This window comes from Haliotis rubra, unplaced genomic scaffold, assembly GCF_003918875.1.
Source record: "Haliotis rubra isolate DU_JTF1 unplaced genomic scaffold, ASM391887v1 Scf401, whole genome shotgun sequence".
NCBI classification, from domain to species: domain Eukaryota; kingdom Metazoa; phylum Mollusca; class Gastropoda; order Lepetellida; family Haliotidae; genus Haliotis; species Haliotis rubra.
Genome location: NW_025767082.1, coordinates 718,751 through 862,929, shown reverse-complemented (window position 1 = coordinate 862,929; position 144,179 = coordinate 718,751). Strand labels below are relative to the sequence as shown.

Here is a 144,179-nt window from a genome sequence, read left to right as displayed (position 1 = left end):
AGATGGCAGTAGGTAGTTTTAGTTGTAGTGACTACTAGGAAGGTTGGAAGTGAAGGGTAGATGAGATGGCAGTAGGTAGTTTTGTAGTGACTACTAGGAAGGTTGGAAGTGAAGGGTAAGATGGCAGTAGGTAGTTTTAGCAGTGACTACTAGGAAGGTTGGAAGTGAAGGAGTAAGATGGCTAGTAGGAAGGTTGGAATAGTTTTGTAGTGACTACTAGGAAGGTTGGAAGTGAAGGAAGTAAGATGGCAGTAGGTAGTTTTGTAGTGACTACTAGGAAGGTTGAAAGTGAAGGGTAAAGATGGCAGTAGTAGTTTTGTTAGTGACTGACTACTAGGAAGGTTGGAAAGTGAAAGGAGTAAGATGGCAGTAGGTAGTTTTGTAGTGACTGACTACTAGGAAGGTTGGAAGTGAAGGGTAAGATAGCGAGTAGGTAGTTTTGTAGTGACTACTAGGAAGGTACTAGGAAGGGTGAGTTGGTGACTACTAGGAAGGGTAAGATGGCAGTAGGTGGTTTTGTAGTGACTACTAGGAAGGTTGGAAGTGAAGGAGTAAGATGGCAGTAGGTAGTTTTTAGTGACTGCTAGGAAGGTTGGAAGTGAAGAGGTAAGATGGTAGTAGGTAGTTTTGTAGTGACTGCTAGGAAGGTTGGAAGTGAAGGGTAAGATGGCAGTAGGTAGTTTTGTAGTGACTGCTAGGAAGGTTGGAAGTGAAGAAGGTAAGATGGTAGTAGGTAGTTTTGTAGTGACTGCTAGGAAGGTTGGAAGTGAAGAATTAAGATGGCAGTAGGTAGTTTTGTAGTGACTACTAGGAAGGGAAGTGAAAGGGTAAGATGGCAGTAGGTAGTTTTGTAGTGACTACTAGGAAGGTTGAAAGTGAAGGGTAAGATGGCAGTAGGTAGTTTTGTAGTGACTACTAGGAAGGTTGGAAGTGAAAGGGTAAAGATGGCAGTAGGTAGTTTTGTAGTGACTACTAGGAAGGTTGGAAGTGAAGGGTAAGATGGTAGTAGGTAGTTTTGTAGTGACTACTAGGAAGGGTAAGATGGCAGTAGGTGGTTTTGTAGTGACTACTAGGAAGGTTGGAAGTGAAGGTAAGATGGCAGTAGGTAGTTTTGTAGTGTGACTACTAGGAAGGTTCTGGAAGTGAAAGGGTAAGATGGATGGTAGTAGGTAGTTTTGTAGTGACTACTAGGAAGGTTGGAAGTGAAGGGTAAGATGGCAGTAGGTAGTTTTGTAGTGACTGCTAGGAAGGTTGGAAGTGAAGGGTAAGATGGTAGTAGGTAGTTTTGTAGTGACTGCTAGGAAGGTTGGAAGTGAAGGGTAAGATGGCAGTAGGTAGTTTTGTAGTGACTACTAGGAAGGAAGTGAAGGGTAAGATGGCAGTAGGTAGTTTTGTAGTGACTGCTAGGAAGGTTGGAAGTGAAGAGGGTAAGATGGTAGTAGGTAGTTTGTAGTGACTACTACTAGGAAGGTTGGAAGTGAAGGGTAAGATGGCAGTAGGTAGTTTTGTAGTGACTACTAGGAAGGTTGGAAGTGAAGGGTAAAGATGGCAGTAGGTAGTTTTGTAGTGACTACTAGGAAGGTTGGAAGTGAAGGGTAAGATGGCAGTAGGTAGTTTTGTAGTGACTTCTAGGAAGGTTGGAAGTGAAGGGTAAGATGGCAGTAGGTAGTTTTGTAGTGACTACTAGGAAGGTTGGAAGTGAAGGGTAAGATGGTAGTAGGTAGTTTTGTAGTGACTACTAGGAAGGTTGGAAGTGAAGGGTAAGATGGCAGTAGGTAGTTTTGTAGTGACTACTAGGAAGGTTGGAAGTGAAGGGAGGGTAAGATGGTAGTAGGTAGTTTTGTAGTGACTACTAGGAAGGGTAAGATGGCAGCAGGTAGTTTTGTAGTGACTACTAGGAAGGTTGGAAGTGAAGGGTAAGATGGCAGTAGGTAGTTTTGTAGTGACTACTAGGAAGGTTGGAAGTGAAGGGTAAGATGGCAGTAGGTAGTTTTGTAGTGACTACTAGGAAGGTTGGAAGTGAAGGGTAAGATGGCAGTAGGTAGTTTTGTAGTGACTACTAGGAAGGTTGGAAGTGAAGGGTAAGATGGCAGTAGGTAGTTTTGTAGTGACTACTAGGAAGGTTGGAAGTGAAGGGTAAGATGGCAGTAGGTAGTTTTGTAGTGACTACTAGGAAGGTTGGAAGTGAAGGGTAAGATGGCAGTAGGTAGGTACTTGGTAGGTGGTTAGGTAGTGGTAGGTAAGAAATGTGTGCATTTTCATGACATGCTCCATAATTGTTAGGTTGCCAACTGTCCTGAGTGTTAGCAGACAACCAGATAACATCTAGACTTCATATCATATTTATGGGGTCACATATAGCAGGCATTTAAAGAGCTTGTATGTAATATGTAATTTCTAGTATTCACCTGTTTAACTTTGAAGACAAGTTTGTCACCAACAATGGCTGGTACACCAAGGATGTGATCTACGATGATTTTCATTTCCACGTCCCATCCTCCCCAGAACCGACGCTTCTCCAGCACCAGCAGATGTCTGAAACCGCATTGGTAATATCAGGGATAGACACACAGCATGGATAATATACGCACATCAGTAAAATCTGGGACATTGACAATACATGAGCAATACAAGACTACTTGGATAGAGACAAGCACATTGGTAATACTGGGGATAGACATATTCCAACAGCAAGGATTACACAAGCACATCATTAATATCAATGACATTGACTAGCACATGGGCAACATCCTGACTACTTGGATAGAGACAAACACATTGGTAATAGCAGAGAGCAAGAACAGACATGAGCACATCAGTAATAGGAGACTGCTTGGATAGACATGAGCACATCAGTAATAGGAGACTGCTTGGATAGACAGAAGCACATCTGTTATGTCAGATTGCTGGAATAGACATGAGCACATCAGTAATAGGAGACTGCTTGGATAGACATGAGCACATCAGTAATAGGAGACTGCTTGGATAGACATGAGCACATCAGTAATAGCAGACTGCTTGGATAGACAGAAGCACATCAGTAATAGCAGACTGCTTGGATAGACATGAGCACATCAGTAATAGGAGACTGCTTGGATAGACATGAGCACATCAGTAATAGGAGACTGCTTGGATAGACATGAGCACATCAGTAATAGCAGAGAGCAAGAACAGACATGAGCACATCAGTAATAGGAGACTGCTTGGATAGACATGAGCAAATCAGTAATAGGAGACTGCTTGGATAGACATGAGCACATCAGTAATAGCAGAGAGCAAGAACAGACATAAGCACATCAGTAATAGCAGACTGCTTGGATAGACATGAGCACATCAGTAATAGGAGACTGCTTGGATAGACAGAAGCACATCTGTTATGTCAGATTGCTGGAATAGACATGAGCACATCAGTAATAGGAGACTGCTTGGATAGACATGAGCACATCAGTAATAGGAGACTGCTTGGAAAGACATGAGCACATCAGTAATAGGAGACTGCTTGGATAGACAGAAGCACATCAGTAATAGCAGACTGCTTGGATAGACATGAGCACATCAGTAATAGGAGACTGCTTGGATAGACATGAGCACATCAGTAATAGGAGACTGCTTGGATAGACATGAGCACATCAGTAATAGCAGAGAGCAAGAACAGACATGAGCACATCAGTAATAGGAGACTGCTTGGATAGACATGAGCACATCAGTAATAGCAGACTGCTTGGATAGACATGAGCACATCAGTAATAGCAGACTGCTTGGATAGACATGAGCACATAAGTAATAGGAGACTGCTTGGATAGACAGAAGCACATCTGTTATGTCAGATTGCTGGGATAGACATCTGATGTCAGCAATATCAACCTGCTGGGAATGCATTGCAAATAGGTAATATCAGACACTGACTATTGGTACTTTGACAAACACACATGATGTTGTTTCTATACAGAATGCATACAAGCTAACATGGAGCCCTTGTATTGACAAGTGTGTTCCCATCAGATCCCTTGTATTGACAAGTGTGTTCCCATCAGATCCCTTGTATTGACAAGTGTGTTCCCATCAGAGCCCTTGTATTGACAAGTGTGTTCCCATCAGACCCCTTGTATTGACAAGTGTGTTCCCATCAGATCCCGAGTCATCTCACCTGTCTGTGATCATCAGTACGTCTGCTCGCTCCTCCTTGCTGAGAGGAATATGAGTCCAGTACGTGTCCGACTTGGCATACCCTCCCTTACAGATTGTATGCAGCAGGCGGTTACCTACAGACTTGTAGGGAGAAAATGGCTTCAGACCCTGTAAAACAATAATTATGACTTAAAAATTGTCACTCACACGATCATGTCAAACTGTTCCAAATCGGAAACATACATGAAGACGTAAGTTGTTTATTGTTTAAGTCGCACTCAGCAATATTCCAGTTACACTCTGTTAAGAGGGAAGAGTGCAAAGAGAGGAACAGCCAGGTGTGCGAGAAAGGTTGGAGACAGCACAACACAGGTAAAAGAATCAATAACTTTGTCAGCACTTCTCATACACCTGGCTGTTACTCTCTTTGCACTCCTCCCTCGAAACCAATAGAGAACTGTGTCAATAATGATAGCTTGTTAAACAAAGGACATAAATTCTGCAAGACTCACAGAGTTGGTCTGATGTTTTGAGTATGATCAGCGTTTCATTGAGTACCAACGTTTATTAGTTTTCGAGTTAGATTGCAATTTATCAGTCCGCTTTTGAGCCAAACTGACTGCATATGGTAACTGTAATTAATTGAAGTTAACGAAGTCAGCGACCTCCTGATCCTGTAAGATGTTTGAACCATGCTGTAGTCTGATATGAATACCGACTGACCACTCACCATGGCTGGGTTGACATGGCGAGGTAGCCTCATTCTGGCGACAACACCATCCTCCATCTCGGCTGACCTGCAGACAGACAGTGATTAAAGTCTGTGTCTTTCCTGTGTTAGATGCCTCGGCATGTGTTCAGTTTGCTCAATTGTTAATACTGGCACAGTGAAAGCTCACTACCTTACAGAAACCCACATTCTACGGTCATACAAAGGGTGTTTTAGCAGGAAACAGTCATTACTCATCCTAAACGTTTCACAATATTAGAGACAGTTTCCTAAAAGACTCACCTTCTCAGGCCATCAAAGGCCATGCTGACCATGTCGATGATGCCGCCCGTGGGTTTGGTCAGCAATCCCAGGATACCTTTACCAACACCTTTGAAGAAACCCTCCACTCCTTCCTCATGAGTTCCTGGACACAACAGAAAGTGTAGAAGCTCTTAGTGTCATTTGGATACACTAGTTGACTTAACATTAACTGATAATACATAGCAATATTCCATTGATGGTTATATCAGCAATATTCAATCCATATGATAATGCCATGTAAATAACTGAGTTTGGACCAGTCAATCCAGTGAGTGATAACCTGAGTAGCAATCCCTAGTGACACACACACTAGTCCACCAGCTTATCTGACCACCCGTATCACTTCCTACAATCAGTAAGGATGAATTCTGACCGGAAATCCCCACTGGTCGCCTGTTACAACTAATGATGGTTGCTGTAAACACACTGTACAGGTGGGGGAATGTGTCCGTGAGTGAATGTAAGTCAAAATACTACGCTGAGCCTGTCCACAAAAAAGACTCACATTAAGATCTATGAAAACCATTCAAAGATGCAAGATATGTTGATGAATCAGGTTACCTTTGACTGGGTCGAGAACCAGCCCTGAGAATCCCAGACAGACCCCAAGCACCATGCTGCGACCTGCAACAACGATGGTGGCGGGCAGACTCCGTGGTTGCTGCTGCAGCCGTGTACGTCGCTTCTGCAACAACAAACATAAACACTGTCAACACCAACACAGATTGGATGTTCTGGTTTATAGCATGAATCCTTACAACTCTTGTGATCGCTGTAGATTGTGAGTGGTGTGTTGTTTGTGTCAGTGACTTCATCTGGCACCACAGTAGCTGTCTTGCTGTGACTAGGTGATGAAGAGGATGGAGAACACACAACAGCTGTCAATAATCACTGGTTGTATCTTTATGATTTAAACCTAAATCCAAATATCAGATTCAAACCCATGCAGACATCAGCCACTTTTCTGTGGTCACTTCCTTGTTTTGTGTGTTGTTTAATGCTGCACAGCTGTCTGTAAATAGTCTAGTCTGGACCAGACAATTCAGTGACTGACATCATGAACATCTGTACAGTTGGGATATAATGACATGCAGCAAGTCTGACCACCCAATCACTTGTGTTGCCTCTTACAACATGCATGGGTTGCTGAAGACCAATTTTAACCTGGATCTTCACAGGCATGTAGTCACTTCTATCAACATGACTTAACACGTTACCAGCTTTCCTCTTAACCCTAAAAAAATAAGGGTAAAGGGGATCCATTTCAATTTATTTCTAGGGACCCTTCACAAAAAATCAGTGTCTTGTAAAGTAAATGAAATGGTGTACCCTTCTGGAAGATTATATAATTACTTTGATCACAGGACCATAGTATATTTCTTGTCCATACTTTGTAAATGATGTTATTGTGCGTCCATCTCGATGCACTTAAAGATATTGTTTGGGTGTACTGGAAGCACATTTCTGTGTCATGTAAAACCCTGCATTACCATTCTGCCTTCAAAGGAATGGAAGGAATGACATGAAAGACAGCTAGTTGTCACAGTGAGTCCAGTAAATTAAACATGGTGAAATATAGATCCACAGAAGAAAAATTTAAAAATGTACTAGTATTTTACAAATTTTATTACATGTAAATCATTATGGTCAATCCAGCCAAAGCTACTCACCCTTTTGTAGTCACTGTCAAATGAAAGTGCAGCGAGGGCGTTGCCTAAAGATCCTGTTACCAAGGCAACAGAACCAGCAGCACCACCTGTGGAGAAATGAGGTTGTGTTAAGCTAAACTTGTCACTGCTGTCTATGGTATATCATACATATCAACACTGCATGGTAATGGATGTTACATAACATCATAGCACTATATAATCAATTTGTATAGCATACCAGGCCAGTTGATAACTGCTCACTTAGGCAAAAACAAACTGTTTCATTACCCCAGTGACTGGATCAGTGTACACTCCATGTTCACTATCAGATACCAGGTTAATAGTCATACATGGGGTATCTCATCCTACTAGGTACCCATTCACTGCTTTGGGAACAAATGCATATTTTGAACAAAGTCATTTGCCTATGAAGACATGTATGTACCCATGCTTCATTGAAGGGCAGGACCAACCTCTAAAACTCTCAGGAGTCAAACTACAAAACACAGTCGCCCAGCCAACTACTCTCTACAAGTTGCTTAACTGCACCTACAGTGTTACCTTTCCACTGTACTACACAGGACAACTTGTCACAACAAACTGATAACACGATAAAAGAATAGGTTGTTGACGGGAGACTATAGACCTACCGACAGTCTTGCCCATGAGACTGTGTACACCACGACTGAGACTCTCCGCAAACTCATCTGACCCTTGTATGGAGCCCTGAAAACAGACCAGAAACATCCTGGAAATATAATACTATTATATTTTTGTGAGTACATAATAATGAGACAAAAGTAGAATCAACTTCTATAACTGTGTTTGCTGCAAAAATCTGATTGGAGACATCCGACTGCATTAGGCTATTGGGAATACCACTTTCAGCATATTCGCATTCTATTTCTAGTAATTGATGTCAACACCACAACTTATCCCACCTGACCTCTGTTAAATAACTATATCTATAAATATAGAGAAAACGTTTACATTATGATATACAAAGTGAAATATTTCACATTCATATCTGTATTTACACCTGACATGTGTCTGTCCAGTCAGCTAAAGTGATATCAGTCATAGACCCCTATAACATTTAGATGAAAACACGCAGTAAGAGTGAGTGAGTGAGTGAATTTTGCAGCTGTTTGTGGAGATCCAGCAGTAAGAAGCTGATTGAATAAGGACAAAAATGAACTGAATCAATCCCATGAACATCAGATCCTGGCAACTACGGGACATAACTCTGCTCAGTCAGTGACATAATCCAAATCTACATTGAAGTGACAAAACCTTCAAGGGCTTTAGACACAAAGAAAACTAACTTTAGAAAAGTGCAAGATTATTAAAGTAGATGCTGATGCTGATGCTGATGAAGAAAGAACATACCAGGAATGGCTCATAGAAGAAGTCTCCCAGTCCTTGGGTGAAGTCCCGCACTAAACCATATGGGTTGCCCAGCACATCAAGTCCGAGCACCAGGACATATGCTTGCTGCAAGGCCTGCTGGGTATAGTGGGAGCGGATCTGTGTTAGCAGCTGATTGGTGGACAGCAGGGCACCTCGGCGTTGGAAGAAAGCCATTCTGAAAATTTGTAATGTTGGTATGGTAACAAGCAATTTGGATGAAATGTCTCATTTTAAAATTTCTTCACTTGCTCACCTAACGAATTTATCAGCAGACTACTGTATTTAGCCAACCATCTGACAGTATCAGCACTTGCTCAGTATCCAAAACAATATCTTATTTATAAGAATTTACTGGTGTTAGAAGCAGGATACAAACTACCTTCGTCTGGTTGGCAGAATATGCCAAAATATATTTAGCCATATCTCTTTAAGACACTTTTGAATCTGCCGTGGCTGAATAGATATAAAGATCTATGTACCTGAGCTCAACACCTTTGATCTCGGTGAAAGTGGCGCCAACTGAGTTGAGGAAGAAGTCCACAATGTCAGAGGCGAAAGTTGAAACCTTTTGGTTCACCAAGTGTGGAGTTCCATTCAGTGAAAAGCTCACCCGCATCTACCATGTGGAGAACACACAATGAATGTTACGTACAGTCAAATGTCTTTATATATGTCAAAGTGGTTGCTGCAGGAAAATGAATCATGTTTCAGTGAACTGATTAATCCCAAATGAAAGAATGAAGTCTGATGACATAGGTATATCAGTTCTCAAATGTAGAGCCACACAACTGTATATATATACAGTGAGACCTCGGATATCCGGACACATTCGTTTTTAAGTAAATCGTCCGGATAATTGAATATCCGGATATCTGGATTTTTGGTTTTCATACACCTCAAGGAAAATCAAAAATGTTTATGATCATCAAGCGTTTATTGTACATGTATAGACATTCCTGTACAATTATTCAGTTTTGAAAAAGTCTTTCATTGAGGACTGCTAACACTGGGTGCCGCCATTTGTGATCAATTGAAAGACCAACTGACTTGAATATCGACACGCTGCACTAGTATTGCTTTGACTGAATAAACAACTTAACAGTTAGAACTCAATGGTTAACTTAGTGTCAGCTAGGCCTTCTAATCACCACCAATACCTTGATGATCATTAATCCAGATTAGCCGACCACGTCTCGTGTCAAAACACCTGGGACTCTCGCACTTCCCTTCACACTGTTAGCGGTAGATCAAAGCTTCGTGCGGATAGGTGAGTCAATTTTGTGTTGATTTAGCCGGTTTGTTTGTAAAATGTACCGTCCGGAAACGGAAACCGAATATCCGTTATAGACAGTCACTTTTATAACGTAAGAGATTGGTGTTTTCTAAAAATTGACCGGAAGGCGAGGTTTCCGGATATCTTGGGTCCGGGTATCCGAGGTCTCACTGTATATGTACCAGTGATATATAATGACTGGTACAAACACTGCATGCGATGCTCGCATATCTTAAGTTCATGCATAATGTGCCCGAAGGGTCAAAATAATCATAAGAAAGAAACATAATTTTGAGAGGAATATATATAGCTATATTGAGGTAAAAAGTGATATGAGTTGTGATACTTATTTCTGTGTGTATAAATTAAGACTGTAACGTTTATCAAACCATCAACATATTATAGTTGTTTGCATTGAGATTGAACTGTATCAAAAGGAATATAAAAATGTCATTAGTACTGTCGATGATATGCATAACAATTGATAGTTTCTTATTGTGATTAGTTATAAATATAAACAATCTTCAGGAAAGTGCACCGCACAAACCAGTGGATGACATCACATTATTTCAGCATGATAAGGTCAATAAGCCTCACTACCAGATGCATTAAGTCAGCTTTTACAATAAGGTGTAGAAGTGTAGAGAAGATCTCACCTTTAGGGGAGACAGATGCAGGAACTCAAAGTACACTCTCTGTGGCCGGGTTGCAATCTAGGAAGAAACACTTACATTAAACAACTTTTTAAACAAGTGACTCTCTGTTGGGAAACACACGATACAACTAGCCCATACATGCTATATATATGTCAGAAATCTTCCAGCTATAAATAACCTGGGTCAGATAAACCAGTGATTACTGATAGCAGCAACAGAGACAGCTAACAAATTCAGTCACTGACTGAAACCCTCGAATGATGGAAGTGGAATGAAACAACTGTCATATATTAAATCAGATTACTGTGAGTAGTGAGTGATATGAGAGCAAGCGATACTGATGTCATGAACACGGCCATGATGGTGAACATGAATCGGTAGTGAAAGTTTGCTTTAAACGCTGCATGCTGGAACTTTCCCCCTACATGACATCAGTCTGAAAATAATCGACTTGGACAAGACAATCCAGTGATCGACACAATGAGGATCAACCAATTGGGATGTGTCAATCAAGTCAACGAGTCTGGCCCACCGATCCCGTTAGTAACCCTTATGACAAGCATGGGTTGCTGAAGACCAATTCTAACTCAGATCTTCATGGGTTCTATTGTGAAGGAATGGAGATATGTTGGATCCTCAAGTCCAGTTATGCAATCTTAACAATATCCTTCCATCCCAGATTCAGACACAAGGTCCTCACCATGACAACAGCGACCTCCTGAAGTGATCTCTGGGCAACCAGCAAGTCTGAGTGCAACTGGTGGCTCTGTGAAAAACAATACCGGTATACACTTCAAACTTACATGGTCTACCTTCCTGTAGATCGCAATAGTACAGAACACAGAATTTTCCCCTCACAGAACAGTTGTAATTTAATGGAGGGTGGCATGTGGCATGTGTGAATACAAAAAACACATTCTGTATCTCTAGTAGAGCGGTAGTCATATATTTTTGTCCAAAAGAAAACAAAATTATAATGAAAGAGTGTTCACTGAAATCTGCCATCCATCTTATTCTGAAGAGGCACTGGAGGAAATGTGCTTAGAACATAACCTCTGATCTTGAATATACAGCCTATTTGCCCTTTAAGAGGTAGACAAGTTGTGGTGAGTGTACACTGACCTCTGGTGGTGTGGTCTGAAGGCTGGAGAACACATCAAGAAGAGACAGCATGAAGCCCTTGTCCACACAGATGTTGAACTCCTGAATCAGCACCTTGAAGTACCTGCACATAACCCCAATCAGTCATACAACAAGTAACATCTTCGTTTAAACTAAGAGTTGATCTTAAAGAAATCAACAGAAACAAAATCAAGAAGAATTTAACCCTGATCCTACACATAGCAAGGATGGTTTTTCTTGTAGCTATTAATAAAATCACCCTCTTTAGTCAAAAATTTGAAACATTGGTCTGATTGCCTTAAAGGTAATTTGAACAGCTTAAAGTTAAATCAATTGAGCCCGTCAGCCTGTTCTTGATCAGATTACAACTGGTCTCACTGACATTCAGTGCACAGCGTGCTCTCATACAGCCGCATTAAGAATTACTGATTTTCTTCTGAATCGAGCAGCATCTGTGGCCAAACTGAACTTAAGTAGAAAATTTGTTTTTGCATTATTCTGATTCAGTTTACCACCAGGGTGGTTGATAAAAGCCAGATATTTCTCTGTGTACAGACATCCTGCTTCACATAACTGAAAGGAATCTATCCAGTACAACAGAGCAGCAAGGTTCTGTAGCTCAGCTGAATGTTTGTGTGAATTTGTGACCAGACATAGCAGGGATGTTTCATACATGCAAAATTCCCTGAATAATAATGAAGATGACATTTTCAATAGGTTGCTATGTTAAAAGGAGACAAGATTTCTTCAAACATTGCTTGGAACATATATTTAAACAAAATTCCAGTTTCATAATCAGGTTTGAGAGGAAATATAAAAATGTAGAAAAATGTTTAAGAAGAAAACTGCTGTAGCAGTGTCAGAAATACACACAACCTCAAACTTTCATTACATTTTTTCATACTCCAATGTTTTACAAGATAAAACTTTAAATAATGATACAAAACTGATAGCAAAAGTGACAAAAGAAAGCGTAACATTGCTAGATGGCAACTTCTTAGAAATCTGGAGTCACCCCCACACAGTTACAGTTTCATAGGCCAAATATCTTAAGAGAATTTGCCAAAACTGTTTAAGTTTGAGTTGCTGTTTACCTGAAAGTATCAATGTTGCGTTCAGGGACCGTTCTCCTCATCAGACTGAGCTCTATGAAAGGTTTGGTCCCTGTCTTGCGGAGGATGTACTGGGGGTATTGGAGCAGGACTCAGCACTGTGGGGAAGTAGGCGTCTGTCAGTTGGTTGTCCAACTGGAACAAGAACCCATTCAGTCAGACTGCAGCATCAACACACCTGGGGAGTGTTGTCACTCAATCACACGTGGGGAAACAATCATGGCACTATAGTGAAACCCTCCTGCACATGATGATAGTGATGGACAGAAGGAAGAGGAGATGTCAGGCACCAGGGAGAGTAATGGTAAAATCTTCAGCACCATTGCTGTTGATGATGGTACCTACCTGCAGTCTCTGTACTCTTGCATAAACACTCATGTGATGTTCGGAGTGGCGATACTGGAACCACACCCCAGGGATGAGTCCGTCTCAGGGCGCCCATGAACGGCTTAGACATCTGCATCTTCACCAGATCAGCCTAGAATCAACACAAATGTCTGTATCTCCATGGTGTATTCACAAAACACTGTCATGATAGGATTCCAGTCTTTTCACAAAGACACATCTGTGACACTGCCAATCTACTACTGACTCATCACCTTCTTGTCTCTCATTATGACTCATTCTGCGTACAGTTTCACCCCATTTCATATCTCAGATAAGAAAATATTTATGAATATTTACTTTTTTCCTCTGGTCTCTCCCTGGCTTTGAAGGCAGGCATGATCTTGTTTTTTTCCATTCCACATGTCCTTCACCCGTCATCATTATTTAGTCCTCCCTGTCATCTACCCACCTCTATCTGGTCTACCCAGTCCTCAACTCAACCCTATCTAGTCCTCGTCTGTTCTACCCAGTCCTCAACTCCACCCTATCTAGTCGTCCCTATCATCCACCCACCTCTATCTGGTCATGCAGGTTGGCATGGTCCTGTTCGTTCTTCCACTGATCTTCCAGCCATGTTGCTAGCTCCACGTTGAGGATCTTCCACCGGTTGTTGACCTCAACTTCCCACATTGAAGGACTGCTGGCCACAGACAGCAATGCCACCTCGTGGTACATCTGGTTGATGACGGACACGCTCAGTCCCTCCAATGAGATGAAGGTGCAGATGCTGGACTGTTCTCCCCTCATTAAGCTGTAAACAGACATCACAAATACAAACATCTGTTCTCAGGCTGTCAGACAGGAGACTTCAGACTCAACTACAATACAAAATGTGAAGAATTGCAAACAGTTTATATACCATACTGTGAATTGAGATCATTCTACCAGCACCTTGACTTAGGCTTCTAGTTAAACTACATCAAAACAAGCCATGCCTTCACTCAAGGCAAGTTCAAGCATTTTAAAACAAGCCAATACTATCGACAGTTCACTTAAGTTTAATTAAACAAATGACACTTTATCCAGCTTAGTGTACATGGAACATATATGAGAATATGAATGATTTGACTGAGTGTTAGCCACTGTCATGCAGGCTTGCTACAGCAACAAAGAAAGCCAGACTTAAGAAGCTGTACATTCAAGCACTGATACTTCTCAGTATTTACATAAATATCATAATGCATGCAAAAGCTGAAATAGATATTGATATAATAAAATGGCAAATGGCATAAATATAAACTATTAGGGTAAAATGTGTCTGAACGTCAGGGAATGGTAATCCAAGGGATGAGGATCATGGGACACAAATCACAACTCAATTTGGCACAGTAAATAGCACATTACGGTTGCAAAATCCTGCTGGTTTACATGCTAAGAAATATGGAATTCATAGAAATATAGATATAAAAATTTAAACAAAATATCCACCTGACAACCATGTAATAGAAAGAGGATTGAATACAAACTGACATTAAATAAAGATGACATAAGAATGACCTTTCTTGCACACATGATTTGAAAAAGATAAGAATTAGAAGATAACATTTTCAATTTAAAAGCAATAAACTAAAGAAAATTTAACCAAACCTGCAGAGGTTTTCAATTCTTTGAAGAGAGTCGTCCTTGGGGTACATATTATGCATTTTCCGGCTGAAAAATGTCCTGTGACAGTTGTATCAATGTTTTTTGAATAAAAAGATTGAACAATAAATAAACTCTTTTATTTATTATACGGCCCCTACCTCACGGAGTTACCTCCCTTAGCGCATGCGCACTTCAACTGGGTAGGCTCCTAGACCCGTATCATCATTCCTTCTGCTGAATATATCAGTGAACAGAATTGCGGGGAGGCTGGAGGTCTCATTTCCCGATCTACTCTCTTCAAAGAATTGAAAACCTCTTCAGGTTTGGTTAATTCTTTTCAGAGAGATCGCCCTGGGGTACATATTATGCATAAACACAGACTCCCAAAGACCGGAGGCCAGGGAGGAGGGAATTCTGTCCAAGCACACACAAATATAGCGATCGTATCATGGAAAAATTTGAACAGACGCCATAACACTCACCTGTCACTTGTCCCAGTTTCGCCTCACGAGAGGCATTATGGAGGGGAACTGACAGGGAGGAATTGTGCTCAAAGACTCACCTCTCTAGCATAATGAGACATTGCACGAGTGCTTAATGTCAATGAATCCCCACCCACTGAGTGGCTTTTTACATAAGAGCACCGTAGGGGAAAGCAAAATACCACTCACTAACGATATAGTAACTCCGTAGAGAATCGAAGGGGTACAGGTTCTCTGAGTGAGCACACAGTAGCAGACATGTCAATAATGGAATTATTGTACAGTAGCGTCAAACAAACCAATAAACCAAGACTCACTCGTCAGGGTGGCAGGACACTGTCCACTGGAGAGAACAGTATGCGCCAAAGCTCGCATCGATTCACGGAATGCGTGACGAGCTGATAATGGCGATAAACGCGCTTGGCCGGCTCCAAATAGCGGGCGGAGCAGATCTCTTCAATGGGGAGTGCCGATGCAAAGCTTTTGAGGCGGCTACCGCCCTGACCGAAAGTGAGCCTTCAACCCCTCAGGGGAGGCTTGCCCTTAGCCTGATAAGGTTGCGCACAAATACAGACTAGCCAGCGAGACAAAGTCTGCTTGCTCGCTGGCAGACCAGCCTTCCGCCACCAGTAACAACAGAACAGCTGGGTACCCGTGACGGATCCCTGCGCTCGCTTGATATAGACTTTGAGCGTCTTACGGACATCCAACGGGTGAGTGCTTCGTAGAGTGGTCCCCGATGTGGAAGGCTGGGTAAGAGTAGGAAGTTCGATAGGAGCTGTCACATGGAAAGCGTGGATCGACCTTCAGTCGGTAAGTATCTGGAGGCTTAATACTGACACGATCCGTGAAACAGAGTCAGCCCGGTCGGACGACATAGCATGTAAATCGCCGACCCTCTTACGACCAGATGTTACCGCCACCAGAAAACAGCTTTCCAGGTCAACAACTGAATGGAAATAGCCGATAGGTGTGAGAAAGTAGGACCAGACAGCCAATCGAGCACGATCGACAAATCCTAAGGTGGACTGGTTCGCCTGAGAGCAGGTCGAATCCGTTCTGGCGCCAGCCGGCGCGTATGCGAGAGGGTGCTGCCCCAGAAGAGCACCATCGACAGGGGTGTGAAAAGTGGAAATAGCGGTGGAGTAGCCAGCGAATGGTCGGCCGCCAGGCCTTCTTCCAAACGAGCTTGCAAAAACTCCAATACTGACTAAATCCGCAGAAAAGGGATCTGCAATCCCCTATCTGAACACCAGCGCATAGCGGGACCACCTATCCTCGTACTGAACGCTTGTCGAATCCGCCTGGCCAGAATTGTGTCTGCAACTGCTGCAGGAATTCGCTGCGTGCCTCGAGGTTAGACCTGACAGAGGCCAAGCCACCCACTGAATCCGGTGGATTTGGGTGGGGCCTCGCTCTGAGTGAGAATGTCCGGTCGCAAAGGTAATAGAACAGGAGGCTGAGCCAGAAACCTGAGAATTACCGGAAACCAGCTCTGTGACGGCCAAAGCGGTGCCAGTAGCACAAGTAGCCGAGCTGGCTGCGTGGACAGCTGTGAAAGGACACGGGAATGAGTGGTAACGGCGAACGCCCAGAAACTTTGCCCGTCCCAATCCAGCAGGAAGGCGTCAGCAGCCAACGCCCCTGGTCGGTATCCGAGAGAGCAGAACACGGAAAAGTTGATCGCGCCCCGCCGGGCGCAAACAGATCCACCTCGAACGACCCGCATAACTGGGAGATTACTGTGAATATCTGCCTGTCGAGCATCCACGTGCGGCGGGCCAGGATCCGGCGAGAGCCGCATCTGCTCGCGACGCTCTCCAGCCCCGGAGATAAACAGGGAGTACCTGACAATCGCATTGGTCGCACCAGAGGAGAAAGTCCCACGCTCCCGGAGGAGCTGCCGGACACCGATGCCTCCCTGCTTCAGGATGTACGACATGGCCGCCTGGTTGTCTAACTGAAGACGGACTACCTGGCCACGACATGCTCTCTGAAGCGCCGAATACCAACCGCACAGCTCTCAGTTCCAACACGTTGATGTGAAGGTGGGCTTCGCTCCGGACCAGAGTCCGGAAGCCGACAGACTGCCCAGAACACCCCCCAGCCCGTGAGGGACGCATCGGTCTGAACTGTGAGAGCTGGCGTCCGATTTCAAGGGGAACCCCTGGTGAGATTCCCGACATTTGTCCACCACTGAAGGTAAGGTGTCAACCACTTTCGGGGACTGTGAGACTGCGCTCCAGATCCTCCGTGTGAGTCCACAGCCGAGCCAAAGCTTGCTGTATGGGACGATCCTCAACCGCCGCCACACTACAGAGATCGCCGCCGCCATATGGCCCAATAGACGGAGCCAAGTCCGTGCTGGTGCCTGGGGCTGGGAGAGGAATGAAGATACCATCTCCCGAACTCTGGTGACCTGGTCGGGCGACAAGGAAACGAGATCCTTGTTCGCTTTGGAATCGCTCCCAAGAAAACCAAGTCCTGGGTGGGTACCAGGTCGGATTTCTTGAGGTTGATGATCCACCCAAAGTCGAAGTTAGAATGTCTATCACTGTGTGAGTAGCATCTTGACTTCGCTGGCTGTGTTAGTGCCCGAGCAACCAGTCGCCTAGGTAAGGCTAACAACGCCTTCCTTGCGAAATGAGCTAGGGTAGCTGGGACTAACATGAGCTTGGTGAACACCCTTGGGGCAGTCGATATGCGAAGGGGAGCACCCTGAATTGGTAAGACATCCCGTGCGTAAGAGAACCGAAGGTACTGCTTGAACGATGGATGTATGGGTACATGCAATACGCATCCTTTAGGTCGATTGACGTGAGCCAATTGCCGGGCTGAACAGATGAGATCACCGAAAGAGTGTCTCCATCTTGAAGGATGGTACTTCGAGCATGCGCGATTCAACCCCTTGAGGTTGAGAATCGGGACGGAACCCGCCGTCTTTCTTCGACGAGGAAGTACGGAATAAAATCCCGCCTGTACCTCTCCCGGTGGAATGCGCCGACATGGACTTGTCCAGCAGAGCCTGAACCGTCGTCGCAATATGTCCGCCCTGGCTTGACATGACGCACCGGAGTGCGACGTATGCCGGTGAAGTCGGGCGGACCACGCCCCACAGTGGGAGATGGCCTATGCTGACCGTGGCCAGCACCTGCCGCGTTGTTGGTAGCCTTCTCCCATTCCGGCAGGAATAGAGAGAGCGACCTCCCACTGGGATATGGGGTAGGAGCGCTGTGTAGACCCGGGTAGCGGAGCTGACTGGGCGTGACACACGGCTTGAGCGGCAGCCTGATGGGTTAACGGAGGTCGGGCAGACCTCCGCGCCCAAAAGGCTGGGAGCTAGTCGAGGACTGCTCCTTGCCCCTACCTTCTTTGGCGGACTGTTCCTCCGCCTACCCTACCAAGCGGCGCCGGGCCAGCCGGCAGACTCGGGTGTAGGCTGCACCCGGCGGAGGAAGGTGGCACGGAGCCGCTGGGGCGACACCCGGTGCTCCAACAAGGCCTTAGAGTCCTTGAAGGAGGTAGCTGCAGCGGCAGCCTCCCGTATGACCTGCTGGGCCCCTGGAAAGAGGGTCGCCCCAGACGGAAAGGGAGGGCCAGCAAGGTCTGCTGTGTTGCTGCCGAGTACCTAGACGTCGACAGCCACAGCCTGCGCGCGATCCCCATGACTGCGCACATCACCGTCGGCGCAGCAGACCGCAAAGAGTCGCGAGGTGAGCCTGCACTTCCGGCTGACGGAGCAGCACGACATGCGTCGACACCTCGCCAGCATGCCCTCCGCCTCCAGGGCCGACCTCTGAACCGAGGGGAGAGTAGGCCTCATGGACCACCACCCGCACCTGCTGCATGCATCGCTTTGGTAGACCTCCTCGTGGGTCCGCACGCGTGCGCAGAGGCTCCCGCGAGGGCAAAAGGTGGAGTCAGGCGCCCTTGCCGAGCAGCCGGAGCTGCTCCGGAGGAAGCCGAGCCTCCCCCCAGGGCGACGGAAGTGAACACACATTCGTCTACAATTGGCACAACGAACAGGGAATCCTCCCCAAGCTGGTAGCGCCGCACGAGATCCGGTAAGTCAAACCGTACTCGGGCACCAGACAAGAGGGGATCGACCACGTCCGAGACCAACGAAGGCAGAATGCGGAGCTGCGTCTGCGAGGGTTGCCTAGGGCAAACGCCGCCTGGCAAGCGGAACTCAGTCGAAGTCCACGCGAACCAGCAGGCACCGCGGCCTGGGGTAGGCCCTCGGCAATTCTCTGCCGGACCTCCCGCAAGGCCGAAGCAAAACGGAAGCCTCCGTCCTGCTCCTCAACCTCCCCAAGCTCCATTGCCTCGGCGCCCGAGCCCGAGTCAGAGGCTGGGTCTCCTCCGTAAGAGGACCCGAACCCCGACCCGGTGGACTGCCTAGCGCTAGGAACCACAGGAAGGGAAGAACAGACAGACGGCTCCACGCCAGCGCCAGCCGGCGTCGTGGACCCCGGTCCCGAGACGCTGGAGGCAGGCCAGGCAGAACTGGTGCCTCCGCTCAAGGGGCGGTGTACGCAAGGACCGGAATACCAGGAATACTCACGGTCCCCTGCGCCAACTCCGAGGGGGACTGGGAGCACCTCTCCTCTCGAGCAGCCGAAGCGTCCGGATCCGGCCAGAGGCAACGGATCTACAGACGCCTCAAGGCTGAGGGATCGAGCCGAGCCCGGCGATCCCACCCGGACTCTCCGCCTCGTCCGGTGGGCGAGGAACTCCTGCCGGAGACCTCCAACCGACTCCCGAGCGAAGGACTTCACGGAGTCCATATGCTGCTGAAACATAGAGTCCATTACTGACATGTCAAAACCACTCGGCGGTGGTAGTAGGGGAAGGCCTCGGATTTTTTTCCCTTTTTGACGTGACGTTTTGTTTTAGACGGGGGACCTGCGTCAGGTCCCCTCCTCCTCCACGCATCTCCGCGATAAAACAGCGATCGGGCCACGCCTCTTCTGGGCCGGGGAAAAGGCCAGACAAATAGGGCAGGGACTCAGCGCCGTGGCCTGTCTTCTCAAGACAGGCAACGATAGCTCATGCCTGTCGGCCCGTGGAATTTCTCTCTGTCCACAGACCGAACAGGATGAAAAGGCCTGAAAGCAAACACGCAAGCATGTAGCTAACAGCGGCCAGCAGCATATAAACACGTCGAAAACATTGAAAATACGTGAAGGTTACCACGGAAAGTAATAGTTGGTTTTAATGCGCAATATTACGACCACATGGCACGCTAAACTTCCCGCCATGGCAGAGCAACACGTATGCGTAAACCACGGAAAGTTCGGCGTATTTTGTATTAATACAAAGTCACAATTATGAAACAACCAACTGTAAAGCTTTACTGTTCCTTGTTTTAGGCAAATAAAGACCATACATACAGGTGGTGTCTCAGACATAGCTTTCTTAGTAGCTTTCAGCGCTGTCCGGCTCATGAAGTGCGGTCTATTTCTATAAACACGTCTGTTCACGGCAGTGACAGCAGAAGGAATGATGATACGGGTCTAGGAGCCTACCCAGTTGGTGCGCATGCTCTAAGGGAGGTAACTCCGTGAGGTAGGGGCCGTATAATAAATAAAAGAGTTTATTGATTGTTCAATCTTTTTAGTCAAAAAACATTGATTTAACTGTCACAGGACATTTTTCAGCCGGAAAATGCATAATATGTACCCCAAGGACGATCTCTCTGAAAAAGAATGACCATTTCCATGGAAATTGCAATAACATAGGCTTAAAGTTTAGTTCAGAATGTAAATGGTGCTGTTAGTCACTCATTGTAAGGTTTCGTTTGTTGTCTTACGTCACATTCAGCAACATTCTAACTAGATGACAGTGGTCTGTACAAACTGAGTATAGAGCAGACAGTCTAGTGATTGATATCAATAGCATCCATCTACACATTTGGTATCTGATGACATGTATCTTCCAAGTTACTAAGTCACCACATCTTGGACCACTCGATCCCATTTGATGCTTCTTACAACAAGCATGGGTTGCTGAAGGTTCTTACAGCACATACAGTCCGGTCACAGTGAAGAAGGATCACACAAACATAGTCTGGTCACAGTCAAGAAGGATCACACACACATAGTCTGGTCACAGTCAAGAAGGATCACACATACATACAGTCTGGTCATAGTTCAGAAGGATCACACACACATACAGTCTGGTCACAGTCAAGAAGGATCACACAAACATAGTCTGGTCACAGTCAAGAAGGATCACCCACACATACAGTCTGGTCACAGTCAAGAAGGATCACACACACATACAGTCCGGTCACAGTCAATAAGCATCACACACGCATACAGTCCGATCACAGTCAAGAAGGATCACACACACATACAGCCTGGTCACAGTCAAGAAGGATCACACACACATACAGTCTGGTCACAGTCAAGAAGGATCACACACACATACAGTCTGGTCACAGTCAAGAAGGATCACACACACATACAGTCCGGTCACAGTCAAGAAGGATCACACACACATACAGTCTGGTTACAGTCAAGAAGGATCACACACACATACAGTCTGGTCACAGTCAAGAAGGATCACACACACATACAGTCTGGTCACAGTCAAGAAGGATCACACACACATACAGCCTGGTCACAGTCAAGAAGGATCACACACACATACAGTCTGGTCACAGTCAAGAAGGATCACACACACATACAGTCCGGTCACAGTCAATAAGGATCACACACACATACAGTCCGGTCACAGTCAAGAAGGATCACACACACATACAGTCTGGTCACAGTCAAGAAGGATCACCCACACATACAGTCTGGTCACAGTCAAGAAGGATCACACACACATACAGCCTGGTCATAGTTCAGAAGGATCACACACACATACAGTCCGGTCACAGTCAAGAAGGATCACACACACATACAGTCTGGTCACAGTCAAGAAGGATCACACGCACATACAGCCTGGTCATAGTTCAGAAGGATCACACACACATACAGTCCGGTCACAGTCAAGAAGGATCACACACACATACAGTCTGGTCACAGTCAAGAAGGATCACACGCACATACAGTCCAGTCACAGTCAAGAAGGATCACACACACATACAGCCTGGTCACAGTCAAGAAGGATCACACACACATACAGCCTGGTCACAGTCAAGTAGGATCACACACACATACAGCCTGGTCATAGTTCAGAAGGACCTGTCCAGTCAGGACCCAGGTGACATCCCTCATGGGTGCCTATCCTCACACTATCCTTACTCAAATGTCATTTTGACAGTTTGTACAAAGAAGATTTATAGTTCCATCCCATTCACCTGGGCATGATTGAAAAAGTGATAAAAGCCAGGACAGAAGTGTTTGGTGATTCTATTCCAGCTACTTGTGTCCAACAGCACTACAAAGTGTTTGTACAGTTCTACAAAGAGTTCATCTGCCTCTGTCCCCAGTCCACAGCACGGTCTCAATACCACAACCAGGATAATTAAACACAGCTAGAGTGCCTAGATCGCTCTGTGGACATCAACCAAGTCTCTCTTCTCACACCTGACTAGAAACTGAGTTAGCAATCTCTGGAGAAAGAGGATAAACAAGACGTGAGGTGAAAGGTGAACACAGACTGCTCTGCTCCCACAATGCATTAGAAGCCGACAAGCACCCACTGACCAACTACACTAGAACCAGGCCTTGTGTCAGATGTGCCAACCATGGCCTCTTTAACATATATTCATTTACAGAACCATTCAAATTTAAATCTCAAACATCATGAATGCGATGATATAAGTTCTTAAAAAGATATTTTTCAATAATCCATTTAAATTTTTGCTTAGACAGTTGAGAATTTAGATAATTTTTTTTAATAATATATGATTTGACGGCATGCAGTGGTTATTGCAGGTTGGCAAAGCTGGACTGTGAGTGAGGTAGAGAACTGCAGCGGCAGCAATGGCAGTGAGTGGCGAGCGGTTTACCTGGATGACACCTTTGTTAGATGGTAGGTCTACGCTCTGTACATGAGCCTAGGTTAGAAAAGCAGGCAACCCTTAAACATCACAGGCCTGTACAGCACTAGAGTGTACCACTTCTTATTGTTCATACATCTCAATGCCACTCAAATTTACTATTACATTAACATGCCACAGAGAGTATACTCTGGCATAGTCGAATAGTATTAAAAAATAATGGCATTTAAAATTATTACAAACCGAGAAAAATCTGAATACGTGAATATTTACTTTGCCACTTATGGGTTTAGGAAAAATGAAGAAAATGTGATGACAATTTGAACACATAACTCATTTTCACTGACGTACAAAACAACAGTGTACCATCATGCTACACAAACGCCACACAGCACCAGACGATCATCAGACACAGCACCACTGCTTTCGCTTTCTTTCCTTGTTTTTTGTTATTACCTGAATATATCTTATTTAATAGAAGATTGGGTGAAGTATGATTTGACATATCTGTTTTCCATATGTTCCTGTAATGTTTTACAACAAGTCCGAATGTTAGAAAGGAACCTCTTTGATTGGAATTCTAGAAGTTCAGGAGATGAAGAATGAGGACAATTTTTATGGATATACAACTTCTTTATTCTGTATAGGCGACATTTCGACATAGATTCTAATGTCGTTAGAAAGGAAGAGAACGTATTTTCCGACACAGAAGCAAGTCAGAGAGAATGTCCACATTGCTAGATGATGTTCAGTATAATCCAGGGTAAAGCTACGACTACTGTGGTCTGACACACACTTGTAGTATCAAGCTCACAATGTCGTTACAGAAACACATCACAGACACACAGACACACCCACCCCATCCACACCCACCATGTCAGGATATTTCAGAGTTGTTACAACCAATTCTCATAAGTATATGTTCAAATTTTTGGTGTTCAAGAATTCTGTTTATGTTGCTCTTACACAAACCGACTAAATCATCTTTAGCATATATATACTATTTTCCACCCAAAGAGAAATAGTAATGCAATGAATTTTGATATTCTTTAGTTCTTATAGTTTTCATAAGATAAACATAATATCATCTCCTTATCTCCTACTTCAAAGTTGTTATGGCAGAGACACCTCTATTCTCTTTACTGATGACTGGCAAGACACATGGTGGCCATAAAGCTTGTTCACCAAGAACAGACGTTATTGGGATCAATATTAGTGAAGTCAAATCACACTTTTACAATCACTAGATTACTATATATTAAGTGGTCACTTGATGACTTTATAGTAAGTGGTCACTCGATGACTAAATCTTAAGTGGTCCCATGTTGACTATAGTAAGTGGTCACTCGATGACTATATAGCAAGTGGTCACTCGATGACTAAATCTTAAGTGGTCCCATGTTGACTATATAGTAAGTGGTCCCATGATGACTATAGTAAGTGGTCACTCGATGACTATATAGTAAGTGGTCACTCGAAGACTATATAGTATGTGGTCACTCGATGACTAAATCTTAAGTGGTCCCATGTTGACTATATAGTAAGTGGTCCCATGATGACTATCGTAAGTGGTCACTCGATGACTATATAGTAAGTGGTCACTAGATGACTATATCATATTTGTTCCCATGACAACTATATACTAGATGACTATATCATATTTGTTCCCATGACAACTATATAGTAAGTGGTCACTAGATGACTACAGTGAAGCCCCATTAATCCGATAATCCGGATGTCTCGCCTCCCGGACGATTTCAGCTTGTTACCAATCTATGCCTATATAATTTGCCTCGATAATCCGGAAATTCGGTTTCCGGAACCGGACGGTAAGTAGCTGTCACCAATCAGTAAAATAAACAGTAAATTGCTTCACAGTCCGGACGCTGTAAGTTGTGTTCACGAACCGTAACAACACATCCCGGCAATGTTTACTTAATTAACTGGCCAACTGGTTTGTTGTTTTAATTAGACATTAAAAGCTCCCGACTGAAGATGCTGTAAATTTACGCTTTGATTGACACCACAATACAAAGGCGTGGATGACAAGTGAGCTGTTTTGTGATTGGTTAATGTACTTTGACAGACAAATGCGGTCACGTGGACTTAAAGTGATTTTGCTTTACGACAATGCTGCAAGTCACAAGTGTGCTTCGCTAACTTTGCGAAATGTGACCAAATACCACGTCTCATATTCAACCGATGGATGCAGGAATAATTCGGACATTCAAGGCATACTACAAAAGATCGCTTGTTAGACAGTACCTCACCTGTGCTGAGGAAGGACGTGATCAGACGTCGGATCAAATGAGGATGTCACTCGGTAAAATTATTGATGTGATGAATTCAATAAGCTTTACATTAAATGCTTATTTGTTTTAGCCAGATTCGTGTCGTTTTTGTAATATTAAGGGAAGCAACTTGGTTCTTGATTCAGTAGTCCGGACTATTCACAATCCGGACGAATTTACAGAGAAACGCAACCGTCGGGATTAACGAGGCTTCACTGTATATCATATTTGTTCCCATGACAACTATATAGTTAGTGGTCACTAGATGTCTATATAGTAAGTGGACACTAGAGATACTTGAATAGAGGCGTGGCATCAGCTGATATACATCTTAATGAAGGATGAGTGGGTTCACGAGTCAATCAGATGTCAGCTCTCTGAAACCATTTGACTTCATTTCTCAGGACACAGTAGCTGGTAGCCTCAATGCTGATTCACTGATCCAGTAAGGAGAGTAGATGTACAGGTCCAGGGACTGACTCTGGTTCGAGTGGATGCTCAAACTCAGATGCTTGTTGACATTCTCCATATTGATGTCAGTTTCCATGGAGATGGCCTTGAACTCATCCATGTCTGACGTCACATCAAGGCTTCCCGTCCAGTCACTGCCAAGATAATCTGTTATCTGCAAGAAATACGTAATTCAGCATTAGATCCTGGGAGATAGTAACTTGATGCTCTTACCTTCAACCACTCGGAACACGCCTGGATATCACAATAATTACACTGACAGAATTCACTCACTCAATTGACCATTTGAAAGTTTAAAGTGCATTATGGAACAGTTGTCTCCTGTGTTGATGAGATTGTATTTTATCAGACTTTGCTGACACACAAAGTTTAGACACAGTAACCATCTGATCTTCTTATAATGAACACAGGACGCTGGCACTGGTGATTGGGAATTGGAGTTAGAACTGGTCTCCAGCAGCCTATGCTTGAAGCACCAACTGGATTGTGATGGTCAGACTAGCTGACTTGGTCGATGCATGTCACATCCCAACTGTCAAGTCATGTTGTCAATTACAGGATGTCTGATACAGACTTGATTGTTTACAGACTAGTCATACAGCTGGAATATGGTGCGTCAACAAATATGAAATGCTTACAGTGATGAGGAGTCTGAAGGTGTTGTGCAGGTCGACTGTGTACAGGGAGGCACTCTCTCCATGGGTCAGGCTGCTGGAAGCTCCGGTTCCCTGGCAAACAGATCATCAGGATGAAGACATGGAACTCCCAGATTTACATGAGCATATCAGTTAATTCAGTTTTTATATGTCTGGGTGCTCTGATCTGTACTAAGTTTGTCTCACAGTGCCTGAACTATACTACTTTTCATGCCACCCATGACTAAATGAAGCACCACTATTTACTCCTTACTGTAAAATACACTGTCATTTTTTCTTGGTTTATCTATTAGCTGCCAGTGTGACCAGTCTCCAAATTAACAGGATAATGCACCAGTGTTAGATTAACTGACTTTAAGTGTGAATTCTCAGACACCTGGTGTTGGAATAACTAAAATTAAACTTTCAAGGACTACACTGTCATCACGTGGCAAGATTCAAATGAATGGTAAGACAACAAGTGTAGACTCACCTCCAGGGGAGAACTGCAGGTCGTACGGCAGGTAGTTGTGGAGTGTGACGGGGGCGTGGAAGCTGATGTTGTAGTAGGGGATGGTGCGAGGCACGGACTGGGGAGGCTGCAGGGGGGACCCATCCTTGCATAGAACCTGGACAGGTGGAGGACAGATGCATGCTTTACACTCTCTCAACAAATGTACTGGTGACATCACCAGCCACATCAATTCACGCAATAATCCATGCCTCTCTCCCAGCAAAATGGTAAATGTCCCATAATAAATTTAAAATTGTGAATATTTAAAATGCACCAAATCCACACCCAAAGCATGCTGAAGCCTACATTATTACCCCAGTGGATTGATCAGTGTACACTCAATTTTCTTTCTCACTCCCTGGGGAGTATACCGACCAAGCTGTCTATGAGGCACTGGGTAAATAGTCATAGTAACATCTTCTCCTAGCAGGTACCCTTTGACTGCTTATTAAGGAGAAGTCACTTGACACCAAATGACCATGGCCCTTATTTGTCACTGAAGACGAACCTTTTTAATACTGACATTAATGATTATAACATTTTGCACTTTATGATAACCAAGGGCCTAACAAGGAACCCATCCTGTTCTCTACATAGTCAGATCAAGGGGAATCAATATAAATAGATCATCACATTCTACTAGTTCACCTTGAAATTGAAAGACTTCTTCTCCTCTTTCTGTGACATACACATGAAATACTTGGCCTTCTCCTTCGCCTGTATCAGATCCGGCCACCAGATGGCGTTGTACGACAACTCATATCTGCAGCAGAAAGCGGGCACATAAATATAGACACTTTTACTTTCATCTTTGAACAAAGCATTAATATACTTGCATATAAAAGTCATTTGGGTTTTCTCTTACAACACTGGTTAAAGAGATTTGGTCAGAATATTCGCCATGGCAAACCATGGTATATTGCAAACATATAATCCTATAATAACCAATTAATTCTTGGAATTAAGTGCAGAAATATTGATCCATTACTGTTACAAATATCACCACACTCATATATTTGTTCAGACAGTGCTGACAGCGTATTAACCTGAGATAGTGCTGCCTTTTTGTTAATTCAGCAAATTCGGATACAGACACACTTTGTCTACCACAGTACACCTCTGAAAGGTTTTCATAATGTACCATTGACATATCATAATGCTATATTATACTAGAGAGATGTTATTTGGAAACACACTAAATCTCCAGGGTTCTGTCTTCATGTTATTCAGAAGCACCACTGTACCTGATATCTGCTGGTTTGACAAACAGTGGGCAGTGGTAGGCCACAAACAAGGGGAGATTATACACTTCCTGTGGTGCCAGTGTCTTGAGGCGGCTGTACTCATTGTTGGAGGCCAGAGGTCGCGTTGACCTGTACCTCTTGAGGTCCTCTGTCTTGCAGGAGATGTCGATGGCCATAGTCAGACTGTTCTGGACCTGGCAGAAGTTGGTCAAGGTTAAAAATACAGATAAACTATAGTAACATGAAAGAATCAAGTGGTTCTTCACTTCTATTCTGTAATATGTAGGACAAGAACTTCCCTATCAGTTGAAATGTTAACAACCTTTGAGCTATGGCATTGAGCCTCTCCATATAACATGATAGTGTGTGGACAGTCAACAAAACACTCTGTACATCAAGGAGTGAGTCACATATGTACTGAGCTTACAAACATAGATGAATACTTAAACCATATTTGATCCAAAATATAAATAAACAAGATGAAACTGTAAACAATCTCAGATTAATACTTAAAGCCAAGGCTTTCTATAACATTTACAACTGTCAAGTTGCATTAATAAATCAAAAGTATTCCTATTTATCTATGCTATCTATGTGAGTCGCACCTGTAGAGGGGAGACCAGCTTGATGACCTTCCTGCCCTGCCACATGTCAATGTCAAGGACGAGACAATACCGGGTGCCGTTCTGATAACACAAAGGTCAAGGTCAATACACAAATAAGTTGTCAGACAGTACTGGTTGACTCTGTCAGACAGTGATGGCTATGTTAGGATGCAACAACATAATATGTTTGAACGAGTCTTACACCTTGGGATACATCAAAGCCATTGCAACCACTCAGTCGTTGTTTTCAAAAGCCATCGTGCATTGAATTTTTGTAGTCAGTGGAGTTAGCGAGTCATAGTTGTACTGACTTTATTCACACACAATAATAGAGCCTATCCCTTTTTATGCATGCAGATTTCTTGTGACGAACATGTTACGGTTCATAAACAAGCATACTGGAAAGTTTATAACCAACAGAATCCAGTTCATGTACAGTGGAAACTGTCAAATTCAAACTCTGACTAATCTAGACATCTGACAATACAGGGCCCCGTTCCTCAAAGCGATCGTAGCGCTAAGGTGATCGTAACTCCCATACTTTAACATAGACTTACGACTGTCGTAGCGCTACGATTGCTTTGAGGAACGGGGCCCAGGGCAACATTTATAGTTATGAATGGTACTTAAACAAGCACAAATTTTAACAGTTTGGTTAGACAGATTCCACTGTACTGAAATATACATGGGGCTGCAGAAATATCCCCATACATGACAAGAGGTCAGTTCTGCGTGTAAACATGCGGATAGGGTTATTACATAACATGAACTGACAATATGTTCAGAAGAGCAATATTAAGAAATATATCTGAGATCTAGTAGACATTCTATGACATTCAGAGTGATATGAAGAACAATGACTACAACTACGCACAAGAACACTAGACAACATACACACTGTGTACACAGTACCCACCTCTGTCTCCATGTCCTCACTCTGCAGGGAGGGAATATAGGGCAGATATTACTCCAGGCAGATATGAGATATATACACCTCATAGGAGAGGAATATGCAGTATTACAAGATACTTGTTAATAGTTGTTAAGACAGATGATTGTTAATAAAGCCACTGAGGATAATATATTCTACCGAACTGCAGCACCAAACACTGTGCCATCCAGCTGCACCCATCCTGACAAACTCCCCTCATCAAATGTATCCTGAGTGAGTGAGTGAGTATGTGTGTAGTACGGTAGTTATATCAGTTATTTCAGTTATATCGCTCCAGGTGGACACAAGAAATGGGCATCACACATTGTACCTAAATCAAACCTGTTCCCCTAGCATGAAAGTGAACACTTGACCAACTAAGCTACCCCACTACCCTGAATGCACACTGAATCTCACCTTAGTTGGCGTGAGAGGCAGCAACTTTCTACAGGCTCTCTTGTGTAGCAGTGAGGGCCGAGGATCGAATCCATCAATCTGGAACCACAGATATCAGTATGAAGATGACACCAACACAACATGTTTGTCTAAAACTAATTCTGATATATCAGAAATATACTGACACTGAAAGAGTTATCAACAACTCGATTCTATCATGTTACTCCAGTCAATTTGTCATTACATATCAAGTAAGACGTCAGGTCAAATACATACTGCTAGTATACTATTCCCTTATTTCTGACCATCAGTATACATCAAGTATAATCTCAATATTATTCATGTCAGCATGCATCAAGACAAAATCTGAATATTGATTTATGTCCACAAGCATCGAGAAAATTATAAACAATTATTTGATTTATCTACGCATCGGTTTGGCAATCCACATTTTTCTGTGGATACTTCATCTGGCATCTGAGTGCATGTGAAGTGCTAAATCAGGTATCACTGGAAGCACCTGTAAAATCTTCCCCCATACACTGCCTGCCCTGTATCTACCTGTAACTTCAGTCTGTGCTTGTCCACCAGGTCGCCAGACAGGTAGTCATCATCATCGTCAAACACAAACGCTCCAGCACTGACCAGAGTGTGTCCAGCGTCAGCGAGGGCCCGCTCCACAAACCCGTGACTGTCAGGTGTGCTACACAGAAGCATTGCTTGTATTGTATGTCACTGCTTGTTACACTGAACTCATACAGGAAATAGTTTATCTGTATACATATATATGTACAGATACATGATCCATTAATTAATTAATTAATTCATCTTTCCAGCTTCCCAACCATACATCAGAACAAAGACTTAGTTATCTCAAGTCTGTGATTCACATCAAGAATTTTCTCATTACTCTACGATTGAATTTCAAGATCTATTAGAGCTAATATTTTCTTATAGAAAAAAATGTGAAAGAGAGAGGGGGGGGGAGAGAGAGAGAGAGAGAGAGAGAGAGAAAAGAGAGAGAGAGAGAGAGAGAGAGAGAGAGAGTTAGGAAGATACTGAACAAGGGTGCCATGCATTGTGCCCATGTAGGGAATCAGGCCTAATATTCCATCACTGCCTCCATTACCCCAATAGACTACATACATTCACTACATCCATCAATGTATATCTCGTATATCAGACTCCATCCATCTCTTAATCTTTCCGTCTCTACTCATGTCTAGCCCAACCTATTAATACTATTTTATTTCACTTACTCATGTTGAGTAATGATCTCCTCATCTGTGATAATCTCTATATCGTCCTCATCGTCCATGTTGTTGGTCATCTTGTTTTCTCCTCCACGGAGGATGGTGCAGCCATGGATATGGTCCTTATGGATCTGAGACAGGAATATTCAGCATCCGGTGTATAACAATATATGGACAACATGGCAAAACAAATCATCAGATTTGGTTTTCGTTGTCTACCACTGCAATAAGCAGTGTCCCTCTAAATATGACGGTGGTCTGTATATAAATCAGTCTGAACCAAACAATCAAGTGACTGACATCACCAGCAATTACGATATAATGACATGTATCAACCAAGTCAGTGAGACAACCTGATCGGTTGCCTCTACAACAAGAATGTGTTGCTGACGACAGAAAACCTGATAAGTTGCCTCTACAAAAAGAATGTGTTGCTGATGACAGACAACCTAATCAGTTGCCTCTACAACAAGAATGTGTTGCTGATGACAGACAACCAGATCAGTTGCCTCTACAACAAGAATGTGTTGCTGATGACAGACAACCAGATCAGTTGCCTCTACAACAAGCACCTGTTGCTGACGACAGACAACCAGATCAGTTGCCTCTACAACAAGAATGTGTTGCTGACGACAGACAACCTGATCAGTTGCCTCTACAACAAGAATGTGTTGCTGATGACAGACAACCTAATCAGTTGCCTCTACAACAAGAATGTGTTGCTGATGACAGACAACCAGATCAGTTGCCTCTTCAACAAGAATGTGTTGCTGACGACAGACAACCTGATCAGTTGCCTCTACAACAAGAATGTGTTGCTGATGACAGACAACCTAATCAGTTGCCTCTACAACAAGAATGTGTTGCTGATGACAGACAACCAGATCAGTTGCCTCTACAACAAGAATGTGTTGCTGATGACAGACAACCAGATCAGTTGCCTCTACAACAAGCACCTGTTGCTGATGACAGACAACCTAATCAGTTGCCTCTACAACAAAAATGTGTTGCTGATGACAGACAACCAGATCAGTTGCCTCTTCAACAAGAATGTGTTGTTGATGACAGACAACCTGATCAGTTGCCTCTTCAACAAGAATGTGTTGCTGATGACAGACAACCAGATCAGTTGCCTCTACAACAAGAATGTGTTGCTGACGACAAACAACCAGATCAGTTGCCTCTTCAACAAGAATGTGTTGCTGATGACAGACAACCTGATCAGTTGCCTCTACAACAAGAATGTGTTGTTGATGACAGACAACTGTGCTCTTATCAAATATACATTCTCTTTGGTATTTTACATTATGATTGAACAACTATCAAGCTTGCTCACCTTGACATCTGGATGTAGAGTGATGTAACAGCCGATACCAGTCTGAAAACATTCACAGAGTACAGTTATTATGTACAGTTATCATTAGGACATTCACCAAGTAGAGTAATCAAGTACACTGACAATCAGGAAGTACAGTTATCATTATTTGTTATGGAATTTATACTCCAATGGGGAATATAACTGTGTAACCACCAGGTCCTTATTTCTCAGCCCTAGCACAAGTAGCAGCAGCACATGATACAGGGGTCTAGCAGCCTGCAGGAGGGTTCATAACAGAGGCATTACCTTGTTGTTCAACTCAAACGCCGGGAGGGACCTCACTGAGGTCAGGTCTGATGCTGCAGGGGCAGTCAAAGCCTGGAACAACACAACATGGAAATGGCCATGATTAACTTTCACAATATAATTTTTTTAACCATTTTTCAACACCATCCATTTTTACAATAGGTGCAACGTAACTCCTTCACTCAGTCCATCAAGGACACCTCACTGACAGGAAGAGGTCGTAACATATTTTCTGGCTTACCTAATTTGCATTATCATCATCACCTTGACAACCCAGACACCCTTTTTGTGGAGGGTCACAACAGGTATCTGTAGTAAGCCAGATGACATCTCTCATGATCACTGTGCTATGTAGTAACAATATATGGATGCGCTAGTTCGATACTTTCTGAAACAACCTGTCACCCCATAAATAGTATGAGACTGACACTGGGAAGTACCTGTAAAACATCTCGGAGCACGCTGATGGCCTGCGGTGTGATGTTGAGGCGTAACCTGTCCTCCGAGTCCACCATCAGATACACACATGTGGGCGTGTCATCGTCATCCTCCATCATCACAGTGTCCGGCTCGTCAAACCCATGGACACCTGCAACATCAGCAGGTGTTACACACTCCGTAGTATTGACTCAATGTATGAGGGACATCTATCTGTACAGTAGAGGTGTAACACTAAGGTGGGCTGAGATACAATGAATATCCACATACAGTGTGTGTGATATGGTTTGTATAACAAGATAGTACTTCATAAGTTGACATGAATATCCACATACAGTGTGTGTGATACGGTTTGTATAACAAGATAGTACTTCATAAGTTGACATGAATATCCACATACAGTGTGTGTGATACGGTTTGTATAACAAGATAGTACTTCATAAGTTGATATGAATATCCACATACAGTGTGTGTGATACGGTTTGTATAACAAGATAGTACTTCATAAGTTGACATGAATATCCACATACAGTGTGTGTGATACGGTTTGTATAACAAGATAGTACTTCATAAGTTGACATGAATATCCACATACAGTGTGTGTGATACGGTTTGTATAACAAGATAGTACTTCATAAGTTGACATGAATATCCACATACAGTGTGTGTGATACGGTTTGTATAACAAGATAGTACTTCACAAGTTGACATGCATATCCACATACAGTGTGTGTGTGATACGGTTTGTATAACAAGATAGTACTTCATAAGTTGACATGAATATCCACATACAGTGTGTGTGATACGGTTTGTATAACAAGATAGTACTTCATAAGTTGACATGAATATCCACATACAGTGTGTGTGATACGGTTTGTATAACAAGATAGTACTTCATAAGTTGACATGAATATCCACATACAGTGTGTGTGATACGGTTTGTATAACAAGATAGTACTTCATAAGTTGACATGAATATCCACATAGAATGTGTGTGATATGGTTTGCATAACAAGATAGTACTTCATAAGTTGACATGAATATCCACATACAGTGTGTGTGATACGGTTTAATATAACAAGATAGTACTTCATAAGTTGACATGAATATCCACATACAGTGTGTGTGATACGGTTTGTATAACAAGATAGTACTTCACAAGTTGACATGCATATCCACATACAGTGTGTGTGATACGGTTTGTATAACAAGATAGTACTTCATAAGTTGACATGAATATCCACATACAGTGTGTGTGATACGGTTTGTATAACAAGATAGTACTTCATAAGTTGACATGAATATCCACATACAGTGTGTGTGATACGGTTTGTATAACAAGATAGTACTTCATAAGTTGACATGAATATCCACATACAGTGTGTGTGATACGGTTTGTATAACAAGATAGTACTTCATAAGTTGACATGAATATCCACATACAGTGTGTGTGATACGGTTTGTATAACAAGATAGTACTTCATAAGTTGACATGAATATCCACATACAGTGTGTGTGATATGGTTTGTATAACAAGATCGTACTTCATAAGTTGACATGAATATCCACATAGAATGTGTGTGATACGGTTTGTATAACAAGATAGTACTTCATAAGTTGACATGAATATCCACATACAGTGTGTGTGATACGGTTTGTATAACAAGATAGTACTTCATAAGTTGACATGAATATTAACATAAAGTGTGTGTGATACGGTTTGTATAACAAGATAGTACTTCATAAGTTGACATGAATATCCACATACAGTGTGTGTGATATGGTTTGTATAACAAGATAGTACTTCATAAGTTGACATGCATACTTTCTGCACATGAATCACAAATCTGAATTTATGTTTTTAACAACTTAGAGATCAAAGATGGGACATTTTAGACTTTTTTAGACTAAAACCAGTCATTTTGCCAGAAATCCCCCTTCCCTATTCACTTATAAATGACTACTTCACGATCTACTTATAAGTAGTTACAGCTTGAATATATAATTATTGCACATATGAAATCTCAAATGGAGGTTTGATTATTTTTCCACCTTATCTTTCAAACACAACTCCTTTGTGATAATAGTTAAAAAGAAGTGAATTCGGCAATCAGGTTCCCTGGCAAAATCTCCGTGTACTGCCTCTAGACAGGAGCAAGCCATGACTTACACCTTCCCTCTGTAGCAGTAGCGACTAAAAGCAACAAAGTAAACATCCCATAAACACAAGAAAAGGAAAAGCATGTAGGCAACAAGCACAGAGTCGATTTGGTGACTCTCAGTTATGGTGATAACACTGGTGACTACATAGACAACATTTCAACACTGAAATATAAAACAGAAGATAGGACACTCTTTATGGATAACAACTCTGCAAGTTCTATGACCAGCTCTTTGATATCAAACCCAGTCCAATCAGCTACACCTTTGTACTTAATAGGCTCCTGTATGGTTGACCTCCTCGGCTACATCTGTATAGTGTTATCCCTGCACATAATCCCACCATGTGTATCAGCACTGACACATATCGAGTTAATACACTTAGTATTCACCTGATGAAGGAGCAAGAAGTGGCTGTGTAATGTCACAAATACTGACGTTGTTATCCAAAGAGTGTCAGATCCTCTTGTTCTACCAGATTCTAAATGCCTACCACAGACTTCACAGACACACAGTGTCACTTAAAATCAGCAATAAACACACACACAAATATTAAATACACAAATGAATATTGAAAAATCATGGCAAGTAATTTCAAACACTAAACTAAAACAGACATATATTACTGGAATATGGAACAGCTGATGAAGCTGATGATGAATCTGACCAGCAGAGAGCGCAGACAGAGTGTAACACACTGAACGACATGTGACAACATCAACAGCTAACCAGTGGACACGTGCACTGGTCCTCGCGACGTTATAAACACGGGTTTATCTAGAGATGGGTCAAACAGGTCATCAGCTTCTTCCGCCTCGCTGATGTCAGCATCACTACTATCGCTGCTGAAGATGCTGCCAAGCTTGTTGGTTATATTATGGATGAAGCCCTCAGGCTCGGAATCCGACTCCCCTTGTATACTACTATGGTGACTTAAAGATTCTGAAAAAAAAGTTTTGGTTACACAAATACTTTAGGCTCTTGATGCTCAGTCAGACTAGAATGTAATGAAACTTGTTTGTCTATGATCATGGATGAAGTGTTCCCACCACCAAAGCAACAATAATGCAAAGATTCCCACCAACAAGACAAATTTGAATTAGGATCTACCAGAAAGATGAGAGTTTAATACCACTTTTAACAACATTTCAGCTGTGTCATGGGGCATTAATGTCTTAAGAATAGATCAGAATGTTACAAGTCAAGACCTCAAATTCAAGCCACATCCAGCATCCTGACACAGTTAAGGGAAGCAACTGTGTAAAGCAATACCCAGCCACCCACATATAACAAGAGAAAATATAGCATCTACCTTGCCTGTTGTGACTTATCAACAAGTATAATGACACAAATACTATTTCAATAGGCTTCATATATTCAACATATTTTATTATATTCACCAAATTCAAATCCATAAGGACATTACTACCTACTTTCCCTCCTCACAACATCTGACAAAAGGTTGTCATGACATACTCCATTTGTATTTCTTTGAGTTGGTAGCCATAGTTACTGCTAATCTTTTCTTTATTGGTTGTCAGCATTTTGCACATTGAAGGCCATACAATATACAGTGTTCAGTGTTAGCAGGCAATCAATGCCACATCCAGTACCGACTGAAGAGAAATCCTGTAATCAGCAGTTATCAACTGTTCTTATTCAAGCCAAATGTTGCATGTAGACAAGTACCATTATTGTTCCTGGTTAGTATGGGTCAGTATGTTAATACAGGTGTGCGATAATTAACTTTTAATGAGATTAGGTTAAATATTCTGCAATACACAGACACATATTGATCATAATGAGGAAACTGTTTTAGAGGTTAACAATACTTCAATATATTTCATTCATACACACAGCTTTGTGGAAATTTGTTAGTAGAATAGAGCCAGGCAAATGAAATCTACCATAGCTGCGGTCACTACCATGTCGCATGCGTCTCAGAGAGCGATGACGGATGATCGTCATGTCCGTTGATGAATCTGTGTCAGTCTCCGAGCTGCTGGACTTGACCCTTGAACGGTGCATCATATTCTGAACCTCATTCTGGAGACAGTCAGGAATGTCAAGGTCACTGTCTTCATATGTACACGCCATTGGAAAGCCTTTAGCCTTGATGATCTAGAAAAACAATAATAAAACTTTTCCAAACCTGCAGAGGTTTTCAATTCTTTGAAGAGAGTCGTCCTTGGGGTACATATTATGCATTTTCCGGCTGTAAAATGTCCTGTGACAGTTGTATCAATGTTTTTTGAATAAAAAGATTGTACAATAAATAAACTCTTTTATTTATTATACGGACCCTACCTCACGGAGTTACCTCCCTTAGCGCATGCGCACCAACTGGGTAGGCTCCTAGACCCGTATCATCATTCCTTCTGCTGAATTCTCATCAGTGAACAGAATTGCGGGGAGGTGGGTGGGCCCTACCCCAAGGACGACTCTCTTCAAAGAATTGAAAACCTCTGCAGGTTTGGAAAATTCTTTTTCAGAGAGATCGTCCTTGGGGTACATATTATGCATAAACACAGACTCCCAAAGACCGGAGGCCAGGGAGGAGGGAATTCTGTCCAAGCACACACAAAATATAGCGATCGTATCATGGAAAAAAATTTGAACAGACGCCATAACACTCACCTGTCACTGACCCAGTTTGGCTTCGCGAGAGGCATTATGGGAGGGGAACTGACAGGGAGGATTTGTGCTCAAAGACTAATACCTCTAGCATAATGAGACATTGCACGTAAAGTGCCAATGTCAGTGAAATCCGACCCACTAAGTGGCTTCTTCGCGGAGAGCACCGTGAGGGGAAAACAAAATTACCACTCACTAACGATATCGTAACTCCTTAGAGAATCGAAAGGGGGTACAGGTTCTCTGAGTGCTCGTAGAGCAGACATGTCAATAATGGAATCATTGTACAGTAGCGTCAACACAAACCAATAAACCAAGACTCACTTGGTCAGGGTGGCAGGACACTGTCCACTGGAGAGAACGGTACGACCAAAGCTTCGCGACGATTGCGTGAATGTGTATCGAGCTGATAATGGCGATATAAAAGTGCTTGGCGGCTCCAAATAGCGGCAGAGCAGATCTCTTCAATGGGGAGTGCCGCTGCAAAGCTTTTGATGCGCTACTGCCCTGACCGAAAGTGAGCCTTCAACCCCTCAGGGGAGGCTTGCCCTTAGCCTGATAAGCGGCACAAATACGTAAAACAAGCCAGCGAGACAAAGTTTGCTTGCTGCGGCTGGCAGACCAGCCTTCCCGCCACGTAACAACAGAACAGCTGGGTACCCGTACGGATCCCCTGCGTTCGTTTGATATAGACTTTGAGCGTCTTAACGGACATCCAACGGGTGAGTGCTCAGTAGGAGTGGTCCCCGATGTGGAAGGCTGGGTAAGAGTAGGAAGTTCGATAGGAGCTGTCACATGGAAAGCGTGGATCGACCTTCGGTTCGGTAAGTATCTGGGAGGCTTAATGCTGACACGATCCGTGTGAAACACAGTCAGCGCCGGTCGGACGACATAGCATGTATATCGCCGACTCTTCGACCAGATGTTACCGCCACCAGAAACACAGCTTTCCAGGTCAACAACTGAATGGAAATAGCCGATAGGTGTGAGAAAGTGGGACCGGACAGCCAATCGAGCACGATCGACAAATCCCAAGGGTGGACTGGTTCGCCTGAGAGCAGGTCGAATCCGTTCCGCCAGCTAGAAAGCTGTATGAGAGGGTGCTGCCCCAGAAGAGCACCATCGACAGGGGTGTGAAAAGTGGAAATAGCGGTGGAGTAGCCACGCGAATGGTCGAAGCCGCCAGGCCTTCTTCCAAACGAGCTTGCAAAACTCCAATACCGGACTAAATCCGCAGAGAAAAGGGATCTGCAATGCCCTATCTGAACACCAGCGGCGCATAGCGGGACCACCTATCCTCATACTGAACGTTTGTCCGAATCCATACCTCAGAAGCCAGAATTGTGTCTGCAACTGCTGCAGGAATTCCGCGTGCCTCGAGGTTAGACCTGACAGAGGCCAAGCCACCCACTGAATCCGTGGATTTGGGTGGGCTCACGTTCTGAGTGAGAATGTCCGATTCGCCAAAGGTAATAGAACAGGAGGCTGAGCCAGAAACCTGAGAATTACGGAAACCAGCTCTGTGACGCCAAAGCGGTGCCAGTAGCACAAGTAGCCGAGCTGGCTGGGTGGACAGCTGTGAAAGGACACGGGGAATAAGTGGTAACGGGCGGAACGCATGAGAGCACTTTGCCCGTCCAATCCAGCAGGAAGGCGTCGGCAGCCAACGCCCTCTGGTCCGGTATCCGAGAGCAGAACACGGGTGTCTGATGCGTCCCTTGGGGCGCAAACAGATCCACCTCGAGCGACCCGCATACAACTGGGAGATTACTGTGAATATCTGCCTGTCGAGCATCCACTGCGGGGGGCCAGGATCCGGCGAGGCGCATCTGCTCGCGTTCTCCAGCCCCGGAGATAAACAGGGAGTACCTGACAATCGTACTGGTCGCTCCAGAGGAGAAAGTCCCACGCTTCCCGGAGGAGCGCTGGGGACACCGTGCCTCCCTGCTTCAGGATGTACGACATGGCCGTCTGGTTGTCTAACTGAAGACGGACTACCTGGCCACGGACATGCTCTCTGAAGCGCTCGAATACCAACCGCACAGCTCTCAGCTCCAACACGTTGATGTGAAGGTGAGAGTTTCGGCTTCGGACCAGAGTCCGGAAGCCGACAGACTGCCCAGCCCCCAGCCCGTGAGGGACGCATCTGTCTGAACTGTGAGAGCTGGCGTCGGGATTTCCAAGGGGAACCCCCTGGTGAGATTCCCGACATTTGTCCACCACTGAAGGTGAGGTGTCAACCACTCGGGGACTGTGAGACTGCGCTCCAGATCCTCCGTGTGAGTCCACAGCCGAGCCAAAGCTTGCTGTATGGGACGCATCCTCAACCGCGCCCGCCACACTACAGAGATCGTCGCCGCCATATGGCCCAGTAGACGGAGCCAAGTCCGTGCTGGTGCCTGGGGCTGGGAGAGGAATGAAGATACCATCTCCGAACTCTGGTGACCGGTCGGGCGACAAGGAAGCGAGATCCTTGTTCGTTTGGAATCGCTCCCAAGAAAAACCAAGTCCTGGGTGGGTACCAGGTCGGATTTCTTGAGGTTGATGATCCACCCCAGTCGAGTTAGAATGTCTATCACTGTGTGAGTAGCATCTTGACTTCGCTGGCTGTGTTAGTGCTCCGAGCAACCAGTCGTCTAGGTAAGGGTAACAACGCCTTCCTGCGAAGCGAGCTAGGTAGCTGGGACTAACATGAGCTTGGTGAACACCCTTGGGGCAGTCGATATGCGGAGGGGAGCACCCTGAATTGATAATACATCCCGTCGTAAAGAGAACCGGAGGTACTGCTTGAACGAGGGATGTATGGGTACATGCAGAATCGCATCCTTTAGGTCGATTGACGTGAGCCAATCGCCGGCTGAACAGATGAGATCACCGGCGCGGTGTCTCCATCTTGAAGGATGGTACTTCGAAAGCATGCGATTCAACCCCTTGAGGTTGAGAATCGGACCGGAACCCGCCGTCTTTCTTCGGGACGAGGAAGTGCGTGGAGTAAAATCCCGCCTGTTCCTCTCCGGTGGAATGCGCTCCGATTGCGGACTTGTCCAGCAGAGCCTGAACTTCGTCGCGCAATATGTCCGCCTGGCTTGGCATGACGGCACGGAGTCGCGCCGTATGCCGGTGAAGTCGGGCGGACTCCCGCTCCACAGTGGGAGATGGCCTATGCTGACCGTGGCCAGCACCTGCTGCGTTGTTGGTAGCCTTCTCCCATTCTGGCAGGAATAGAGAGGCTGCCTCCCACTGGGATATGGGGTAGGAGCGTCGCGTGGACCCTAGTAGCCGGAGCTGACTGGGTGTGACACCTGCGGCTTGAAGCGGCAGCCTGTTGGGTTAACGGGAGGTCGGGGCAGACCTCCCGCCCTGAAGGCTGGGAGCTAGTCGAGGACTGCTCCTTGCCCCTACCCTTGGCGGACCTACTCCTCCGCCTACCCCCAGCGGCGAAGCCAGCCGGCAGACTTCGGTGTAGGCTGCACCCGGCGGAGGAAGGTGGCACGCGGAGCCTTGGGCGAGAACACCCGGAGTGCTCCAACAAGGCCTTAGAATCCTTGAAGGAGGTAGCTGCAGCGGCAGCCTCCCGTATGACCTGCTGTGCCCGGGGAAGAGGGTCGCTCCCAGACGGAAAGGGAGAGCCAGCAAGGTCTGCTGTGTTGCTGCCGAGTACCTGGGCGTCGACAGCCACAGCCTGCGCATCCCCATGACTCGCGCATCACCGTCGGCGCAGCAGACCGCCAAAGAGTCGCGCGGTGAGCCTGAACTTCCGACAGCTGGCGGAGGTGCCACGACATCGCGGCGACATCGCCGCCAGCATGCCCCTCCGCCTCAGGGCCGACCTCTCTGCTCGAGGAGAGGTAGGCCTCATGGACCACCACCCGCACCTGCTGCATCCTCGTTCCGGTAGACCTCCTCGTAGGTCGAATGCAGGCGCTGCGCAGAAGCCAGCGAGGGCAAAGGTGGAGTGAGGCCCTTGCCGAGCAGCCGGAGCTGCTCGAGGAGGAAGCCGAGCCTCCCCAGAGCGACGGAAGTGAAAACACACTTCGTCAACGATCGGTACGGCGAACAGGGAATCCTCCCCAAGCTGGTAGCGCGCCTTACGAGTTCAGGTAAGTCAAACCTGACTTCGGGTACCAGACAAGAGGGATCGACCACGTCCGCGACCAGCGATGGCAGAATGCGGAGCTGCGTCTGTGAGGGTTGCCTAGGGGCAAAAGCGCCTCGCCAGGCAAAGCGGAACTCAGTCGAGTCCACGCTACCAGCAGGCACAGCGGCCTGGGGTAGGCCCTCGGCAATTCTCTGCGGACCTCCCGCAAGGCGAAGCAAAACGGAAGCCGCCCGTCATGCTCCTCGACCTCCCGAGCTCCATTGCCTCGGCGTCCGAGCCCGAGTCAGAGGCTGGGTCTCCTCCGTAAGAGGACCCTAACCCCGACCCGGTGGACTGCCTAGCGCTGGGCACCACAGGAAGGGAGGAACAGACCGACTGCTCCACGCCAGCGCCAGCCCGGCGTCGTGGACCCCGTCCCGAGGCGCTGGAGGCAGGCCAGGCAGAACTGGTGCCTCGGCTCTCATGGGGCGGGTGTGCGCAGGGACCGGAATACCAGGAATACTCAACGGCCCAAGCGCAAGCTCCGAGAGGGGGACTGGGAGCACCTCCCTCTCCGGAGCAGCCGAGGCGTCCGGATCCGAAGCCAGAGGCAACGGATCGACAGACGCCTCAAGGCTGAGGGATCTAGCCGAGGCCGGCGATCCCACCCCCGGACTCTCCGCCCCCCGTCCGGAGTGGGCGAGGAACTCCTGGCGGAGACCTCCAACCGACTCCCGAACGAAGGACTTCATTGAGTCCATCTGCTTCTGAAACATCGACTCCATTAGAGACATGTCAAAACCACTCGAAGTGGTAGGAGAGGGGGAAGGGCCACGGGATTTTTTTCCTTTTTTGGACGCCCGTTTAGATTTTGACGGGGGAACCTGCGTCAGGTCCCCTCCCGCCTCACGCATCTCGCGGTAAAACAGGGTGTCGGCCGCCCGCCTCTTCTGTGCCGGGGAAAGGCCAGACAAATTGAACATGTATCAGCCACATGGCCCGTCTTCTCCAGACAGGCCGCGCATTGGGAGTGACTGTCAGCCGGGGAATACTTCCCCACAGACCGAACAACAGGTAAAAGCCTGAAACAAACACGTAAAACATGTTAGTTAACTTGTGGCCAGAAGCAGAGAAACACGTAGAAAACATTGAAAAATACGTGAAGGTTACCACGGAAAGTAATAGTTGGTTTTAAAGCGCCAATATTACGACCACGCGACACGCTAAACTTCCCGCCATGGCAGAGCAAACTTGCGTAAACCACGGGGAAAGTTTGCGTATTTTGATAGTACTTATACAAAGTCACAATTATGGAAACAACCACTGTAAGGCTTTACTGTTATTGTTTTAGACAAATAAAACCAAACATACAGGTGGTGTCTCAGACATCTTAAAATACAAGCGCCCGTCACGGCTCATGAAAGAGTAATCACAACGAACGTCTGTTCAGGGCCGTGACAGCAGAAGGAATGATGATACGGGTCTAGGAGCCTACCCAGTTGGTGCGCATGCGCTAAGGGAGGTAACTCCGTGAGGTAGGGTCCGTATAATAAATAAAAGAGTTTATTTATTGTACAATCTTTTTATTCAAAAAACATTGATACAACTGTCACAGGACATTTTACAGCCGGAAAATGCATAATATGTACCCCAAGGACGATCTCTCTGAAAAAGAATATATAAAGTTATGTTAGCAACGTGACTACAATGATGAGGTATTAACAAACATGTCATGTTTTTGTTGAGAGTCTAGGTTCAATGCATGACTGTCTTGACAATAACATCACACAGTAGACAAGGAATATATCTTGTAGCTCCTACCTTGATGAGGACTTCTCATGGTCTGAGAGACCCTCCTTCTCACACACTGGACAAGGACTACATCTTGTAGCTCCTACCTTGATGAGGACTTCCCATGGTCTGAGAGACCCTCCTTCTCACACACTGGACAAGGACTACATCTTGTAGCTCCCTACCTTGATGAGGACTTCCCATGGTCTGAGAGATCCTCCTTCTCACACACTGGACAAAGATGTAATTTTCTGAATAAAATTGATATTTTATACTTATCCTGACTCATGCTATTTGCTTGTCTTCTTCTTCTTGCGAACACAGTGGAACACTTGTATCTCCCAATTGAAGTTCCCTTCAATGTAAAATCACTAATTAGTACTCACCACGAGTTATCTTTCCCCTCTAAAGCTCGGGAACGAGGGCGAGGGCGCCACCTCCCACCATGTGCCTCACTCTCTCCTTTTATAGCGAGCCCAACACTTGAATTTACAGGGAAATCCAAAGTGTTATGTGGGGAGGACGGGAGGGCTTACCTCATGAGTCAGGATAAGTATAAAATATCAATTTTATTCAGAAAATTTCATATTTTTCCTTATCCTGACTCATGCTATTTGCTTGTAGAATCCGTCGGATACGGAGGTGGGAATATATAATACTTTGGATTTGGATAATTAGTGATTTTGAACTGTAATGACTGTAATAACCCTTATGGGAACTTCATAAAGGCACTGATTGATGAATTCCTGCTGCTAACTGCTGCCATACATGGGTTATTACAATATAATTATATGATAAAAGTATATACAACATTAATACAAAGCTTAAGACTAATAGACTTAAGTCGTTAATATGATAGCATAAACTCCTTCGAGTTTATTAGCTAATATACTTTTATGAAGTAACCAAAGTACTAAGCTTAAGATATGAATAAACGTAAGCTATATGAGTATAGTACTGTGCTTAAGATATAATTTAACTTAAGCTATATAATAGCAAAAAAAAACTCCGTAGAGTTTGTTAGCTAATACATTTTAAAATGTGACCATAATACTGAGCTTAAGATATGATGAAACTTAAGCTATAATAGCAAAACTTCTTAAGAGTTGTTAGCTAAAATATTGTATGATATAACAACCATAGTACTGAGCTTAAGATAATAAAATGAACTTAAGCAAAATATATATAGCATGTAGCTATTTAGTACTGTTATAAGATAAGTATAAAATCTGTAAGATTGACTTATCTTCTCCGAGGAACTGTCAACTGTTGAGCGAGGACCATGGGACCGAAATTGTGGATACCTGAGATGTCCTCGGTGGTGATATCTCTCAGATAGTGGTTGGCAAACACCATATCGGATCTCCAGAAAAAACCCTCCATTATGGTATTCAAAGAGCAGTTGCCGTGTAGAGCAAGTGTAGATGCTAGCGCTCTAATTTCATGAGGATTAGATGCTCTTGGAGGGTCGAGTCCTGCAGCCTTGTAGGCACGTAGTATGACAGTTCTGATCCAAATGGAGATAGTAGTACGTGAGACTTCCGTCTGCGTAGCTGTAGATAGAGGGATAAATAATCTCTTGAATTTTGCTCTCCTCTGTTTGGATCGGTGGAGATATATTTTCAGTGCTCTTACTGGGCATAGTGATAGATCCATCGTATCATGAGGTCCAAGTATAGATGAGAGAGCTGGGACGTGGAATAATCTGTCTGGTTGACCTGGCAATTGGTTCTTGGCTATAAAATCCCAGCGTAGTCCCAGATGAACGATGTTATGAATATCATCAAAGCGTGTTCTCTCGTAATCCAATGCGTGAATCTCTGACATCCTGGCAGCCGTAGCTAGAGATAACAGTAACAAAGTTTTCTGAGTCAGTGATTCAAACGATATAGATTCTAACGGTTCATAAGCCTCACTTGTGAGGTGTTGGAGCACTATATTTAGATCCCAAGCTGGAGCGTGAAACTTCTGTTTTTGATCCTCCAATCGGAATGCTCGTAACAAAGCGAGTAACTCTGGGGTTTTGGTTAGCTTGACGCCCGTTCTCATAGTTATGACAGAGCTTATTGCTGCAAGATAAGTGGACAAAGTTGAGCCTTTTAGATTCTTAGTCTGACGCAGATAACATAAGTAGTCCGCCACTTGAGGATGAGTAGCATATCTGGCTGTAAATCCTTTCTTTGCAGCATAATTGACAAAACTGTGCCATTTGTCATCGTATAAGTTGCGAGTTGAGTTACGCAGGGCTAGCGTGACTGCTTTTGCCGCTCTGGCTGAATAACCTCTTTTATTCAGACATGCCTTGATACAATCCATACGTGAAGTTGGAATACTTCTGGTTTTCCGGGCGCTTGTTTGGTGTGCGGATGTATCAACAGATTCGAGCACTCTGGAAGTTGTAGAATTGGTTGTCCGATTTCTTGAATAAGAGTTGGAAACCACGTTCTCGCTGGCCAGTAGGGCGCGACCAAAATCAGATGGAGGCTCTGCGTTTGACTGATTTTCCGTAAGACTTGTGGTATTAACGCTGGTGGCGGGAAAGCGTACGCGTTGAGACCCTCCCACGATATGCTTAGTGCATCCGTTGCCCATGCTAGTGGGTCTGGAACTGGCGATACGAACGTTGTCAGTTGTTTGTTGAATTGAGTGGCGAATAGGTCTACTAGTGGAGATCCTATTTCCTTGATTATTTGAGTGAATATCTCTGTGTGGAACATCCATTCTGTCGTGAAGGTAGGTGTGGCGAGAGAGCGTCTGCTAATACATTCTTTGCTCCTGGAATGTGGCGAAGCTCTGACATGTATGTTTAGATTGTCGATTAGATCGAATAATGGAAACATAGAGATAGTAGGTTCGGGGACCTTGTTGAGCCTTGTTTGTTCACATAAAGCGCCACTGTCGAATTGTCTGTGTGAATCATCAACTGGCGTTCTGTAGTAGGTTGCTCCAGTGACTTATAAAGCGTTTATGACTGCTTGCATCTCTAGCAGATTTATGTGTAACTTGCTCTCTTGATTGCTCCATAGGCCTGGCTGTCCTGTTGGCAAGGTGGGCTCCCCAACTGTAGTGGCGTGTCTCACGTAGAGATGTGTTTCGATTCCGGCTCTATTAAGGAGAGGCGCCCTGCAAAACATTCAATCTCTTGGTCCACCAAAGTAGATGAGGTTTGGCGTGATCTGGTAGACTGAAGCGGTAGAGGGTCTTGAGATCGCGCATTGATGAAGACTTGTAGCGGACGTAATTGAAGTAAACTTTTCCAAACCTGCAGAGGTTTTCAATTCTTTGAAGAGAGTCGTCCTTGGGGTACATATTATGCATTTTCCGGCTGTAAAATGTCCTGTGACAGTTGTATCAATGTTTTTTGAATAAAAAGATTGTACAATAAATAAACTCTTTTATTTATTATACGGACCCTACCTCACGGAGTTACCTCCCTTAACGCATGCGCACCAACTGGGTAGGCTCCTAGACCCGTATCATCATTCCTTCTGCTGAATTCTCATCAGTGAACAGAATTGCGGGGGAGGTGGGTGGGCCCTACCCCAAGGGCGACTCTCTTCAAAGAATTGAAAACCTCTGCAGGTTTGGAAAATTCTTTTCAGAGAGATCGTCCTTGGGGTACATATTATGCATAAACACAGACTCCCAAAGACCCGGAGGCCAGGGAGGAGGAATTCTGTCAAAGCACACACAAAATATAGCGATCATTATCATGGAAAAAAATTGAACAGGCATGCCATAACACTCACCTGTCACTTTCGACCCAGTTTAAGCTTCGCGAGGCATTATGGGAGGAACTGACAGGGAGGATTTGTGCTCAAAGGCGACCTCTAGCATAATGAGACATTGCGTGAGTGCGAATGTCAGTGAAATCCGACCCACTAAGTGGCTTCTTAGGTGAGAGCACCGTGGGGAAAACAAAAAAATACCACTCACTAGCGATATCGTAACTCCTTAGAGAATCGAAGGGGTACAGGTTCTCTGAGTGCTTTCGTAGCAGACATGTCAATAATGGAATCATTGTACAGTAAGCGTCAACACAAACCAATAAACCAAGACTCACTTGGTCAGGGTGGCAGGACACTGTCCACTGGAAAACGATGCGACCAAAGCTTCGCCGCGATTGCGTGAATGTGTATCGAGCTGATAATGGCGTATAAAAGTGCTTGGCGGCTCCAAATAGCGGCAGAGCAGATCTCTTCAATGGGGAGTGCGGCTGCAAAAAGCTTTGATGCGGCTACTGCCTGACCGAGTGAGCCTTCAACCCCTCAGGGAGGCTTGCCCTTAGCCTGATAAAGCGGCACAAATACGAAACAAGCCAGCGAGACAAAGTTTGCTTGCTGGCTGGCAGACCAACCTTTCCATACGTAACAACAGAACAGCTGGGTACCCGTCACGGATCCCCTGCGTTAGTTTGATATAGACTTTGGCGTCTTCACGGACATCAGCGGGTGAGTGCTTTCGTAGGAGTGGTCCCGATGTGGAAGGCTGGGTAAGAGTAGGAAGTTCGATAGGAGCTGTCACATGGAAAGCGTGATGTCGACCTTGATTCGGTAAAAAGTATCTGGGAGGCCGAATGCTGACCGCGATCCGTGTGAAACACAGTCAGCGCCGGGTCGGACGACATAGCATGTATATCGCCGACTCTTGACCAGATGTTACCGCCACCAGAAACACAGCTTTCCAGGTCAACAACTGAATGGAAATAGCCGATAGGTGTGAGAAAGTGGGACGGACAGCCAATCGAGCCACGATCGACAAATCCCAAAGGTGGACTGGTTAAGCCTGAGAGCAGGTCGAATCCGTTCAGCGCCAGCTAAGCTATGCGAGAGGTGCTGCCCCAGAAGAGCACCATCGACAGGGGTGTGAAAAGTGGAAATAGCGGTGGAGTAGCCCGCGAATGGTCGAAGCCGCCAGGCCTTCTTCCAAGCGAGCTTGCAAAAACTCAATACTCGGACTAAATCCGCCCAGAAAGGGATCTGCAATGCCCTATCTGAACACCAGCGGCGCATGGCGGGACCACCTATCCTCATACTGAGCGTTTGTCGAATCCGCCTCGAAGCCAGAATTGTGTCTGCAACTGCTGCAGGAATTCCAGCGTGCCTCGAGGTTAGACCTGACAGAGGCCAAGCCACCCACTGAATCCGTGGATTTGGGTGGGGCGCTCCGTTCTGAGTGAGAATGTCGATTAGCCAAAGGTAATAGAACAGGAGGCTGAGCCAGAAACCTGAGAATTACGGAAACCAGCTCTGTGGCGGCCAAAGCGGTGCCAGTAGCACAAGTAGCCGAGCTGGCTGGGTGGACAGCTGTGAAAGGACCGCGGGGAATGAGTGGTAATGGCGGGAGCGCCCAGAGCACTTTGCCCGTCAATCCAGCAGGAAGGCGTCGGCAGCCAGCGCCCTCTGGTCGGTATCCGAGAGCAGAACCGCGGGTGTCTGATCGTCCGCGGGCGCAAACAGATCCACCTCGAGCGACCCGTTACAACTGGGAGATTACTGTGAATATCTGCCTGTCGAGCATCCACTTTCGTCGCGGGGCCAGGATCCGGCGAGAGGCGCATCTGCTCGCCGTTCTCCAGCCCGGGGAGATAAACAGGGAGTACCTGACAATGCGTACTGGTGGCTCCAGAGGAGAAAGTCCCGCGCTTCCCGGAGGAAGCGCTGGGGACACCGTGCCTCCCTGCTTCAGGATGTGCGACATGGCGTCTGGTTGTCTAACTGAAGGCGGACTACCTGGCCCGCGGACATGCTCTCTGAAGCGCTCGAATACCAACGCACAGCTCTCAGCTCCAACGCGTTGATGTGAAGGTGAGCTTGGCTTCGGACCAGAGTCCGGGAAGCCGACAGACTGCCAGAACGCCCCAGCCCGTGAGGGCGCATCTGTCTGAACTGTGAGAGCTGGCGTCGGGGTTTCAAGGGGAACCCCTGGTGAGATTCCGACATTTGTCCACCACTGAAGGTGAGGTGTCAACCACTTTCGGGACTGTGAGACTGCGCTCCAGATCCTCCGTGTGAGTCCACAGCCGAGCCAAAGCTTGCTGTATGGGGCGCGCATCCTCAACAGCGCCCGCCACACTACAGAGATGCGTTAAGCCGCCATATGGCCCAGTAGGCGGAGCCAAGTCCGTGCTGGTGCCTGGGGCTGGGAGAGGAATGAAGATACCATCTCGAACTCTGGTGACCCGGTCGGGCGACAAAGAAAGCGAGATCCTTGTTACGTTTGGAATCGCTCCAAGAAAAACCAAGTCCTGGGTGGGTACCAGGTCGGTTCTTGAGGTTGATGATCCACCCCAGTCGAGTTAGAATGTCTATCACTGTGTGAGTAGCATCTTGACTTCGCTGGCTGTGTTAGTGCTCGAGCAACCAGTCGTCTAGGTAAGGGTAACAAGCGCCTTCCTTGCGGCGAGCTAGGGTAGCTGGGACTAACATGAGCTTGGTGAACACCCTTGGGGCGGTCGATATGCGAAGGGGCACCCTGAATTGGTAATACATCCGTCGTAAAGAGGGCGGAGGTACTGCTTGAGCGAGGGATGTATGGAATTATCTGAATCGCATCCTTTAGGTCGATTGGCGTGAGCCAATCGCCGGGCTGAACAGATGAGATCACCGGCGCCAGTGTCTCCATCTTGAAGGATGGTACTTGAGCATCGCGATTCAACCCCTGAGGTTGAGAATCGGACCGGAACCGCCGTCTTTCTTGGGCGAGGAAATGCGTGGAGTAAAATCCGCCTGTTCCTCTCCCGGTGGAATGCGCTTCGATTGCGGACTTGTCCAGCAGAGCCTGAACCGTCGGCGCAATATGTCGCCCTGGCAGCATGGCGCGGCACGGAGTCGTCGTCGTATGCCGGTGAAGTCGGCGGACCTACGCTTCCACAGTGGGAGATGGCCTATGCTGACCGTGGCCAGCACCCAAAGCGTTGTTGGTAGCCTTCTCCCATTCCGGCAGGAATAGAGAGAAGCGGCCTCCCACTGGGATATGGGGTAGGAAGCGGCGTCGTGGACCCTAGTAGCGGAGCTGACTGGGTGTGACACCACGGCTTGGCGGCAGCCTGTTGGGTTAACGGGAGGTCGGGGCAGACCTCCAGCGCCCTTGAAAGGCTGGGAGCTAGTCGAGGACTGCTCCTTGCCCCTACCCTTGGCGGACCTACTCCTCCGCCTACCCCTACCAGCGGCGAAGCCAGCCCGGCGGACTTCGGTGTAGGCTGCACCCGGCGGAGGAAGGTGGCGCGGGGCCCGCGGGGGACACCAGCGGGTGCTCAACAAGGCCTTAGAATCCTTGAAGGAGGTAGCTGCAGCGGCAGCCTCCCGTATGACCTGCTGTGCCCGGGGAAAGAGGTGCGCTCCCAGGCGGAAGGGAGAGCCAGCAAGGTCTGCTGTGTTGCTGCCGAGTACCTAGGCGTCGACAGCCACAGCCTGCGCATCCCCATGACTGCGCACATCACCGTCGGCGCAGCAGACCGCCAAAGTCAGCGGCGAGGTGAGCCTGAACTTCCGACAGCTGGCCGAATTGCCGCGACATCGCGGCGACCGCGTCGCCAGCATGCCCCTCCGCCTCCAGGGCCGACCTCTGTATCGAGGAGAGGTAGGCCTCATGGACCACCACCGCACCTGCTGCATCGGCGTTCGGTGAGACCTCCTGCGTAGGTCGATGCAGCGTGCCGCAGAGCGCCAGCGAGGGCAAAAGGTGGAGTGAGCGCCCTTGCCGAGCAGCGGGCTGCTCGGGAGGAAGCCGAGCCTCCCCAGAGCGGCGGAAGTGAAAACACACTTTCGTCCACGATCGGTGCGACGAACAGGGAATCCTCCCCAAGCTGGTAGCGCCGCCGCGAGTTCAGGTAAGTCAAACCTGACTCGGGTACCAGACAAGAGGGGATCGACCCGTCCGCGACCAGCGATGGCAGAATCGCGGGCTGCGTCTGTGAGGGTTGCCTAGGGGCAAAGCGCCTCACCAGGCAAAGCGGAACTCAGTCGAGTCCACGCAACCAGCAGGCACCCGCGCGGCCTGGGGTAGGCCCTCGGCAATTCTCTGCGGACCTCCCGCCAAGGCGAAGCAAAGCGGAAGCTGCCGTCATGCTCCTCGACCTCCCGAGCTCCATTGCCTCGGCGTCCGAGCCGAGTCAGAGGCTGGGTCTCCTCCGTAAGAGGACCCTAACCCGACCCGGTGGACTGCCTGGCGCTGGGCACCACAGGAAGGGAGGAACAGACCGACTGCTCCCGTCAGCGCCAGCCCGGCGTCGTGGACCCGGTCCCGAGGCGCGGGAGGCAGGCCAGGCAGAACTGGTGCCTCCGGCTCTCATGGGGGCGGGTGTGCGCGGGGACGGGAATACCAGGAATACTCAGCGGCCCAAGCGCCAAGCTCGAGAGAGGGACTGGGAGCACCTCCCTCTCGGAGCAGCGAGGCGTCCGGACCGAAGCCAGAGGCAGCGGATCGACAGGCGCCTCAAGGCTGAGGGATCTAGCGAGGCCAGCGATCCCACCCGGACTCTCCGCCCCGTCCGGAGTGGGCGAGGAACTCCTGGCGGAGACCTCCAACCGACTCCCGAGCGAAGGACTTCATTGAGTCCATCTGCTTCTGAAACATCGACTCCATTAGAGACATGTCAAAACCACTTTCGAAGTGGTAGGAGAGGGGAAGAGACCCGCGGGATTTTTCCTTTTTTGCCGCCCGTTTAGATTTTGGCGGGGAACCTGCGTCAGGTCCCCTCCGCCTCCGCGCATCTCGCGGTAAAACAGGGTGTCGGCCGCCCGCCTCTTCTGTGCCGGGGAAAAGGCCAGACAAATTGAACATGTATCAGCCACATGGCCCGTCTTCTCCAGACAGGCCGCGCATTAGGAGTGACTGTCAGCCCGGGGAATACTTCCCCACAGACCGAACAACAGGTAAAAGCCTGAAACAAACAAGTAAACATGTTAGTTAACTTGTGGCCAGAAGCAGAAAACCGTAGAAAACATTGAAAAATCGTGAAGGTTACCCGCGGAAAGTAATAGTTGGTTTTAAAGCGCCAATATTGCGACCAGCGGCCGCAGCTAAACTTCCCGCCATGGCAGAGCAAACTTGCGTAAACCCGCGGGAAAGTTTGCGTATTTTGATAGTACTTATACAAAGTCACAATTATGAAAACAACCACTGTAAGGCTTTACTGTTATTGTTTTAGACAAATAAAACCAAACATACAGGTGGTGTCTCAGACATCTTAAAATACAGCGCCCGTCACGGCTCATGAAAGGTAATCTGTGAGCGTCTGTTCAGGGCCGTGACAGCAGAAGGAATGATGATCTGGGTCTAGGAGCCTACCCAGTTGAGTGCGCATGCGCTAAGGGAGGTAACTCCGTGAGGTAGGGTCCATTATAATAAATAAAAGAGTTTATTTATTGTACAATCTTTTTATTCAAAAACATTGATACAACTGTCACAGGACATTTTACAGCGGAAAATGCATAATATGTACCCCAAGGGCGATCTCTCTGAAAAGAATATCCAGAACTTCTAAGGCCTGTTTGTTTAGAAGAGTAGCTACTGTTTCTCTTAACATTGGTCGTTGTGCTGGTTGGAAGTCGAACCTTGGAGGGATGACTGTCAACGGAGGTATGGCCTTGAGTTGTATTTGATATCCGTGCTGTAGGAAGTTGGATACATAAGGATCTTGTAGGAATCCCCAGTTTTCCCAGTGCAGCTGAAGGCGTCCACCCACTTGAGAAGGTTATACTGGAACGGCTGGGGGTGGAAGACTTCAGTCGTTCCGAACCTGTATTTCATCGTTTAAAAGCTCGGAAACCTCTGGATGACCTGCCTCTTGCTGCTCCTCCTCTGAAATTGCTGTATGGGCGACAAAAAGATTCCTTGGGACCTTTTGCTGTAGCCAATTTCTTGTCCCGTGCTTTCTGTAGTCCAGAGAATTTAGACTTGCCAGAGTATCTCAAGGATGTTTGCTTAATGACATTAGCTAACGTATCCATGGACTTGATCATAAGCACCTCTCTAGAGTCTTTAGACACCTCTTTGGAGACCTTGTCTATGTTACCACCAAAGAGCAAAGGTGATGACCACGGGGCAGCGTAGAGTGATTCCGTAAATTGATTACCCCAATTGCAGGAGGCTAGTAGACCCTGACGACGAGCCATGGTAGTAACTGCAGTAAGCGCTGACAAGTGATCTGTAAGGAACTGTTGGTCTCTTTTCTGTATGAGTAGAGCCGAGTAGATCATCCTATCTTCTTCCTCTGTAGAATCTTTGAACTTGGTGATGAGGGTTTCATTGACAGTTCTAGATCTATTCAATCCAAAAAACATTCTCCTAGAAATGATATCCAACTGGGCTAGTTTGCGATCGTCTATTCTGTAATTCCTGGACTTGGCATCGCTGATTAACTTAAAGTTCTCATCAATATCTTGAGCCTTGAAAAAGGAGTCCATATTGTGGCCTGCAAACTTCTTGGCGTTGAAAACTGGGAAATGTGTTGACTGAAACTTCGTAGCTTTGGTAAAGGCTGTATCCAGATTAGCTGGAACCGCTGCTATCGGGTCAATAGGAGGTAAGGAGATAGTGTCCGCATCATCTTCCTTCATCAAATAAGTATGAGCTGAGTTCTCGTTCTTAGACGGGGAAGTAAGTTCCAATCCATTCACCATCCAGTATCTGATTTCTGCATCCGAGAATACGATACCTTGTTCCTCTTCTGACGTAGGATCACATATAACAGAGTGAGGTGGAGTCCTAGATCTGTAAGAAGATCGACGAGAAGATTGTGGTGAACGGACTGACGAGTGGCTAGTATAGGGAGACCTTGGAGGAGACTTCCTCGGCGAACGCTGGTGGCTTCGTGAAGCTCTCGATGAATCCCTTCTAGATCTTCTGGATGAAGATGACTTGGAGCCACTTAACCTTCGTGAAGGCCTTCGTGAAGGTGTCGAGTCAGAGTCCGAAGGCTTCGATACGGGCTGGGTTGCCCTTCGTGGAGGCGCGTTTGTGGGCTCTGGGGCCCTACGCGAAGTCATAGCGGGCTCTGGGGCCCTACATGACTTATTATGGGTTGGGCTCTGGGGCCCGCGGCTCTGAGGCCTCTGTAAACCGTATCGGTCTTCCATCAACATCATAATTTGGTTGACCAGATGGCCTGGGACGGTCTGCGCTGGCGTTGAGGCTGCCCTCTCTATGGTAGCGACGGGACCCTCAGTTAGAATTTCAGCCGTCAGCGTAGGCATCTCTGGCAGCGTGTTGATCTGCACTGAAGTGACGGTAGCCGATACTGGACGCTTCTTATGCCGTACATCTGGAATGATAATCGGAATGTCATCATCATATAAACACAATTCTGAAACAGGAAGAATGTCAGATGAAAAGTTTTTAGTAGCCTTCGTGGGTTTCCCTTTCAACAAAGCTGTAGCCCTGCGGGTGCGGAGCGTACGTTGTGACGACGTGGAAGCTCTCCTAGTCTTAGACTGTGATGATGGAATGTCCTGGGATGCAGGTCGCTTCTTGGATATAGCGGACTGCGTCCCACGCGTCTCCCCCGAAGATAACTCAGGCGGAGCACCAGACGGTAGAGGGTCGTCAGCCAACAGTTGACAGGGTATATCTGACTCTGATCTATCAGCCATGAGTGAAGACTGTTTCCGAGCTCTATCTGCTTTACGTCTCAAGACGCAATATAAATATTTATCAAAGGCAGAATTAGACAATTTAACACATAAAATTGCAGCGTGAAACAATAGAGCATGGCGTTGTACAACTAGGACATATTAAATGCGGATCGGCAGCAGAGAAACGTAATTTACAAACAGTGCAGATTTTCATTAACGCAATCTGCTGAGCAAACACGGCGGACCGTGAATAAAGCAGCAGAAACACGAATAAATATCAATGCATGTTGAATAAGGATACCAGTTACACCTCTATAGATGTATATAAGAGGTAACAAACTAAATATAAATAAAGGATATAGTGTGTAGGGAGACACAGGCGCTCTCACGTCCTGCTCACTGGGCGAAGAAGGAGAGAGTGAGGCACATGGTGAGAGGTGGCGCCCTCGTTCCCGCGCCTTCGAGGGGAAAGATAACTCGTGGTGAGTACTAATTAGTGATTTTACATTGAAGGGAACTTCAATTGGGAGATACAAGTGTTCCACTGTGTTCGCAAGAAGAAGAAGACAAGCAAATAGCATGAGTCAGGATAAGGAAAAATAATATATCTTGTAGCTCCTACCTTGATGAGGACTTCCCATGGTCTGAGAGACCCTCCTTCTCACACACTGGACAAGGAATATATCTTGTAACTCCTACCTTAAAGAGGACTTCCCATGCTCTGTAGAGACCCTCCTTCTCACACACTGGTTCCACCAATGGCTCCCACACACTAAGCCGATCGTTGAAGAAGTACACCTCCAGGTGGAACTCTGCCTCCACATGAAACTGGAAGTGACACAAACAATACAGAGGGTTGAGTCCTCACTGGAAGACTGGTCTTGATGGTTTGTGTTTACTTACGTTAAGTACATATATAACTACTACACACAATAATGCATTACAATTTACAGCAAACCACATGAAGTGATCAGGTATCTCACAGAATGTTGCTTGGTAGCTAGAGGAATCACACAGCGAAGTACCAAAGATTTCACTGTACAAGACTTGTTTGATACAAACATTAATCACCCACTTGTCATGAGACTTACAATTGGATTTGCCAATATGATCAAATTTCAGCATTTGGTTTAGATACAATTTGAAAATAGGAAAGGTTTAAAGAACCTTGAAACTTCTAGCACTGAATCCTAAATTATACCTGAAGATACCTGTAAAACATGTTTCTAAGGAATTAAAACTTAAAAGCAGAACATAGTTTCAACTATGTTCACTCTGTACATGACACAAGATCAATGTCGTCTGCTTACTTTGGACTCAAGACAACAGCAGGTGTTGTCTGCTCACCTTGGTGAGTCGGTCAACCACCTTCCCCTCCAGCGAGGTCCTCACACTCAACATGGGTACATGTTGGTCAAGGTTCTCCACTTCAAACATGGCGTTGATCTCCTCGACCTTCACCTTGATCACTTCTTTTGGAGTCTCTGGTGGTCGCAGAGCAGATGATATATCTGCAAAATCCTCTGTAAATAGATGAGGTGAAAGTGTAATAACGCATCACTTGGCATGCAAAACATCTAGTCACCAACTAAACCACACATTCTCAATATTATAATGGATTAAATGGAAAAAAAGGGAAACAGATTATCAGTAACTTTAAACATTAAACCAGGAGAGCAGCAAATCACACAAAAGTAAAACTCAAATTATAACTACAAATGTCAGATGTTGCAAAATTTGTCCAGAAAAGCTGAAAGATTCTGTGACTGAGCTAACCTCTGTCCTGCAGCCATCTTTGGGCTTTCACAGCCTTCACCTTCCACAGGCCCTTTACATCATTAGTTTCACCCTCTGGCCTGGCACTGTCTGTCTGGAATACAGAAAATTACATACTGCACTGCATGCATCAACCTCAACCTAGTAAGTCAAGAGATTCTTCTTATCAGGCAAGGTTCTAGAACAAATGCACCCATCGCAGCCAAAGTGAAAGAAATAAAGTCAGAAATATTCTAGCTTATTGAGGCACAAATAATGAAGCCTGTTACAAGGCCAATCCTCCTTTCAGTATTCCCTGGTGACTTATTCTGACCCAGATTTGTGTATACCCTCCCCCTTCACAACCCTTTCACTCAAGACCTGTTATCTATACCTCTGACTGGGGCAGCTGGATCTTCTGGTAGATGTCGTACAAAAGCTGTAGGACAGTGGCTGACAGATACACGTTCACCTTGGTCACGTCCACCGTCATCTCGGTCATGTTCTGATCATACAGGAACTTCTGTGTAAACTCCAACGAGCAAGGAGCCAGCAACTGCAGGCAGACATGGTTACCATGGTTACAGGATATGTTATTCCAGTGGGCAAGGTATCAGGGCACATTTAAAGTGCATTCACTCATCCATGAGAATTTAAAGCCATAAACCCACAACTAGATGATTATTTGCACAATAAAGTGCAGATAAGGTGTAAACAATACTTTCTCCACGCCTTACATAATTCTTAAAAAATCTTTGATCCATGAGAGCAATGTATGGTACCACTCTCAAGTAGAAAATAGAATAAACTGGATATGTATCTCATGGATAGATTTAACTAGGTATCTTCCAGTTTTTTTCAGAGCATAAGGCTTCGATGAAGGGATTATCTATAGGCCTGAATGTTCATGTTTCCCTAATTGTCACACACAGTTGTTCATAATGGTAACACCTACCACACTCTTGCTGGAGGAGTCCCAGGTTCGGATGCAGGACGCCATCTGCAGGTTCGACACCCGAGACCAGAAAAACTGTTTCTCTTGGTCTGTCCGGTACTCAAATGCTACGTCCGCCTATGAGATACATTTGCAAAATTACTTCACAATCCTGTGATGAAACAAATATTGTTATCATAAAATTTATATCACAAAGTATTTAAATAATATTTTACATATTCCGTTTTGACGCAAAAATGAAGCTGCATGCTAGTGTTTGTTGTACACGAACACCAAGGTGCAGATTTACATATAATGTATCATACGTAATACTTGTATATACCATTATCCTTATCCATTTAACACTCTGGCTTCCTGGCTGGCCTGTCGCCAAACCCAAACAAAAGTCGGTTGGCCTTTGTAAACATTGACCTTTCTAATGTCACTGGCTCGTCACATCAAGATTGACTCCATTTGCACTTGAAACTTACAAACTCAGAATCTGAAGGAGGTCACACACAAATGTTTCATAAATTATACATGAGGATTGTTCACTCACATAGAGCACGATCACCCTGCTGTCGTAGTTGCAGGGGTCAGCATACAGGACGATTTCTGGCTGTTTGAGTGACCCGTACACGCTCAGCGTGGTGGTGGGAGGTGACTGGACTGAAGGGGTGGAGATGGTGGAGGCCTCCATGGAGTAGTTGTTGGTGTCCCCGATGGTCTGGAAGGAGGACTGGAAGAAGGAGTAGAGCACCATGGCGTACGGCACCGACACGTTCAGACGCAGCTTCTCCACCATGAGGTCCGCTGGTATGTAGAGGCAGGAAGTAGTAAAGAGGGAATATCCACATTGTCTTTACATCTGACATCTGTATTGAATGTTTTTGCATCTGTCCTATCAATTTGCCTCAATACTACATGTACTTATTAAACAAAGGGAGCATTAACACTGAATGACATGTTATTCAGCATCAAGTGTAATTAGTTTCAACAATTAAAATGAACATTGTTAAAACTACAGACTAATTTGGTCTGGTTCCTCAAAGTGATCTTAGTGCCATAAGTTATCACAGAAATCATAATCATGAACTAAAATCGACCCCAGCCATCTCACCTTTCTGGTTGCCATCACTGCTGACTTTGTAGATAAGTGACATGAGAGGCAGCTCGTCTGACGTCTGCTGCTTTCTGGCACAGTACAGCACCCTGGAAACACAGAAACAGACACTGACACACACAGTAACAACACAGGATATGACGTTTATCTCCATCCTGGTCCAGTACATGACATAAACAGAGATTCTGACTGACTGCAGGAAGTAGGCAGACACAGAATATGACGTCTGCTGTTGTAGCGTGACACACTTACCGTTTATTGGCCAGGTCACTGTCCGGCCTTATGTCATCTATGTACAGGGAGGTGAGTGCGAATGTGACCTTGAGATCACCATCACTTTGACTGATGGCGCTGAGGTTGATGTTCTCCATGTCCATGCAGCAGAGGCTGTTGCACAGAGAACCCTGGAAAACAGGTGATGGTAACAACTTCACTGAGCGGTAAACTGAAATGTCAGTCTATTTCCATACCTTCCCTTGGATCCCAACAGATCATTTTAATATGAGAGTGACAATGAGTTCTGATGGTAAAAAGTATCAACATCCATGACAGTTTCATAACAGAATTCATGATTAATTGAGTTTAATCATTGAGTGCTATGAGTCATACAGTCTTACCCCACTTTTAGCAAGTGGGAATTGAACCAAGTCCTTTCTCAAGACAAGCACATGCTTTAACCACAGGATTACCCATTCACTTTGGACAGATATAACTCCCAATAAGGGAGGATGATCCTCATAATTTAACACAGGTAGTTTTAATCACACATTTTGGAAACTGGATGTGTAGGAGACAAGTGTCTCACCTCTTCTGGAGAGCTCTGTTCAAACAGAGTTGCTGAAACTCCCTCGACGCGGAACAGAAAGTTTGTGGATGCCTTGTGTCCGGAGTCTGCCAGACTCTCCCTCGTCTCGCTGACGGGTGTGGTGGTGTCGATGCTCAGTTCATGCTGGAAGTGCAGGTCCTGGACTGTCGGGGACTCATAGATACCTGTCACCAAAGCAACATATAATTTCCTCAATTACAAAGAAGTAAACAAAGTCTGTACTTAACTATTTATACAAATAGGTCAACAAATACACAAAACTGGGGCAAATCTGGGACTGTAGCATTAGATGTCAACTAAGGGACATAACTCTGCATAGAGTTGTGTCACGTTAGATAACAGTCATCCATGCAGTTCTTGTTTAAGTCAACTCACCGATGCAGTTCTTGTTTAAGTGAACTCAAAGAGAATACTATGTCATACTTTGATCCTGTGTTCTACAGACTCTGTTTACCTGACGTTGGTTGTGGAGCTCCTTCTGACAAGTTGTCCTTCAGGATGCCTCTCACCAGCTGCAGATCCTTGGCTAGTATATTAACCTGTGACAACACGAAAACAGTAATATTGAGCAACTATTAACACATAACGAGCTAACATGGATGATGTACTCTCAAGTGTTATTGGTGTATAACCTGGATTGCAGACTTCGCTCTGATAACTTCCTTTTCATCAAATCCTAAAATTGCATCCAGTTCAACCCTAACACATATTATTATTGACTCTCAGTAAATATCTAATACTGATATTAATTTAAAACTAAAACCACATTTGAAAACACAACTGGAGAAAGTCAAATAGTAACATTTACAAATGCTGGAAAAAACCCTGAATTTAATGAGATTACTTGTGGTCTGAGAATGTTAATGAGTTCAACCTAACAATGACAGCAAACAGCCTCTTGTGCTTATATATACAGTCTGTTCACTTTCAATAAGTGTGTTGTTAGAAAGGAGAGAAGGTTAGCACTCCCCTCGATAAGGACGGAATGGGCCCTTGTGGCTCTTACAACACACATGAGGCAGTGGCTCTCTACTTAGGGGTCACACCTATTTTTTTTTTTTTCAACAGACAGAAATCCACAGTCACTAATAACTCTCTAAGTGATTTAGTTATCATGACGTAATGGTTCCCCTGCCTGAATAAGAACTAAGTCTCAAGACGTAATACACAACATCTGGCTTCTGATGTTACTGACCTTGACCTTCTCAAGATGCCCAGAGATGTCAAGTTTGACATCAGACAGTACAGGTTTGATCGCCATGCGGACATCAGCCTTGAGACTGACAGGCTCCAGTACATTGTGAAGGATGTTGCACACATCATCAGCTAGAGACAGTTGGACCCTGTAACAGGAAGAGTGAGTACACACTTACATGTTATAGCAGGCCACACCGCTTTGAGGAGATTACGAAGTCTGGACTAGATGAACCAACGGTTGATAACATCAGCAACAATCCAACAGCAGGTGACACCTTCCTCTATCCAGAGTAGCTCAACAAATGCACAATACAAATTAAGAAGATTCTGAGTCAATGTATCCCTTCAGCAGTGGAGCACAAGACACTCACCTGTTAACTTTGACTGAGCTGAGGTTGATGTAGATGTGATTCCACTCCTGCTTCATGTCGGGGGGGGGATGCTGGTGAAGTCGAAGTAGTTCTTGATGTTGAGGTTGCCGAGGTTGAGCATGAACATTTCGGTGGACTTGGAGTCATGGGGGACCAGGATGGTTGGGGAGCGCAGGTCCAAGTTTAGGCTGATACGCACATTCTGAGACTGTATGTCATCCACCTGGATGGACAGAACATCACACAGTGAGTGAGTGAGTGAGTGAGAGAGAGATAGGAGATGATTGAGGTGATTGAATGAGGCGTGTGGTGATTGAAAGAGTAAGGGTTGGAACAGACATGTCACTGAGGTTACTGCTGTCAGTAATACCGCATAACAATGGAGGCCAAGCAGAATCCTCTGACACTCTATATCCATGTGGAAAACCCTAATTCCCTAACTCCACAACTATAGATCCAGTACACCCTACCAATTTTGCAGAAACTCTACTGCAAATAATTACTAATGCTTTGTATTACCGCAATTGTTCCATGAAGACAATCCATAAAGTTAAGAGATATATTTCAACTATTCAAAACAAGTCTTTCAAATTGAACTTTAAATGTACCTCAAGGTAAACAAGACAAATTTTGTAAATGTCCCTTTACTACCCTCATATGGTCTGTGGAGATACTGCTGTGCAAGCAGCCTTACACACCTGTCTATGAACTGTTTCCATGGCAGCAGCCTTGGCAGCCTCAGTCATCTCCGGGTTTATAAATGGCTCAAAGAATCTCTGAAACAGAAAATTATTAATGGCATGAAACATGTTATACATTATACAGGCCTAATCAAACAATCTGTACTGACATAATTTCAATAATCATGTAGAAATGTTACATCAGGAAAGACCCATGAAGATCAGGGTTAGAACTGGTCATAAGAGGCAACTAATGGGATCGGGTGGTCAGGCTTGCTGACGTGGTTGACATGTCATCATATCCCAGTTGCATAGATTGATGCTCAGGCTGTTGCTCACTGGACTGTCTGGTTCAGAAGTGATAATTTACAGACCATCGCCATATAGCTGGAATATTGCTGAGTGCGGGCTTATACAACAATAAACAAACAAAACAAAATATATCAGGAAAACTGACCATGGCTATTAATCCTTCCAAAGCTGAACCTCCGCCATGATATGAAACTGAAATCTGTCATTATTTATAATAATTCTACTTTTTGGAGAGAAGGACAAGTGACAATCATAAGTTGAGAGTACATGTAGTTGAACTCACAATGAGTTCCCAGTAGAACTTGCTGAGATAGACAGTCTGCAGCTGCCCAACACGGAGCCGGATGCTGTAGTCCAGAGCCTGGTGCTGGTGCCGGTTGTCAACACGACCCTCGTACTTCTTGTTGTACTTCACAAACTGAACATAAACAAACACATACAACATCCATATCAGTCCATGTAACTGTTAAATAGATCAGCTGCTACTGCAGCTAAGTGTTGATTCAGGGATTTCAATAACATTTAGAAGTGGTACACATAAAATAGGGTAAATTCATGGATGTCCTCATATTACAAAAGTTAAAATAAAAATATTATCCCTTGTATGTGTATCATAGTTAAAAATGAAATGAAACAGCCGAGGCTAATTTAGGTATCCAAAACACAACAAATACACGACAGAATTCTGAACATACATTCACCTGCATCAACATATCTAAAAGATACATAACAGACTTGAATGTGTAAGTTATACACATGTTCTGTACCCTCACCTTCAGATCAAAGCAGCTATCATCTTCTATTACTAAGATCTGCAAGGCAAGACAAAATATTTAGCACAAAACTTTTAAGTTTGAAAAAACTCTCTTTGGACAAAACTGAAACAATACTAGACATTCCCATTAGTTTGTATCGTAACCTGTATGTTTCCACTGAAACAAAATAAAAACAGGAAATGACATTGTTAAGTGCATCGTGGAGTATATTTATTTATCACTATGAGGATAGTCAGGTTATCACATAGAGTTATAATATTTATCACATAGTAAAGTAAAGTACAGTAAATTGTATCTTATGGAGTGCATATGTTATCAACTGGAGTATATTCAGAGTGACAAGGCAGTGTTTACCCTAGGGAATATGGCACCAACAGAGCAGTCTTGGACGGACATGTCTTTGAGACGTAATCGTACAGTTGTCCTCATACTTTTGGCAAGGATGTGGCTCTCCAAACCTAAAAACAACATATTCACAAGAACTTTTCACATCATGGCACTACACAGCTTGGAATACATTAGCATAATAGAAGATATATGGATGGGACAAGTGGTTCAGTCATACAGGGAATGTTTGTGACAAATGTGATCATAGCAGATGTATGATTGTGACAAATGTGACCATAACAGATGTATGATTGTGACAAATGTGACCACAGCAGATGTATGTTTGTGACAAATGTGACCATAGCAGATGTATGTTTGTGACAAATGTGACCATAGCAGATGTATGTTTGTGACAAATGTGACCATAGCAGATGTATGTTTGTGACAAATGTGACCATAGTAGAAGTATGTTTGTGACAAATGTGACCATAGCAGATGTATGTTTGTGACAAATGTGACCATAGTAGATGTATGTCTGTGAGAAATGTGACCACAGTAGAAGTATGTTTGTGACAAATGTGACCACAGTAGAAGTATGTTTGTGACAAATGTGACCATAGCAGATGTATGTTTGTGACAAATGTGACCACAGTAGAAGTATGTTTGTGACAAATGTGACCATAGTAGAAGTATGTTTGTGACAAATGTGACCATAGCAGATGTATGTTTGTGACAAATGTGACCATCTCAGAAGTATGTTAGTGACAAATGTGACCACAGTAGAAGTATGTTTGTGACAAATGTGACCATAGCAGATGTATGTTTGTGACAAATGTGACCACAGTAGAAGTGTTTGTGACAAATGTGACCACAGTAGAAGTATGTTTGTGACAAATGTGACCACAGTAGAAGTGTTTGTGACAAATGTGACCACAGTAGATGTATGTTTGTGACAAATGTGACCATAGTAGAAGTATGTTTGTGACAAATGTGACCATAGCAGAAGTATGTTTGTGACAAATGTGACCATAGCAGATGTATGTTTGTGACAAATGTGACCACAGTAGAAGTGTTTGTGACAAATGTGACCACAGTAGATGTATGTTTGTGACAAATGTGACCATAGTAGAAGTATGTTTGTGACAAGTGTGACCATAGCAGAAGTATGTTTGTGACAAATGTGACCATAGCAGATGTATGTTTGTGACAAATGTGACCACAGTAGAAGTATGTTTGTGACAAATGTATGGGAAAGATCCAATATGATAACTACTAGATTCAATGATTAGCTGTAAAGAAATTTAGGCAACCAAAACCAAGGCATGAAAAGCACCAGGCCATGATAAACATCAGTTAATTATTCCAGGAAGGACAACAGTGCTTGGTAGCGTTATCTGACAATATTGTTCAAATATATTTTTCAAAACAGTACAATAGAACATACAAGAGGTACAGATGTTAAAAACAAAATGTGTCTGGCGATTGTTGGTGTAACAAGACATAGGACAACTGACTTGAGAATCTGCCAGTCCTGTGTGAACTCACCTGTGATGTCAATATGGGAGAGGCTGTTTTCCGAGTCACACAGTCGGAGACTCAAGTTCTCCAGTTTGGCCACCATGTTGAGTTTGATACACCGTGGAGGAAGGTAGTCCACTGCAATACAGGGACAAAGGTTTTAATGGAACAACAAAAATATGAAAGTCAATAGAAGCCAAACCTATCATACATTAAGTTGACCTGATCAATAGTTACTTTCATTATATTGAAAAAATACATTTAGAACTTATGTATATCCAGATTTCTCTCTAGATTATTGTTTCTCCCTCCCCTATATTCCAGGCCATCTATCCCCTCGTCATATGGGTCTGTAAGGCCCTAAAAATATAATCATATTTTTCCTTTAGGCAAATAACTAAATAAAAACAAACTATTAAAACCAAATTTACTGAAAAGAATCATAAGCTTCCAGAAGTAGCAACAGCTGTAGAAACATGTACCGGTAAGATCATTCCTAAAAATTTGTGCAGGACTTAAATCAAACAACAGGACAAAAGAAAGACTCCGAGAAAGGAAACTGTGTATGTTGTTCCCTGCTATTGTTCCAGCTGGAGTATGGCTGAATATAGACATTCAAGTCCGAGCCAGGAAAAGCAGAAACTGTTTAAACAGGCTATGTACCTTCATCAGTGATGGATGTGAGTCGCTCAGTAAGGGAGGGTCGGTCCTTGTTGTTGAGGTCCGAGGAGGAGATCACGGTGCTGGTGCTGGTCTTCATGTCCATGCTATGCACACTACAACACAATGTATCAGTGTGAGCAATGGATTTACCACCATCTGTAAAGGTATTCCAGCCTGTCACCATTATGCGTCAGGAAAGAGCACAGTGACACAGTTCTCTGCCGTTTGCAACTTTGGTGACACCAACGAGAACATGGCTGGGTGCAAACAAACCTAGAAACATACTTGGGACGAGCAGGCATTGGAACCTACAATCCCAGAATCCTAAACCCATTGTGGAAACATACACGACTTCTTGGACACTCGTCATGCCCGACATAAACTGGGGAAATAATGAGGTGAAACAGTCAAACCACTGCAGGACCACTGTGGCCTATGTGATTCATTACTGGAACATTCGGAAATGAGCTCTTTCCTTCAAGGTAATTAATCTCAAATTATTTGAGAGAATATTCGCAATGTCAACCAGTAAACAATGGTAACAATTACTCAACACAGACCCCTTTCTTATAACAATTATGTTATGGAAAAAATTATTATAATGAATGTTCAGGTCAGTTTAGAACTTGCTTGCAATCACCTACCTGGTGATGAGCCCCTGGATGAAGGCGTTGAGGTAGATCATGCTGGCCTGGTCGCACAGCGCCGACAGTGTGTGCAGCTTCAGCAGCAGGGCATGCTCTACGCCGCCGTAACCATCACTGAAGTCAGGACATGACGGCTCCACCTGCAACACAACCACGTCCTTCTGTAGACTGTGAGTGGGGCTACAAGCTATAGTCAGTCTAAGGATATATGACAGGGTGGATCGGACAAACTAATGGTTGATAGGATGGACACAAACAGGTCCTTCTGTAGACTGTGAGCGGGGTTACAAGCTATAGTCAGTCTACGGACATGTGACAGGGTGGATCGGACAAACTAATGGTTGATAGGATGGACACAACCACATCCTTCTGTAGACTGTGAGCGGGGTTACAAGCTATAGTCAGTCTAAGGATATGTGACAAGCCTGGATCAGACAAACTAATGGTTGATAGGATGGACACAACCACGTCCTTCTGTAGACTGTGAGCGGGGTTACAAGCTATAGTCAGTCTAAGGATATGTGACAAGCCTGGATCAGACACACTAATGGTTGATAGGATGGACACAACCACATCCTTCTGTAGACTGTGAGCAGGGTTACAAGCTATAGTCAGTCTACGGATATATGACAGGGTGGATCAGACACACTAATGGTTGATAGGATGTACACAACCACATCCTTCTGTAGACTGTGAGCGGGGTTACAAGCTATAGTCAGTCTAAGGATATGTGACAGGGTGGATCAGACACACTAATGGTTGATAGGATGGACACAACCACATCCTTCTGTAGACTGTGAGCAGGGTTACAAGCTATAGTCAGTCTACGGATATATGACAGGGTGGATCGGACAAACTAATGGTTGATAGGATGGACACAACCACATCCTTCTGTAGACTGTGAGCAGGGTTACAAGCTATAGTCAGTCTACGGATATATGACAGGGTGGATCGGACACACTAATGGTTGATAGGATGGACACAACCACATCCTTCTGTAGACTGTGAGCGGGGTTACAAGCTATAGTCAGTCTACGGATATGTGACAAGCCTGGATCAGACACACTAATGGTTGATAGGATGGACACAACCACATCCTTCTGTAGACTGTGAGCGGGGTTACAAGCTATAGTCAGTCTAAGGATATGTGACAAGCCTGGATCAGACAAACTAATGGTTGATAGGATGGACACAACCACATCCTTCTGTAGACTGTGAGGGGGGTTACAAGCTATAGTCAGTCTACGGATATGTGACAGGGTGGATCAGACACACTAATGGTTGATAGGATGGACACAACCACGTCCTTCTTTAGACTGTGAGCAGGGTTACAAGCTATAGTCAGTCTACGGATATGTGACAAGCCTGGATCAGACAAACTAATGGTTGATAGGATGGACACAACCACATCCTTCTGTAGACTGTGAGCGGGGTTACAAGCTATAGTCAGTCTACGGACATGTGACAGGGTGGATCAGACACACTAATGGTTGATAGGATGGACACAACCACATCCTTCTGTAGACTGTGAGCGGGGTTACAAGCTATAGTCAGTCTAAGGATATGTGACAAGCCTGGATCAGACAAACTAATGGTTGATAGGATGGACACAACCACGTCCTTCTATAGACTGTGATCAGGGTTACAAGCTATAGTCAGTCTACGGATATGTGACAAGCCTGGATCAGACAAACTAATGGTTGATAGGATAGCTCTCAACTAAAAACAATAGCAAGTGGGGAGTCATGTGTAAAGGCAATCATCTCAGGGAAGTTTCTTAAGGGTCTCATGTAAGGAAAATCACATCTGAATCAAAGACAAAACCTTGTGTGACTCCTTGACAGCGTTCTATCGGACTCTTGACCGCAATAGACTGTTAGAGTAGGAGGTGATCATTCTGAATGACATTCCCTGAACTGACCTTTCTGTAAACAATGGAGACCAGATCTGATGCTGAGTTTGTGCCCAGGATTTCCATGTACTCTCCTGATGAACCTGTGGAGAGAACATAGGACACACATACAGCAGTGTATACAGGAACACACACATAGCTAGGGATACCAGGACTGTATGTCCAGAAAGTGGAAAGAAACAAGGAAACATTCCTGGATTGAACTAGGTGACATTATCTGTCAGTGTTGATAGAGTCACTAAGTGCAACAGCTAATGGCCGTAGAGGACAAAACAAAAGTTGTCAGAGCGTGTGAGTGCGGGTGTTGAGTGTTAAGTGTGTGTGTGAGTGAGTGAGTGAGTGTGTGAGTGAGTGAGTGGGTGTGAGTGAGTGAGTGTGTGAGTGAGTGAGTGAGTGAGTGAGTGAGTGAGTGAGTGAGTGAGTGTGTGAGTGTGCTCAACATATCACTGACCATATTCTTCGCGATATATCATTACTGTATTCAGTGGGTCATACGTCCTCCATTCTCCTATATACTGATTTTTATAACTCAATGAGAGACATATTTGAAGACTTTTTATTTCAAATTTATAACCAAGTGGAAACTGCTCCAGTCTACAAGCCAAGAAACATAACTTGGGAAAACAGCACATCTAACTGAGCAGTCTAATGAGACCATGTGTAAGTCAAGTGATGGCCACAACCCAATGACTCACCCACATGGATCTTGTCGACCAGCTGCACTCCTCCTAGTGTTGCATGGACAGCGTGGCCATGCACCGTCATTGCAGAGTCGATACGCAGTCGGTTGACCCGGAACATCAGATATGGAGTCTCGTGTTTGTCCAGGACCCGGGACAGGTTGATGACAAACTCCCCGAGGGTCATCCTGATCAGTATGTTGACGGAGTTGGAGGGGAAGGTGCTGTCATCAACAGGCTTGATGTGCAGGAAACTGTAAGGAACAGACAAAAACATATATGCCAAACCTTCAAGGTCAAAGTGTCTATTACTGAGGTTTAACCTTACTATGAGGTTTCTAAAGAATGGGTTAAATACACTGAACCCCAACTGGTGCTTCAACACAATGAATGAAAACTGGATTATAAGCCTATGTTTGTTTTTCTTGATGAGATATGGACACAGAGAATTATGCTTTACAAACAAAGAGAAACATCTGCCACACATCACTTACTGACAGATTCCAGGCCTTTTCAATTTGAAATTTTTTCAATTCTAGTTGTTTCAATACAATTTCTCTTCCTTTCAGACACTTTTAATGCAATTAAACCTACTGCAAAGTCTTTTCCATAGAATTACTCTCACTTTTATGTCTAAACCTGTACAGATGACCAGGTATTAGCTAGCTATTTTCTCATGACTGATCATAACAATGACCTTCAACCCTACAACCAGTTTGTGGAGCAAAGGATAAGTCAATTAATTTGAAATAATGTTCAAAAGTGTGTACAACCATATAGAAGATTATTATTCCTGTCGAATGTTATAATTAGCATGTACTCACTCAGACCACTCATCAACATCCTCGTCTGAATGATCTGATGCAGAGAAAAACACCTCTTCACCTGGAACATACATTCACAAAGTTGACATGTTGATGCACGGACATTTACTGTTAAAAGTTATTTATTTGGTTTAGCTCTTGTTGCGCCAACAACAAGCATATATACAATTACATATGTACAATTTACACAGGTGTATATAATATCTAGTGTTTACAAAGGTGTCTTATTCCAGAAAACACAACCATGAGGCTCTGTAGCTCACCTTTGACTGTCATGGCAGCCATCTTTAAAATCAGGTAACAATTTTGTGAGCTTAAGTGTGGGGCACTGTTATCATCCACATTAAGTTCACTAAGTACAGTTTCAGACAAGGGAACATGGAAAGTTATACCATAGATAGTTTTGTTCAGGGATATTACATTTTCAAACATGTTTCTAATACAGTTTTGTTTCTAATATGGCTGCTGCCCATACGGAACTCACCAGCACTATTTCTTGATGACTGGGAAGACAGGACATGTTCCTTCTTCTTCATCTTCTTCCTCCCATCATTCTTGACCACCACCTTCCTCCCTAGCACTGAGCGTCGCATCCTCCTTAAGGTGTTAACATCTGGCTCCACCTGGGTCTCTGATGGATCCTGTAGTTAGATAAGCATACATTAAGGATGGGAACAAGGGCAGGAATATACATTGAACAATCTTACCTTCATTCTGTCTCACTTGTCTCCAGCAACTTGACACAATGTACAATGATATACGTACAAACCTCAAGCTCTTTCCAAAGAGCTACGCTAAGTCTCATGATGAAATTCTCATAAGGCCATTATAAATTAATTGTGAGATTTTCAACCCAACTGATTCATATTTTCTTATGTGACTCTTAGCAATATTCCATCTATATTAAAGCAGCCTCAAAACCAAATATCCTGCCTCAATTCATTTACAGAATACCATGAAAAAATTAGTATGTTTTCCTTCCTTTTCTTGATGGAATACACAATACATGAAGTCTAACCAAATATACATGTTTTATCTGATGCACATCGGGTTGGACCACCTCACACATAAACGCATGCATGTCACACATACTCTATGGGCAATAATCTTCAACACAACGTTAAACCCCACCTCACCTCATACCTGGTGGCAATGGATGAAACAGATGCCTTCAACAGTTTCTTTACAAACTCGTTTGCTCACATTTTAAAGGGAGGTGGGTTAGATTTCCCATATGGGACCGGGTACAATGTGAAGCTCATTTCTGGTGTCCCTCGCCCTGATGATGCTGGAATATTGCTAAAAGCGGCGTAAAGCCCAACTCACTCACTTACATTTTTTAAGTTCAAACAACTTGAGGGAAAATTTACTGTGACATTATCATCAATACTTGCAGCAAAACGATGAAAACTTGAAAATTATTTTGACAGATATGACTATAGACAATGAATTAGAAGCTAAAAGAGCCCCTCCTGTAGCATAGGGCCTTCTTCACACATTATGCTGTTCAGCTAAGACGCCAACAAAAACATTTATTGGAGCCCCAGTCTTCTGATAAGGACAAATGACAATTAATAATTTGCTGCAGTATCTTGTTATCTAGATGTTTTTGCCATTTTAACATTTTAACACAACAAATGCATTAGCTTCTGAAGTAAAACAAAATCTGTTATTATCGGTGAAACAACGAAAACAATGAAATGTCGACCATGCTGGAAAAAGATTGATTAAAAAGTGCAAGGATTAGACAGACTTGGTTACAGGCTCTCAGACAGATATATGACTGGTTGTCATTTGTAAGTCGTGATAGCAGGTGTTCCTGGCGTCATGCAGATACTGCAGACATTATCAGAAAGTGAAGGACAGAGGCATAGAAGACACACATTCTCCAGTTGAAATTAATGATGTGCAAAGTCAATCATTCGCTTAATTTGTGAATCAAGAATATCATTGAGGGTAAGGAGTCACACATCCATAAACATTTTGTTACAACAATCAACAAACTTATTGATGAATGAAATCTGTTTCTTACTTTATCTCTAGTTTTACCATTTTTGGCACCTTTACAAGTTACCTGAAATGGTTCATACAACATGGTGGTAATGAATATAGATGCTTCACAAGTGTGGGGCTTGGATTTGTATGTGTGATAATTGTCTTACAGCAGAAATGTTATTTCTTAAAGTGGCGTGTATAATGGGAGTTTGTAAAGTCCTGTTCAATTTCCCTCAACAGCTTGCATGTATAAATTACAATACTTCCAATGCTTACAGTATAAACTTAAACTAAATACATGCCAAGGCATCATATTTCTGCAGGCATCAAACTTACTTGGTCCATGTTGGTGGAAATGGACCCAATTGGTTATCCTGCTGACAGAAAGTACCTTCAACAGACAGGACCTGTTCCTACAGCCAACATGTGGACATAAAACACGCTAGGGGATGATGTTCCTTCTTTGTCTCTTCTTAGGGAGGAGCAGCTTAGCTCCAGAGTGCAAAAGAGAGCCTTGAAAATGATCTGGAAAGGTCAGGTTTCTGCCTGCAGGGTTCCAAGGTTCGAAGGACCAGTGATCAGAAACCGTCATGGTTCTTGGTCACTTATGAACACTTATGCTGTTTTGAAGCAGATCCAGACAATTTTTCTTAGTAATCTGGGTTCAACACACTGCAGCCAGAGGCTGAAGCAGACTGAACCAGAGGCCACAGTTTAAACAAGTCAATGCAGTAGAAACATTGTATGTATTCTCTGAAGAAGGATAAGGCTGTTCTATCAGCTGGTAAGGTGATGACTATTTTCTGGGGCTCTGAAGGAATCTTAATGGTGGACTATTTCCCCTAAGTTCAAACCATAAATGGCCAATATTATGCTAACCTGCTTAGGCAACTGCACAAGAATATGAAGGCTAAAAATCATGAAAAACCTGTGTAGTTCAACCAGAACGATGCACCTGTGCACAAGTCTTTTGTCCACATTGCACCAATGCACAACTGTCACCTTGAACACATTAAATATCCTCATCACCAGTATTGGGACCGTCAGATTTTGATCACGAAAACACTTGCAGAAAAGAATGTCTGGCAAGCATAAAGCAATTGATGACAACCCATATCAGCATTGGTAAAAAAAACAACAGTGTGATTGAAAAATAGCTTGAACAATGTGGTCCACCATAGTTGGCTTATAACTTTAGTTAGCAAGACCAATAGATGCGGGATGACCACAACAATGTTCCTACCGATGGGCCTAGGGTGGGCTCACACTCTAAGATGGACCCAGGCGAGATTACTGCCTCCTGTATTGGAGCCAAGGGTGCAAGCAACACCTGATGCTCGTACATCTGCTTGTTAACATTTAACCATTATGATGACGTCACGTTTGTTGTTGCAGTCAAGGCAACTCGGAACATGCAAGTAACACTGACACAACAGGTGACAATTTCTCCTTTACCAAGCCTTGCTAGACTAGTCAATTCACACTACATGATCTGCGAATGCCATGCACAAACTGTACATACATAGATAGGATGCCTCCCTACACTGGAGGAGGATGTACTCACCAGCGGCACGGCGGGCTGGATGATAATGCAGCTGTCCACCATGTCCTCACCAAGGGTGGCCATGCTGGTGCTGGCTGGGATGGGGAAGTTGCGGAAGAAGGACGTGAGCAACAGGAGGCGCTTGTCAGAGATGTTCAGCTTCATGGTCGGCAGACTGGCAACAAGCTTCTGTCTGAAGAGTGAGTGAGGAAGCATACATTTAATACTGTATTTAGGAAAGTAAATAAAGGTGGGGAAGGCAATGGGAGGGTGAACTTGTATTTGTTCCTGTGCTTTAGGGCAGAAACACACTGCAGACTGACAAAAGATTCTATTTGAAGAGTGGGTGAGTGTTGAGGTTTGATACCACAGCAAGGATAGTTCAAAGTAATTCATGGCAAAGTCAGTGAGTGAGACTTGGAACTGTCTTTGTTCCTGTGCTTGGAAGGACTGTATAATTTTCAAATGCTCTAAACTGTATCGGTCCACTTGCACAAAACGATGTTAGCACTATGACTATTGTAAGCCTGTCAAGAAATGGGTCACAGCTCCATGACCGTTGTGTGGAAGCTGGTGTATTCAGCTGATGAGACTGTGATGGTGGTGGTGCAGGTGATGGTGATGGTGCTGGTGGTGGTGGTGGTGGTGGTGATGGTGGTGGTGGTGATGGTGTTGGTGTTGGTGATGGTGGTGGTGGTGATGGTGATGGTGATGGTGATGGTGATGGTGGTGGTGGTGGTGGTGGTGGTGGTGGTGATGGTGGTGGTGGTGGTGGTGGTGGTGGTGGTGATGGTGATGGTGGTGGTGGTGATGGTGATGGTGATGGTGATGGTGGTGGTGGTGGTGGTGATGGGTGATGGTGATGGTGATGGTGGGTGATGGTGGTGGTGGTGGTGGTGGTGGTGGTGGTGATGGTGGTGGTGATGGTGATGGTGATGGTGGTGATGGTGATGGTGATGGTGATGGTGGTGGTGGTGGTGGTGGTGATGGTGATGGTGATGGTGATGGTGATGGTGATGGTGATGGTGATGGTGATGGTGGTGGTGGTGGTGGTGATGGTGATGGTGATGGTGGTGGTGGTGGTGGTGGTGATGGTGGTGGTGATGGTGGTGGTGGTGGTGATGGTGGTGGTGATGGTGATGGTGATGGTGGTGGTGGTGGTGGTGATGGTGATGGTGGTGGTGGTGGTGATGGTGGTGGTGGTGGTGATGGTGTGGTGGTGGTGGTGGTGATGGTGGTGGTGGTGGTGGTGGTGGTGGTGGTGATGGTGGTGGTGATGGTGATGGTGATGGTGATGGTGGGTGGTGGTGATGGTGGTGGTGATGGTGATGGTGATGGTGGTGGTGGTGGTGGTGGTGATGGTGATGGTGATGGTGATGGTGATGGATATGCAGGTGATGGTGATGGTGATGGTGATGGTGATGGTGAGGTGATGGTGATGGTGGTGGTGATGGTGATGGTGATGGTGATGGTGGTGGTGATGTGGTGGTGGTGGTGGTGATGGTGATGGTGGTGGTGGTGGTGGTGGTGGTGGTGATGGTGATGGTGTTGGTGGTGGTGATGGTGATGGTGATGATGGTGATGGTGATGGTGATGGTGGTGGTGTTGGTGGTGGTGGTGCAGGTGATGGTGGTGATGGTGCAGGTGATGGTGGTGGTGCAGGTGATGGTGATGATGGTGATGGTGATGGTGGTGGTGTGGTGGTGATGGTGATGGTGGTGGTGGTGTGGTGCAGTGATGGTGATGGTGCAGGTGATGGTGCAGGTGATGGTGATGGTGCTGGTGCAGGTGATGGTGTTGGTGATGGTGTTGGTGATGATGGTGATGGTGGTGGTGGTGGTGATGGTGCAGGTGATGCACAACTCACTGTGGCAGCTGCTTGTAGTCTCTGCGGACAGCGTTGAAGAAAGCCATGACCAGCTGCACACTGGGAAGGATGTGGTAGTCCGAGTCAGGTTGGGTCTGTGCAGTGTGCCAGTCATCACCTGGAGACACAACACACAGATTCCATACATGTAATACTCAATTCCTGATCTTCCAAATTTAAGAAAATCTGTATTTTTAGACCTTCAGTTCTTAAAAAAAAAGTTTTATATGAACTGCATATTTACAGCCTACACATCTGCGACAGCCACAGCTATGTGACAACCTTGAGGCATTCACTTCCCCTGGGACTCATGTTTACTCACCTGAGTCTGCCAGCAGCACCTTGACGTCACTCACAGTGATGTTGAACTGATCATACAGGCGGGACTCAATCTCAGACATCGTTGCATCCTGCACACAAATGTATGGACCAATGAAAGTATGAGATCATCACAGTGCACTGGGATACACAATGGTCTATTAATCCAATACTGGAGAAAATATAGTGGGACTAAATTTGACAGAAACCACTTGAAATGACTGACGTGGACTAGCTGACTATGGGTCTGATACAGATACACTGTATGTGATGTATGGCCATCGACCATCAGGTTACAGCATCCAGCTATGCAAGATGGTGACACTTACTTCCAGACTGACATCTTTGGGCTGCAGTTCACTTTCTATCCTCAACGTTCCAAAATCAGCTATCAAAACATTTCCTCCTCTGAAAAACAAAAACATGTCAGTTTTTGAAATTTTGAATAAACGACATGAATGAGATGAATGAGATGAATGTCAAGGGATCACTACGGTAATGGTAAAAGATTTAGGCTGGTCCCCAGATTCAGACACTATCATAATATGATCTGTCATCAGATAACTGAAGACATGTCTTGATGTGGATCAATCTTAACTTGCCTTTCATAAAGCTGCAGTCTGTTTAAAAAACACCCTGCATAGAGAGTACAGAAATGATAAAATGAAATCATTTTAAACATTTTCAATACAGACAATATTTCAACAGCTTGAGGAACTGGAAATGTTCTTCAAATGCTTCAGGTTGTCATCAGACTGGTAGTGAGTGAGTGAGTGAGTGAGATGAGTTTTACACCACTTTTAGCAGTATCATATCTGTAGATGCTACATTGTTTGTTTATTTGCCACTCTCTCAGCATTATTTCTGTAAATATTCCATTCTGGACAAGACAAAGTAGTGATTGATATTATGATCCCTTGACCTAGAGGTACAAGGAAACACAATAGTCTGACCACCCAATCCATTCATTTGTCTTGTACAAGCATAAGAGGCAACTAATGGGATTGGGGGGTCAGGCTCGCTGGCTTGGTTGACACATGTCATCGGTTCCCAATTACGCAGATCGATGTTCATGCTGTTGATCACTGGATTGTCTGGTCCAGACTCGATTATTTACAGACCGCCGCCATATAGCTGGAATATTGCTGAGTGCGGGGTAAAACTAAACTCACTCACTCACTCTTGTACAAGCACAGCTTGCTGGGGACCAGTTCTAACCTTGACTCCTCCATGTGGTTCAAGGTCACATTGGGGCTTAACTATATAGGTCACACAACCTAGGAATGTCCTACCTGTGCAGTGTACCAAACTCTGGCACCACTATGTAAGGCGATCTCATGTTCAAGGCGACATGCACTGTCTGAAACACAACACACTGACATCACTCTGGTGTAGAAAATTAGAGGAAGCTTACTAATTAACAGTTAACAGTTGAAGAGTTAACAAGAAGATATTATCATGCCAACAAATGCACTCAAACCATCATTAAATATGAAGATAGATAAATATCATCATGGACAAAACTCAAACTAAAAACCCCAAACATTTTGAAACTTTGGATTCTAAAGAAGTGTCATGTTATGACAATATCAGCTAAGTAATACAATGACACATAACTATGACTACGACTTGCTATTTATTCTGTATACACTGACATATCACGTCATGTACCTTGTGCTGTTCTATAGCATACTGCAGCCCTGCCCGGCTGTACTTGGCCACTTCCTGTAGCGTCACCATGGCAGCAGACCTCATGTCCACCCCTCCATGCGGGACGTTGAAGAACGCTGTGACTTCTGAGATTGAGTGCTGGAAATGTATGGAAACACTCAATCAAATCAGAGACAAATATATACCTAAATATCTGTTGTTGTTCTTATCTCCACAATATTGCAGATCCATGATGGTTGCCTGTCAATAATGGAGTTGGAAGCTGATAACTCAGTGATAAATACGAACAATGATACATGATGTAGCAGTACAAGGATATGCAATCAAAGAGGTCACAGACCGATTCATCAGGTCGCCTCATACAACCAGCATAGGTTGCAGGGGACCTGGATTCCCCATCAGTAGATAACTTAATACAATATGTTACATATTACACGCTACTACCCAGTGTTCCTTATATGCATAATATATCAATCAGATTTGAAGCCTCAGGACCATAAGATAATGAAGACTCTGATCTGCTCACCTCGTCATAGACAATCTCGACGGGCTGAATGTTGAGACTGAGGGAGTAGTCTGCATCCACGTACAGCGGCTTCACCTCGAAGTCCAATGTGCACACCTGGTTCACTGAGGGGGCTGAAGACACAAGTGACACACTTATTGTTCATACAAATACAATGAGGGGGCTGAAGACACAAGTGACACTGTACTTATTGTCATATTAGTTCAATAAGGGGCAGGGGACACAAGTGACACTGTACTTATTGTCATACAAATATAGTTCAATAAGGGGGCAGGGGATACAAGTGACACTGCTTATTGTCATACAAATATAGTTCAATAAGGGGGCAGGGGACACAACTATTACTGCTGACATATTTATAGTCTACAAGGACACAATGTTTTAATATTTCTCACATAAAATTGAAAAGGTCAAATCTTATGATATCCTCAACATTGATGTTTCTTTGGCACTGTTGACTATACAAAGACTGGATTATGACTACTACTGTAGTGTCTCTGACTGACACTGAGATATGTACACACCATAGACTCCGATGTCCGAGGTGAGGATCGGGATAAGCTCATGTTCAATGGAAGCCCCCTCTATAGAGAAACTCTCAGTGTTGGAGGAGATCCTAGAATGCAGACACAGGGATTATTAAGCGAGGAACTTCTGTATCATAAAAATATATCAGGAATGAAAACTGTATTGAATCATGTTCATGATGGTAAAGTATCCACACATAAAAAAAATTGTTTTTAAATCTAAACCTATTGATACTACTAAGTCACTATATATAGAGATAGCTTTGATGCATGGAGCTCCTTGGATGTATCTCATTTACATATATATCAGACTGTGATATCAAGTTTATTGGATTTATCAGATGGATAACAATGTGCATTATGAGCCTTAACAGCTGACACTTCATACCATTATCATTTACCACATACTCTGACACTGGCACACACTGTATCGTGTATGTGCCTTCAGTGGATGAGATGAATATATCAAGACAATAGGAAATAAATGCCCTTAGTGTATTCTGCCAGATTTGGGATTACTGACACTTTTTAATAGAAACTGTACCTATTCTGTATAACACTATATTCAATGTAAACCACAAGTGTTGTATGCAACAGAGTACATGCATCACCAAACCAAGCAACATTTATTGAGTGAGTGAATGAGTGAGTTCTGTTCTACCTAATTTTGGCAAAATTTCAGGAATATCCTAGCAACTCATACCAAGAACTGACTTCATATGTAACATCTGTTATATTTGGGATTACACTTTCTCAGTAAAGTACAGATTCCAGTACTTTTTTTGGGTTGAGTCCCATCCGGGACTCAAACCTACACCCTCAGAGTCAGGCACCTAATCGCCAGCACACAAAGTCAGACGCCTAGACCGCTCAGCCACCGTGGCTTCCACAAAAATGGAAGTCGGACAACTGGTAGTCTGACTTTGTGTGCTGGCGATTAGGTGCCTGACTCTGAGGGTGTGGGCCATTAGACTTTCTCAAATTGCTCAAGTGGTGGAATTTCAATGTGACAAAAGTAAAAAAAAATATCATCAGGCAGCTTTGGGAAACTTTTCTTTCTAGAATAATCATGTCTACAGCCATCTTACTGTTGCAAATAGCTGATCATCTGCTGTGATACCATTCAGGTAAATATCACCTGCTTTATCTGTAGTCAATAAATAAATAGTTAATGTCTGGTAGTCTGCATCATTCATGTAACTGATTCCATGACATCAACAGAGCTATTCTGAAAATGATTATCTCCAAGACTTCCAGGAATGGTGGCGTGCTGACTCACCTGAAGGCGCCGGTGGCTGGTCGGTCCTCCCAGGTTGCCAGGAGGTGAGTGACCGACACCTGCAGGATCTTCTTGCTGTAGTTGACCAGGGACACACAGCAGCTCTTCAGGATCACCTGCACCTTGTGCTTGACGTACTGGAACAGAGGGGACATTGACACCATTGGCTGCACTCACCCAATATGTTATCCAAGTCGCCAAATACCATCTACATCTGACTTGGTCAATGTTCTTGTTATGGTATCACAATGCAATTACTTATTAACAGCCAGGAAAGTAGTGTAATATTCCAATACTATCACATTTAAATGATATCAAATTTTAAAATAAATAAATAGCAGTGAAGCTACATTATGTCTGAAACCCAATCTCATCATTATGTGATACGGAGCTGTTAACCCACAACACTATTAGGTACTAAAGACATAATTTGCCTTGAGCAAGCTCCTGTTGAGTTTTATAGAGAGAGTAGAGAGGTTGTAGTAATAACACTGAGTAGGCTATGAAGAATTGTCCTTACACATAAAACTGCAGATGAGATCTGTAATAATGCATCTTAACTAACATTTAGGATTCCGCTGGCGCAACCAACAATAGCAGCAGAATAGCTAATGCCACACTTGCTACACCAACTCACCTCCGGTGCATATGTTTGGGTATTTGCGTTGATGTCGTAGCCGATGCCATCATACAGTTTCTCTTTCTCTTCATTGCTGAGTTTGTCCAGCCAGTCCTCTGTCAGGGAGATATGAGACTTATACACCATATAATCTCATATTGGCTGCTCTCTTCAGTCGATATACAACACCCTTGTTTTATTATGTTACAAAGATATGCTTTTATTACAGAAATATTGAAACATAAAGAATCGCACTCAAGTGTCTTTTGATATGAAATACATCAACAAGTAAATACAAGTTTTAAACTCTGAGGCTTGCTGAGGACTCTGAAACTTTGATTGACAATTGAGGATTTGATATCTTAAATGTTTTGATTGTATCTTCTGGCAGTGCATTCAAAATAGAAAAACAACTCACGTGTCTCCTTGCCAGTAATTTCAAAGTCATCTTCATCTTCACTGCCACCAAACCAAGAACTAAACCAGCCCTTCTTTTCTTTCTTTGGTCGATGTTTGGCTCGTTCAGGGGCCTCACGGGCAAACTTAAAACAAAAGGAAGAAAAGGAAATGACACAAATTGACAGACATGTACAGTGTCAGAGCTTCACAGCAAAATAATGTACACCCATTGAACTGATTGGAGCTTGCCCCTGATTTCTTCTTGCCAGTTAAAAAAAGATTCTCCTAAATCTCCTTGTTATGTTAGTCCAGAGTAATTTGCCATAATATGCGAACAACCTGATATTTGCTATCTCAAACATGTAGAATATCCATTTAGCTATTCTAGACAGCATCATTCAGATTAATGTCCCCCTGCAGCGTGTACACTCACCTCCACCTTGGCATGTTCTCTGGCCAGCAATATGTTTGATACATCCAGGTTCTCCTCCAGCTCCCATATCTTACTGCGAATGGACTCATGGTCTGGTCGCTCCAGGCTCCGCTTGTAAAGGTCCTTGTACTTCCGATACTGGTTCCTGCAAAAACAGTTAACATACTCCATCAATATTGGCCTTGAATTATGTATGACTGAAATATTATTTGCTCTTGTCATCAACGATCTGACAGACTCTGCCAGCAATTAAGTATTTGACTCAGGTCAGCTGGCTGACAGCAGCTACAAGTGAGAGAGTGTTTAAGTATGTACGACCTGTGCTCTTTGATTCTCTCCCAGGAGTAGGGACGGATCATCTCCTCCAAGATGGCTGTGTTGGCATAATGCCACCATGACCTTGGGCTGACCTTGAGAGGGATGTTTGGGTGGTACTTCCTGTACCGCTGGTTGATGCTCATAAGTTGGAAAGACTCACTCAGTGTCAACAGATTCAGGAACTGAAAGAAGTTAAAGATACCAGTGAGGTTTGAGTGCAGGTGTCACTGTTCCTCCAATAATCACAGACTTGTCAGGCAGATTTGGTTGTGACCTTCTTGCCAATAGTGCCAGTTGCCTGTGTAATTACCCACAAGTTTGTTTTTATACCTTAGCTTGAACAAGATCAGATCTAGATATTTTACTGATCAAAACAATTTTTGCAAGAATTACAATTATTGTGTTTCTGAAAGACCTGATATGTTATAAATTCCAAGACATTCTAAATGTCTGCTTGAACATGCTTGTCTTTGCAGTTGTCCAATGGAAACAAGTGGCTACAATGGAATGAAGAGCATCACAATGATGATAATACAACTAATATGAAGACCTCTCGATAAGTAGGTTTGGTCTTATAACAGTTTGGGCATTTTTCCTTATTTGCCTGGACAGGAGGTGAAGTCAGCAAACACTCACTCACTCACTGAGTTCCACTTATGCATTATCACATATGTTACCAGATGGGACAATCTCTATCTCCTCCAGGAACAAGTCTGCAAACTCATTCCCTCACTCACTCACTCACTGCTCTCATGTATCTTCTCACCCATTGCTTGTATGGACGACCTCTCTCCTCCAGGGTGAAATCTACAAACACTCATTCCCTCACTCACTCACTAGTACTGCTCTGATGCATCATCTCACCTGCTGCCTGGACAGAAGGACCTCTATCTCCTCCAGGGTGAAGTCTGCAAACACTCATTCCCTCACTCACTCACTAGTACTGCTCTGATGCATCATCTCACCTGCTGCCTGGACAGAAGGACCTCTATCTCCTCCAGGGTGAAGTCTGCAAACACTCATTCCCTCACTCAATCACTAGTACTGCTCTGATGCATCATCTCACCTGCTGCCTGGACAGAAGGACCTCTATCTCCTCCAGGGTGAAGTCTGCAAACACCTTTGGCAGGGAATTGTTCTCGGTGCTGATGATCAGCCTCGCCTGGGCTGTGACTGGTTCTATGACTGAAACACACATCATGTTTCGGCCATATAGATACAATCTCAGTATATGTCACAACTGCCCTATTGACTTATCTATACTACCCACAACAGGCCATACGTGAGTTATTACATAGTTGGTATATTATAACAGACTTGAAAGTTAATAAATATTAACCAATCAAATAAAAATGCACATATTCTACTCTGCTGTGTCCACAAACTTGTGTAGCAGCCTTCATAATCTATGCTACAGCCAAAAACCAAGGGAACTAATGATTTGTATGCCATGATAGAGGTGTACATTTACAATACTGAGGCGTTGCATCTGAATGCAACATCTAACCACAATAAGATTTCACATCATGCATGGACAGCATGTGATACACGTGCACACAGAAGCCAGAGTGTGTACGTCTATAGGGGAACTCACAACCACTAATGCAATCGAGCCAAGCACACTCTGAACAATGTCTCTGAGACAGTATCTCAGTGGACAGACATGATGGTGGATCTGTAGAAGAGGGGATTTGGGGTACCATAGTGAAGGAGATGTCACTGTCACCGAATGCTTGGCACATCAAAAATTGTAAATCTCAACTGTGGTACAAGCCCCATCAAATACACTGGGTGGCAATTAGACCTGAATGGAGCTATCCAAGAAAATATGACACCTAGACAAGTTTATCTCATAACATACACATGTCCAGAGAAGTGTTTGACCCTAACAGTAAATTGAGACCCTAACCACAGGGATGTGGTATAAAGTAATTACTGTAAATCATGATATTAATGCGTCACGAATTTAATGCGATTGCGAGGGTCTAGTCTAAAATGCATCATGAAATTAATGTGAGAGTGAAAGAGAGAAAGAGGATCCAGAGTATTACTTGACATACTTGCAAATATAAACCATTTCATTTGGAAATGTCACTATCATTTTGAAAGGGTTGCTCAGTTTGCTCAGTTTGATAAAGGTCAAGTGCAGTGTTTGAAACAGCAAAGATTCTAACATGTCCATAAACCAGCTAGCCATAGCGCTTTACTAGTGTGTTTTTAAACACGCATCTTAGTTGATCAATACATTAACAAAAGTTCTCTTGCTTCTCCCAGATCAATGTTGCCATTGAAAGTGCAAAAATCTAAGTAACAGATTGAGGTTGTGAGGTTGCAATACAATTCATAATATTTGCCTTGCAATTCTGGTAGACTGTATCGATACCTTCACAGAATATTTCTTTTTTAAATATATTTTAATATTTGCCTTGCAATTCTGGTAGACTGTAGTAGATTTCTTTTTTTTAAAGGCAAGCTAGCCCAAATGGAGAGCACTATATTGAGAACATTTCAGACACCAGTCAAGTGGCAAGGCGGCAGTTGCTCTGATATTTGTATATAAGATTGGCAAATCAATAATATGACCTTTGTCTCTGAGGTTTTAGACAAATCTAAAAGTCAATGATATGTGGATATGTGTGATGGGTAAGCAGGAGGAAGCTGAAATATTCCCGAGAAGATGAAATATAAATTGATAAAAAAGGCAGTAAATATAGTACTGAATCTTCAAACTAAATCTGTTGTAGCAAAAGTAATCAATTGGATGTGTAAAATAACCACTAACATTTCAGTTGTTCAAATCAAAAGTTACTAAAGTTACTAATTATGATCAGTGTTGCAATAACTAAGTGCAATACCTACCTATAGTATTATAACAACCTACAGTACTTACACTGCAATTGATCTGGGATTCACAAAGCAGCACACTAGGGTAGCCGGTCTACTCTCATTTGTGAGAACTCCCAGTTGTGAGACTCCCAGTTATGAGACAGTGGAGAAGGTAATTAACAACGAAAACACACCATACTCCCCTGTCTGATAGAATGGATTCACCCTAGCTAATTACTGATTTGCTATGTAACTGAATCTTGTGGAGGTTACTTAATGAAACTTTATAAGATAAATTGATTAACATACTCATGTAAATGTCATTAATAATTAAACACTTTAAGTTGGTAACTTCATGATCAAAGAGAAATTAATTTACCTACTCAGATTTAATCCGTCTCCGAAACTACAAGCTATAGTTTAAGAAATAACTCTGAAATACAAGAAATTTCCATTAGAACTGCCTCTCATGCCAAACCCTTTCTACCCGACACAATAAATTTATAGAATGCCCTGCCAAATTCCAAAGAGTCATGCAGTCTCAAAGAATTTTAAAACCTAATTACAAAAACCGAAAAAAGATTTATATTGATCTTAATTACGGCTCTTGTTTTTTTGTCAAATCGTTCACTGCCGCCTCAGGCTCGGATTTAGCGACCCAATCGCCGATAAGTATAACAGACATTTAATAGACAGTGCACGTTGCTCTTGTGGATATCAACTACCCGTTATAACCTGGATAATATTTTGAACGGAAACAAAGAATTTACTCCTTGTGTATACCAGAATATATTTGAATCTGTCCACGATTATATCATCAAGACACAGCGCTTCAAATTTTCTCAGGAAATGCTTAAATTAACTCAACAACTTTCTCGTGATTGATTTATATTCCTAAAATAGCTTGTTAGACACACACAACTGTAAGTCTCTAATTATGACTACTTAGAGAATAGTTGCATTTGATGTAATCTGTATATATTTATATGTATTTAAAAATATATTTATGCAATAGTCAATATCGATGACGTCACATCCTCCATTTCGTTTTATATTTTATGTTGCATGGGAGCGTTGTTAACATAAGCAGTAATACTTCACCAATCCCAATTCATTTTCATAAATAATAATAAAATATGTTCAAACTAAAATTACTTTCAAACTTCATAATAGTCAATAAATATGTGTTATTCTTCTGAAAATCTATTTCATTAGTCAACTCATCAATGGACTATGCCTCCTGTGGGTACTGGGCTTGGCTGATCCCACTTTCATTGTAGGGATGTGGAAACACCACCTATGTGCACTGAACCATTAATTAATGTGTCTCACAACTGGGAGTTCTCACAAATGGGAGGACACCGGGTAGCCTAGTGGTTAAAGCGTTGGCTTGTCATGCCAAAGACAATGTGTGAAGCCCATTTCTGGTGTCCCCCGCTGTGATATTGCTGGAATATTGCTAAAAGTGGTGTAAAAGGAAACTCACTCACTCTCAGTGCTACAACTGCTGTAACTTGTGTGAATACAACCTTGTGGCACTGAGACCAAGACTTAAGACAGGCATGACACTGACACCTCTTTGTGAAGTAGGGCCCTATTCCAGGCAGTGGTATTTGTCAGTTCACTGATGGCTAGGCAACATAGACAAATGTTCTGACAACTGTTTGTTCTGATCTACTGTTTTTTCACAATTAATTTGAAGCCATACAAGGCGATTTTTGACAGTGCACTATGTATGAAATAGCAATTTTTCTTCAACCTTGTAATTAAGAAATCAATGTGTGCAAGTTCTCCCTATATACAAGAAACTTAACCAAACCTGAAGAGGTTTTCAATTCTTCGAAGAGAGTCGTCCTTGGGGTACATATTATGCATTTTCCACGCTGAAAATGTCCTGTGACAGTTGTATCAATGTTTTTGGAAAAAAAAGATTGTACAATAAATAAACTTTTTTATTTATTATACGGCCCCCACCTCGTGGAGTTACCTCCTGTTGCACATGCGCACCAACTGGGTAATCACCTAGGCCTGTATCATCATTCCTTCTGCTGAATAGATCAGTGAACAGAATTGCGGGGAGGCGGGAGGCCCTACCCCAAGGACGACTCTCTTCGAAGAATTGAAAACCTCTTCAGGTTTGGTTATTTCTTCTTCATAGAGATCGTCCTTGGGGTACATATTATGCATAAACACAGACTCCCAAAGACCGGAGGCCAGGGAGGAGGGAATTTTGTCCAAGCACATACAAATAGCTATCGTTAATTGAATAATGTAACAGACGCCATAACACTCACCTGTCACATGTCCCAGTTTTCGCTTCCGCGAGAGGCATTACGGGAGGGGAACTGACAGGGAGGATTGTACTCGAAGATGACCTCAAAGGTTCGCATAGTAACTCGCACATGGTGCGAAATGTGAACAAAGCCCCACCCACCTTGTGTCGATTAGTGAGCACCATAGGGGGGAATGTCAAAAACGCTCACAATCGACCTAAATACTCCGGAGAGGATCGAAATGAGGTTATTTAGCTCCCAATAGCAGATATGTCAATAAAACTCAGTATTGAACAGCAGCGTCAACAAAACCAATGAACCAAGACTCAATCGGTCAGGGTGGCAGGACACTGTCCACTGGAGAGAACAGAACGGCCAAAGCTCGCACGATTACGGGAATGCGTATCGAGCTGATAATGCCGAATAAACGTGCTAGGTCGGCTCCAAATAGCGGCAGAGCAGATCTCTTCAATGGGGAGCCGATGCAAAAGCTTTTGATGCGGCTACTGCCCTGACCGAAAGTGAGCCTTCAACCCCTCAGGGGAGGCTTGCCCTTAGCCTGATAAGCAGCACAGATACATCGAAACTAGCCAGCGAGACAAAGTCTGCTTGCTGGCCGGCACACCAGCCTTCCCGCCACCGTAACAACAGAACAGCTGGGTACCCGCACGGATTCCCCTGGCGTTCGCTTGATATAGACCTTGAGAGTCTTACGGACATCCAACGGGTGAGTGCTCGTTGCAGAGGTCCCCGATGTGGAAGGCTGGGTAAGAGTGGAAGTTCGATAGGAGCTGTCTCATGGAAAGCGTGATCGACCTTCGGCTGCACGTATCCGGAGGCTTAATACTGACACCGATCAGTGTGAAACACAGTCAGCCCGGTCGGACGACATAGCATGTAAATCGCCGACCCTACGCCCGGATGTTACCGCCACCAGAAAAACAGCCTTCCAAGTTAACAACTGAATGGAAATAGCCGATAGGTGTGAGAAAGTTGGACCGGACAGCCAATCAAGCACAATTGACAAATCCCAAGGTGGGCTGGTTCGCCTGACAGCAGGTCGAACCCGATCCGCGCCAGCTAAAAAGCGCTGTATGAGAGGGTCCTGCCCCAGAAGAGCACCATCGACAGGGGTGTGAAAGGTGGAAATAGAGGTGGAGTAGCCACGAATGGTCGAAGCCGCCAGGCCTTCTTCCAAATGGGCTTGCAAAAACTCCAATACTCGGACTAAATCCGCAGAAAAGGGATCTGCAATCCCCCTATCTGAACACCAGCGCGCATAGCGGGACCACCTATCCTCATACTGAACGTTTGTCGAATCCCGCCTAGAAGCCAGAATTGTGTCTGCAACTGCTGCAGGAATTCCGCGTGCCTCGAGGCTAGACCTGACAGAGGCCAAGGCACCCACTGAATCCTTGGATTGGGGTGGGGCGCTCCGTTCTGATTGAAAATGTCCGGTTGTAAAGGTAATAGAACAGGAGGCTGAGCCAGAAACCTGAGAATTACGGAAACCAGCTCTGTGGACGCCAAAGCGGTGCCAGTAGCACAAGCAGCGAAGCTGGCTGGGTGGACAGCTGTGAAAGGACACGGGGAATGAGTGGTAACGGCGGAACGCCCAGAGCACTTTGCCCGTCCAATCCAGCAGGAAGGCCGGCAGCCAACGCCTCGGTCCGGTATTCGAGAGCAGAACACGGTGTCTGATTTGTCCCGCCGACGCAAACAGATCCACCTGGAACGACCCGCATACAACTGGGAGATAACTCTGAATATCTGCCGGTCGAAAGCATCCACTGTGGGGGCCAGGATCCGCGAGAGAGTGTCTGCTCGCGACGTTCTCCAGCCCTGGGAGATAAACAGGGAGTACCTGACAATCGCTGGTCGGCACCCAGAGGAGAAAGTCCCATGTCTCCCGGAGGAGCTGGGACACCGCGTGCATGCCTTTGCTTCAGGATGTACAACATGGCCGTCTGGTTGTCCAACTGAAGATGAACCACCTGGCCCTGGACATGCTCTCGAAGCCAAAACCAACCGCACAGCTCTCAGTTCCAACACGTTGATGTGAAGGTGGGCTTCGACTTCGACCAGAGTCCGGACACAGACAGACTGCCCAGAACACCCCCCCAGCCCGTGAGGGACGCATCTGTCTGAACTGTAAGAGCTGGCGTCGGGATTTCCAAGGGGATCCCCCTGGTGAGATTCCCCGACATTTGTCCACCACTGAAGGTGAGGTGTCAACCACCCGGGGACTGTGAGACTCCGCTCCAGGTCCTCCGAGTGAGCCCACAGACTCGCCAAAGCTTGCTGTATAGGGCGCATCCTCAACCGCGCCCGCCACTTGACAGAGATCGTCGCCGCCATATGGCCCAGTAGACGGAGCCAAGTCCGTGCTGGTGCCTGGGGCTGGGAGAGGAACGAAGACACCATCTCCCGTACTCTGGTGACCCGGTCGGGCGACAAGGAAACAAGATCCTTGTGTGTTTGGAACCTCGCCCCGAGAAAAATAAAGTCCTGGGTGGGTACCAGGTCGGATTTCTTGAGGTTGATGATCCACCCCAGTCGAACTAGAATGTTTAGAATCTAGGCTCGCTGGTTGTGTCAGTGCACCGAGCAACCAGTCGTCGAGGTAAGGGTAACAACGCCTCATTTGCGAGCGAGCGAGGGTAGCCGGGACTAACATGAGCTTGGTGAACACCCTTGGGGCAGTGGATATGCCGAAGGGGAGCACCGTGTATTGGTAACACATCCCGTCGTAAGAGAACCGAAGGTACTGCTTGAACGATAGATGTATGGGCACATGCAGATACGCATCCTTGAGGTCGATTGACGTGAGCCAATCGCCGGGCTGAACAGAGGAGATCACCGAGCACAGTGTCTCCATCTTGAAGGATGGTACTTCGAGCATGCGATTCAACCCCTTGAGGTTGAGAATGGGACGGAACCCGCCGTCTTTCTTCGGAACGAGGAAGTACGTGGAGTAAAATCCGGCCTGTTCCTCGCCCGGTGGTATGCGCTCGATTGCGGACTTCGTCGCGCAATATGTCCGCCCTTGCCTGACATGACGCCACCGGAGTGCGGCGTATGCCGGTGAAGTCGGGCGGACCTCGCTTCCACAGTGGTAAATGGCCGACACTGACGGTGGACAGCACCTAAGTGTTGTTTGTAGCCTTCTCCCACTCCGGCAGGAATAGAGAGAGGCGGCCTCCCACTGGGACGTTGGGTAAGAGCGCGTGCGTGGTCCCGAGTAGCGGAGCTGACTGGGAATGACACACGTCTGGGTCTACAGCCTGATGGGTTAACGGGAGGTCGGGGCAGACCTCCCGCGCCCGCGAAAAGGCTGGGAGCTAGTCGAAGAGGACTGCTCTTTGCCCTTACCCTTGGCCAATTTCTGGTGTCCCCTGCTGGAATATTGCTGGAAACGTCTCCAGCATGCCCCTCCGCATCCAGGGCCGACCTCTGGATCGAGGAGAGGTAGGCCTCATGGACCACGACCCGCACCTGCTGCATAGCATTCCGGTAGACCTCCTTGTAGGTCCGATATGCATGTTGCAAGGGGGCGCCCGCGAGGGCAAACGGTGGTGTTAAACGCCCTTGCCGAGCAGCCGGAGCTGTTCCGGAGGAAGCCGAGCCTCCCCCAAGGCGACCGAAGTAAACACGCACTCATCCACCATTGGAACAGGGAACAGGGAATCCTCCCCCAGCTGGTACCTCCGGACAAGCTCAGGCAAGTCGAAACGGAGGCGAGACCCAGACAGGAGGGGATCGACCACGTCCTGGACCAACGACGGAAGAATACGGAGCAGCGTCTGCGTAGACTGCCGAGGGGCAAACGCCTCGCCTGGCAGGCGGAACTCAGACGAGTCCGAGCGGCTGGCAGGCACCGCGCCTGGGGTAGGAACTTCGCAATGCGCTGCGGACCTCCCGCAAAGCCGACGAAAAACGGAAGGCACCCTCCTGCTCCTCAACCTCCCCAGTATCGATGGACTCGGTGCCCGAGCCCGAGTCCGAGGCTGGGTCTCCTCGCGAAGAGGACCCGAACCCCAAAAAGGTGGGCGGCCTAGCACCAGGCACAGAAGAGAGGGAGGAGCAGACAGAGCGCCCCGCGTCAGCACCTGCCATCTGGCACAGACCCCGGTCCCGAGACGCTGGAGGCAGACCAGGCAGAACTGGTGCCTCCACTCTCATGGGGCGGGACGGCGCAGGGACCGGAACCCCAGGAATCCTCAACGGACCCTGCGCCAACTCCGAGAGGGGGACTGGGAGCGAACCCTCCCGAGCCGGGCTCGGCTTTCCCACCCCCAGTCTCTCCGCCCCGCGCGCAGAGTGGGCGATGAACTCCTGCCGGAGCCCTCCAACCGACTCATGAACGAGGGACTTCATCGAGTCCACGTGCTGCTGGAACAACTGAGTTATTAACGACATATCAAAACCGCTACTAGGAGCGGGAGAAGGCGACTGGCTACGTGACTTTCTGCCCTTACTGTGAGGCTTTTTCGCTTTGGACGGGGGGACCAGGGTCAGTTCCCTTCCCGCCTCCCGCATCTCTCTATAAAAGAGAAAATCCGCCGCCCTTCTCTTCTGCGCCCGGGGGAAAAAGCCCATGCAAATCTCACAGGTTTCTGAGATATGATCCGTTTTTTCCAAACACACGATGCATTTATCGTGGCGGTCGGCCCTGGGTATGCTTTGCCCACAAACCGAACAGGAGGAAAACGCCTGAAAGCAAACACGCAAGCATGTAGCTAACAGCAGACCAGCAGCTAAGATACACGTATAAGATACACGTAGAAAACATTGAAAAATACGTGAAGGCTACCAAGGGAAGCAATAGTTGGTTCAATACGCAATATTACAACTACGTGGCACGCTAAACTTCCCGCCATGGCAGAGCAACATGTGCGTAAACCACGGGAAAGTGAGCGTAAAATAATTAATACAAAGTCACAATTATGAAACAACCGACCGCGAAGCTTTACTGTTCCTTTCAAGGACAAAATAAAGACCATACATACAGGTGGTGTTGTCTCAGACATAGCTCTTTTGAGTTCTCTTGGAGAGTACAGCGCTGCTCTACACATTAACACGTCTATACACGTGAGTGACAGCAGAAGGAATGATGATACGGGCCTAGGTGATTACCCAGTTGGTGCGCATGCGCGACGGGAGGTAACTCCACGAGGTGGGGGCCGTATAATAAATAAAAAAGTTTATTTATTGTACAATCTTTTTATTCAAAAAACATTGATACAACTGTCACAGGACATTTTCAGCGTGGAAAATGCATAATATGTACCCCAAGGACGATCTCTATGAAGAAGAATAGAGTATGCACATCATCACATCGGCGTGCAGGTGCTTGTTTTTAGAGGCCACGCTTCATCCTGCACATACACTGTGTGTAGGGACAATATGAACCAGTGAGAGAAATGCATGATATCAGAGATCATTAGCTGACACTATCATATATTTCATGCAATTGTTTGGTGAGTATAATTGATACTTATTCTATAGTCTTTATAGATGACATTAATGAGAAAAGACATGGGTTATAATGCCTTGGCCATATGTCATTCTTAAATAACCAATGTCCAAGATGTTATTTTAAGTTTGAAGAAGTTTTGAAACAGTTTATGAATACACTGTTGTAGTGATCATTCCTTATTATTGTATAGTGGCAAAGATTTGAAGCCATATATGCATGGAACATCCACACATTGAAAAACAATTATTGCAACTTGCAGGGGGCATCAGGTATCAGTTGTTTGAACATGGAGCTTTTACAGAGAATTTCAGACTGCGTGACCTCATTTGCATATTTACTGAATAGTGATCCCAAGTTATCTGATTGGTCCATTGCATCAATGACACCATATGTTCTATGACAAAGCTATGTATTGCCCTGTAGGTGACTGAGACAGACCATTGGTTGATAGCAAGAGCACACAACCATTTTGAGAATGAACTTCTTCAATTACAATTCCCCACTTTTTACCAAAACCAGAGAACGGAGGATTAGTTTACACTTGTCTAATGACATAGGGACAGTATCGGACGGAACAGCTGACTGCAGACTCTATACATGACATTCCCAGAGGAAATCACCTCTTACAAACATACAAACATCCACATACAAACTACCATTCATGGCAACGGTACCAGTCAATAATCAGTCATAACAATGAAACCAAATCCCAAATCCAATAGGGAGGAGAAATTAGAACACAATAGATAAATACACTTTATCATAGGTCTCAAAGTTCTCTCGTTCTTGTTATACATTTTTTACAAGTCATCCCAAACCTGGCTGTGCCCATCCGTGGCTGCACAGGTACACAGTCATCAACAGGTATGCGAGAGCAAATGAGAAAAGCACATGGCGCAAAGCAAGCGTCTTCGGCATTGCATTTGAAACCTTACAGCTAACAACTGAAGCAGGCAGGAACTGTCTACAACTTACTTGTTCCTTTCTTAATCATATTTTTCACTGAAACAACAACAAATCAGTCTGAAAAACTTCTCGCTGGCTTTAAACAAACACTGACAGAATTGGTTTTAATGGGCCCAACAAATACTTGAATAAACCATTCATTAAACATTAACATACTCCAGCCAAAACAAAATGTATTAAGCAGTTTAACTTAATTAAAACCCACAGTAAAACAATCAAACTAGGTGTGTCAAACTTTCGGCAGCCTGGACACGCGTTGGCTAGACAGTTTATACAGAAAGCCAAGCTTTTAGATACTGAACCCCTCTGTATTTCCACTGGATATAGGAATGGATGATATGAATGATATGAATGCTTTGCTGGCAGATGATATCACTTGTTGATTCTAGTTGTAATAGAAGCAAAACTCACTGAAATCAAAGTCCTCCTGGAATATGCTGTGAGAATCTATAGCCATCCGTAACAGGTTCTGAAATGAACAAGTTGAAAATATAACAATCTGGCAACATGTCAGTTAGGGCTGGCAATCCATATAGATTATAAAGATCGACCTAAATATTGATTGATTAATGATATCAATGAGTAACCATGACCATAAAATGCAAAAAATGTCTCTAAGAAATCAGTATATTTCACATCGATCACATATTTTTGTATGGAATATCAACAAAACAGCATCCTGAACATAATTTAGAAGCAGCCCTTAAAAACAGACTTAACTTTGTGCATTGTGCGAGTTAATTAAATTATTATTTCATCGCAATAATTTATGTACGATATTTCTGATGACACAATTCTTATATCTATAATTATAAACAATTCTTCCAACGGATGATATTTCCGATTATCAATCTTTGTAGCCAGCCCTAATGTCAGTATCTAATATTATACAAACAATTACTCTTGATGAGGTCAGTATTAAAAACAATACTTGACCCCTGAGGTGTTCTGGTCAGTCCACGGAACAGGATGGCAAATTATTACAGCAACCTATCACCTATGAAATGTTACAACAAAATCCTCTTTTTCCCTTTTTGTTTGTGATTTGGAAACATAATATTTGCAACATGATTGCCAACTTAACAAATCAACATAGTACAGACAAAAGTCTAATTAAATGAGAATTTAAAGATATTTCCATACCCTCCATCCATCAGTGTTAAGTCTTGACTTGACAAGGTGGGGTTCTGGAATGTATGGGTTCCAGTAGATGCTCAGGTCTTCCAGTCTCAGCAACTGCAACACACATATATATATAAACACTACACATGGCATACCGAAATACTACACATGCAGTCTCTACCAGGATATACGACCTCACAACATGCCAATCAAATGCTCTTATGCAGCATGTTGGAGGTGGTATAACATCACCATATCTCACACCCACCCAACTTGTGCAGCATGTTGGAGGTGGTATAACATCACCATATCTCACACCCACCCAACTTGTGCAGCATGTTGGAGGTGGTATAACATCACCATATCTCACACCCACCCACCTTGTGCAGCATGTTGGAGGTGGTATATACATCACCATATCTCACTCACACACACACACACACACACACACACACCCACCTTGTGCAGCATGTTGGGTGGTATAAGTCACCATATATAACATCACCATATCACCACACACACCCACCACCTTGTGCAGCAGCATGTTGGACATCACACCACACACACCCACCTTGTGCAGCATGTTGGGAGGTGGTATAACATCACCATATCTCACACCCACCCACCTTGTGCAGCATGTTGGAGGTGGTATAACATCACCATATCTCACACCCACCCACCTTGTGCAGCATGTTGGAGGTGGTATAACATCACCATATCTCACACACCCACATGTTGGGTGGTGGCATACATCTTGTGCAGCATGTTGGAGGTGGTATCCATATCACCATATCTCACACCCACCCACCTTGTGCAGCATGTTGGAGGTGGTATAACATCACCATATCTCACACCCACCCACCTTGTGCAGCATGTTGGAGGTGGTATAACATCACCATATCTCACACCCACCCACCTTGTGCAGCATGTTGGAGGTGGTATAACATCACCATATCTCACACCCACCCACCTTGTGCAGCATGTTGGAGGTGGTATCATATCACCATATCTCACACCCACCCACCTTGTGCAGCATGTTGGAGGTGGTATCATATCACCATATCTCACACCCCACCCACAGCATGTTGGAGGTGGTATCATATCACACACCACACCCACCCAACTTGTGCAGCATGTTGGAGGTGGTATCATATCACCATATCTCACACCCACCCAACTTGTGCAGCATGTTGGAGGTGGTATCATATCACCATATCTCACACCCACCCACCCATGGAGCATGTTGGAGGTGGTATCATATCACCATATCTCACACCCACCCACCTATGTGCAGCATGTTGGAGGTGGTATCATATATCACCATATCTCACACATGTTGGAACTGGTATGCAGCATGTCATGGAGGTGGTATCACCACCATATCTCACACCCACCCAACTTGTGGTGGCATGTTGGAGGTGGTATCATATCACCATATCTCACACCCACCCACCACCTGGTGCATCATGTTGGAGGTGGTATCATATGTTGGAGGTGGTATCTCACACCCACCCACCCACCTTGTGCAGCATGTTGGAGGTGGTATCATATCACCATATCTCACACCCACCCACCTTGTGCAGCATGTTGGAGGTGGTATCATATCACCATATCTCACACCCACCCACCTTGTGCAGCATGTTGGAGGTGGTATAACATCACCATATCTCACACCCACCCACCTTGTGCAGCATGTTGGAGGTGGTATCATCACCATATCTCATCCCACCTTGTGCAACATGTTGGAGGTGGTATAACATCACCATATCTCACACACACCCACCTTGTGCAGCATGTTGGAGGTGGTATCTTATCACCATATCTCACACCCACCCACCTTGTGCAGCATGTTGGAGGTGGTGTCTCCCTTCAGGGGCTCCCACCTGGCGTCAGTGGACTGCATGGCAATCTGTTTGAGCATCAATCCACAAGCAAATGGATGGTCCACATTGGTAACAGTATCTTCATACCGAATGTGTATATTACGTATCGAAACCTACAACAGAGCAAATTCTTCTTACTATCTGCATCCAACATGGAAATAGGGTTTTGTTGACCAGCATCACATTTGGGCTACTAGGGTTGTGTACATCATGGTTGAGCAGGATGTGAACTGAAAAAATACCTAAAAACATCACAAATATCCCCAAATAATAAAACAATTGACTAGATATAAAAGAAACATACTCCATATATAACTCTAAAGAATTAAATCACCACTGATTCTTTCATATGACTGTTGTTACTCTGTGACATGATTCTTTCACATAATTATATTGGTATCAGTTATGACATGGCATGATGGATAAAATCAGTAAAGTGAAAGATTATGGTTGTCAAAATATAATTGAAAGTCTTTACTGATGTTCATTATTGACAGGGTAAGACATGTGTACCTGGATCCTGCTGACGAAGTGTGTGGCCAGTTTTTCATAGAATCCTGGTTCTTCCTCTGTCTTCTCCACTGTAACAAAACAACAAGAACACATCGAGATAATACTATGGGAGTGGTGACCAGACACTGGCAACAAGAACACATCAAGATAATACTATGGGAGTGGTGACCAGACACTGGCAGGGACCAGTCATTTAACCAGCTTAACCATGAATGTACTAGGGGACTGGCTATTTCATATTCTGTGATGGCATGAGATACCGGTCCTGCTGTGTAATGAAATGCAATGATCTTCGTATCTACAGACTGACTTCAGGAAATCTCCACCTACACCTGGATGTATTCTTGTGGTTCTTACAATCACAAACAAGTGTTTGCCACTGATATGGCAATGTCCCCCGCCGCTTAAGAATGGAATATCTATATTTACTATTTTTAATTTTTTTGGTCACACACATGATGCCTGAAATGACTGGTGTCTGCATAATCACCCAATGTAGGCTGTCAACATAATTGAAAACATTGTGTGCAATGTTTTATGAGATATCGCATTTAAATAAGTTTGAAATGTGGTCAAAGTGTTGTGGTGACCTTGAAGATAAGGTCAAGGTCATGCAAATCGACTGGTGTCTGTGTAATCCCCAATGTAGGCTGACACCAAATTTGAAGACATTGGGTACAAAGTTCATGAGATATCGCATGAACAAGAGTTGGAAAAGTGGTCAAAGTGTCGTGGTGACCTTGAAAATAAGGTCAAGGTCACGCAAATCGACTGGTGTCTGTGTAATCCCGCAATGTAGGCTGACACCAAATTTGAAGACATTGGGTACAACAGTTCATGAGATATATTGTGTTAACAAGAATCGGGACGTACGTAATACACATGCATTACGATGCATCTCCACGGACGCTGCTGAATACATAGTCCCCCGTTCCACGCTGTGGCGGGGGACAATCAGGCACCCTTGACTTTCATTATAGTTTACCACCCATAGAAATGTTAATAAACTGGAAAGCGAAGGGTAAGGGGGGTATCTTGTATTACCCAGCTGGGCTTGATCTAGCATTTAGAACTTACACTCGTGCAACCTGAAACTGCAAAATGCAACCACATATTTAAACCAGGTTGCACCCAGAGCATGTTGATATTTTCTTACTCAAAGGACGAAGACTTTAGCTGGACAACAGAATGACGATGAACTGGTTGATGAGGAAATGACTCTAATGACTACACAGATAGTAACTGAAATTTCATGAAGTGAGATAAAATTATCTTAGACTGAAAATATTTTGGTTTAGATGATTTTCTTAATGATCAGTACCAAAACCCAAGAATTAGATATAATTTTATATTGAGCAAGTGCAACCAATTTTTGTCTGGTGCAACCAGGTATTTTACCTAAGGTTACATCATCTCCAGGTTGGTGTTATTTCATTAAATTGAGCCCTGTCTAGAAACCAAAGCCATCCTTGTTTTAATGGACATGAGGACATGCTTTCCATCAAAATGATTCGTGAGGGCTTTCTTTTGCATGTCAGAAAGATTTTATGTATTTTAATATTGAATTTCTTGCTTCCTTGATCATAATCAATGGGACTGGAGCCATGTTGTTGATGTTGTAAACAAAACAATGAGGCTGGTTTGTGACTCTCATTCTGATTGGTATGTCTGACCAATTAACGTAGCCAATCAGACTGGCAAATGTAAATCAAAGAAGAGCAATTTGAGACTGAGAATGGAATGAATCTAGGGGTAGTGAAATGTGAGCCCTAGAGGATGCTGCAAAATAACCATCTGCCTGGTTGCCTGTGGCTATCCATTATTCTCAGTTAGTGAAAATAGTCAGGTAACCAGAACTGTAAGCTAAGTTTTCTATATCGTGTTATTACAATACTGCTTTGATATTTTTGTTCAGGGTTTAAACATTTAACTTGGAAACAAAATAGGGCTTTCCTTCCAAAGTGAACACTAAAGTTTAAAAGCCAAATGTCTAATGTGAAGGATATACTATAACATTTGTGATGCTTAATGCAATTCCGAGTTCTGGATACCCGTGAAGAACCTGGGTTAGACTTGGTCGTAAGATGTGACTAACGGGATCGGGGGGGTCATGCTTGCTGACATGGTTGACACATGTCATCGGTGACCAATAGTGTAGATCAATGCTCATGCTGTTGATCACTGGATTGTCTGCCATATAGCTGGACTATTTCTGTGTAGATCAATGCTCATGCTGTTGATCACTGGATTGTCTGCCATATAGCTGGACTATTTCTGTGTAGATCAATGCTCACGCTGTTGATCACTGGATTGTCTGCCATATAGCGGGACTATTTCTGTGTAGATCAATGCTCATGCTGTTGATCACTGGATTGTCTGCCATATAGCTGTTGATCTACTGGATTGTCTGCCATATAGCTGACTATTTCTGTGGCTTTGTCTGCCAATACGGACTATTTCTGAACCAACCAAAAACAAACAACCAACCACAACAGCTCTGCAACCAACAGAACACTGTCTGATATTGACTCAGATTGAAGTCATAAATAAACTTTATTTTTATGTATTTGGTACATTTCTCTTTGGATTTTGTAGTGTAAAATTAACCTATTACTCACATACCAAACTGGCAAGTAAATAACTATCTAGACACATCAGCTTTCTAGTACTGCTCAATAGTTCCATACACTGGGAACAATTCATCCATGTGTCTGTGCACATCAAATACACAGATAACAAGGTGCACAATCACATATTATTGATGGACTGCATTGCAGACAAAAGCACCAATCCACATGGTCATGTGCATCAGCCAGGCACTGTATAACCTTATCAATAGCCAACAACACAAAGTGCATGCTTTTAAATGGCTGCTACTCCTCTTCTATATAAAACTGTTCCCTTGGGGCAAAGTTAGGGCAGTTCGGATCAGATATTGCACAAGATTGTTGTCCTTCTGATAGGTTCATAAACAAGGCTGTATTATGACAACAGATCCTGCCTTTATTCAAGAATCATCTCTACTGATGCTTCCACAAAACAGGGACCATAAACCAAATGTGGTGGAGGAGTAGCCTAGTGGTTGAAACATTTACTTGTCATGCATAAGACCCGGGTTCAATTCTCCACGTGGGCAAAATAAAGTCCATTTGTGATATTGCTAAAATGTTGCCAAAAGTGGAGTAAAACTCACTCACTCATAAAAACCAATCACAAAACCATACATAATGAATGCCCTTGACATGCCCTTCTGCCCAGCCCTTACTGTAATGATGTATCCCTGAATGATGTAACTCAACATGATGATGATGATGATGATGATGATGATGATGATGATGATGATGATGATGATGACGACAATGTTTTGTACAAGGAAACATGACAACAACAAATGTACTTTGGGAAATTAAAACACTTAAAAAAAAAACCAAAACAAAACATGTTCCATAGTTTTAGGTTTACACAAAACAGCAGGTGGAAATATAAATGTCTGGATACTTCTATAGAAAACATTTAATTCCACTGACAGGAGAACTAGGATTCTTCTCTACCACTCAATCTCTCACAACAAATTCAACTCAACCTCCCTCAATATTCTATGAGCCCCGGGCGCATATTATGGAACACACAGTAAATGTGGAGCACTTCTTTATCGGAATTCTATATTTTCAGAGTGTGAACACACACAGAACTACTCTGCTCTACCACCAGAGTGAATTAGATGTGATCAATATGAAAGCTGCATCTGTATCATGTAAGAATATTACGTCCGTCAAAGTAAAGAAACCAAAGAGATATCAACTGTCATAATTCTAATCCTTCAGAGTACTGGTACATCATTAATCGGTGTATTTACCCACACAAAATTGAGTTGCACCACAACTTGAATCTAACTGGTCCATCAGCCTTTCATCTGTATCGGAACTGATTTGTGGAAAAAATAACGTGTGTACACCAGTGTGAGGATTGTGGACTACATGTTTGATAATATTGGGAAAATTCTGTTCTGACAATAACAGGATGAGAGGATGAGTGTTTGATAGTGAGTTGGTTGGTGATGGAAATCTAATGATTAATTCACTATGGCCTTATTGCAGAATACGAGATCGTGCCGTGACTACAATCTGTTATTCCTCCCACACACAAACCAGTCAATAGAACAATTAAGAAATCAAGGCCTTTTAGCCAAGTACCATTTTTATTTCACCAAGAGATAGGATGTTTTTAATTTCTAGGTGCGATATGGTAATTCCTTGTGTTGTGCCATAGCACTGTCAAACCACACTGAAACTTTGACATCAATATGTTATAAATCCAGTTTATTAAAGTTTCCATTTCATGAAACACCACTTAAGTTGCAACAACAACTATTTAGCATGAATGGGTTTTTAGTGACAAGTTAGTGAGTGATGAGTGAATTAATACTGTCTTGCGCTTACATCAGCAATATTCCCCTGATAAATAATTCCACAAATATGTGCGAGCAATCAAGTCTTGTCAGCCAAACTAGTGACTGATAACACGAACATGATCAATGGTGTACCCACAAGGTGTAGTTAGTTATTTATCACATTATCTACACATCATCAACACATCATCAACACGTCACATCACACTCCTACCATTTCCTGCTTGGTTCAAGGCATCTAGAACAGGGTGCACAAAACATAAACTAAAGTTATCTCATACTTCTCCGAATTCAGGAATGGAAACGTTAACTTTTCATGTTTAAAATATGAACATGTTATATTTGGGACTACACTTTCTCCGTACAGTACAGATTGTAGTGCTTGTCCCAAGTGGGACAAGTTACATTGTCAGAGGTTTACACGAAGTATGCGATCTAGACTACTATTTTCTGGAATCTGTGATGGCTGAGTGGGTAAGATGGCCAGCTTTGTTTCTTGGTGATTGGGTGCATCGCTGTGGGAGTGAGGGTTTGAATCCTGGATGGCACTCAATGCTAAAAAGTACTGGAATCTGTTCTCTACTGAGAAAATGTAATCCCAAATATAACGTGCTACATTGGACCAGTATCTAAAAGGCATTGTGTTTTTAAAACATCAATTCCATCCAAGACAAACTACTTTCATTCACTGAAAATAACTCCACTTATTTTAGGTTTGAAATAATCTGCATGTCCTGCCAGCTGGTAGGCTGACGACAATTAATGGCAGATCTCGTTCAGTGACGATCAAGGGACTTATATTGATCAGCAGTGGAATGTTAGCCTGTCTAAACACATGGAAGGAAGATGGTACCGGGCAGAAACAGCCCCCAGCACAGTTGTCTCCACTGTATTACTGAACCCCTCAAACTTCGCGATGAGGAAATGTGGTTAAAGTCAGGGCTTAAATATAGCATGCAATATACAAACACCGAAAATCACTTTTGGATTTGAGAACATTTTTCTAGCCAGTTAAGGGAAAAGATTGATCAGAAGGATTCTCAAGAAATATTGGATGTTTTTCTGATAATTTCATACTGGATGACATCATTACAAAAAACATGATTGTTTCCTTCATGAACACTGTCATAGAGTTTTTATGTATACATTTATACACTCAGCTACACATCATAAAATAACATCACATTATATTTTAAATCAAACTCTGCTTTTTGAGAAACAAAATTAAGTAACATTCAATAAACTAACATGCACAAATCATAAATTCAGAGAGGAATACTTTTTTCCACCATCAAGGGAACAATGGCGTCAATCTCTGTTGGTGAGAGTTACTATTGCAGCACTGTCAGATAGGCAACCAGGCATAGAGAGTGGTTCTATATGATGGAGCTGTAGCCTTGTATGCACTGCCCATGCAGCGAGACACAATTGAATAGCTATGTACAGCTATTGATGAAGAACAAGCAGGAATAATGACAAGATCGAAAGATAATGGTGGACCAGGATTCACACGGTACTCAAGTTTAATGTCATTGTGTACTAGCAACGCAATTCTGTTATTCTGGGATTTTCTCTGAAATTGACATATTGTGCCATCAGTGGTGTTACTGATCAACATATACAAGGTGTTTGTTATTACAAATGTAATGCAATAACAGGCTTTATTACCCACAAGATATGAAATAACCGAGTTCATACAAATCGTGTGTGCATTAAGTCAAATATCACTTCATGTGTACCTGTGTATTGTTATGTCATCTGGACAACCTTGTGACATCAATCAATTGTATTGTGATGTAAGGTCTGATTAACATCATGTAAAAAAGTTTCTACAGTGCAGCATCGGTTCCCAATTGAGCAGATCGATGTTCATGCTGTTGATCACTGGATTGTGTGGTCCAGACTCGATTATTTACAGACCGCCGCCATATAGATGGAATATTGCTGAGTGCGGCATAAAACTAAACTCACTCATTCTACAGTGCAGCTCAAAAGGATTAAGAAATAATGGGTACATTTATAGGTCACCAGCAATGGATGCTTTTCATGAGAAGCCAACAACCTGCGATTTTAGGTAAGAATATCAGGTTGCCATTGTACAAAGCAACCTTAGCACTACAACTGACCAATGTCTGTGTCAAGGTATGGGAGTTACGACCACCTTAGCTCTAAGATTGATTTGTACAATGGCACCCAGGTCCTCAGGAACTTATGATTGTCCTAGAAACAGACAACCAACATATATTCTGGGTAAAAACATAGGTCTCAAGCAATTGATGATGCTGTACAAAGTAACAACTTTTGCAGATCACTAATAACAACATAGTTCTAAAAACATATGTCTACTGGTCTTCTTGTAAGAAGATAGGTTCGAAGAAACTTTTGCTTGATGTTCAAGAACTGGGTAAAAATATAGGTCACTAGCAACTTTTGCTTGAGTCCTCTGGGGATTCCTAGTGAGAAAGTCCTACGCAAGCTATGCTTGTCGTACAAGGCGATAACCCATAAGGACCAATGGACCCATGCAACCTGTTGACAGGTTATAAGGATTCCACAAAAGAATTTATATATACTCAAGCAACCTATGATTGTATATGAGGCTACGACCCATGGCCCCGTTCCTCAAAGTGATCGTAGCGCTACGACAGTCGTAAGTCTGTGTTACAGTATGGGAGTTACGATCACCTTAGCCCTAAGATCACTTTGTACAAAGGCACCCTGGTCTCTACAGTCAGCCGACGGTGTTGTTGCATTGAGATTCTGTCAGTCCTGGCATGTTCTCACATTTCTCTTGCGATACAATTGTGATGACAGACAAATGTAAACCTATAATTTTCCTGTCATCAACTCATGTTGCAGGTTCATTTCATATTGGTGTGTTTGGCCACCACACTCCCTTGCGTTTCTGTCACGTTTTCGGTATCTTTGGAATTACTTTATTCTACCCACATAAATTACTCCTGATGCACGCTGACATGAGTTATATCAGAAAAATGGATATATCCATGTTTTCAGTGTATACATCACGTTACATTAAGCCTGATGTGTGAGAATAGCGCAGTGTGACGCAGGACTTAGAGGTAAACCACTTTGTTGAGACACAAGAGCATCTCATTTATAAAATAAAAAAGGCAAACCTTAAGTTTCAAACATAGATTAGCTCTGTAGTTTGTTTTCCAGGTACATGAATAGTGGACAGATACAAGTCGGCTTCACATTAGAATGTTGTGTAAACTTCGATCATGGAACACGTCTTTGGAGCACCTCCTGGGAATGGGTTGTATTAGGCACTGTCATATTACAATTCAATTATTCAGTTCTTCGAGAACAGAAGGACAATAACAGCTTTTTATTAAAAAGGGACGAGACGATGTGGCGATAAACTACATAAATCCTGCAGGGTTTGCAACTGTGATAAATACATTGTGACAGAAGCATTACCTGACTCCTGGTAAAGAATGTCAAACCAACACTTAATGCAACATGTCAAACAAGAGATAATACCTTTGGGAGATCAAACAAAATGTCACGCAGTACATCCAGGATGACTGAATACGTCAATAGGTGAAATAAACCTGTTTACTGGAAATAGCCATAGCTGAGACACAATTACATGAAGGGCTGTCTAAGTAGCTGATGGGGCATGTGAGAAGTGTGAGAGCAGTCCTTGACGAGGTCTGTCCGTCAGTTTCAGTGAGTAACTCGTGGTGAGAATGGAGGGTAAACATCTCTAACAGAGATCTGTTGGTCACATTCAGTGAACACCTCATGGTGAAAATACAGTGAGAACATTTCTGAGGTCTGAACGTGACCTTCATTTAACAGCTCATTATGGCATACCCATGAAGATTTGGGTTAGAATTAGACTTCAGCAACCCATGAGTGTCGTAAGAAGTGACAAACGTGATCAGGTGGTCGGACTTGGTTGACACTTGATATAATATCCAAATTGCCCAGAACGATGCTCATGCTGTTGATCAATGGATTATCTGGTCCAGACTTGATTATTTACAGACCGCTGTCATATAGCTGAAATATTGCTGAGTGTGGCATTAAACAACAACCAAACCAAATCATTATGACAATACACAGAGCACATTTCTAAGTCAGGTCTGTCCCATTCAGTGAGCAGCTAATGGCGGAAATCAAAACAGAATTCTTTTAGAAAAGGTTTGTTAACAATTCAGAACTTAATTCTTTGATTTTTCGAAATCAATCATGCTTAGCAGTTGTGATATGTGACTTCAATGGCGCTGTTAAATCTGAACCCAACTGTCCTGTCCCTCAAATATGCTTGACAAGCACGACAAAGAACAAAGTTAACTGACTGCTGGAAGCTAGAACAAGTTCTTTAATGGAAGCCAACTTCATCAGGCATTAGGCAAACACTGGCCTGATAAGGCAGATGATGGCTCTGTTCTCATGACAATCGGCTGTGTAGAGGAGATTAGCTGGTAGCATTAACAAATCAGTTTCGGGTAGACGTCGGTGAGGCCCATGTCATCTTGCTGGATGATTCTCTCTGTAAGGTTATGTATGCTTGGCCCATGTCATCTTGCTGGATGATTCTCTCTGTAAGGTTATGTATGCTTGGCCCATGTCATCTTGCTGGATGATTCTCTCTGTAAGGTTATGTATGCTTGGCCCATGTCATCTTGCTGGATGATTCTCTCTGTAAGGTTATGTATGCTTGGCCCATGTCATCTTGCTGGATGATTCTCTCTCTGTAAGGTTATGTATGCTTGGCCCATGTCATCTTGCTGGATGATTCTCTCTGTAAGGTTATGTATGCTTGGCCCATGTCATCTTGCTGGATGATTCTCTCTGTAAGGTTATGTATGCTTGGCCCATGTCATCTTGCTGGATGATTCTCTCTGTAAGGTTATGTATGCTTGGCCCATGTCATCTTGCTGGATGATTCTCTCTGTAAGGTTATGTATGCTTGGCCCATGTCATCTTGCTGGATGATTCTCTCTGTAAGGTTATGTATGCTTGGGACTGTGAAGGATTCAAATGTAGCTGCCAGGTATATTTCAGACTTTCAATGTCCTCACATTTTGCAGGGCAGATACAATGATTTTTAACATTTTCATTATTGATTACTGCCCAATGTGTGAATGTTTGTGAGTCTATGTCTGTGTGTGTCTGTGTATGGTGTGGGCAACAAAGAGTGAAGCCCATTTCTGATGTCCCTTGCCTTGATATTGCTGGAATACTGCTAAATGTGGCATAAAACCATACTCACTCACTGTATATATGGTGTGTGTGTACTAGTCCTGACTAAGGCTGAATTTATAGTGCTAGCCCACTGAGATGCCAAACTAAGTGCCCCACTTGGATACAGTATTTGGACTCAAACACTTGGCCTGCTCTCCAGGCACAAGTCTTTCCATACATACCACGGAAGTGGTCCATGTGGTATTGACGCCTGTTAACTTATCATGTCCTTGTCGGAAGCCTCGTGGCACATCCCAGCATGGCCAACAACTCACTGTCAGATTGATCACAGTTTCAGGCACTTGTACCGATCATGCTATAACAGTATCTATGACTTCCTAGGAATAAACCAGTTAATCATATAATAGGTATGTTTCTCTGCAGGATTAAACCAATGGGCCAAAATGGTATCAGTTGGGATCATGTGCAGACAAATATTCAATATAAAAAGGACTGTTTGTAAGAAAATATGGCATCACCTTTATCTATAGGCCATTAACATTAAGCCCGATTCAGCTCAGTAAGAGGTGACTTACTAATTACCAATGTTCATATATCCAATTACATGTAATTACAAAAACAGCATTACAAGGAATCATTGCATTCACATACTGACTATAGTGCTGCACCAATATGCCAAGCTGATAAGAATGGTTCACCTCAGGTGACGATTCAGCATTTCTGAGAACATGATCTGCCAGAGTAAGCAGGCAGCATTACCACATAGACCAGGCAGGGAGATCCAGCTACGTCTTAGAGGAGACTGCCTCTGAGGAGAAACACTATCCAATCCTCATTAAGTCTCTATTGAACAAGTGAAAGAAACTGGATCTACGTAACGATGGAACAGTGTCATTGTTGCTTACTGCTGTTGAGTTATACACAGAGTAGGGGAGTTCATAAGCCACTGAGGACGGCATTAAGACCCATTCTGTTTGACTGGCATTTTAGAAATTGGTAACAATAAAGGCTTTTAGGATGACAACAGTATAAGATTCTATAACAAAACTTAGCATCATGATATAATACAGAAACTGTCATCTATTACAAGTATCTTGCCTTTAGGAAGTACAGGAGTTAAAAAGCTACTGAGTAACGTCATCAGTCTTGTGTTACACAGAGTTGTGTTGAAAGCCCACTGAGGTTGGTGAGCTGTGGAGCAGTGGTTGTCATGTACAACCTCAACTCTACCTCATGTCCCATTACTATCACACAGAGAGTGAGTAAGTTTAGTTTTAGCAATATTCCAGCAATATCATGGCAGGGGACACCAGAAATGGGCTTCACACATTGTACCTATGTTGGAAATCGAACCTAGGTCCTCAGTGTGACGAGCGGATGCTTTAACCACTAGGCTACCCCACCGTCCTGTCATACAGAGAATAGGAGAGTATTTATGATCCAACACTGGTGACACTGACATGTACAGTGATGCTGACATGTACAACTGCTTTTGGCCACGCCTGCTTCAAGGAACACAGCAGACAATCATTGACTTCTCTAGGAGAAGATTCGGACGGATCCCACCAGCCGGGACATCACTGCATGAAAACACTACAGTACGCAGAGTGAACAACAGAATACTGATTAACACATCACTGGCCATGTATAAGCTGTTCACAGCAAGAAATGATTTAAAAATGAATGAGTGATCAACTTCTTTGAGTGGCATTTTTAGAAGTTGGAGAGTCTTGATATGGACAAACTTCATGGATGAACAACTTGTTTATTTAGGTGGTGAATTCATCACACACCCTGAATAAACAAGTTGTTTATTCAGGTGGTGAATTCATCACAACCCTTGAATAAACAAGTTGTTTATTCAGGTGGGGAATTCATCACACACCCTGAATAAACAAGTTGTTCATCCATAAAGTAAGTCCATATCTATGAGTGATCAGTTGAACAGTGTTTTGGTTATATATAGCATTGTGTCAGCTTACTTTGGGATGAAATCCTGAAGTGATCCATTTTGGAGATGGTTATGACTTAAGTGAAACTCTAGAGCTTGAGTATGTGCAAAATCTGAAAACATATTTACAGCAAAACAAAACCCATGATCAAGGGTCTCTGGCAAGCCTGAAGAACACAACCCTGCACAACACATTATGATGCCTTACATCACTAGGCCACCTGTGTCTCCCCTATCCAGCTATTTATTGGGTGCACAACTGTCATACCCTGAAACCACTATTTACATTTATCACAGTCCTGTGAACAAGTGGTGTTATCATGACAAGGTTGAACTGATCCTTGTCAGTCCGATGTTCTCCGTGTTCACTAAAGATCCCGGGCCATCTCCCACAAACTGTTCATCCTTCATTACACCTCAGACAGCATGAAATGCCAACAGCAAGATTCCAAATTTAGATAATTTGCATCCCTGTCTTGTGGGACTTTGATTGGTCTACACTAAGTGATTGCTCCTTAAACATCACACAAGCCAGGCCTCTTGGACACTTCTGTTACACAAAACATGGTCCTGTGATTTAGCACTCTGACAGTCCTTGCCCTGAACACACGACTCAACAGGGAACCTGAAGACATGGCTACCAAATCAATAGGATCTACACTACACATGCCCATGATCAAATCATGCCATCATTCACTACCCGATATGTCATTACAGGGTGGAAGTATTCAAGTTGTTGATAGCTGGTTCTACATTTCCACCTTTGTGCAACTTGATGCAGATACTAGCCAGTAGTAATTTATTGAGGCCTGCTCCCTGCTGATGTTCAGCCCTAGGTCTGCAGTAAATGTCAGCAGAAGTTTCCTCATTTAGATGCTCCAAGCTTCCCATATCGATAACTAATGTGCTGGCTTGGTAAAGGTGACTTGTACTTCACTGATAACATGGCAGTCAAAGAGAAGGAATTATTGTTTAGTTTTACAATACTGCATCAAATTAAATGTTAAACTAAAATGTTAATGTCTCTGAATCTAAGAAAATAAAAACTGATCTAAATCTAAAATAAAAATTCTGAAGAAAAACCCAACTGTTTCCCAATTTGCTGTCCATGAGACTTTTAATCCTCCCAACTTCATTAGAGTCACAAAATAACATGATTATTAATTAACAAAGAGTGCATGATGTTTGCCCTGAAATACCAATACTTATAAGGTGAATACAATTGTTTCTACTTTTCTTGCCAAGAGACTTTTAATTCTTGCCACTTGAACAGAATCACAAGATACATGTAACATGAGTAATAATTAATAAAGAGAGTAGGATGTTCGTCTTTACTTATAAGGTGAAAACATGCCATTAATATAAAATTCTCTCCAAACAAATTTGATGCTAACCCCGTTGTCTTCGATTTGTTTTACTGCCACTGAACAGCATTAAGCACAGGATTGGAAACAGAGTTGTCCTAACACAAAATCTGTTATTTGAAGAACAGAATCCTGATGAATACTGTTGGCTCAAGGATAAAAAAGATTCTTAATGATTTTTCTTATTCCAAACTGACACTTACGGTGATCAGAACAAAGACCAGCATATACAACATAAGGACGCAACAATAAGGAGGAATTGTTGGTTATTAGATTAGCATTAAATATTCATCCTTTCAGCCAGCAAACATGACCAGTAGATTCCCATAGATGTCAGAGGTAGCTGCTTACAATCAATAAATACTTGGCAACATGTAACCAACAGTGACAATTTTAATACCACATTCTATATTCCATTTGCAAACATGTGAAACAATATCACTATATATCTGTTCCACAAAAACATGTGAAACAACAGGCTAAACAGTACTTAAAACACGTGGAAGATAAGAGTCGTAATGTATACACAAGGAGGCAAATATGATTCATATAATGAATACTGGTACATGAATGTGATTATTTATTCATGAATACAACAGTCAAGCAGTTGATGTATTACTCATAATATCAAATAACAACAAATAAATACATGACACAATGCCGTCAAGAGCTAATGGTTTGGTTCACAGTACAGTAAGGCCTAAAAAACCAAATGTTGTGGTTCCGATTACCTGACCGACCCTTGAATTCTGGTGCCGACCCTATCTTTTTCAGGCGGTATGAATAAAATGAGCTTTCAGATACCATTGTTTTTTCCCATCACTGACAGACATCGGTCACCCTGATAGAGAAAGTCGACATGATGGCAGCAAGCTTGCTTGAATAAACAATTACACATTTATAAATGTGTTATTAGTTTGTACTTCACTTTTAAAAAAAGGTAACATTTTAAAAAAAAATCCTACCTACCCAGCCTAAATTTCAAAGAGATGTAATCGGAACCACATTTTTTTATTTGGCCTAAGGCACCTTGGCAAACTTGCTACGAGACTTCGCTTCTATATATTCCATCTGTGTATATTTGATTCTAGTGACTACTTTACGAATTGAATTAAAAAAAGGACCCGGTCCAAATCACTGAATGCTTGAAAGAACCATTACAGCCTCATGAAAAATAACAGCAAATGTATGAAACAGGACTTAAAAAAATGTGTATTACTGAATAAGTATATAGGACATGGCGCTTCGGAGTATATTCTTACGTTGTGTTCCTCAAATAAAGAAGTTGACATCAATAAATTCTCGCTTTTATGTGTATCATTTTTAAATGTCGTTCAAAGACAATATAGGATACACAACACAAGGAGTTAGGTCCGGAGGTTACTCAGTAGGACCCATATACCATACAGCTACCCACCTGAGGGTACTCAGTAGGACCCATGTACCATACAGCTTCCCACCTGAGGTTACTCAGTAGGACCCATGTACCATACAGCTACCCACCTGAGGGTACTCAGTAGGTCCCATGTACCTACCATACAGCTACCCCACCTGAGGTTACTCAGTAGGTCCCATGTACCTACCATACAGCTCCCCACCTGAGGTTACTCAGTAGGACCCATGTACCTACCATACAGATATGGCTGAAATATTGCCAAGGTGACGTTAAATTCTAACTCTCACCTACCATACAGCTACTCACCTGAGGTTACCACACAATATACTAAAGACAAAATGTCTCTCTGACTATCAGGCATTCCTTCATACTGTCATATTGTGTCATATGTGTACCTAAACCCTTTCCCCATGGCTCCAGTCACACAACTTCAAATCAGACATTCTGTACCCAACCTCGGAGACCTTCAGCAGGTACCGCGGTAGGGTTGGGTAAAAGGCAGCTGCGTGCCCAGTAGTCAATTTGGAATCATTCCCCAGTAATAAGGTTCAATAACAATGTGTTTGACAGTCCTGTAAGCATGAACATCCTGGGTGAGACAAGACAATAATAAACGACTCTTAACATGACCCCAGTGCATTTAACTTCAGCAGCTGTAGAGAAAAACTTTCTTACCGACTTCATCAAGAGCAGATTTCTCCAGAGCTTCGAGCTTTTGACGCTTGATGGCATTCTGCAGAAGGCGTTCCCGGGCAGGGTCATACTGTCGGTCAGCGACGGGTCCAGCAAGGATGTACACATCTTCCAGAAATAGGTGGATGTTGGAAGAAAACAGACTCGTCCAGGGGATGTCTAGCTTCAGGTGACCTACAGCAGAATACCAACATTAACTTCCAAACTTTCAATAAGGTGAGCTAAAATGAGGAATGTCTAGCTTCAGGTGACCTACAGCAGAATACCAACATTAACTTCCAAACATTCAATAAGGTGAGCTAAAATGAGGAATGTCTAGCTTCAGGTGACCTACAGCAGAATACCAACATTAACTTCCAAACTTTCAATAAGGTGAGCTAAAATGAGGAATGTCTAGCTTCAGGTGACCTACAGCAGAATACCAACATTAACTTCCAAACTTTCAATAAGGTGAGCTAAAATGAGGAATGTCTAGCTTCAGGTGACCTACAGCAGAATACCAACATAAACTTCCAAACCTTCAATAAGGTGAGCTAAAATGAGGAATGTCTAGCTTCAGGTGACCTACAGCAGAATACCAACATTAACTTCCAAACTTTCAATAAGGTGAGCTAAAATGAGGAATGTCTAGCTTCAGGTGACCTACAGCAGAACACCAACATTAACTTCCAAACTTTCAATAAGGTGAGCTAAAAACGAGGGATGTTTATCTTCAGGTGACATAGAGCAAAACCAACAAAAACTTCTGAACTTTCAATAAGGTGAGCTAAAAACGAGGGATTTCTAACTTTCGGTGACTTAAACCAGAATACCAATATAACGTTCAATAAAGTAACCTACTGTCATTCTGCAGAAGGGGAAGCTTTCTGAGTCAAGTTGTTGTCCGAGATCAAGCAAAGGTCAGTTTGGTTTTGTATCAATGAAACTTAAACTTTAATAGCCACTAGACTACAAGATAATTACACATATGTGTACAAACATTTTAACATTAACAAGAAAACATAGACTGCAATATATACTTTTTGCTGTTATGAGCACTTGTAAGAGTCATGTAGAGATGTCTTGAAGTTGGTAAGGGGGTGCTTATTGGAGCAAGTTCAAAATATGGTGTGGCAAATGCTTCTAGACCATATTGCAAAATATATTACATCATGATAATTTTTCTTCCATTGCTTAATGTCCTTAAAGTCTTATTAAACTTAGGAAATAATCATTAAATACATTGCAAGAAGAGTATCCTTTCACTTTATTTTCACACTCATTTAATTCAGTCAAACAGGCAAGAAAAGAGAATGATCTTGTAAGTCAGGTTAAGCATGTGAAGGAACATCATTTATTCAGCATTAGCAGGTGCTTGTATTCTGTGGCAAACAAGTGTGTAAGTGTCAGATAAAGATTTCTCTGACAGAATGTCGAAAGGAACGCTAAGCCCCCTCAAAAGGTGAGACAGCACTATTATCCTATACACATGACACTTTGGAACACTGATACCTTGACAACAAAACACATCCCAGGTGCTGAACCTCCGCTGAATAAAAACACAGTGATTTATTGATCTTCTTTCAACTGTTTCCATTTACGGATTATTCTTTATTGCCTGAACGGCTCCCCTTCGGTATCAGGGGTGACAGAGCTTCTAAAGGCCACTAAACACATCAGTGTCACCAAGTGATCAAAAAATGGTCCTCTCATTCACAATCATCAACCCCTGATGATTACATATTGATATTTGACGTCAAATACATCTATTAATTACTTTTTTTGTGATCTGTTTCATTGATTTACACCTAGTTTCCATCAAACAGCCAATCTGTGGTGATGGTGACTGCTGGCTATTATGACATGGACATGGGGGCTATAGACGCAACTTTGCTATGTACAGGCTTTAGCTACAATCTTTGGAGTGGTTGGTGGTCCCAAGCAGGGAATAATAGCCTACATATTTAACATCTGCAACACGATGAGAGCAGTTGTTATATTTTTCAATTTTTGCAATATTTGTCAAACTGCCACAATAATCAAATTAAGTTGTGATAATCAAGCACAACATATGAAGCACAACATCCCAGTACAGTTTTGAATCTCATTTGGTATGTTTGGAAATGAACTTAAACATTACACACAATATTTTTAATTTCAAGTGAAAGTTGATACTTCGTTTGCACTGGCAAGCATTTGTTTCCAAAAAGAATTGTCAAAATCCTTCCCCCACTCCATCCTACCCCAGTAAAATCCCTACCGCACGCCCACCTCCATCCTACCCTAGTCACATACCTACCCCAACCCACTCCCACCTACCCCAGTCACATCCCTACCCCAACCCACTCCCACCTCCATCCTACCCCAGTAACATCCCTACCCCAACGCACTCCCAACACCATCATACCCCAGTAACATCCCTACCCCAACCCACTCCCACCTTCATCCTATCCCTGTCACATCCCTACCCCAACCAACGCCCACCTTCATCCTATTCCAGTCACATCCCTACCCCAACCCACACCCACCTTCATCCTACCCCAACCCACGCCCAACACCATCATACCCCAGTAACATCCCTACCCCAACCAATGCCCACCTCCATCCTATCCCAGTCACATCCCTACTCCCCAACCCACTCCCCACCTTCATCCTATCCCCTGTCACATCCCTACCCCCAACCAACACTCCACCTTTTCATCCTATCCCCCAGTAACATCCCTACCCTAAACCACTTCCACCTTTCATCCTATCCTAGTCACATCCCTACCCCAACCCACACCCACCTTCTCTCATCCTATTCCAGTCACATCCCTACTCCCAACCCACACCCACCTTTCATCCTACCCCAACCCACGCACAACACCATCATACCCCAGTAACATCCCTACCCCAACCCACTCCCACCTTCATCCTATCCCAGTCACATCCCTACCCCAACCCACACCCACCTCGATCCTATCCCAGTCACATCCCTACCCCAACCCACACCCACTCTTCATCCTACCCCCAGTAACATCCCTACTCCCAACCAACACCAACCGGCCATCCTACCCCAGTAACATCCCTACCCCAACCCACTCCCACCTTCTTTCATCCTATCCCAGTAACATCCCTACTCCCAACCAACTTCCACCTCCCATCCTATCCCAGTCACATCCCTACCCCAACCCACTCCCACCTTCATCTTATCCCTGTCACATCCCTACCCCAACCAACTCCCACCTTCATCCTATCCCAGTAACATCCCTACCCCAAACCCACCTTCATCCTATCCCAGTCACATCCCTACCCCAACCCACACCCACCTTCATCCTATTCCAGTCACATCCCTACCCCAACCCACACCCACCTTCATCCTACCCCAACCCACCAACACCATCATACCCCCAGTAACATCCCTACCCCAACCCTGCTCCCACCTTTCATCCTATCCCAGTCACATCCCTACCCCCAACCCACCCCACCTACCTCCATCCTATCCCAGTCACATCCCTACCCCAACCCACACCCACCTTCATCCTACCCCAGTAACATCCCTACCCCAACCAACACCAACCTTCATCCTACCCCAGTAACATCCCAACTACCCCAACCCACTCCCACCTTCATCCTATCCCAGTCACATCCCTACCCCAACCCACGGTCCAACTCCATCCTACCCGAGTCACATCCCTACCCCAACCCACACCCACCTTCATCCTACCCCAGTCACATCCCTACCCCAACCCACTCCCACCTTCATCCTATCCCAGTCACATCCCTACCCCAACCCACGGTCCAACTCCATCCTACCCGAGTCACATCCCTACCCCAACCCACACCCATCTTCATCCTACCTCAGTCACATCCCTATCCCAACCTACTCCCACCTCCATTCATGCCCCAACCTACTCTCATTCCAATCCATCCCTTCCATCTCCCCATAAATGCTCCCCTCCACCCCACAACGTACATCATCACTCATCCATCCCCAGTCACCACTCGCATCTATCTCTATCCCCATCCATCACTTTCCTACTCCCACCCCATCCATGATTTTCCCACTCCACTCATGTTTCTATCCATCCCCACACAACTCAAATCCCCAACCCGATCCTATCCCAACCATCCCTACTCCCCATTCCATTCACATCCCTACCCCTCATTCCATTCACATCCCTTCCCCCCATCCACTCACATCCCTTCCCCCATCCACTCATCCCTTCCCCCCATCCACTCACATCCCTACCCCCCATCCACTCACATCCCTTCCCCCATCCACTCACATCCCTTCCTCCATCCACTCACATCTCTATCCACTCACATCCCTACCCCCGATTCCACTCACATCCCTACCCCCCATCCACTCACAACCCTACCCTCCATTCCACTCACATCCCCACCCTCCATTCCACATCCCACCCTGCTATAGACACAGTAATGATCTGGTGCCTGTATTACACTGGGGCCTTGACACACTGACTAGGACACAGCACCATTGTATTGAGGAAACAAGGCAGAGATAATGCAACTCCGCCCACATAGTTAATACTTTCTTAGGTTGAAAGCTGAAGCTTAAGTGTCATTTCAATGTTTGGCATTTACAGTGAAACAATTAAATACTTTATCTCCACAATGGCTTCCTGTTATCTACTTCTCTTTTGGACCTTTCACACAAAATGGGCTCAAACAAAATTGATTTTACTAGAAGATGGTTGATTGCTGCAAGCTACTTCCAGCAGGGGAACACATTTATTGAATGTTTCACCCAAACATGGACTGGAGTTGTTTTCCGGTATGCAGTTCGATGCAGCTCAATGTGACCTTTGTGATTACAGCAAGCATTATTCTGTCTTTATGAATCGATACATAAGTTTGTAATCCTGCCTGCAAATTTACTGTGGCCATGCTGTAGCCATGTTTCTTGAAAACATCCAACTATCTCTATAGGAATATCTGACCATGGTTGAAGTGCTTCAGGAAGAGGTATCCCCTGCCGGACAAAGGTAACAGCATCTGTACTGAAGCCTACATCGAAAGCCTTAAGAAGTTGACATGCCTGTATCAACTCTGTCATTGCTGTTTAAGCCAAGTCCAAGGATGTATTCTGACTGGCAAGAACTGCTACTTCAGAATCCTTATCCTATTACAACAAACTAAGAAACAGTGATCCTGTTAATTGAAACAGTACCATTTGAAGTAGAATAATCCACATTAACCAATTTCCAGATTAAAGACTCACTCCCAGTGTCCTTTACACATGTAACTGATGTATGTTCCCAGTAGCAGCTGTAAGAGGGGTTGCCAGTAGCTTCTACTGCAGCCCAGAGGTGCTACTGCTTCTACTGCTCCCTAGAGTAGCTACTACTTCTACTGCTGCCTAGAACTGCTACTGCTTCTACTGCTGCCTAGAACTGCTACTGCTTCTACTGCTGCCTAGAACTGCTGCTGCTTCTACTTCAGCCTAGAACTGCTACAGCTTCTACTTCAGCCTAGAACTGCTACTGCTTCTACTGCTGCAGAGTTGCTACTGCTGCCTAGAACTGCTGCTGCTTCTACTTCAGCCTAGAACTGCTACAGCTTCTACTTCAGCCTAGAACTGCTACAGCTTCTACTTCAGCCTAGAACTGCTACTGCTTCTACTTCAGCCTAGAACTGCTACTACTTCTACTGCTTCCTAGAACTGCTACTGCTTCTACTTCAGCCTAGAACTGCTACTGCTTCTACTTCAGCCTAGAACTGCTACTGCTTCTACTTCAGCCTAGAACTGCTACTGCTTTTACTGCTGCAGAGTTGCTACTGCTTCTACTTCAGCCTAGAACTGCTACAGCTTCTACTTCAGCCTAGAACTGCTACTGCTTCTACTTCAGCCTAGAACTGCTACAGCTTCTACTTCAGCCTAGAACTGCTACTGCTTCTACTGCTGCAGAGTTGCTACTGCTTCTACTTCAGCCTAGAACTGCTACTACTTCTACTTCAGCCTAGAACTGCTACTGCTTCTACTTCAGCCTAGAACTGCTACAGCTTCTACTTCAGCCTAGAACTGCTACTGCTTCTACTTCAGCCTAGAACTGCTACAGCTTCTACTTCAGCCTAGAACTGCTACTGCTTCTACTTCAGCCTAGAACTGCTACAGCTTCTACTTCAGCCTAGAACTGCTGCTGCTTCTACTTCAGCCTAGAACTGCTGCTGCTTCTACTTCAGCCTAGAACTGCTACAGCTTCTACTTCAGCCTAGAACTGCTACTGCTTCTACTGCTGCAGAGTTGCTACTGCTTCTACTTCAGCCTAGAACTGCTACTACTTCTACTGCTTCCTAAAACTGCTACTGCTTCTACTTCAGCCTAGAACTGCTACTGCTTCTACTTCAGCCTAGAACTGCTACTGTTTCTACTTCAGCCTAGAACTGCTACTGCTTTTACTGCTGCAGAGTTGCTACTGCTTCTACTTCAGCCTAGAACTGCTACAGCTTCTACTTCAGCCTAGAACTGCTACTGCTTCTACTTCAGCCTAGAACTGCTACAGCTTCTACTTCAGCCTAGAACTGCTACTGCTTCTACTGCTGCAGAGTTGCTACTGCTTCTACTTCAGCCTAGAACTGCTACTACTTCTACTTCAGCCTAGAACTGCTACTGCTTCTACTTCAGCCTAGAACTGCTACTGCTTCTACTTCAGCCTAGAACTGCTACTGCTTCTACTTCAGCCTAGAACTGCTACTGCTTCTACTTCAGCCTAGAACTGCTACTGCTTCTACTTCAGCCTAGAACTGCTACTGCTTCTATTGCTCCCAAGAGCTGCTACTGCTTCTACTCTGACCAGAGTTGTGACTACTTCTATTGCTGCCCAGAGCTGCTATAACTCAAAGTTGCTACTTGTACTTCTGTTAAAAGTTGCTGTTGCTACTGCTCCTGTTCCCAACAATTGTTGCTGTTGCCCAAAGTTCCCTTTGCAGTTAACACTCCCCAATGTTGCTGCTACTACCATTTCTACTTCCCAATATGGTTACCACAGCTACTACTACAAAAAGTTGTGATTGATCTTGCTGTAACTCATGTTACAGCTACCAAAGTTGCTGTTATGAAATTCTTGCCAAAGGTTAGTATTGCTATTGATCTTAGTGCTACAACCATCATAATATGGGTGTTAAGGCAATCTTAACACAGAGGTTGCTTCGTGATACTGGTTTGACATGGTACTACACAGTGTTGCTGCTAATCACAGCAGCTGCTACTATTGGTATTATCAAATAATGCTGAGTGCTGCTGCTCAAAGACTGCTTTCCCTATATTTGGAAGAACTCTAATACTTCTGATGATGCTACTTTCCAAAGTACAATCATTTTAACCATATCTCATTACTGATTTTCCAGATAGTTCCACAAAGATCAAAGACTTGTGTCTCTCTTAATGACAGGTCATCTGGATTATCTATTGTCTACAAAGTTCATCTGCATGCCAAGATCAATACAGCTGTATGTTTGGAGTGGCCTCTAATGAATGTTCTCTCACCTATGTATCCAGCCTTCACCTCGATCGGCAGGTCCAGCTGGGACTGAAACGAGGAAAAAACACATCAATATCTACACAATGACTGCAGCATCTTTGAACACACACGACACAGGAAGATCATAAGACCATATTGATTCACGGTTCCAGCATTTACACTGATGCATATTCAGCGATATACACCATGATATTAATAAGACACGTAACCAGCGTGAAATAAAAGTCTGTCTAGAGATTAGTTGCATACATGTTGCTATCCCCATGGTACAGGACTGATGCAAGTCATTAGGAAGGTAGTATGACAGAGAATGAAACAAAAATAGACCAGAATGAAGAATGGAAGAAGAAAAACAATGCTGAAGATTATTGATTTTCTCCTGAATTTCAGGACAGCTGGAAGTGTATTGTTCCATGTTATCAGCAGGACATTGCGTATATGCAAAGTTTATTCATCACCACATGGACAGTAAAATGTTGGCTGGTAAATGAACTCAATCAGTATCCCTGTCAGACATGACGCTGATCTTTCCTGAATCAATGCTAGTTAGCGGAGGCTGATATTTGGTCAAGTGATAGACTTCCGGTCTCATTAGATGCATGCTTGAGCCAAAACACTGACACTGTATGATTGTGCATGTGTGAGTCTGTCTGTGGGCGTCTGTCTATCCATGTTCATGAGTCTGCACGCACGCTGGCTCGGAGCTGACCAGTCCTGTTATGAACACCTTTCTGCTGAGCGCTACACTGGGTATCAACCAGCACCATATTTTAATATCTTTTGCTACAATGTAGGTACAGAGTACTGTTTTATTCTTCTTAACATATACCAGTAACGGAAACATGACACGTGTTCATACACTGTATACCTTTTAAATCAAACAAGAAGAAAGTGCCACCAGGTGTACAACAACCACTGAGCAGCCAAAAACCGGGAGTTGGTTTTTACCTCATTATGATCTTCTCGACTCATGGACACAAACATATTACAGTAAAATACCTTTATAACGAACTCCAAGGGACCACTGAAATTAGTTATATTCCTTAGTTCACTATTCACTTTTTTATATGATAATATAAGGTTTATTTGGGACTTTTAAAACAGTTCGCTATAGCCGTCAGTTCATTATATCCGTGTTCGTTATAAAAGTATTCTACTGTAAATGTCTCTCATTAGCGCACCTTGTATTATGGAGAAGTCATGAGAATCTTTTGATTCCGGAAGTAGAATCAGCAAGCACCAGACTCGGGTGATAAACCATGTTATGAAGCTATATTGCCTATGTTATGTTTATTAAATGCAGGTTGAGAATGACCACAGACAGAATTCCTGGGTCAGTATTCAATGCAACAACATCAGAGTGATGTTATTCGTAATGGTGTAAATTGTAATGCTAGCTTGTCCACAAAACCATCTTGTCAATTATTTTAACAGTCATTTCATAACACAGATTTCAAAATTTTAGTTTGGACTAAACAACATCGTCAGTCATTGAATCATTCTAAATGGGTTCAATAATATGACTGAAACAGCATAGATCATGCAGTCATCAGATTTTGCGTTAGTAACGGACAGTCCACATTTTTTTAATTTGCCTGAAACATTTCCAGACTTTGTGTGCCTTGTATCATGAATGTTTGGATAAACTCCCCGAGTGGTGATGTGTCATAAGTAAAGGACCAAACCTTCCATTGTTGCATTCTAGTGGGAATAAAACACAAGTTTTCATTCTGAATAGAGAACATTACTAGGCTAATCCACATCCACCTGAACATTATGAAGAGGATTATAAATTATTATTTCATGCCAGTTCGCTGGTTAGTGCTCAATATGCTCATTATCCACAAATGTCCCTAGCACGAAACCCTTCACATATTAAAACCAAAATATGTGTAATTCATGAGTACATACAAATTTGAAGTCCCAAGACGCACAACAAACCATTCTAATTCCCGTACCAGTGTAATCTATTAATACCTAGTACCTGTTTCGCGAAGGCCTCCGGACTTCTCTGGAATACCTTGTGCACAGGCCATGTATAAACTGATTGAACACTGTGTTAACACAAACCCTGTAAACCTAATGAGAATCGGAATATCTCTGGAGGGGAGTTGTGGTAATGTGGCAGGCTTAATTGGCACGCTACCTCCATCAGATCACACTGTGAATAATGTGCTTAGAAAAAAACATTTTGTCTGAGAGGAAAAAGTATTAAGTTCTAAAGCTAACTTGGCTGACAATGCTATTTCCGCTATCTTAAAGTGTGGTGAGGTAGCCCAGTAGTTACAGAGTATGCTCATACAGTTTGAACCCTGTTTTTGATTCCTGACATGGTTACAATGTATGAAGCCTAGATTTGGTCAGAGTGGTATGTATCATATGTTACAACTGGGATTACAGATTCTAATACTGTTTGGTTGAGTCCCATCTGGGATGTGAACCTGCACTCGCACAAAGTCAGCACGGCATAAATGGAAGTTTGAAAACTGGTAGTCTAAATCTTGTACTTTGTGTGCTTCTCTGGCAAGCATCAATGTACCCAACCGAGTGATATGATTGGACTATTAATATAGTTAATTAAACCATATCATTAAGTTTACAGCATCTGCTGAATATGCAAACACAAGGACTAACATCACTTTGAACAGTGAGTATACACCGGTGCCAAGTTTTCAATGTTTCCTTAGCCAGAATCTTCTGGTCAGGACACCAAAGTCAGTTCTGACTATGGTTGCTTAACCAGTACCAACGTGATACTGAAACTCAGTTGATAATCGTATCCCTTAGTTTCTATTTCAACAACATTCTTCCATTAACACAAGTGGAGTATCCAGATTGGACGGGTGCAACACATAAACAAACTTCCTACCAGCTGTTAAACAAGCATGTTTGTATCTGACAGTTAAAGGTTAAAAATTTCCCTTTCTTTATTGGTCTCTGAATACATATTTTTATTTTACTTATTTATATTTTTTATTATTAGTCCTCTGTTTCATGGATTGTAATATTTAGGACATAAACGTACTGTGTTTGGAAATTAGATGAATGTTAGACTGAATTGATAGTCTCTAAATTAATCATTTGAAACCTCACGCTACGCGTTCGGCTTCAAATGACTATCAATTCGGTCTAACATTCATCTAATTTCCAAACACAGTATGTTTATCTCCATTCTACCATAACTGATTTAACATCGAACCTCACTCATCCTGCGGAAGACACTGTGTAATCCGGCATGGGACGAGAGGCGAATTGAACTCGTCTGTGAAGGGAGTGGTAGGTGCCGTTCGTACTTTTTTTAACATTGCAACATAACAAATATTCTGTCCAAAGAACACAAACTACTGTTTATTCAATGCAATAATGCAACACCTAAGAGCTTGGTTTCTATAATCATAACTCCACACGACCGAAATGAGCCTATTGTTTTATGTGCCGTGTTACTGTGCTCCCCTGGCCACACTAAAATGGAATCGTCTAACCTACTTATTTTCTTGGAAGTAGACAGTTACGCAACAGTTTGAAATGGCGGATGAGCCAGTGTTTACATTTTGTGAAAGGTTGAAATTCGAAGTGACAGTGGAAAATACTTGACTGACTGTCGAACCTGAACCCTGCAGAATCGAAGAATACATCCTTTTCTGATCGACCTATGACCTGTAACTCATCAAAGACTGTTGATATTTATGACCGGCGAGTGTCGATCATGATTTCACGTACGTGCCTCCACCCTGGCATGCGACGAAAGAGTGACAGTGCTGCTTTGTGTACATGCAACTAACTTGGGATTCCTTGGAACATTGTTCTCATCATTTAGGACTGGATTTTGGCCAAGCTTTTCAAAGTGTACGAACAAAGCAGTGACAGCCGTGCGGGGAAGGTGGCAGAGGGCGGAATTCTTGAGGTTCAATTTTTTGACATTTTGAACGATGCAACGGGACATATTGGAGTATGAGTGGCATACATTTTTGTTTCTCACCTGACCGCTATCTTGCTTGAATTTCCCATTCTAAACGGAAATGAAATATACCATTTACCAGGTAGGTAAATGTTTACGAACGTTTTTCCCCACAAATAGGGATAGATAGGGATGTATTTTTACAAGGTTTTCTGATTTATATGTTAGATATTGTTTGTTTATGTTTGGAGCTGTGCAGTGTAATTGAGTTTGAATATTTTTATAATAGAAGATAATAATTATGATAGTGAGGTTCCCTAATAATTGTGGAGGAGAAATCGTATAATTGTATTTTTCGAGTTTTAATAAATGTTTCATCAGCATTTCCATCACGTCTGTTGTGTTGATATTAGTCATGTTGGTGGCCAAGCTGAAGTAGTGCGGCAGTGTTGTATACGTGCGCAGTGAAGTGCCGTGAAATCAGACGCATTTTCAATCCAAATTGATACCGTCTGATTTTATTGATTGACCAATCAAATTCGAGCATTTCACGTGGCCATGGTAGAATATTCATTTGACTTACACAAGATATCCCATTTTCATATCTTATTTGCAAATTCTCAACACAATAGAGAATAAACATGACAGTTATGAGTAGAATTAGTTCCTAGACGGACAGGCAAATGAGCCAGCTCCTGTCTGGAGTGTGTATTAATGCACAGTTTGATGCTTCATTCCCTGTGAAAGTGCCAACATTGTAATACCACTGTACTGTGCTGCCCTGCATCATTACAGATATCGGTTTCACTCTCCACCATCAACATGGCCAGCTTATGTACAGCCAACATGGCAGGGCAGGTCGCATGAAAGACACAAAATTGTAAAATACAAGAAGGCTGTTAATATGAATACTTTGAGTTCTACATGGTTTAATCACATTTTCAAATCCCAAGTTCTTTGATGGAATGGGAATTTAAACTGTATCAGCAAATCACCTGCCAACAACACAACAATAAGTCAGTACGAAGAAATTTTGAAGAGCCCTGAAATAAGCCTGACATTATATACATCTAAGTTTACTTCAGTTGGCTACTCAGTGGTGTTTAAGATGTCCAACAGCCTATTACATTATTTTGTACTTATATTTTATGATGTTTATATCAAAAGTTATAGAAAAGACATTTTCAACCTTCTGGACTCTAATCATGTAAAGTTGTAAATGTCCAGATATAATGACTAACACAAACTAGTAATTGATTGGTACTTGCAAAACATCTTGTAGCACTCAAACAAAAGCAGAGCCAGCTGCCCCCCATAGATCATTTTTTTTTAATTATTTTAATTTTTAAATAAAAAATACCAACAAATTACTGACTGAAGGCCAAAGTTTACTAACGACTGCTTGAGACCCTCATTTATACCAGGACCCATATATAACATGTCTATCAGAGCAATACTGCTGACTCTGTAGTCCATTCCTCTGTAAACATCTTCACACTTATACATAATCACTAAATTTTCCAGAACTGTCAGAGAAAACGGACATTCTACCATGATTATATCTCAGCTAAATAAAATGTATGAATTTTAACACTGCTGCTTATGATCTGTGCCGCAAAAGGAAAGCATGGCGTTATTGATCCTAACAGTCTGTTCATGCCTTGCTCGCGGTAATCACCAGGCCATAATTCTCATATCAATCTGGTTTGATTGAACCGATACTCATGTCCGAACTACCAGGCACATTATGGTTAAACCAATACATATAAAGTCCCATTCAGGACTAACTTGTGATACACTTCAAACCTGAACCATTAACTGCACGTAATTGATGTACTCCTGGCAAGTTGCAGGTCTACCAGGAATCAGGCATGACCTTGTCTGTGCTTAGGGCAAGGATGGTGGACCTTGTCTATGGTTAGGGGTAAGGATGGTTGATAGCTTATGGTTCCCACTGATATTCAATGTCAACATTGAAGGAGTACTTAGGCGCCTTTCATTTGAATTGTCATGAATGACCTTATTAGGAGCAATACTTTGTTACGTAGTGAGCAATTAAGACTAACACTGTCTATATACTTATTTTACCCTACACTGACATAAGCACACCTCACACGACATCTTTTATTTCTACACTACCGGCCAAAACAATATGACCATGATGCCATAACACTTTTTGGTGAACATAGAATATATTCTAGTCTGCTGAAAAACTTACTTTCAAGCTTGCACTTCCAGCCACAACATTCTAAAATGGTAATTTGAACTTTCTACTGCAATACTTGAGTATGAGTCTCATATGTGTAACTACTTCCTGCTTAGATGCCTGCAGGTTACTAGCACATGTCTCCCATCTTGCCCTGTCCTCAGCCACAGTCTTTCCCGAGTTTGGCCACATCCACACTGATATGGCAACGAAAGTATGCTGTTTGTTGCCACTTAACCCCTGTCCCCACAACATTCCTGTAAAGTTGTTGGTAGGTCCTGAGTGTGATCACATACAATGGGGGTATAAATACTGGCTGAGCATGTCAGTCACTCAGACAGCGCACAGTGAGTGAGTGAGTGAGTGAGTGAGTGAGTGAGTGAGTGAGTGAGTGAGTGAGTGAGTGAGTGAGTGAGTGAGTGAGTGAGTGAGTGAGTGAGTGAGTGAGTGAGTGAGTGAGTGAGTGAGTGAGTGAGTGAGGAGTGAGTGAGTGAGTGAGTGAGTGAGTGAGTGAGTGAGTGAGTGAGTGAGTGAGTGAGTGAGTGAGTGAGTGAGTGAGTGAGTGAGTGAGTGAGTGAGTGAGTGAGTGAGTGAGTGAGTGAGTGAGTGAGTGAGTGAGTGTAGTTTTACGCCACTTTTTGCAATATTCCAGCAATATCATGGCGGGGAACAACAGAAATGGGCTTCACATATTGTACATATGTGGGGAATCGAACTCAGGTCTTCGTCGTGATGAACCAGCGCTTTAACCACTAGGCTACCCCACTGCCCCTCACCTTTGATTAGAGAGAATGAGTGAGTGAGTTAAAATTTTACGTCACATCTGCAACACAATTGGAGAGAGAAAGGAGAAAAAATAGGAGGTGACAGTGGCACAGAGGAGGGTTGAGATGCAACACTATGACGTGATGACTGAACTATGTGAAGAGGTTACACCATGTTCTGTGAACTGAGAGTTCCTTGTCAGATTTTGGACAAGAATCACCAAACAAGATACATGGTTTAGGAAGGATCAGGAACCTGAACTGTGCCACCTAACATCTCGAGACAAGCACACCAGATGCATGTTCTTCCTAGTTGCTGACAGCTCTACTTGCTAGTATGAGAAGTCTGCCAAGCAATCACAGATGAGTATGCTGAGGAGACCATCAGTACTGACCCCTAAAGAATGAAGGGAGCTTGCTGAACAATTTGCTCATTGATGGAACTTTGCTCGTGCATGTGGAGCTTTTGATAGAAAGCAGGGAGCCTTTAAGTGCCAAAAGAGCAGGGCTTCTTTTCCATTGTCCCCATGCACTGGTCAATGCTGACTACAAATTCATCTGGGTGGATGAAGGCGCCCAGTGTCTGATTAACACCAATGAAGACTTGAAGGAAACCCTTGAAGATGTTAACATTCCTGCAGCCTGTTCCAAATGGGGGCAAAGTCATCTTATACTTCACTGTCTGTATGAGATATTTATATCTCGTTTTGGTGATGCTGTGTTTCTGGGATAGTCTGCTTGGGATCAGCTGGAACGTAGGACTAATGTACTAAGTATGTCTTGAAACGGATATAGGTGCGACAAAAGGCATGGTCTACGGTTGGTGTAAGGAATGCACATTTGTACTGAGTTGATGATCTGGGAACGCACAGATGCAACATACATGTACTGTAGTCCACTTTACAGACCTTTCAGGCTAAACATCCAAACCATGTTTTAATTAATTTTTTTCAACACTGACAACATGCAAAGATCTACCTGATAGATCATGACTGTGTGATAGGCACTTTTAATAAGAATGTCAAATGCACTTCAAATGACACCTTCAACATCAATTTCAGCCAATCACATACTGGAATTCATTCCAAACTGGATTTCACAGCTCTACTATAGGGATGATATTGTTCAATTTCCCTATTTACATATTTTCGTGCATGTTTGTTTACTGCTGCATGTCTACTGTTTAATACAGAGACTCACAAACTGGTGACTGATGTTAACAGCAACAACCAACTTAATCTGGTAACAAAGAAAATAAATCCACCAAAACACCAAGCCTGACCACAAGAACCATTTTGTCACCTTTCATATTATCAAGATTTGGGCTATGACAATGACAGTGAGCATGCATTTGAACCTTTAAACATCAGCAACAAATATCTAAAAAACATATAAAAATGTATGATATCCCCATGTGGAATTTGATCTAACAACAAATATATAACAGGGTTCGAAATACCCCATATACTAGTGTGCCATGGCACGGTAAATACAGAAATTGCACGGCTAAAAAATGTTCTCAGTGCCCTTTTGACACGCCTATTTTTTAAGAGACATAACTTACATTTAGTCATTTAATCCCCAAAACAATTATTTTTTTCCAAATTGAATAATACCATACATATTTGAATGCTCATAAATCCATTTATTTAACAATAAATTTCAAATGATCATCATCATTGTCATTTATTCTAAAAACGTGGGCATACTTGATTTCAGAAAGGCACACCTAAAATATTTGTCTGGTGCCCTACTTAGAAAAAAAAGTATTTCTATCCCTGTATAACATGTCATATATCTATCAAAAGTAGGTCATGCTGACCTATTACTGTGTTCATATAAAACTGTCATCACTTGTCCTTGATGCATATTCAAATATTTCAATGACATGATCCATAAGATAAAATAATATCTGAGGAAAAGTCCTTTTGTGATAAGTGCAAAACATACTTTAGAAATGACCTTCACTGTGACCTTGACCTTATATGTAGGTCACTCATGACATTTTCAGCTTGCAGCCCCACCCCAAAGAGGCCACACACGAAATGACAGTTTTCAAGAACTTTTTTTCATTTCCGATCTTGAGGATGACATTAACCTATAACATGACCGATCAATTTCTAACAGGAGAAGTCTTGGAAGAAATAAGGAAATAAACTTAGCATGATATCTCTGAGACATTCAAGCACCATGTGATTTAAAAGACAAAATGATGCAGCCGGGAAGATAATTTCTGATAAAACCTGAAATAGGTTTCCAAATAATACTTAGATTCACTTAGATACCATAAACATTATTCCAGGTTGCTAAAATAATGCCATATAACTGTATTTCTATTGACACTCTCAGGAAAACTGGAACACTCCATACTTATGGTGTTGTCCCATGCATTATTAACCATGACACTGAAGCTGTGTAGCTGTGGTAATGACTATATTATTGAACAAGATACAAGTAATTACCTCCAGGGACCTCCGCTACGGGCTACCAATTGTCATTATGACATGAATATAGACCTGTCACTGTCCTAATAAACTGTCCAGTAAACCAGTATGTGCCTTCAAGAAGCACTGAATGTCGGTTTCTGAATCAATAACAGTTTATTTTGAGAAAAGGAGCAAATACCTCGAACTGGCTGAGCACCAATGGAATATTCAGCATGTTCAACAAAAGACCACAGTGTACTGTAATGCTTGGACATAGCCAGGGATATTTACTGTTTTAAAATTATAATATTATTCCACTTTTGTTAAACCAATAAAACATGAAGTCATTGTATAAAGCTTTTCTAGAGAGGTCATGTCAGTACAAGTGTATGGAACATTTATGCAAATCAGACATATTGGATGTGGGAGCTAGGAAGGCCAGAATCTAGTTTGTCCTGATCATGCCTCTCGTTCCGTCAGCACCATACCTGGGCTCATGGGTTTCACCAAACAGTTAAAACATCCAAGAACAAGACACAGGAACTGAGAAAAGAAAATTTGGCAACAATCTTACTTCAGTGCACGTGATTAGACACAATTTTTGAGTGCCTGTGTTTGATAAATATGTTATGAAGTAGATATATGATATAGAATTTGGCATACATTTTAAATACCCTCTTCGATAAATTCACATCCCTTTTCATGCTTATGTCGCCTTTGTCCATCTTTATCAGCTCTCAACTATGTTACTGAGAATTTAATTTTGAACACTTTGAATATCATCAGCACAGTGAACCTGTGTCATTATTGTTATGAAATGGTTCATTCACACATTCAATCATTCACGTATAAAAGTTGTAATTGAATATAAAATGTACAGATAAAACCTTTCATCCATGATTTTAGAGCAAACAATCAAGAAACTATAGACATCTTCAATCAGAGAAACTCTTAGCTTCTTCCTGATACACACATAATAAATAAGAATCCTTTAAATATTTACCATTAACTCGAATAATTTGAAATAAGCTTTAAATAAGATCAAAGAAACTTTTGCTTGTGTCATTTCACAGATATAATTTAGGTTCTATTCAACTGTAACAAAGTTAGCGATAATAGTGTGGCCAGGTTCTTAAGCAAACAAGCCAAAGACCCGAGGACAATGTCTGTAACCTGTTTCTGGTGTAACCTACCATGATACACAACATAAAACCACACTCACTCAAACCTAGAGATTGTGGGTCATGGTTATCAACAACCCTGGCAAACACAAAACATAAGTTGTAGTGAAATATAAACAAACAGTTCACTATGTCAACCACTATGTGACAAGGCTGTGTGGCACGTTAACACTTTTGATGAACACGTTTACTGAATGCTTTTCTCATGATAAAGAGTAAATACATCTAATACTCTCTTTTATATAGTTATACACTGTGAAAGTTGACTTCATACTTCATCTTTTTACAACTGACTGACTGACTGAGTTTGGTTTTACGACGCTTTTAGCAATATTCCAGCAATATCACGGCGGGGGACACCAGAAATGGGCTTCACTCATAGTACCCATGTGGGGATTCGAACCCGGGTCTTCTGCGTGACGAGCCAACGCTTTAACCACTAGACTACCCCACCGCCCCTTTTTACAACTTTTTAGGGAATGAGTAATGTCTGACATTCCTTTAAACAACGGAACCCACAAGCACGGAATAGTGCTGACAGATCTACAACATAATTTGGCAAAATCGGTTTCGGACGTACATCAATACTTTCCTGGCACACCCAAGGGACACAACTCCGTAAAACAAACTGCACAGTCCAAGATGGCCAGACAACCTGTGTCCCTATGTTATTAGATCTCATCAATGTGTGTGAGGTCAAGTAGATGGAGGTGATATATCAATGTCATGCTGCTCGCAAATGAAGTGAACAGCAAATATTTTGTGCACAATCAATGGGCAGAGTGGAATTTCAAGTACGGGCAGTGTTGTCTGTATTAACTACGATCACCTAAACACAAGCTACAGAGACATCCATCTTCTCTTCACTTGATGTCCGACCATTACAGGCATAAACATGTGCATTAGCGTTGTTATGTAAGTGAAATAACAAGAACATGACGTTAAATCTCCATTTCACTTCACCTCATGAACACCAACCCCAGTGAAGAACCAGAAAGTCCTGGAGTCCGGAGATAACCAAATCTCCCCATGCATGCATTAGTACTATCAACGTTTGGTTTGACTGTAAAACCTAAGATGCATTGCAGGGTTGAGTAAACATACCACCAAGTCCCTGACTCCTTAGTACAATACACATGGCACAGGTGTCATTCATAGCAGATCGATTCTCAAAAACTTCAACTTTTCAGTGGTAAACTGTTGCTTTTAGTCTGGTAATGTTCCAGCAGCTCTAGCCTTTGGTGTCTACATATCACAACGTTTAGGCATTCTCTTTATGTATGAAGATATCTGAGAGCATCTCAAGGCCTTATGACTTGCTCAAAAGTTGCTTGACCAAAAATCCAGTTTTTTAATAAGTGTTTGGTAGACATGAAGAGAGCACTTAAAAATGATGTTTGATGCAAACCCTTTGTACCTATACTGCATGTTCCTGTGTTTGTGGAATGCCTTTACATGTATTTGTGACACATGTGATATCTGTGAATTACTATCACAAACAGCAGTAATAACTAATCATTATCTGTCTGCGCATCAAAGATCTAATCACACATGATGAGGGGCCAATATTTGTTCCAAATTCTGAAGCATATATCATTAAAATTACCAAAGCAGAATGATTAATTTTGACCCAGATCATGTAATGACTACAGTTATAGCTTTGTAGAGCTAACCTGTATTTCACTTATAACAGGACTAATATACAGACAGCAGCTTATGCTTAGTTATTTTTTTCTATTACTGTACTCAACATAATCTCAGAAATTAAATCCTGATTCTGAACTGAAAAGATTATCCCCAAATTGCCTTAGTTAAGAATCCTAGATAAATCCCTGCATGTCCAGATGATAAAACAGCAATACAGTCCGTTCAGCATGAGTAATGGTCCTTTTAAAGAGAGTATTTACACAGTGGGTATTTTTGGAATACATGTCCACACACTCCTGTCACCACAGGAACTAAATAAACAATCCTTTCTGAATATTCATACAGGTGTTATATCATCATGATGACAGTCAAATGTGCAAGTCATTGGCGTATTCCATGAGACAGGTAACCAAGAATTCTATATTTACTTAGTTTGGTAACAGATCCAGGTATTACTGAGCCGACAGCTTGTGTAAAGCAATTACAACACAGGAGTGACACTCACCAATGCCTCTGGCCTCAGCTGTAGGTCTGTGAACTCTGCATCACCTGAGAGAGCAAACAGAGCACGTATTACCATCTTAACAGAGCATATACAACATGTTCACAGTGTATAACCAAGGTAACAGCCATATCAGCAAGGAAAACACTCATACTTACAGTACATGAAAGGCCAGGGGGTAACCAATCTTGTACATCCAATGAAAAGATTCCATTAGGTGTAAACAGCAGTGAAAATCACATGGATGAACCAATGAGAATCAGTGATGACACCTGGTGTCACATTAACACCTACCTTCACATATAAATATTAGTGCATTATATCAATACCTTCCCCTATGTGAGTTATAATCAATACCTTTCATATGTAACTTATAACCAATACCTTTCATATGTGAGTTACAATCAATACCTTCCATATGTGAGTCAAAATCAATACCTTCCATATGTGAGTTAATCAATACCTTCCATATGTGAGTTATAATCAATACCTTCCCTATGTGAGTTATAATCAATACCTTCCATATGTAGCTTATAACCAATACCTTTCATATGTGAGTTACAATCAATACCTTCCATATCTGAGTTAAAATCAATACCTTCCATATGTGACTTAAGCAAAACCTTCCATATGTGACTTAATCAATACCTTCCATATGTGAGTTAATCAATACCTTCATCTGTGAGGCATAATCAATACCTTCCATATGTGAGTTAATCAATACCTTCCATATGTGAATTAATCAATACCTTCCATATGTGAGTTAATCAATACCTTCCATATGTGAGTTAATCAATACCTTCCATATGTGAGTTAATCAATACCGTCCTAGGCACCACAGTGAGTGAGTTTAGTTTTTACGCACCTCAGCAATATTCCAGCTTATGGCGGGCATCTGTAAATGTCGAGTCTGACCAGACAATCCAGTGATCAACAGCATGAGCATCGATTCCATATGGAAACCGATGACATGTGTCAACCAAGTAACCTGACCACCCCGATCCCGTGAGTTAATTCACACAAGATAGTCCCTTTTATGGCAAGCACATGGGTTGCTGAAGACCTATTCTACCCCGGATCTTCACGCCTAGGCACCACAGGTAGGTATGGTAGTGCAGTATACTCAATACTTCACACATACATGTAGGGGCATGTATTATTTAAGAGAATTGATGATATGTTTTGAGACATGGCCTAAAGATGTTAAACTGATCAAAGTAACAATACAACCCCCTTCAACAATGATGGCACTTTTGAATACAGTGATACAGTGAATTCTGTATCATTTCTGGTACAGATGACCTGAATGGCCTTTCAGGTTGGTTGGTTTGTTGTTTAACGCAGCACTCAGCAATATTCCAGCTATATGGCGGTGGTCTGTAAATTATCAAGTCCGGACCAGACAATTCAGTGATCAGCTTCATCTACGTTATTGAGATACGATGAAATGTATCAAACAAGTCAGTGAGCCTGACCATCCAATCCTGTTAGTTGCCTCTTACGACAAGAAAGGGTTACTGAAGACCAATTCTAACCCAGATCTCACGGGTCGACCTTTCAGGACCAGGCCCCGGGATCATGAAAAAATCTTAAGTCTAAAATTTGCTCAGCACAAAAACATCTTAAGTCTAAATTTTTTTGCTTAGCTAAGATGTTAGATAAGACTGGATCATGAAACTGTCTCAGCCAAATCTTAGCTAAGACTAAGACTAAGACAGTTACCATGGCAATTTTAGAATGATGTAATCATGTCCGGTCACTCTTAAATAATTGAGGAGAATAGTTTAGTAGCAAGCACCTGCTGAAATGTTCCTAACAAGTCAACTGACGCTTTTATCCCTGCCGCGGTGACTTTTAGTGTCTTTAAGGTTGGGATGTTTTCGAAATACACCAACACGAACGCCTAAATGCTTTCTGCCATATTGCATTGGATAGTGTTTTCAAAATCACGCTTTCGCGAAGGCGGTATTGAGGCGCCTATTACATCACGTATATTTCCTATTCAGCTGTGACAAATACATCACTGAATTCCTCTTACATTTTAGTGTCAAATAAGAAATGGTCTTTGTCACTAAAACCAAGTGTCTAGGTGATATGAAACGAACGCTGTGCGCGAAAGACAGCACTTGCTGAAATGTAAACAAAGAAACATTGAGACTTTACACTGTGTACTGCATTTTCTCAAATTTCAAACACCCATTCGTTAATTCGTAGCATGCATAGGCTCAATACTTTTAGAACATACATGGAAATAGTATTGAAGCAAAAAATAATAGATACAATACAGTAATGTGATATGTTTATACGAAATTGTCAAAGTTTCGCCATGACTGACGGAAAATCTCGCAGAACAACAACGGTAATGATCGCCATATCTGGCTTCTTCTCTTACTTACAATAAAAACGATAAAACATGTAACATTACACAGATAGTCAGAATCATTCTGATTACTCACATCACACATTTATGTACAAATGATCCCCGAATCAAAGGAAAGGTCCTCGCAAAATCCTGTATACCCATGTCACCGAAGCTGCCATTTTGTAAGAAATCGGTCAACGGTTGTGATGTCATATACGTCAACATTGTTGTTACATATTTGGCAATTTCTTTGAGGTGAAGGTCGGTTGAATAAGAGTAAACACAATCGCCATGTTCCACCGATTACACTTTCAGTGCATATTTTGAGTGTCTTTCAGATATTTTTTTCATGAAACTATTCATTATCTACATTTAGCCTTGTTCTATATCATATCCTTAGATATAGGGTATACGGTTTTCATTCTTTAAAGGGTTTTGTTTGTTTGAATAATATTTACATAAGAAATTGATATACTGAGTGTAGTACACCATATTTTAAACCCTTAAAAAAGTATTAAAAGAACAAACGAAGGCGTAACTGCAACATGTACTTAAATAGTTCATGTATCATGTGCAATATTCGTCATTCGGACCAATATTACAGTTGCATATGAACAGGTTATGAATAGCGATTTAACTTTCATGACCCCAGGGTCAGGGGTTGTGAAATATTCTTTTTAATTTACGTCAAATTCATGCCAAACAGGTGCGTGTGTTGTTCATATTAAGATACAAAGTCAAACCGTCTAATTATGGATCTATTCAGGACATTATTGAAATGGTAAAATCAGTCTTTCTAAGTTCTGTCACAAGAGTGTTAAATTCAGACATAGAAACCGAAACCTTTTACACAATTCATGGAAATTATGTGAGATATATACTGATCAGCATACCGGTGTCGTTTTTTTTCGACGTCGCAAAATACATAAAACAAGCAATGACGTCAACTACAATTGTGTAATCTTTTCAGTAATTTCATTATATTTAAGGATAATGATGATAATGATGCAAAATCAGTCAAAATACATCTACACAAACAGGAGAATATGTGAATTTAAGAACTAATTTACATATCGGATAGGGTCATCCAAATCGCTTTTACGTGCTTTCTCATGTAGTACATTGTCATCTTTTCTTATAACTTGTGAAACTACTAAAACGTATCCGCTCACATTGGGGAACTTTGTATTGGAATACATGTAGTTTGGTTCACGGTGAACAAAACATAAGGAAAATATAGCGTCCGTATCCACAACGAATTCTCTCCAAGTGATATGAGGTACATTGACCTAGTGTTAAGCATAGCGGGGTTATGCCCCCTTATCTTTATATGGCAGATGACCACTCTGTCGTCCTTTGGCGTCATAGAAGAAAATTCATTTTGACATTTATTATGCGAGTCATTTTAATGTTGAGCGTGATAACGCTATGCATAAGCAAATAAACCTATTACATATATACTTATGTCGTTCAGATATCAGGCTGTAATTTATTCGCTCACACTTTCTGTAAAGATGCCAAATTAAAAAATCAGTAGCACAGTGCTTTTACCGATTGCACGCGATCAAAAGCGGAGAAATTTACTGTTTTTGAATGCATAGCAAAATTTTGGACATCATTTAGCAGTGTTTATTTCTCAAACCGCCGAGGTATTTGCATTTATACTTATACCAACAGATAGGAAATTTAATATTCCACATTTCTGTGTAATTTTATAGCTGTATGCAGATCCAGGACCACGCGAGCGCAAATCTCGCACAACGTTCACTTTTCAAACCTTATGAAATTGTGCACCTGAAAAAAAACCTCAGCATCAAAAAGGACTTAAGACTGGTAGGTAGCAGTCTCAGGATTTAAGACAAAAAATGATCTCAGTCTTAATTTTTAAGACTAATAAATGTACGTGATCCCCGATTTAAGACAATTTTTGGGACTAAAGATCAAAATGACAGACTTAAGCAAATTTTAGACTTAAGTCACTTTCATGACCCCGGGGCCAGGTCCTCTTCAAAACTCCTTTTTACACGTAAACATGCTGCCCATATTTTTATAGTGCCGTAGGAGTTGGCATCTTGTACATACATCTTCATGGATGGTTTCTGGTTTGTTGGAACAGTTTGCTTAAATGATTCAAGTATGTGTGGATTATGAAATGTCCACGACAAATAATTTTCGTTTTACACAATGACTTCAATGTGAGGCTCAGAACTTATCAATCAACCAGCATCATCTAATACCTCGTTAAACACGGGATCTTGAATGTCAACACTGTCAAGGGATTGGTCGGGGCCCTGTGTGCACTGGGACATAATTTGTCTTCCACAGACACTACGTACCCTGGAGGATGCTGACGTTGAGGTTGCTGGCGTCAAGGTTCTGGATGTACTTCCCGAAGTACTTGTTGAGGAGGTTGGCCACCACACTCTCAAACATTGTGTCTGCTCACTGTCGCCTCTCATCCCCCACAACCTGGAAATGAATACATACATCATTAGGTTGACATACCACAATACATGTGTACACAGAAACACACTAACATATACCATGACTCGTATATATCACTGCTAAGATATACCATCACACATAGCCACACAATTACAAGGATATACAACCACACATATATATATATATATCATTACAAGCACATACCACCACACTTGGTTGTACAATTACAAGAATATACCAACACACATGCTTATATCATTACCATGATTACATGTGTGAAGCCCATTTCTGGTGTCCCCTGCTGTGATATTGCTGGAATATTGCTAAAAGCGGCGTAAAACCCAGGGAGTTGAGATTGATAATGCGATGTGCCATTGAGATTGATATCCAGTGATTGAGGGAAAAAACTAAGCACCTTTGAGCAGCTGAGCTGGATATCGGCGCTATACAAATGTATGTATGTATGTATGTATGTATGTATGTATGTATGTATGTATGTATGTATGTATGTATGTATGTATGTATGTATGTATGTATGTATGTATGTATGTATGTATGTATGTAAAACCATACTCACTCACTCACTATATCATTACAGGATATACCACCACACATAGATACACAATTACAGGCGTATACAACCACACATGTGTATACCATTACAGGCGTATACCACCACACATGTATAATCACTATGTAGATATACCATGATGCATGTACAGGAACATATGAGATACAGCTGATTGATGTACGAATTACAGTATAATAATTATATCAAGTCATCACTTATTATACAAACGATCATGGTAATCCTATGGCAAGCAGGATGAGCAGAGTCCAGTAGCGGATCAGGCATGTGAGGCTTGGTGGTTGTGTTATTGTGTTTTATCACACTCTGATGTCAGAGTGGGTTATCCTACCCGACTGCATGCCCGTACAGTATTGTGTGTTATAACATGACAACATTGCATGTTAGCAAACCCTCATGGCACAAAACAATACTTGATATGTCAAAGATTGTATTGGGTTCAAGAAAAACCCACAAAAGTTGTTATTGCCTTGAACGTAACCCAGTTACTTCATGCATAGTTTCCATAATGTTCATGTTACATGTCACGTCTTTGTTCGTGACAGGAAATGATGAGCCCTGAGTAGAGTGAGATAATTTGTACTCAGTACAACATGAAGAGCTCTTGTTCGCTCTTTACAGGAGTTGGTGAGGTACCTCTGTGGTTAAAGCATTTGCTTGTAACACAAAGAACCGATTTTGATTACTCACTCTGGAATTATGTGTAAAGCCCTGGTGTCCCCTGGCCTGGTACTGGTGGAGTATTGTGGCCTTATGTCCTACTTCCATTTTAACCCCATGACTAGGGCTGGGATGGGTAACCCAATACCCGGGACGGGTGGGTAATGAATTGGACCCGGGTACCCGTCTCAATACCCGGACCCATTATGATCATGTGACTAATAGATTAAACAATGAAATATGTTATTCTTTCATGATTAAAAGGTCGTATTGTCTTTGAAGATTTAGACATAATTTACAGTCACTTCTTTTGAATATAATACATGGTTAAGATATTGAAAAACTCGAAATGTTAGCCTCCCAGCTGAAGAATATATTGCCATTTCTTGCAAATTTGATGTCAAGAACTAACATAACGGGTATCTCGGTAGGGTAGGGTAAAAGGGGGTGGGTACGAGGGTAGAAAATTTGGACCTGTCCCATCCCTACTCATGACCCGACACTGCTTTGCTGCAGTTAGTCTACAACATGAAACTGAATCACATTACTATACAAAAGGCAATACGATATTGTGAAAGTCACCATGACTGAGGCACAAGACCCAGTCATGTACCGACTTTCACCGTGTTGTATTCAATAGTAACTCGTGCTAATAATAAATAGAAAGCTAACAGAACAGGGAGCCAGTTCACAGAGCGATCTTAGTTCTATCACAAGCCTTCGCTAAAGTACAGGAGTTACAGTACAACTAGAAATTATTGAGAATTTAAGATTGTAATTTTTATATTTTTTTTTCACTCATTACTCACATATTAAATGTGAATATTAGCAGAACATAACTCCAGATTCAAAGACAGGTGAACAGTTAGTATTTTGTCAAGTCACCATGGGCAGCAATGCAGGTTTCAATGTGGCGGGGCATACTACTGATCAAAGAAGTTAGAAAGTCATGGTCCATACTGTCCCAATATCGGACCACCTCTTCTTTCATTTCAGCAATATTTGTCAGATTTTTCTTATTGACACTTTCCTTCATAAGTCCCCAAACATTTTCTATTGCATTTAGGCCAAGGATATAGCTTGGCCAATCTAATAATGTCATATTTTGGGTCCGAAACCAGGCCTGTGAATGCTTTGAACGATGTTTTGGGTCGTTGTCCTGCTGGAAAATCCAAAATATTTCCATAGAACACGTGAGCAGATGGAAGTAAATGTCCCTCGAGAATATCTGGGCCTACCTGTGCCTCCCTGGTGCTCAATGCTATATCCATTTGCAATATTTTTCAAAACACGATAAACAGTGGACAAAGGGATGCCTGTTCTACTTGAAAAAACTTTAGCTGATCTGATGTCCTTGTTATAATACTCTAAAATCAACTTCCTCTTCTCTAAATCATCCATACTGAGGATCACTGAAAATGTCGTCTGCTAGCAAGTAAACAAAGGGGGATAACTCTTCACAAACTAATGAAACAGGATTAACGGAGTTGTCGCTCTTGAATGAAACCAAGCACTTGATAGCTGGTCATGGTTGTTTATACTAGAAATCCAATTAAACATATTCCTAAAATACTCAATAATTTCTGGTCATACTATACATTCATCTTAGTGTGAAGATCATTTTGTTGAATGGGGACCTGGTTGTAAGAATGGAATTGTCAAATTGCATGTCGTTATCAATGAGAACTGACCTTGCCTAATATCAACTGGATGAACATCTGGATGATCAAAGATGAACAACCACTTGTTGTGTTGTTCAGACAGAAATATTCCAGGTGGCTCTGGCAACCCTTTTCACCCTGTAATAAACATCACACTCACACATTCTTCAACTGCTCTCATAACCATGGCAACAGGTGCCTATTTTCAGCTTATCACAGACGTTGTGTCAGCAAACAGAACACTTATGTTGAACTTCCAATAAAACACAGAGACACTTTACCATGCTCTCATAACCCTCTGCCGTTGTCGACCAATCAGAGAAGTGGATGAGGATGAACCATATAACCTTCAGCTAACCAATATCAGAGAATTGTGGCTGCACGCATTATTACTTTGGAAACTACTGTAAGCGTAACCCCATACTAATCATAAAGTAAACCAGAGGCTGTTAATATCCCAGTTGACAAGAGTAGTATATAAGTGTAGTATGCAACCCTGGTAACCAAACCTGAAAAAACAACCCGATCACAATATGATCATGACCCAGCTCCTTATATAAATATAATGTACTGATGTGAAGAAGAGCCAGGATAATGAAAAATAATTTCAATGGAGCTGTAATTGACTTTGGTATGCAAAATCAGACGTATAATTTTCTCAGTAATGTCCATGATGTATGTTACAACAAGACTACCTACAAAATCAGTTATATCTACCACTCATAATCGCTGCATAAAGCTCCTGTTTTAATAGAACATTTACATGACAGCATAGAAACGGCATATAACTGCTTAGCAACAATGATGAAAAAGATGATAGCTCAGAGACACTCATTCACTACTGCCTGAATACTGACAGCAAATTTAACACCAACCACACACGTTCTTCTTGTCAGTTTTCAAAGCCCAGGGCACTTATTACAGCTAAGATGGTACCTGTCTAATTCTGAAGACCTGGCAGTGTTAAACAAAACTACTTCCAAGGATGACCTTAAATAGCCTGGAACTCATGGAAGGCTCTCCATTATACCATAACTGACAATGCCCAAGGGGGGATTAAATGCCACAAAGAAAGATCTTCAACATTCACTGTTCCTTGACAACAGTATAAGAATCTACACCAAAACATTGTATCATAATGTAATAATGAAGATTTCATCCACAAAGTGCCCCACTGTTCTTATTATTCATCAACTTCTAAAATGTGAATCTAACATATTGCCAACATGACATGACAGCCATTTACCCTGATTCAGCAGGCACACAGATTGATACACAGGTTTACATATGATAGAGGATGTGTATGACAAGTACTGGTGCATCAGTAAGTATATATACATGGAGAATATATATATATAAGACTGGAAGTCTGGCTATATTAGCATACAATGAAGACTGATTATGGTTGTGGGCAGACATATTGCAGTTCACCACTGAATGCCATAGTTGAAGTTATTGACGGAATTCTAATAACGTTCCTCTCCCAAGCCTGACTTGCCTGCGTCAGCTCCACAAGCATCCCAGATCAATAGATTCAGTAGGGAGGGAACCCACGCTGGTTATTGGATCTCTTCCCACCATTGTAGCTGCTTACAATGAGCTTCTCACCCTGGAGACCAGGATCCCACACCAACTGACCAAATGACACCACTGTCCAGTTGATCACCCATACAATACCTACTCATGAGTCGAGGGACACCGGACTGAGCGCTGTTGGCCATTAAACCCTGTCATGCTCCGAAAAGTCTGATACACACCATGATATCAGAAATCCTGTAAGCTCTGGTAGCATCGATGATGCAGCTTGATTTGATGTGAAGCAAATTTGCTGAACATGTTTGAAAATCGAGGACTATTCTGTTAGCTGATCTATTGGCAGTTGAGTGCCGTTCGCCTACACATCTGAACAAGAGCTCAGCAAAATGATCATTCATTTCAATGTATTCACATGAAACATGCTGATATCACTAACAATACATCAGATAGGTTTTCTGTGCAACAAACTTAGTAAAATGACCAAGCAGAACATTTATGTTTATAACATTATGCCCATGTGATCAAACATGTTGGCCACATATTAAAACAAGTACATTTTCTCAACAATTTAGCAAGTACTTAAAATCATAGTGAGGAAATATATAATAAAATAAGAAATAATAATTCTCACTTGAGAACAACATTAAAGGATATCTTTATAATAGGGCTGATGCCAAGGTCATGCTCTGATAAAACCAAATATGTTCCAGGTTATTCATTATAGACTTAACATGTAAAATGAAGGCAGTCATTAATGCAAGCAAATAATTCCAAAGACGGTTATTTTCCTAATCAATACGAATCAATAACTCATTCATTCACACTAACTAACCTGTACTATGTTTAAACCAGCATGCATTAACTTCTATAAACCATACATTGGATCCAAGTCACATCAGTTTAACCATACACAATAATAGACATGGTAGAGACTAATCATTGTCACCTTGCAATAGTATCAAAGTTTGGGCTCGTGTCCATCACTGATGTACTTCCATTGAACATGTTGAACAAACTGATAGATTTTATTTTTTTATCTTCTTTGGAGACTGTCTGGAAGTTTATCAAGAGTGATGGATCAAAGAATCAGTTTAGAAATGCTACCCAAAATGCACTGTAGTTCAGCAGTTCAACCAAATACATTAGCATGTTACTTCCAGCAGTATTATTTACATAATATATGACACATATTGCATGTGAAAAAAACACATATATCTAGACAGTCATATGTTTTTGGCATTGCACAATGCATTAAGCAAACCAGTCTTCAAAAATTTCTTTCTCTCATTTACACTAATTACAGGGGCGGCGGGGTAGCCTCATCATCAGCGTTCGTTCTTCATGCTTAAGACCCAGGTTCGATTCCCCACATGAATCCGCAGCCGTGATATTGCTGGAATATTGCTAAAAGCGGCATAAAACTAAACTCACTCACTCTCATTTACAAAATAGAAAAAATATAGTATGTAATATAATAATAACCAAAAAAAGCATTTTATCATGACATTCAATGTCATAATTTTAATAAAGAAAAGTATTCAGTAAAACTGAATTTCCTGTAAAGTTATCAAAACCAGTCAGTTCGTGATGACTGACAGTGATGGAATGATAATCAAAGTTAGGATGTCAACAAATTGCCAACACTGTTGCTAAATCTGTTTCGTCTCCCCATGTACAATACTGTTAGCCAGTCAATGACATAAACATAACCCGGAAATTAATATTTCCACGGTGCCTGTAAGTATTTTAAGTGAATGCTATACACATAAACCACAATATCAGAAAATAATATGCCTTTGAATATCAAATTAGTCTTTGATGCATCACCTTTTTCTGGATCTACATGCGAATCTGTCATCTTTTGATCTATTTGAAGACAACATACATGGCATATACCGTTTCTGACAGCTGCAGACATTCATACAAATACATCTTGAAAGAAAGAACAACAATATTCCGCATCTAAATTTGTTTAGGGCAAACACAGGTCTTACTAGGTTGTAAGCAATATACTGCATGTTTTAGGTCTTTGAATGGCATTTAGAAGTGGAACACTTAAAAGGTGAAAATATTTCTATAACATGAGGGACACAATCTTTCTCTCATCACCTGATGAAAGAGTATGAAAATATATATATACTCCGAAATGTCATGTCCCGCATATGACATAAGTTGGCATCCACACATTTTCACCCTTCACCATATTTGTTAGGTAAAACCTGAGAATCAATCCAGTTACTGATAGCATGATCATGTTCAGTGGTTAAGATATGACACACTCTCTTTCAGGTCTAATTCATGAGTCCCAAACCACCATTAAATATTTAGGAAAGTAATACTAATAAATCATGTTCGATTGGGATGCATTCAATGATTCATGTGAAACAATAAACAAGCAAATAGTCTTTGCATATATGGTATACTTTGACAACCTAGAATACTTTCCAAATGAAGTTCTAGCTTCTGAATGAGTTTCTACTCTGGTATGTTAATCCAATAATGAGTAATGTGATCATATCAACATAACCGTCTTGATGCAACTACAGGTAACCGCGGTCAGATGTCAACAGGCAGACGACAGGAGATGGACGACAGTAGTCAATATAATTTCTAATGCAGGACAGCAGCGACACTGACGTCATACATGATGAGAGGTCTTCTCTGCGAATTATCTCGGTAAAACCCACCATATTCTCAGCTTTCGTCCTGGAAACCGTCTTCATTACTCATGAAAATTGTATCGATCCGACGGCGATAGATGTAGAGACGGTAACGCACTAACCTAACAGACGATACATGCTAGTGAACTCCCTTCAGCTCACAGAACAGTGACATTTCACAGGCATCATCAGTAGAATGTGCTCCGCCGGGTCACAAATTTTCAGTTCTTACCTTTAAGAAGAACGCTTGTATCACCGTTTGACAGAAGTGACATTTCTATATCCGAGCATCCCGCTAACTAGCTACATTGTCACGTGATTTATGCGGAAGTGGAAATGTATGCGCAATGAAGTTCAAGGTCGTTCTTCGCTATACCGCAGTCAACGGTAACTAGGGGAGCCTGTTGACGATATTACATGTCCAGTTACTGTTAGTTTACATAAATCCAGTTATATTAGCTTTGCCCATGCAATGAACTCACTGGATCGACAAATGTATTTAGATACAATCAAAGACATAACTAAAAGTAGATTCACCTAACCATTATGAAAAGGACCCATGCAGTTCCAAAGCAACCATGTAGCGCTAAGACTTCGCTGAGATGACTTTGTGGAACGAGATCAGGAAGAAATTCTAGATGAACAGGCAACAT

At 43.1% G+C, this 144,179-nt stretch overlaps 2 protein-coding genes and 1 non-coding gene across 3 annotated transcripts in view; 1 reads left to right on the top strand and 2 right to left on the bottom strand.

The window, feature by feature from the left end:
- Positions 1 to 22,852, bottom strand: part of LOC124287586 (vacuolar protein sorting-associated protein 13A-like) — a 26,597-nt gene extending 3,745 nt beyond the window's left edge. Inside the window, exons 1-16 of the mRNA XM_046724073.1 lie at positions 22,803 to 22,852; positions 13,284 to 13,521; positions 12,729 to 12,861; positions 12,366 to 12,518; positions 11,272 to 11,374; positions 10,850 to 10,915; positions 10,150 to 10,206; positions 8,700 to 8,836; positions 8,200 to 8,395; positions 7,461 to 7,536; positions 6,832 to 6,917; positions 5,723 to 5,846; positions 5,141 to 5,264; positions 4,859 to 4,925; positions 4,148 to 4,296; positions 2,409 to 2,535 (exon numbers count right to left, since the gene is read on the bottom strand). Coding sequence (XP_046580029.1) covers positions 2,409 to 2,535; positions 4,148 to 4,296; positions 4,859 to 4,925; positions 5,141 to 5,264; positions 5,723 to 5,846; positions 6,832 to 6,917; positions 7,461 to 7,536; positions 8,200 to 8,395; positions 8,700 to 8,836; positions 10,150 to 10,206; positions 10,850 to 10,915; positions 11,272 to 11,374; positions 12,366 to 12,406 — 1,353 coding nt within the window. The 5' untranslated portion in view covers positions 12,407 to 12,518; positions 12,729 to 12,861; positions 13,284 to 13,521; positions 22,803 to 22,852. The remainder of the gene's footprint in view (positions 1 to 2,408; positions 2,536 to 4,147; positions 4,297 to 4,858; positions 4,926 to 5,140; positions 5,265 to 5,722; positions 5,847 to 6,831; positions 6,918 to 7,460; positions 7,537 to 8,199; positions 8,396 to 8,699; positions 8,837 to 10,149; positions 10,207 to 10,849; positions 10,916 to 11,271; positions 11,375 to 12,365; positions 12,519 to 12,728; positions 12,862 to 13,283; positions 13,522 to 22,802) is intronic.
- A 38,156-nt stretch (positions 22,853 to 61,008) lies between these two features.
- LOC124287588 lies at positions 61,009 to 61,129 on the top strand. The gene has a single exon (XR_006901287.1). It is a non-coding gene; the product is annotated as a U6atac minor spliceosomal RNA (small nuclear RNA).
- A 200-nt stretch (positions 61,130 to 61,329) lies between these two features.
- LOC124287585 (vacuolar protein sorting-associated protein 13A-like) lies at positions 61,330 to 143,843 on the bottom strand. The gene is made up of 36 exons (XM_046724072.1): positions 143,759 to 143,843; positions 136,312 to 136,444; positions 131,617 to 131,660; positions 118,995 to 119,037; positions 111,509 to 111,700; positions 96,537 to 96,604; positions 95,978 to 96,136; positions 94,162 to 94,254; positions 93,430 to 93,487; positions 82,541 to 82,659; positions 81,475 to 81,656; positions 81,157 to 81,301; positions 80,743 to 80,866; positions 80,343 to 80,440; positions 79,706 to 79,842; positions 78,424 to 78,515; positions 77,900 to 78,012; positions 77,374 to 77,511; positions 76,995 to 77,062; positions 76,032 to 76,110; positions 75,707 to 75,794; positions 75,385 to 75,502; positions 73,539 to 73,710; positions 70,464 to 70,620; positions 69,980 to 70,040; positions 69,171 to 69,409; positions 68,485 to 68,558; positions 66,561 to 66,703; positions 65,917 to 66,029; positions 65,281 to 65,391; positions 63,763 to 63,866; positions 63,406 to 63,444; positions 62,916 to 63,050; positions 62,339 to 62,416; positions 61,641 to 61,863; positions 61,330 to 61,415 (listed from the first exon to the last, which is right to left on the bottom strand). Exons 2-35 carry the CDS (start codon positions 136,406 to 136,408, stop codon positions 61,693 to 61,695), a joined length of 3,852 nt encoding a protein of 1,283 aa, XP_046580028.1. The 5' UTR covers positions 136,409 to 136,444; positions 143,759 to 143,843; the 3' UTR covers positions 61,330 to 61,415; positions 61,641 to 61,692.
- Between the last annotated feature and the right edge of the window lie 336 nt (positions 143,844 to 144,179).

Excerpts from the sequence above, each read along its gene's own strand:
- LOC124287585 (XM_046724072.1), bottom strand. The coding sequence starts at position 136,408 with ATGTTTGAGAGTGTGGTGGCCAACCTCCTCAACAAGTACTTCGGGAAG. Across the intron at positions 131,661-136,311 it reads CAACGTCAGCATCCTCCAGG|GTGATGCAGAGTTCACAGAC; the intron begins GTACGTAGTGTC and ends TTGCTCTCTCAG. Across the intron at positions 70,041-70,463 it reads GTCATCAAGAAATAGTGCTG|GTGAAGAGGTGTTTTTCTCT; the intron begins GTGAGTTCCGTA and ends TGTATGTTCCAG.